At 36.4% G+C, this 144179-nt stretch overlaps 6 protein-coding genes across 10 annotated transcripts; 4 read left to right on the forward strand and 2 right to left on the reverse strand.

The window, feature by feature from the left end:
* Positions 1-716: 716 nt before the first annotated feature.
* On the reverse strand, positions 717-33417 carry pld1b (phospholipase D1b). Of its 3 annotated transcripts, none has more exons than XM_073813110.1 (26): positions 33284-33417; positions 23326-23502; positions 22971-23137; positions 22402-22544; positions 21862-21973; positions 21699-21764; positions 21232-21290; positions 21040-21132; positions 20635-20787; positions 20402-20551; positions 19438-19521; positions 16365-16446; positions 16128-16238; positions 15866-16054; positions 15387-15603; positions 11612-11737; positions 11187-11305; positions 10178-10291; positions 9979-10089; positions 9636-9724; positions 8902-9015; positions 8056-8105; positions 3222-3356; positions 2603-2756; positions 2388-2505; positions 717-2190 (listed from the first exon to the last, which is right to left on the reverse strand). In XM_073813110.1, the coding sequence occupies exons 2-26, from the start codon at positions 23468-23470 to the stop codon at positions 1966-1968; spliced, it is 3126 nt and encodes a 1041-aa protein (XP_073669211.1). In that variant the 5' UTR covers positions 23471-23502; positions 33284-33417; the 3' UTR covers positions 717-1965. The 3 variants fall into 3 exon arrangements, with proteins under 3 accessions (XP_073669211.1, XP_065114501.1, XP_065114500.1); XM_065258429.2 differs by having other exon boundaries at positions 724-2190; positions 11612-11740; XM_065258428.2 differs by lacking the exon at positions 33284-33417 and adding an exon at positions 29491-29662 and having other exon boundaries at positions 724-2190; positions 11612-11740.
* A 2953-nt stretch (positions 33418-36370) lies between these two features.
* Positions 36371-39642, forward strand: ghsrb (growth hormone secretagogue receptor b). The gene is made up of 2 exons (XM_065258434.1): positions 36371-37157; positions 37728-39642. The coding sequence occupies exons 1-2, from the start codon at positions 36371-36373 to the stop codon at positions 38033-38035; spliced, it is 1095 nt and encodes a 364-aa protein (XP_065114506.1). The 3' UTR covers positions 38036-39642.
* fndc3bb (fibronectin type III domain containing 3Bb) lies at positions 39371-115691 on the reverse strand. Of its 2 annotated transcripts, none has more exons than XM_065258433.2 (26): positions 115549-115691; positions 101207-101349; positions 101047-101122; positions 76663-76739; positions 72466-72679; positions 71802-72086; positions 68264-68322; positions 65335-65498; positions 65068-65127; positions 64782-64920; positions 63659-63712; positions 62568-62692; positions 61836-62010; positions 61141-61227; positions 59742-59877; positions 59589-59660; positions 59079-59197; positions 58894-58999; positions 57959-58140; positions 56741-56854; positions 55503-55652; positions 53499-53788; positions 50622-50831; positions 47856-48022; positions 47628-47755; positions 39371-41159 (listed from the first exon to the last, which is right to left on the reverse strand). In XM_065258433.2, exons 2-26 carry the CDS (start codon positions 101312-101314, stop codon positions 40860-40862), a joined length of 3597 nt encoding a protein of 1198 aa, XP_065114505.1. In that variant the 5' UTR covers positions 101315-101349; positions 115549-115691; the 3' UTR covers positions 39371-40859. The 2 variants fall into 2 exon arrangements, with proteins under 2 accessions (XP_065114505.1, XP_073669192.1); XM_073813091.1 differs by having other exon boundaries at positions 101207-101323; positions 115549-115687.
* A 2662-nt stretch (positions 115692-118353) lies between these two features.
* Positions 118354-123743, forward strand: nceh1b.2 (neutral cholesterol ester hydrolase 1b, tandem duplicate 2). Its single transcript, XM_065258435.1, has 5 exons — positions 118354-118583; positions 119138-119369; positions 120909-120978; positions 121096-121267; positions 121427-123743. The coding sequence occupies exons 1-5, from the start codon at positions 118446-118448 to the stop codon at positions 122045-122047; spliced, it is 1233 nt and encodes a 410-aa protein (XP_065114507.1). The 5' UTR covers positions 118354-118445; the 3' UTR covers positions 122048-123743.
* Positions 123744-124579: 836 nt separating this feature from the next.
* Positions 124580-128349, forward strand: LOC135740253 (neutral cholesterol ester hydrolase 1-like). The gene is made up of 5 exons (XM_065258436.2): positions 124580-124828; positions 125024-125258; positions 125472-125541; positions 125656-125827; positions 127397-128349. The coding sequence occupies exons 1-5, from the start codon at positions 124691-124693 to the stop codon at positions 128015-128017; spliced, it is 1236 nt and encodes a 411-aa protein (XP_065114508.1). The 5' UTR covers positions 124580-124690; the 3' UTR covers positions 128018-128349.
* Positions 128350-132095: 3746 nt separating this feature from the next.
* On the forward strand, positions 132096-142683 carry LOC135740254 (neutral cholesterol ester hydrolase 1-like). 2 transcript variants are annotated; one of them, XM_065258439.2, is made up of 6 exons: positions 132096-132803; positions 132945-133008; positions 136799-137030; positions 137157-137226; positions 137322-137493; positions 140280-142683. In XM_065258439.2, exons 2-6 carry the CDS (start codon positions 132970-132972, stop codon positions 140898-140900), a joined length of 1134 nt encoding a protein of 377 aa, XP_065114511.1. In that variant the 5' UTR covers positions 132096-132803; positions 132945-132969; the 3' UTR covers positions 140901-142683. The 2 variants fall into 2 exon arrangements, with proteins under 2 accessions (XP_065114511.1, XP_065114509.1); XM_065258437.2 differs by lacking the exon at positions 132096-132803 and having other exon boundaries at positions 132814-133008.
* Positions 142684-144179: the final 1496 nt, after the last annotated feature.

Consider the following 144179-nt stretch of genomic DNA (forward strand, 5'->3'; position numbering starts at 1 on the left):
AGTATTATAATTATATAAATTTATAATTATATATATATATATATATAAATCATTACAGGATACTATAAAGATTATGTTCCATAAAGATACTTTGTACATTTCCTACCATAAATATAGCAAGACTTTTCAGTTGCTAAGAACTTTTGGTGACTTTCTTCATATTTTGATATTTTTGCACCTTCAGATTTCAGATATCGCCCAAATTTTTTCAAATCATAAACCATTTATCAAAAGAAAACTTATTTAGTCAACTTTCAGCGTATAAAATTTACCCTTGTGACTGGTTTTGTGATCCAGGGCATTTGTGAAAACCCAGTCTGTGAAATCCCAGCTATAGGTCATTTTTGTGATTTATTGTTTTCTACATAAAAACAGCATTCATAATGTAAAGAACATTGTGTAAAAATATAACCTTGATATCTTCAACACCAACTGAGAAAGGTAATGTGAAACATAGATATTAAACTGAAATCAATGATTGAAATCAAACTCGATCCTCCTTATCTCAAAATTAGATTATGAGACTTTAGGCTGGATTTCACAGACAGGGTCACATTTTATCATATAGCTTCTTGAAGTCTCACCCTGAGATGCTTTTTAAACAGTATTAAAAGAGTTCCCATCTTTTCTAGACCAACTTTTCTTCGTTATTTGGTCCAAGTTATTTATTTGGTTTTAAGAAAATACTATGTACTCCACATCAGTAATGTCAAATAATCAGACATAGACCTATAAATTAAAAGGTTTTAAAGTCCACAAGAAATATTTCAATCAAATAACCCTAAACTTTTGAACGGTGGTCAGATATATGGTTCCATAATACTGTAATTCATAATAAAATGACTCCATCTACAGACCACAGTATAGTGTGAAAATCATTATTTAATCATCTGCATTACATCAATGCACATATTTCATACATTTCAATGCAAGTCAAAGACTATTGTGTGCAAAAAATGCAATTTGTGGAAAAGGGTATAGAGACAAAGGACAAAAAAGGAAAATGAAACATCAGGTATATCTGATCAACTGAAATACCATAATAGTGCAGAAACTTAGTAAACAATGCAGAATTCAGAGTGCCTGGCTAACAAAAACTTCCTGCATATTTATAATGCAAATTGTGATCTCTTTAGTTTATTTTATACTTAAAAAGCATGTTTCTATCTGATTCAAAACTGTTATGTCTGATTGATGATTTCATTACTTCAAGAATGTATTCTTCATAAACGTTCAAGCATAGCATGTTAATACAGTATACTGTACAGTATAGACAAGTAACATTAGCCATATCTGAATACTGAATAGATTAATGATTTGGTGGACTTTAGCTCATACCCGGCACCAGCAGTATGACAGATAACACAGTAAATAAATAAGGCCACGAAAACATGGTAAATTTGTAAAATAGGAAAAACAAAGACCCGTAAATTACTCTGCGATATAGTACAGGGCTCCGAAACACAAGGAAAGTTTTAGGCTTTGTACTGCATATACAAAAAGTTACCCAAAAAGTGACATGTTGCTAGTTGGCACATAGACGCAGAGAATAATCATATTCAATGCATTTTACACGGCACAGAATTGTTCAATAATAAATAATGAACAAATGATCATTTTAAAGCATCTGTCTCATGCACCACCCAGGACCCCTGAGACTTCATCATCTTGTAGGACTTCCAGTAGTTCATAACAACATTATTAGTTGCATAGTGTTAGAATGAAGAGGACACATACAACATGTATAAAACATTCAGACAATCAAGCTTTGAAGAAGGAATAAAACAAACCTATTTGGTGTTGTTCTCAGTCCCAGGTGGGTAAACAAACAACTAATGGCTAAAAATCCTTCGAACGTACATTTCGTTCCGGGAAATGTAATAAACGGTGATTCTGGTGAATTGCTCAGATTTCTCTGATACTCCTTCTAGAAGTTTATTTTAATTTAGCCTGATGATGTGTCTCTCATGTCCACACCTCCATGGGTACCATGCCTTCTTTTGATCCGATAGGTGGCAGAAGGTTCTGATCGCAGAGGAACTGGAGAGGAAACTGGACAAGAAAACCCCGAATCTTTTTCAGTTCCTCTTGTGCACGGGCAAAGTCCTCTTTCTCCAAGCCAGGCTTTGAGAGGAACCCATCCAACTCCATAATTGTCCTGACATCACTGGACGGCAAGCAGCGAAACACCTGGAAGTTAAAAAAATATGTTTAACTGAAGTAATTTAATTTGCTTGGCTAGCAATACGAAACTCATGGGTTTTGATTCACGGTGAATGCACATGTTTATTGAATTTATTGATGACATTAAACACTAATTGATTTTATTATTATAAGATTGATGAAACAGCTCAGGCATATCAAACTAAAATAAACCTTGACCTGACCTTCTGGTAGATGGTTGCATTGCGCGCAGCAGTGGCCATCCACACCTCTTTGTAAAACTGGTCGCTTATTGGGTCGGTTACATCAATGCTGGGGTCTGTGTTTGCGCCTAGGATCATCCTGTTAAATTGAAAGGAGAAAGAGTAATGTATATTTATTAACGTTGGGACAAAACTAACTATTTAAAATGCAATAAGTAGGTTTGATCCGGTCTGACCTGAAACACTCCAGGCGCAAGCTCCGTCCGAAAAGCCCGGCCTGATATTCCTCGCCGTCCATGAGAGATTTCACAGTCTCGGTGTCCTCAAAAATTACAGCCACCTCACTGTCTCTCTTACCCAGCATGCTCCGGTCATTGATATTGGCCGAACCTGATAAAATAAAACACATTTAAATATTTCTACATGTAAGGATGATGGCAGTAGTGTTGTAGTCAAGGCAACTTAAGCTGAGACCAGATCAAGACCTTCAAAAAATGGCTTCAGAGACCAAGACCAGTTTTAAGTACTACAACAATGGATGGCAGTAACAAGTATTCAAATATAATGGTGCTACAGTATTTGTAATATACTCTTTATTAATGTTATACCATTACTGTTTTACTTTTGAAAATCCAATGTGTTTATTTAACTATTTTATATCCTACTTTATTTTAAAATATAGAGGCCTTCACATTGCCATGAACTAAAGTACCAGCAGGGGGAGCCATTTTAAATGTTTCTGACAGCAGTATGTTGACGTTCACATCATCGACACATTAGCATAGGAAGAAGACTCATTGATGACACGGAGAGATTATTTAGGTTTCCTGTCTGGGAATGTCTATTTTTACTCACCAATGATGACCGTGTTGTCGTCAGCGATGAGCATCTTGCTGTGCACATAGATCAGCTCAGTCACCAGCCTTCCCTCCAGCTCAGCGTGTGTCCTCAGACCTCCAAATGAGATGTAATTTATCCACTGATCTCCCACTGCACAGAAACAGAGAGAAAGAGACATGAAAATTACAGTCAATGTAGTTTCAATTCAGTTTAATGCATCCCTCATGTTTTTGATCATTTTGGTAATTGTTTATCAAGGTACTAGGGTAGTTTGATTCTAATGAGGAAAATACGCGTTGCCTAAAAGTCACGTGTTTAAACTTTTCCTTTTTGTTTCTTGAATGTCAATTTAAACCTTTTATATACATTTGGGTAGAAGTGATCCAGTGGCATCAATTCCAAAGAAAAATTTTAATCCTACTGAAATGTTTTACACATGAAAACCCACTCAAGTGCATTAAAATGTGCAGCTTTGTTGGCATAATTTGGTTGTGGCTAAAAGGAATACAGCAATGGACAAAATTCTCGCCCGATGACCACGGTTTTAACCCTAATCCTACCCCCAAACCCAACATTTCATGGGATTTAGGCATACAGAAAAGTTACAAGAATTTCACATGTTCAAATTAACACGTGAAATGTGTGTTTTTGGAACATTTTTGTGTGAATTCCCATGGGAAATCAGTGGATCACATGTTGCAAATGTAAAGAAAATGTCACCACATTATGCACATTTGATCACATGGATTTCACATGTGTTTTAAAAGGGATTCACACAAAAAATGCTCCAAAAACACACATTTCACATGTGATCACATGATGTGAAATGAATGTTGTTCACGTGATCACATGTGAAAAAGTGATGTATCCCATCTAGCCAGAACCGCTGTTTTCTTCCTCATCCTAACCCTAAACCCAACATCTTGAGATTTAGGTGCTAGCTGTATCCCATCTAGCCAAAGCCACGTAATTTCTACTAAAACAGGAAGTCGGGAAGGACATATTGGGTGGCTCCTCCCCCTTTTAAAATAGTCAAAAGCATTTCTTCACACTTATATGAAGCTAAGGGGCAGCTATGATGTCATAAAATTGTTGATCCGTATTAAAGGATTAGTCAATTTTCTTAAAAAAAATTCCAGATAATTTACTCACCACCATGTCATCCAAAATGTTGATGTCTTTCTTTGTACATTATGAAGAAATTATGTTTTTTGAGGAAAACATTCCAGGATTTTTCTCATTTTAATGGACTTTAATGGACCCCAACACTTATTAGTTTAAACGCAGTTTAAAATTGCAGTTTAAAATGGCTTTAAACGATCTCAAACGAGGCAAAAGGGTCTTATAGCGAAACAATTGTCATTTTTGACAAGAAAAATAAAAAATATGCACTTTAAAACCACAACTTCCCGTCTATCTCCGGTCCTGTGATGCGCCAGCGTGACCCCATGCTATACGTCATCACGTCAAGAGGTCACAGATGACGAATGCGAAACTACGCCCCAGTGTTTACAAGTGTGGAGAAAGAGGAGTTGGATTGTTTATAGTCCTTTGAAACTCCGTTGAAAAAAACTGTTAAGTGTTGAGTTAAGTGTTGGGTTCCATTAAAGTCCATTAAAATGAGAAAAACCCTGGAATGTTTTCCTCAAAAAACATAATTTCTTCTCGACTGAACAAAGAAAGACATCAACATTTTGGATAACATGGTGGTGAGTAAATTATCTGGATTTTTTTTAAGAAAATGGACTAATCCTTTAACAGATGAGAGAGACATGTCTAAATGTGAATTTTGTCAATCCTTTGGAGTGCACTTATTTATTGATTTCTTTAAGGCTAACACATGCATACTAAAACCAGAAGTAGGCTACGTACTGTATAAATTCCCAATTCAAACACAGGAAGCGCAAAATCACCAACTATAAACTAGAGTTCTCAACGGGCCTGAAAATTACAACCCGACCCGACCCGGCCCGTGGCTTTTAAAGCCCGGACCCGATGTAACCCGACACATCAACGTGAATTATCTGTCCGAACCCCGACCCCCCTGTCTTTTTTTCTCTCATACACGTAGGCTATTATCATGACCAGCCGACGGGAATTCAAATCAAGCTTTAATGTTCACGCCTTTTAACAATACAAACAACTGAAACAATAAACTTTAAATATAGGCTATATAAATATGCCTTAAATAAAAATCACACAATAATAAATAAAAAGAACTCAAACATGTACCCAACCAGCGGCTTTTCCTCCTGTAGTAGCAAGCAACGGTGAATTCAACTGCGGAAAGTTTACTTTTCTCCATCTCTTCTTCTCCAGACAACAGGCGTGCGCGCAGTGATAGCAATAAGCTCCGGGGCGGATCCGCAACGGATCCGCTCTGAAGCCGGCAGCTCCGGTCTGGATCTGTTGCTGATCCGTGCCGGAGCTTATTGCTATCCCCCGCCCCTCTCTGTGATGCACGCAGCAGCCAGACCAGACTTTCTTTACGGTGAACAGCAATAATGATTAATAATTTTTTTCACAAAGCATAAAAGATTAAGCCCGAGGTCCGACCCGACTCATTGACCCGAGCCCAGGTTTATGTCGGGCCGGCCCGACCCGTTGAGAACTCTACTATAAACCCACAAACAAGAACAACTATTGCATTTCTAGAACAGAGATATGTATCTGCATCTGTATCTGCTGGAGACTCAACGAGAATACTGAGATAAAGCAGAGATGCAACACAACACCAAAGACATGCTGGATAATTCAAACACACCAGGAAACTTCACTCCTGTTCTCACACAACGGGGGTTAATGGGTGCAGGATGACCATTCTCCACTGCACAGTTAGTCTACAACTTCCGTTCCAAATAAAAAGTAAAAAAAAGATGGTGTGAGATAAAACACCCGTACTGTGTGCTGATCTGTAGTGAAATATTTAAAACACAATAACTTCAAACCAAGTTTGTCTATGGCAATGAATCATGCAACCACTAGAGAACACTGTTGCATTTTAATGTCATCGATCTGGGAAATAAACATCTTGTGGGCTGCTGTTGGAGCAAACCTGTTTTATAATACAGGACTTAACTGTGCTGTTTTGTCCAGTTTTACATATTTTTTGGGGGATGGGAAGCTTAGAGACATTATGGGTAATAGGGTAGAGCAACAAGAAATTCTTGTTTGCCTGCTCATCTTCTTGGAAATCTCCTTTATGATTGAAACCCAAGAAACATATAAATATACAATATCTATAAGCAGTGTTGGGAACGTTACTTAAAAAAAGTAATTAGTTATAGTTACTCACTACTTGTTCCAAAAAGTAACTGAGTTAGTAACTGAATTACTCTATATTAAAAGTAACTCGTTACCAGGGAAAGTAACTATTTGCGTTACGGTTAAAAAAAAGTTGCTATATGTCAAAGAATTTGTATTTTTTTAGCAGTTTTCACATGTCAGTTGAAATGAGTAGAACAGACAGGTGTTCATACATAACTTTCCATATTTATTGCACGTCAACAGACAGCAAGAGTTTTATCCTACACTTCAAGTATTATCTTTGTAAGAAAAGTAAACAGTTACACCATATAAAGTGCATTTAACTTCAGCAAACTAAATGAAATAAAACTCTCTCAACCTGAGACAACTGGTCAAGTAAACAACCTGTACTTCCAAGTGTTTTGTTCACAAAAAGTTAACTTTTAAACAACAAAAAGTGTGTTTGCTCTGTAGTCGTATTCTTAATTAAATAAATCAAACTCCCAATGTCAGACAACTGGTCTGGTAGACATTCTGTACTTCAGGTATTTTCTTCAAAAGTAAACAGTTAAATAATATAAAGTGTGTTTGCAATAACTGTAGCAAATTAAATAAATCAAACTGAGATAAATAGTCTGGAAGACATAGGCTGCTGTATTTTGTTTTCTTCATTAAAAAAGTAAACAGTTTAACAATATGATTCATTAAATTAGTGTTGCTTACAACGGATGTCGACAAAGTCTTCGCTCCCGGACATAATGTACACATTACATGCACGTTCTTGCTTTGACCACAAAAAATTTGAAGTAGTGCTTATATCTCCACCTTGAAAATGCCAACTTTTCATCGGATTGCTCCTCCTGACTCGCCATCTCTTCTGCTGCAGCTGTTGCGTGTGTGTGGGTAAATTCCAAATGCCGTTTGTGCGCCCTTGAAGGGCACTTCGCGAAGTGAGTTGTAAAATCCAAATAAACAGAAAAAGACGCTGTATTTTATCACCAAGTGTATTTTAATTAGCCACACTATCAGACAACATTGCGCAACTTTATCTAGAGTTTATACATCAAGAGATTTGATCTTCGAAGGGAATAGGGCATAGTGATCATCACTTTCGATTGGAATTCGCCCTGTGTGTGTGTGTGTCGCCGCAGGCGCGTGCGCTGGCATGTGTATAACAACACTGGCTCTGATTGGCTACCATGAAACACATTACTCTGCCTTAGCCAATCATAATCGCTTATCTCGTTATTAACCTACCTCCTCACTAGCTGTGTGAGCCAGGGTTGCGTTTGGATCACACAGGTTAAGTCAGTGCATAGTAACGCACCGCATTTAACGTCCGGTAACGTTAACGGCGTTGTAACGGCGGGAAAAGTAATTAATTAGATTAGCCCGTTACTGAAAAATGAACGTCGTTACGTAACGCCGTTCTTTTAAACGGCGTTATTCCAAACACTGTCTATAAGCAATAGGGCACCAGTCCTACACTTTCAAAGCCAAGAAATTGGCTTTTTTGAGTTTAGAAAGACTCTAAGACAGGAGTGTCACAGAAACCAGAATCGCTTTTTTTGACAGAATATGATGATATAATCAGTGTACTTACTTTCTCTCTTCAGTTGTGATATAATGGAGCAATCTCCTCTGTTCATGGTCCTGTGAAAACAGAAGATAAAATAATCTGGTTAGAAGTCAAACAGAACAAATCCAAAGTCCAAATAAACACTCCCAATTGATTGTTGATATATTTTGTCACACAGAGATTACTGTAATTGCACTGGTAACTAACTACTCGGGTTTGTGGCCGTGAAAATATTGTGGTTTAAAGGGAGTCATATTACAATCCGAGCAAATATATGTTCCTTGATCTTTGTACTATGAAACTATGAAAACATATTGAAACTTTCATAATTCAAAACTTCCTCTTATGTCAAAACCAGAAAGCATTTATTGAACCTAACATGTATAACAACCTGGCTTGCCAATATTATGAAATATAGACCTAACTACAGTATGTTTTCAAACCAGAATACTTTTTTTTTTTTTGATGAGTCACATCGTTCCAAAGTTTGTTATCTACTAACAACCACCACTAAAACTGATAACACACCACTCATCCGGGTACTAAGAGACATGTTGACCGGTACTACTCATGTATCACTCCACTGTCTCTTTTCTCATGCCAACATAAACAAATACCTGCCAAAATCAAGATTTAGTTTCCAATCATTTATTCATCATCACCCTGTCTGGGTTTATTTTATGGTAACAACCTATTATAAATACATAATGCCTTACTAAAGAATTTCAGATGCAAAAATGTATCAAATTATCGCCAGAAATGGCACTATATAAATTATTTATTGTAATAGTCAAGGTGGAAAATTACTTTGTAACTAAATGTTGATATAAAAACGACCTCAGGGAGTAAAATAAAATACATTAATGTTACCTGTAATTGAAGTGCAGTATGGCTTGTATGGCACTGCCTCCCCCCGTGTTGATATTCCCCTCAAAACCAGGAAGCAGAGGAGTCACCACATAAACGCGGTACTTTTTATCCTCCCTGTGAACCCCATACAAAAACAAGAGGGGAAAAATAAAACAGGAAGTTGAATGGAAACATTAAATGAGGAAGTACATGAGAAATTTTAATGCTTTGTATGATGTCTTTCTATTAGGAGTGTAAAAAAAACTACATTTTCAATTGAAAGTGCATTGCATTAGTGACACAAAGGTGATGGGTTCGATAACCAGGGATCACAATTACAGATAGATAATGTATACCTTCAATGCACTGTAAGTTGCTTTGGATAAAAGTTTCCAAATGTAAATGTTATGTCAGCTAATGCATCTTTATAGACACATTTCTTATGTGGTATTTACTTCTTAGGAGGAGGTCTTGTGATAAACAGCTTGATATTGACACAGCCCTTCTTTTTGTATCTGGTTATTCTTTAATCATTAAAGAATACCTTTTTTGTCTTTTAACAAATCTAAACCAAACATGTCGTACAAATTTACAAGTTTGTCATTAATGAAATAATGTGTCTGTGTGTATCAAAGGTGTGTTAAAAGCGTACATGATAAATTTGAAACAGGAAGGTTTCTGTAAGGAATGCTGTCAAGGTGTGTTATTTGTCTTGAAGACCAAGTGAAGGAATCGAGTTTTTGAACCTAACTTACCGATAAGCTTTAATGATTCTCTGGGCGATGGCGTCTCCGATTTTATTGTGAACAACTTTGTTGTCTGCGCAGCTAATGAAAAACTGGTTCTGTAAGACAGAAAATTCAATCTTAACTCGTATAAAGGACTGCTTCCTGTATAGAAATAAAAACATCCTTTTTATTTTCTCCATTGAGAAATTGTTATGCAATCCTTCTAGTATGTAACAGTTTTCTGCAGAAGCCGTGTGATGTCAATTATTTCTGGTGGTGAAATATGTTTACCGTATGTGACGGCATACAGCCAATTACAAGCAACCAATACTTCAACTATATAACATAAACAAATATCCATGCCACAAACCTCGATGTAGATATAATGTTTGCTGCGTGCAATTGCATTGATATAAGCCGTATGAATCGACTCTTCGTGATATTTTATCCCTGCTGACCAGTCTGCGGAAGATCGCAACACCTGAGCAAAAAGACGGATTATAAAAACTGTACATTATCTGTCTGTTACAGCACGTATTGAAAGACTGACATTTAGATAAAACCCCTACCTGAACATTAGTCTGCGTGCATCCAGGAACCTGATACTTGATCTCATTTCCAGTCGTGTGAGATTTAGGAAGAAGATACGGGTATGAGAGGGACCTGTATTTGGGCTTCATGATCTGAGAGTCAAATGTAAATAAATCAAAACCAGCTTTTATGATTTGATATTCATCAAGAGAGTACACAGAATGTTTCTTTACACATAAGAATTGAGCAATTCCAGTTTTATGGATGTGACATTTCCAGTCAAAAATTTTATTATAATTTCTCAGAGAATATATATCGAACCATGTGTTTATATTTTCCTAAAGCACTTAGAGTCCAGAAATCAGAAAACATATCAGTCTATACTTGTGTTTTCTATTTTAGGTAAGGAAAATGTATATGTGTTATGGATGTGACTAAATATGCCAAGTTTTAGGAGACAACATACTTTTGTTAGGTAAAATGCACAAACCAAAAGCAATAATGCCCAACAAATGGAAAGGGGACGGCACTTCAAAGAACAAATAATAATATTAACTCTTGTGCACATTTATGAAGAATAAACAACATTGCGGATGTGACATTTTCTGTTATGAATGTGACACTTCTAAAAGCTGCACTTACAGCAAAATAATTCCTTTTTTTTTAAAGACCTCGCCTTGGTGTTAAAGCCACCAGATATTGTCAGCTGAGATATAAGTAAAGTTAAAAACTTTGTTGGAATTGCTCAATTATTTTGTCATACCATCAAACCATTCAACTAGTGATTATTAAGATAAGTAAAGGGGATTAAAAATAGTGAAACATTTGAAGATGAAATGTTTCCAAAGACAAAATCTACCCTTTACAGCTCAACACACTTCAAAATGAAACCTGAAATCTTGATGTAGATAAAAATACCCATGCACATTACGAGCATTATGTGGTATGCATCAACAACCCACATAGAAACATCAAAATGTTATAGTAGGGAATGAGGATACATGGTGCTCTGGGACATTAATGAAATGATTGTGTTGGCTTTCTCACCTTGGTGAAATTCCAGCGCTGTATGAAGTGCCGTGCAACATCTCTGGCTGCTTTCCCATGAACCACAGAGGAGATGTCATGCCAAGGCATTCTGGGAGTTATGTGCCTGTCAATGAAATCTGTAAAAACAGCATGAAAAAAATCATAATTAAACACTTACAACATAGATAGATAGATATAAACAATGATGTACAGTATATAAATGATGTATATAACCAAATGTTATATATTAGTTACCATCCACATGTACATTTATGTTGTAAAATGTTACCAATAGATGTAAACATTGGGATTTAAATGAGACTTAACTGTCAAATTAAATGCCAATGTTTTCATCTATTGGTAACATTGCATTAATGGCACTAAGTGTCATAAATACAAACCAGTCTTGATGATATTCTTTATCTTATTAAACAGTGATTTACCATCGAAAGGTTTGTCCAGCTGGATCCAGTCTTTATGTACAAAGTTACAGTAATCCTTGCCATGCCAAAAACGTGTGTTTCCCATCAGCCCTATGACGTCTTCCTCCAGAACCTGGGCAGCTTCTGCTGCTGATTAGAACAATCATGAGATAAAAGACAATTAGTAAGGAGGATGTACAAAAAACACAACCACATGAGTGGTATTCACAAAACCGCAAATTAAAAACACAGCAAAAAAAAAACAGGGGGACCCTCCACTTTTTTTGAAAATATGCTCATTTTTCAGCTCCACTTTAGTTTAAAATTAGATTTTTACCTTTCTGGAATCCATTCAGCTGATCTCCAGGTGTGGCGCTACCACTTTTAACATAGCTTAGCATAATTGTCTGTCATCTTAGTACATGATGTGACTACAGAAGATTCAAGTTTTAAATAGGAAAAATATCCAAACTCTTTGATTATTTTTTAGCGCGATGCAAATGTCTAATCAGATTCAATGGATTATGCTAAGATATGCTAAAAGTGGTACCACCAGACCTGGAGACAGGGCCGCGTCAAGGGGGGCATTCGCGGGCAGTGCCCCCCCAAACAGGTTGTTGTGCCCCCCTACAAAGTTTTTTATTAATTTAATATATATCAAGAATAATTAAAATAAATTAAACATTGAATGTTTCATGACATGTAATGTAATCAAATGAGGAAAATATAGTTGATATATGTTTTCTTTAATTAAAATAGACCAGTTTCTCTGATTGGATGTATTGCCGCGTCTCACCCGTCTTACGTCTTTAGCATATTTGTGACTTGATACTAGCAACGTGTTTTTTCGCGGCATTTTATGGATCGTGTAAAATATGAATATTAGAACATTTAGAACGAATCAGCACCGCCTGCTTCATCTTCATGCAAACACAGACTGGCTCAAACTCAGAGATTAGAGGTCGAGGTGGAATTTACAAATCTACAGGACATTGTTTTAAGGAAGTTTATGTTCGTACACGCCGTCTTCAGCTATTTTAAAGGTAAGTTAGCGTTGTTTTATATTACGTAAGCTTAAATGTGAAGTGTGGCTATAGACCGTTAACAGCATTACGACATGATTATGGTAAAGCGGCTTTTTTCAAGCCAGGACGCGGTGTGCGCTGCGCTATGAAACCCATTCATTTCAATGGCTTGCGCCGCACGAGGGCGGTTTTTTGTTGCTTAGAGCAAAGCGCGAGCGCAGCAGAGCTCAGCTTGCGCTCACGTCGCGGTCGAAGTTCAATAGTTTTGCGCATAGTTTGTGGTCTTTGCACTTTATACAGGAAATGAGCTGACAGTCTTTACCAGTTGTATGAGTGTGTGCTTGCACTGTATTTGTTGTTTAATGTCTTGTTTTTGCAAGTTATTGTTGCTATTGCGTGCCCCCCCTGTTGGAAGCCAAATGCCCCCCTGTTAGTTATGGTCTGGCGCCGGCTCTACCTGGAGATCAGCTGAATGGATTCCAAAATGGTAAAAATCAAATGTTTATCTCTAGGGGAGCTGGGAAATGAGTGTCCCTAATGGCAGAACTTAAAAAGATCATTTTTATTTAAACTTGCAAATATTACATTTGAATTTGCAAGCATTAACCTTTTTGGTTGTTACTTATCTGGGAAGAATATGAAAAAGAAAGTTTTTGGAGTGCAAACCACAGCAAACCACATAGTGAAAGTGTGCCCCTTGATAAAAACAGTAATCAAATTTGACTTTTCTTCATACAGCACAGATCTACTGTAAAAATGTTCAAGTCAATCCAGATCATGAATCTAAATTGGGGGCAACGTTTCACAGAGATGCAACTTTAAACATCTCACGCGAGCTGGACTCTTACCGCTGGGATACAAGCAGGAGGGCATGGACACCCTCAGCTCAATCCATTTAAGAGGGATCAAATTTTGCTGGCTGCAAATACTGTTAGAAAAGCCTATGAAAAAGGGGCATTCTTACAATCGTAAACACCGTTAAGAGCTAATATGACACAAATTAGTTTTGTTCGTCATTTGAGAATAATCAACTCTAAAAAAAAGTCAATATAGAAGTGTACCAGAACAATTTCATGAGCACAACTACATTTAGTTGAAAACGGATCCTTATTATAATGCATTTTAATATCACATCTTATATAAAGTAACAATTAATTAACTTAATCGTGACCCTGTCTGTTATGGAGGACCACAAGAGTCATGCAAAATGTAATAAAGAACTTCAATTTTTAACTACCTGGACAATAAAAATAGCAATTAATAGATTTGTTTAAAAATTCATCAATTAATCTATAAATAAATAGACAAAGTTACAAAAAAAATCATTATGTAACATTTTATTAGGCAATAAAAAATGAGATTATAAAAATAACATAGAAATGAAATATAAATCCATTAATAAATAATTCAAATTAATATAACAATTTATAAAAACAACATAAAATACTCAATAAGTTCATCATTTTAAATTGCATTTATAAATTCTTAATTAAATAATGGAATTTCAAATTGTATTTCAAAAAGCGATTTAAAAAGAGAAATAAATAACTGGATTTATAAATTGAATTACAAATACAGGTTTAAATGAGGCATTTAAAAGGGCATTTCCGTTTGACTTTTCTGTTTTCATTTCCCCGTTGGTTCTCCTTATTCTTTTCGCTATTGGATTTGCTTTTCGTTTTAGCCTCTCTATTTAGCTTTTCCGTGACTCTTTGGGTCCTCATCTGAGATCTATAAATCTGCGCATGACGTACAATCAGAGCCAATCAGCGAGCTTGTTACGTCCTCCTGGCCATAGCTAATTTGCATTTCTCATTTGACCATTTGCAAGGACCCAAAGAGTCACGGAAAAGCTAAATAGAGAGGCTAAAATGAAAAGCAAATCCAATAGCGAAAAGAATAAGGAGAATCATTGGGAAAATGAAAACAGAAAAGTTAAACGGAAATGCCCTTTTAAATGCCTAATTTAAACCTGTATTTGTAATTCAATTTATAAATCCAGTTATTTATTTCTCTTTTTAAATCGCTTTTTGAAATACATTTTGAAATTCCATTATTTAATTAAGAATTTATAAATGCAATTTAAAATGATGAACTTATTGAGTATTTTATGTTGTTTTTATAAATTGTTATATTAATTTGAACTATTTATTAATGGATTAATATTTCATTTCTACGTTATTTTTATAATCTCACTTTTTATTGCCTAATAAAATCTTACATAATGATTTTTTTATAACTTTGTCTATTTATTTATAGATTAATTAATGAATTTTTAAACAAATCTATTAATTGCTATTTTTATTGTCCAGGTAGTTATTAAATATTGAAGTTCTTTATTACATTTTGCATGACTCCTGTGGTCCTCCATAGTCTGTAAAAGTTTCATAATGCAAAAAAAAAGATTAGGAGCATCAAAATTAGATTTCTATTATTGACATGACCTTCCTCAATCAATATTAAAGATATCAAAGTTATTTTCACAGAATGTTCTTTACAATATGTAGGATGATGTTTTGTAAAAACATTAAAACACAAACTTGCAAATAATTTTAGCTTAGTTTTCACAGACTGGGTTTCATTTATTAAATGATTTATATTTTCTACACTTACTGTATGGTAAATAAAGAAATCGTTACATAAGATGGTCAGTCATATCAAAGCGCTGCCAACGACCATAAAAACACAGTGATGATGTGCGTTAACAGCTGAGAGTGGGTGTTTGGGTCAGTTTGCAAGCATTTCGGTTCAAGGAATGGAGCGGTACTCACTGTCTTCTAAGCTCTCATCGCTGCTGACGCTGTCTGCATGTGCCAGCCCGTGTTTCTGCAGGTGCCTGCGGATGCTAAAACGAGTCTTTTTGATCTTTCCTTGTCCTTTCAGTTTGGGCTGGTCTGCGGTGTCCACAGGTCGACTTTTGCCGTTACTGTGTGCTGCGCTGGAACCATTTGATGAAGCGGCCATAGTGGGAGAAACTTCAGACATGTTCTGTGTGACAAAGTACATTTATAAATGGATCTATGAGGACCAAGCACATAAAAAGCAAATTGCCAACCCTTCACAAACAGAGTCACATTTTATTTCCCTGGTTGTCACTTTATGCACTAGCGACCTGGGACCCAGGTAGTTCAATTTCAATTTTGGCAATCTTAGTAACTGCTGCAAGAAGGTTTGGTGGCTCTGGTTGTCTATGGGGGTCCACAATCCAAGCCTTGTATGTCATGAAACAATAAAACGAGAGGATTCTAACCTCTGCAGAAGCTTGAAGAGTCCTGGTGACACTTCCTATGTCAGTCAGCCGATGTTCCCTATCATCCCAGCGGCCGTACGCCAAGTCAATGCCTCCCACGAAAGCCACCGATTGGTCAATGACTATAATCTTCTCATGATGTGCCCACAAGTACACAGAAGATGACACGTGGTCAGGATGCCTCATTACCTAAAAAACAAAGGAGAATTTATCATCCACAATCATTTCATTTTTTATGACCCTTGCATGTTGTTTCTCTCACCTTGATATTGGGGTGAAGTTGAAGTAGTGTCCGTTTGCTATATTCGCTATTTATTCCAAGAGCCAGTTCCACTTCCTTATACAGCATTACAAAGATCTTCACTCCCTTTTGCTGTAAATCCCCGCCAGAGATAAAAAATCCCAAGTCATTTGCAATCAGAACAGTAATTACGCAAGTTAATATTAATAGATTTCCAGAAAAACAACCAATGCTGACGTGATGGTTCAATTAACTCACCGCTTGTCGTTTCAGAACGGAGTCAAGTCGCCAGCGGTTGCCCTCGACAACCGGTCTCTTGAGGAAGATCTCAGGACTCAGCCTGCCATGATACACAGCGGTGAACTCATCAGCATTTGTAACATCAAATATGCATAAATGTCTATTCTCACATGATCACACTGTAGTGTAGCCTACATAAATTCAGATATGGCTGAAGCGCGCAAACACATAGTAAACGTCACAACAGTTTGCTTCTTTTTTTTGAGCAGTTACGGAAAATTCTGAATATTATACTGAGGGTAACTTTTTTTTTTTAAATAACAATAATGACTTGTATATGTGATTCCCAGCCTTGTCCAGTTGGTGGCAACTTAAGCTCGCATTTGAGTTTAACCAGTGGTGTAGTCTAGATTTTTGTAGTGAGTATACTGTGATTTTTCCCTCTCACCCTTATGCTCACTCGTCCTAGAGCGACACCTCATAAGCACCACCACACTCACAGATGCATACAGTAAAGTCATGTAACTTAGAGCATTCTGAAAGTGTACTCATAACACATAAACTGAATGTGTTATCAACATGTCAATTTATTATAAGAAAAAAAAAGACTTTAGAGCCAATGGGTTTACAGCTGGGGAAACTGGACTGATTTTTAGACTGGTTTAGTGTTAATCAACATCTAAGTCAGGAACAAAAGTTACTTAACTGTTAATTAAAATTAAATAAACTGTTTACAATCTTCAATCCGTGGCAAACACATGCATTGAAGGAGAAAAAAATATTCACTCTTTCAATAGATATTATCTGACAACTATATGTTTTTAATTAATACACATTTAAGATGACCATGAATTAAGTATAATTTGCATAGTCATTGATATTAAAGCTTATTTTTTTGCATATAATATAAGCATTGTCTAAAAATGAAAATAGGCTTATACTTAATTATTATTACAAGACCATCCTGTAGCCTAAAATTTGCAAGTCTAAACTGAACATCAACGCAGACATGAATTTCCTCACAGAAGTTTAAGATCATATACATCTTGTCAAGATGATCTTGAACGCAGATATATAAATGAACACAGAGAAGGAAAGTTTAACACTGTGAAGCACAAGCAAACATGCAGAGGAACTGAAGGCAGCTAAAAACCATCAGGATAATATCACGGGCTTATTTTATTGCATTTGGAGCCTTACCTCCAGATAAAGTAATAAACTGGACTGATGATTTAAATGTTGTACTCACATGTGCGTTGTAAGCTCTATGGATTTTATGTTGCAGCACTGCTTCACTCGTTCACTTCTCAGTGTCGCGTGAGCACCTACACTGCAGGTTCGACTTCATTTGGCGCTAAGCAGACCTCTTGGTGATGTCAAAGTACCGCGAGAGCGATTCAAAGCAGATTTCTCCATGTGATAACTGGAGTCGCTCTCGCGGTGCTTTACTGTCACTCGCCTGTGGCGCCACACCAGTCTGCTCCCCAGTCACTTTCGCGTCACTATAGTAATTTGATTTCATAGAAATTAATACGCCGATCGGATCGCGCAGTTCGGCAGGAAGTATATGGCCTAATATGTATTTCAACCCGCTAAAGTGGCAAGTGTAGCATGCTAATGATCAGTGCTTCACATCTATATTATGACTAAAAGTTTAAAAATATGTCACAAAACCATGCTGTTACGCATCCTCGCGCTATTTTTAGTGGGTATACGGAAATCCTTGACCATTTCTAGTGGGTATACGGCGTATACCTGCGTATCACATAGACTACACCACTGAGTTTAACAACCCAGCGCTGTGCGGACTAATCTACGTAAAGTACTGCGAGCGAGACCGATTAGTAAGCGTTGGTCTCGAAAATCTCTCGCGATACTTTAATGTCATACGCTGGTAGATCTGCGCAGCGCTACTGAAGTTTAACAACACACTCCGGGTGATAGAGGAGCGCGAAATCAGCCTTCAGAACAAAATTAAAACTGCAACAAAGCTTCGTCTGTCTGAGGTAAGACACAAAATCTAATCAAAATCATCTGCCTTGATGCATTTATTAGGCGGATCGATCGTAAGGAATGTTTGAGTCCTGTACAGTGTCTCACACGGAAAGTAATTTAATGTTAGTTGATTTCAATTAAGATTTTTACATGTTTGTTCAAAATTTAATCGCGGTTATATTTTGACATTTGTTTTCTTAATATTTGACTACGAATTTAGCTTCACATTTGCACAAATGTCGCGTGGTTTACCTGTTTTTTCCCTCAGTCTATGGTTTTACCGCCTCGCTGTCACTGCGGAAAAACGTTCATTTATCAGCTTCATGTGGTGTTGAACATAACGTGACGTATTCGCTCGTCTTAAAGTTCATGATTAATGAAAATGTGAACGAAAACAAAAGCTTTTCAATTTCTTATTATCGTTACAATATAAAATTATGGATAATAATTGATTATAACGGAATTTTTACGACCCTCTCCATCAAAATGACGGACAATGAGAAACTCATGCTGGATATCTGGCACAGCGACTAAATGATGTTGTAACAGAGCACCAGGCATCTGTCTGATGAAGGTAACAGATCTCTTTGGTCGTTGCTTCCAGCTAGAGGTGCCTTTAGAGAGAGTGTATATGAAAGTGTACCAAAGTATTTATTTTTTGCTCTTTTAATCGCTTTTTGGGCTTTGGTCAATGTTAATCTGTTTTTGAAGTGCGTTCATTTAGCTCAATTGGTGAAATGCATACAGCAAAGGTCATTGATTTGATTCCCAGATAACACACATACGGATAAGAAATACCTTTAACGGATAAAAGTGTCTGCCAAATTCATAAATGTAAATGTTAACCCCCAGTTGACTGTTCATCATCCCCAACATATTCTGCTTCCAGTGGATCTAACATCAAACAAACCATTTCTTGTTATCTTAGTGGACAGGGCGAGGAAATAGATTTTCTAAGGATTTATAGTAAACTTCATTCTGTCTTACTGAAATGATTCACAGATGAAGCCATTGTTCGATACAAAATAAATCAATAGTACCCAAAGGAAAGTTAATGAATATGTGGGATTTGTGGGTGTGGTTTATCTGAACATACCACCAGTCAGTGATAAAGATCTCCTCCTCCGCCGCCTCCATTGCGTTTGCCACATCCTCCATAAACTGCTTTCCGTTTACATACCTGAAACACATCCGAATGACAGATCAGTGGGCGGGGCTTATAAGATATCTAAATTCTGTCCGCCCTATCACTGCTCTTGTACAACCCACCCGTTTACCGGCTTTACACTCATATGCAAATGTCTTTACATTAACATCATACGCACTTAATAATGCAAGAGAAAATAATACTCATAAAACCGCAACACCAAGTCTCAAGAGCAAGCTAAAGTAATTCAGATATGAAAGATAAGAGTAATAAATTAGAAATGTAGAAAAAGTAATTTCCTGTAGCTTAGCACTTTTTTTCGACGCAAAGGTCTTGGGTTAATTTCTTTGGAAACACACATGTCGCTTTGGATAAAAGTGTCTGTCAAATGCATACATCTAGAACTATGAAGAAAAAGGTCTTCAGCTGTTTGGTGAAACTAGTGATGCTCTTGTTTTTGCTCATTCTAGAAAATCAACTTTATACCTTGTTATAGTGAAACCACCAGGTGTTTACCACTAATCGATCATATTACTCAAACTTAATTACATAATTTCATTATTCAGGAAACAAAAGTGTTAATGGGGCGTAATGCAGCAACAATGAACAACAAATCATCAACCCAGTCCAGCAATGAAGGCACTGCTTCGGATCTTATCATGCTCCTCTGTGGGGTCAAAAGAGGATGAGGTCTACGGTTACACTCTCCCTCTCATTCTCTCAGGTTACGCCTATGAAACAGACTTCACCTGAAGACACGGGAGCTTTCCAATATCTATCTGTAACAAGAGTGCTGTGTCTCCTAGTTATCGGGCGATTTTGAAATATATTTAATCTAAAAAGATAGACGCCTATCGTTCAAGTCAGGAACAACTTCAAGCCCAAAATGAAGTTTATCTGATGTGATATTTACCATTTGGCAGGGATGTTCTTCTGTTGTTGAGCAAAGGAACCAAAGCGATGTTCCTTAAGGAAATTGCTGCCATAATTCTTCACAAATTCATCGAGCGCCTGACCCCACCAGCGGGCGTGCCGGTAACTGGTGAACTTCAGCACCAGAGTCCTGAAAGAAACGTACAGCTTTGTCATGTTATTGTTACAAACTGAATATTGACTTGATGACCACTTGAGTTGGAGTTCACGCACCTGGACAGACTGTCTATGCGGACGCCGTGTTTTGTCTCAGTGTCTTTACTGCCCATTTTGATGCCAAACGCCCTGTCCACCAGCAGGACGAATGAGATGGCACCTGTGTCTGGTTTCATAAGCACTAGAAATGAGTCCTTCATCACCAGCCACCTGTTAAGACCAATAGTATATATATATTGGAGACTTTTAGTTTCAGGAATCCTTTTTTTTTATTAAGGGAAGGCTCCTTGCAATTGAGTTTTGGGGCATGCTTTTGGGTGGATTTTCTTTTTTGGGTGAACTATCCCTTTAATATAATATTTGTTCATAAAAGGAGGAGAGGATCAATATTTTACCCAGTCTATGTCATGTTGTTTTAATCTTTATTTGCACACATATTAAGAAGAATGACCCAGCACTTACCGTTTAGACCAGCGGTAACACATTTTACTCTGGCCACAGCAGTTCAGTCCAGGAATACGGTGACCTCCTGATCTTTTGTGCACCATGCCCTCTCTAAAACAGAATTGTGCAATTGGTCAAGGATCATTTAAATTTCTCATCTTCAATTTCTAATTTTCAAGGCCGAGTTTTGAGTCAATAAGGAGCACTTACAAGCCTTTTGGTCCCAAATCATGGATGAATGACAACTGACTCGCATCAATAAACTCCATCTGTAACAAAAGCAGTTTGTTAGTAGATACAGCATTATGCAGCATACAGATTAAAATTACATTATTGGTCTTTATTTTTCTTCTAACTTTTTAATAAAAATAATCAAAACTAATAAGGAATAACACAAATGTGGGAATTTTGTTGACTAAAGAATCCAAAATAAATATAAAAACTCTTATATTTTAACGTCTTTCATGTAATCACCCTTTGTTGAATTTGTAAAAATGCACTATTTGCTTTTTATCTATTTCAAAAACATTTTTAACATAAAACATTTTTATAATATAAGAAATTAATATGTATGAAAATTATATTTTTTTCCACATGAATAATTTCACATTTTCAGATGAACGATCAAAAAGGTAAATTTCAGTCAAGTCACCATACACTTGTTCATGCATACATACTGTTGCGTGGTAGTTTCTGTACAATGGCATCCTTAGCAGCTTATTCAAGTACTCTTCAAGTTGTTTCTGTTAAAGCAAACACATCACATCAGTCGGACACCAGCTAACATGTCAAACAGCTGAAAGATATCAGTCAAGACAGAGGTGACAATAGCAAACAGACTTTTCTACTTGAGACTTGTTCTTCCCTGGCCAGTTCTTCTCCTCCTCCCCGCGGTAGACTTGGCATGTGCCGTTCGTGATCTCTTTTTACAGTCTGCCTCCGCTCTGCGTGACTATGGACCAGAAGAATTAAAAATAGCCAAACAGAACAGAAAAAAAAAAACAGTATGCGTGGCAGTGGTGAGGCTTCATAAAAGGGTACAGTGGCAGCTCGTGACTGCTCATCCGAGGGGCACAAATTCAAAATAAGTGTTCGGAGTGTCATGTGTGTTGCTGGGGTTTTCAAAAAAATGTGTTTGTTGAATCATGTGAACCATGTGCATCACGTGTTTTGTCAAAATAGGGGCATGTGCACTTAAACCTTTATACAGGTTTGTAACAACATGAAAGTGAGCAAATGATGACAGAATGTTCCTTTTTGGGTCCCTTTAACCACTTTATTCTAAAATTATTACCTTATTTTACCAAGGTCCACTTAGTTAAAAATGTCTGGCCTCGCCACTGATGCATGGTATATCTGCTCAAGTATGCCAGCTGTTACCTGCGGGTGGGCAGTGGTATTCGCATGAAGGTCTTGTAAGTGCGAAGTTCTCTATGAAGCTCCATAAAATGTTTTTCCTTCCTTTTTATCAACCAGGTGAAGTTTCCATGTTTCATTTCTATCTTAAATACTGCAGGAACCACCTGGACACATCAAAATATTGCCATTTTTCAATATTTACAACATGGATGCATTTGGCAGATGCTTTAATCCAAAGCGACTTACAATGCATTCAATCTATACATGTGTTCCCTTGGGAGTCAAACCAATGACCTTAGTGTTGCTAATGCTTAGTGTTCACCATTGAGCTACAGTAGAGATCTCATAAAATTGAAATAAGCTGCATCCTTAAACATGAATAATGACTGATGACAAGACTTTTTATATTGTTGTTATTCTGCAGAAACGCAATTTTTGCATGTGTTAAGTATTTTTGTATATGGTGTCCAAATCTCCCGGACAACATGTAAATTGCCTTGGCAACCTCCAAGTCTCCTGGGCAACAAATTTTCCCTTTTCATCCCACATACTAACACTTTATGAAAGAGAATGGGAGGGGTAGACCTTACCTTAGAAACGCTTCTCTGTTTGGTGACGTTGAAGCGATCCTGGGCAGAAGTGAAGCGTTCCACCTCCAAGATTTTGGCGGTTATGGGAACAGCGGGAATAAACACGCGCGCTCCAGATTCCTTAAAGCCTCTTGTTTTATACACGGCTGAGAAGGGGATGTAGTTTTCTGTAGACACATTTATAAATGATCAGTGTTTAACCTGACTTAAAGAGGTATTAGGGCTTTTGGTGGGGTGCTTGAAGGGTTTAATGTATTGTAATGTACTGTGTGAGAAAGTTTAATATAATATGAAAAAATCTTTCTTAATTCAGAGAATTTTGTGCAGGACAGATTTTATCTCTTGGTTCCTTTACCTGCACTGCCAGGGTCCTGGGCGTCAAACTCATCTTCCCCTTCTCCAATGTCGAGTTCTCGTGTGTCTAAGTTCTCCATGATATCGGTCATATCATTGGCCACCAGATGCAGGGTGCTGACTGTGGGTTCTTGCTGTCGCAGCATGGCTAACAATCGGCCAGCCAGCCAGGGCACTCCTTTCAATCAAAACAGAGTAACAGATTTTTACCAGGAGAATATGACAGATCGATCGATCGACAGACAGACAGATAGACTGATGCGGATGTGCAAACTGAAGTAACATACTGCATTCAGGGTTCCCACACCTTAGTTAACTTCAAATTCAAGAACCTTTCAAGACCTTTCCAGGTCCAGTACACTCAATTCAAGGACTAAAAGTGGGGACACATTTCAAGTGAGAGCAAGGTTACATCGTGTTACATTTTAAGATACATTGTTACGGTTCCTTTTTGAGGGAACTCGCGCTGCATCACTGCGATGACACTTTGGGGACGCCTCCAGGGTTAAGTGCGTCTAAACGTGTACCGTATATCAAATTCAACCAGACGTTTTCATGTGTCAAACACAACTATGCAAAAAAGCATTTTCTGTATGCGAATGTTGATTCATACCAAGATGAAAGCATTTAAAGCAAACAGTTTAGCATGTGTGCTTAAAATGCTAGAAATTGTATGATATTATCCTACACTACACAGGGAATAATATGGATTGTTTTCCAGAAAACTTCTTGCATAAAATAGATTCAAGCACTTTTAATGACCTGTATCTATGTACCGGTATGTATATTTTCAAAAACCTCCCAGTGCCTTGAATATTTTCCCCAGATTCACAAACTTTCAAGGACCCGTGGGAACACTGTGCATTATAGTGGGGGGAATTGTGCACGTTCATTTCCCTATGGTAAGGGATTTATTGCACCTTAGTCTTAGAGATAGGTGGAGGATTTATGCATTCAACTGACTATGGAAAAAGCTTTAACTTTACACATTACACAAACAACTCTATTTACTATATTACCACTAATTGAAGGGTGAAAGACTAATAGGTAATATTTAATTTTTCTAAGCATGTGCATAAGCTAGAAAAGTAAAGAAGAGAGACAAAATTTGACTCGCTGTTGGCAATTTCCTTCGAGAGCAGTAGTACCCAGTATGCGTGTCTGTCTGTGGTTTGATTTTGTGGGGGAATGGAAATGAGGATTAGAAACCTAGCCTACAAATAAAAGTTAAAGTAGGCATCTCAGAAAAGACGGCAGTATCCTGTTCCTCATTCCTATTAAACACTAGCAACAGGCAGGAATAAATACACCAAATACAAAACCAAGCACAGTCCATACAATACACTTCATTTACCACAGTGGCAATTATTCACATCACAACAAACCTCAACTTTGACCTTTGTCCAATTAAAATACATTTGAGTTATATTATAAATAAACTTCCTGAAACATTTCTTCTAGTCCAATCTAGACTTTATGGGGTGGTTTCCCGGACAGGGATTAGCTTAAACCAAGACTAGGCCTTAGTTTAATTAGAAGATATAACAAACATGCCTTACTAAAACCATTACTTGTGTGAATTTGAGGGAAAACAAAGGACACTGATGTATTTTAAGATATGTCAGTGCAAGTTGTTTTCAGTTTGGACAGTTCTTAAATTTATATTAGTCTCGAACTAGTCTAATCCCTGTCCGTGTAACCGCCCCTATATTTCACTACAGTAATTTTTTTTATCAATGAAAGAAACAGAATGACACTTCACTGTAGACTTTGCATACTTTGTTACAACAGTATGTTCCCTAACAACAACATCAATCCTAAAAGCTTTCAAAACAGGTGTGTGAGCTGGCCAGCAGTGTCCAGGTTTATGATTAAATCATTTCTGATTAAATCTGGCTATAGACACTCGGAGGTGGTTTCCCGGACAGGGTTTATCCTAGTCCCAGACTAAAATGCATGTTTGACATGCATTGACATATCTTAACATATATCAGTGCCATTGTTTTGTCTCAAAATGCACACCAGTGTTGCTTTCTTGTAAGATATGTTTAAATGTTTGTAGTGGAGGGCTGTTGAAGCACAGTTCTTGTTTCCATGGAGGTGATCCGAGACCATCAAAGGCATTACAATCATCATTAGCATCTCTGTTGAATCATCTGTTAGCGGATTTGTAAAGTGATTACAAAAAGGATTTTCCAGAAAGAAAGACTAAAATAGACCTGCTTTCACTTCCTTTAAGACAATCTAATTTTTAAGGAACATAATATTGCGTACGTTGGGCTATCAAAACAGTCTAGACCCGGTAAATTAGGTGGATAAGCTTATGCACACAAAAATAAACTGTTCCTTAACTATAGCATGCAACAACCTCAGTCAAATATAGTTTGTTCTGGATAGGTGTGCTATTACTTTGTGATCAAAGTTACAGTTTTACAGACTTTAAAGGAAGAAAATCAACCATCTCCGAGAAACAAAACTATTGTTAGTTTCTGTATGACAAATTGTGCATTTCCTCATGTTGATTAAAAGTGGAGTAAAGTTCTTGCTAAACGCTATAAACAGTGGTGGGCTGAGCTCATCTTACTCAAACCAGCAACACATTTGCATTCGGCAGAAAGCGAAGCAACTTACAGTTCTTTACAAGCTATACATTTGATCAGTATGTGTGCTGCATGGGATCAAACCATTGACGTTATGAGCTGCTAATGTCCAATTTTCATGCCCTGTGTTTCAACTTCTTTCTGTACAGTATATCCAAAAGTGCAAATGAAAAACTTGATACATGTTCGATCATATTACAGCCATGAATACCTAGTGCAACAACATAAACAGGTTTCTCTGAATGACAGCTTAAACAAAAATGTAGCTAAATATATCTCGTTTATGATATTATTGGATTGTTTTATTGGAACAAAACCTTGGCAATATTCTGCTTTCCCTATTCAAATATATAAGGACTGTACTTGTGCTAATGGTAAAAGATACCCAAGGATTTTGCCAATTTGACTAAATGCACTTGTTTGCTTTAAAGGGACTTCATACGATGTTTTGTGTTTTGAAGTATTTAGAGGACACAGAGCAAGTATTGACACAAAATGCTTTCTCCCTAAAAATCCATGCAACAGTTACACTAATACCTGTAAAGGTTCATTCAAATATTCCTCTTTGTTTTATGTAAATTATACAATACTTATGTGAACATTCAAATAACCTTTTGCCTTCATACACCTGTCAAACACACAGTGACAGTGAGTGACCTTTCATACTAGATACAAATGCTAACCTTATCCCTTGCAGAAACCCATTTACATTATTTGATTTAAATCTAATCGCAATTTACCATATTGGTTGACCCTTTAAAACAAGAAGGACCACTTTAAAGCTGAAAGCTTTTTAACAAATATATGATGGAAATGTTAAAAGTATACCATTAAAAACTTATAAAAACTTATATAATAATTATGTATGTATAAATATGCACACATGCATGCATGTATTTAATTTAAGAAAAAAATATATTTATATATTAAGTATTTATATATAATATAAATTATACATAAATATACACATGTATATAAATTTCTTACATATACATGCATGTGTGTGCATTTATCCATACAAAGTTACACTTTTATTCTGCTATAGATTAACCACGATTAATCGTTAGGCAAAAGGTTATTTGAATGTTCACATATTGTATCATTTACATAAAACAAAGAGGAATATTTATAACGATTAATCGTGGTTAATCTATAGCAGAATAAAAGTGTATAATAACTTAGTATGGATAAATGCACACACATGCATGTATATGTAAGAAATGAATATACATGTGTATATTTATGTATAATTTATATTATATATAAATACTTAATATATAAATATATTTTTTTCTTGAGAGGGATAAGGTTAGCATTTGTATCTAGTATGAAAGGTCACTCACTTTCACTGTGTGTTTGACAGGTGTATGAAGGCAAAAGGTTATTTGAATGTTCACATATTGTATAATTTACATAAAACAAAGAGGAATATTTATAACGATTAATCGTGGTTAATCTATAGCAAAATAAAAGTGTATATTAACTTTGTATGGATAAATGCACACACATGCATGTATATATGTAAGAAATGTATATACATGTGTATATTTATGTATAATTTATATTATATATAAATACTTAATATATAAATATATATTTTTTCTTAAATTAAATACATGCATGTGTGCATATTTATACATACATAATTATTATATACCGTTTAAACACATATATGTAAACAAAAAACTTTTATTCTTGCTATAGATTAATTGCGATTAATCGTTATGCATCCCTACTTAAAAGCCTTACGTAATTAAACTGCTACAAATAAATGCATATGCCAAATAAATATATTTATACATTTGTATTTTTAACTCTTTTGTCCTCGGGTGCTTAGATGGCAAGCTACGTTCCGGTTGTCCTGCATCGTCTGCAAAAACAACAAAAATTCACACTTGCATCGAATCTCGCAAATACCACATTGACAGCTTCGGCAACATACACAGAGAAAACTTTCACCACTATTGTGAACAGTTAAGATAAAGATGCATCTGTCATGAAGTCCTATAGGGAGGTTTAATGATATGATGCAGTTGAATAAACCACTAAAATAAATAACTTGACCATTGAGAGGTCACATACCTATACTCATAATACAAACAGCATCAATCTCGCACGTCACAATTTCATATTGTTTTAGGGATGACCTTGCACACAAGGCTGTGTTTTCACTGTAGTTGCTTTGGTCCAGATGCTGCAGCACATACTGTAACACTGTCCAGGGTGTTTGAATTGCATTGGGAGAGTATGAATATAAAATAACATGCATCACTATCCTGTTTCAGTCGGGCGTTCCAACAGTACAGGCATATAAACACCCCAATCTGAACACTTCAGCAACTGCAGAATCAAATTGCCATGGCAACCACCTACAAGTTTTTAATGGTATATGTTAAAATGTCGTTTTTGTGTTTTAAGGCATTAAATTATTTGCTCGATGAAAACTTTTAGTACGGTTGAATTCAGCGACTGAACAGATACTGTGATGCATTCATTGCTCCACAGCTTTGCCCCTTCTGTACTTTTCCTGTAATTAATGCCCTGTCTGTGGCATTGGATGAAAGGTATCTGTGGCACTGGCAAATTACCAAGTCTTTTCATGCACAAAGAAGGAAAAGGGGATATTGTGTCCTAGTGTGATCAACGGGAAGGACAACCCGGTGAAGCGTATCCATATTTCTTGCTCTCTGGACCCTGTAGTAGTAAATGCTCTGTATATAACATCCAGTCAAACTGGTATTGGTGCAAATGTACTTCCTGGTTATAGTTTCTAAACCTCATTTCATACATTAGCATTTTACTCAGATACGAACGTCAGCTGTCATTCATAAAGGTTCGGAGGGAAATTAGGGCTTTGGTTGTCTAAAATATAAACCATCTTCCGCACAGAGACAGATTTCCTAACAAGCCACGTTTTTATTATTAGTTACGGTATGCAAATACAAGGCAGTGTGTCCGGGTTGGCAAGAATTATAAGGTTATAGATGCTGGCAATGCCGCAAAGGGGTCCAAAATGGGGCGAATCGAGCCCATGCTATTCTAAGCGCTGATGCATTTAGTATCTCACACATGCACTTTAACTTGCTCTTTCTAATAAAACAACTTGATTCAGGTGACTTCCCAAGAAAAAAATCAATCATTAACCATAACTAACCCTAACAAGCATTCCAATACTATTATTGCGGTTGTTTTGAAATAAATTCTGTGGCTATATTAACAAACACAGTGAGTCACACTCACCCACATATGTACTGTATACAGTCACAGAAAGCACACATGCATGCAAATGCAAATGCAGATCTTATTAAAGACTGATAGTTTTGTAATTTTTTTTAGTATAGCTCTTTGCACAATGTTTTAAAACGGCTTTAAAATTGTAAAAAGCCATTACAACAGCAAGTGAGCCATGATAAAATGAGTTTAAATATTTTTGACATGCATTTACTTTATGCAAACATTATTTATATATAAATCCCTTGATCTAAATATTAATATAGACATGTTAAGATCTACACTTGAAAATTGAAAGATGAAATTTGATTGATTTAAAAAACGTGTTCACTAACCTGCCCGCACGGAGGCAGAGAGACCCCCATCATTTAAGTCGTCCTTACGATTTGCTTCTCTTCAGATGAAAGGCGAATAAAGCTAACCAGAGTCGTGTAACACAGCCAAGCAAGCATTCACTGACCATAAATACACAGCTCACAAGCAGACAGGCAGTGTGTGCTGAAGTATTTGAGCAAGTGTGATGGGGGGGTGCAAATGGGGCTGAAACCAAGTGGTCACATGTCAAAAAGAGGAAGAGCCTCCATATTCTTAACAGTTAGGTACCAGCATACTTCTCCTCCAAGTTTATTTACAGTCCAATGCCAGGGAGAGCTTTTTATGTTTTCCAGACTTTACCTTGTAGATGGGCGTCTCCGTGCGGGCGCTGTCCAGGTTAATATTTGTTAGAATGATTCAATATAACATTTGTATAGTGCTTTACAGTACGCATTGTTCCTACGAAGATTATTTATAAAAAAGCCAAATACAAAACCTCATGTGATGACAAAAAGCAAGCAGATCCCTTAAGATGTTGAATGATTCATTGCAATGATTCAGTCTAATGTCCGTATCCCTCTTTATTATGACGAGTGCATTGTATGCTATATATATACAAACATATTGAATCATTGCATAGTCCTTTTGCATCTCATCATGTCATTTTATACCTTTAATCTATTGCATAAGCAGCATGATATCCTGGACTCTCGGAAAAGCGTGGCGTTCAAAACAATGCTGTGCTTTAGACCACACAGTGCTTTTCCTCACGTCTCCAAGTGAAAGCTGTTATTAAACGCTCATCTCCTTGCAGGGCTGTATGGCACATGACAAGACAGTCCATACACACCCACCAAAACACACAGTATATGTACGCGTGTACCCATATTTCAAATGCAAGACTTGTGGCTCTTGTACTGATGGGGGAAACTTAAAAAATGCAAAAAGTGTCTAAAAGTTAATGATAAGATGGTTCAATGTGATAAGAAACACCATGCTGTTGCAAATGACTCGTATTACGTTGGCGGAGATGATGCATAAAATCTAAAACAAGCCTTATTTTAACCATTAAGCTTAAGCAACATTATATGGATTCATGATGACGACAGTGTTGATTTATTCACGGCAGGCATTTATATAATATGCACTGCTATTTGAATGTGCTAATGAAAATGCATCCTGCCTACAGTTTGTAATGGACTTATAACTAAGAATTCAATGGCAGTGCCACAACATACTTTATATTATTTTTATTGACCTTTATAGTCCCTAATGTGACATACTAATAATCAGACGATACGGCAGTCACTGAGCCCATCGTGCACAAACCTACTTTCTTTATGTATACAATAAATTATTCAAATAAGCATGCCTATTGTTTGGTTCATCTGCATTACATTCCATTGGTTCCTTGTTGAGAAAAAAACAAGGCCGGCTGTTGAGTAGGATGTAACCATTATATGTGCTTCTTATTCAACGGTACATGAATTTATACCAATTTGCTACAAGAATCATGCAAAAAAATTGATAAAGACTCCAAATCTGTTAAGCAGGCGCCCTCTGGTGGTAACAAACACATTCAGCATTTTTTATTTCCTCCCTTAAACCCTGCAAGCAAATGGCTTTAATATAATTACTACTTACTGATTTGATTAAAGATGGCTTGTAGTTTAATTAAGGTCTGTTGTATACAATGCATTACTGTCTTTTTATCTAACCAGAATCAAGTTTAGCAATTACTTGAACTTTTCTTTATTATATCACAAAAATTACAGATATTTGCTTGTTCCTGAGGTGACAACAGGCAGAGTGACTCTGAATTTGTGGTCACAGGACATTTATCAAGCTTAGAGTCTTGCCACACTTAGGGAAAGTGAGTCGCAAATGCATCTCAGTATGCTTGACTCAAATCTCAAACCACAACCACTGCAATCTCCCAACTGTTTTTATTTTAGCTTAGAGTCTATACAGGACATTGTGCAACACCACATCGCCAACCGTGCCTATTTTTGCATGCCATTTTGAAACAATGACAGATATCACATCATGTATGAAAAATCCAGTTCCACAAAGCAGTCCCAAATATACAAACTAGCTCACACCCCTAAATACATGTCAACATACTTAACTGTGTCTAATCGTCCGTTTTTGAATTCAACTTCCTGTCCGCCATGACAAAAATAGCACATACAGTACACCACAGTTTCCATGCTTTGGCCATTTCGGTTGCTTAAACATATTAAAGACAGGACAATAAACTATTTTCTTGTCATGGTCTCATGTATTGCTTTTGCATAGAGGATGCAAAGAGTGACACTGTCGACCACAACGAGAGCAAACAACACCACTTAAACCACACTGAGAAGAGCTTTCATTTAAAACTTTTCTCACGTGTCCACTGAGCGAACGTGTTATTGTATTCAGTTTCTTCATTTGTCACATAAATAGTTACAGGAAACAACTTGAAGTGAAATGTACGTCTGGTCAGATTTGTAAAAAAATGTGCAAGTACAAAAATAATGGGAAGCGAGGATAAATAAATAACATTCAAATTGAAATCTGAATAAAACAAAGGGATATGATGGAAACAAAATACTTATCGGCTTATCTCAGTGCATTAGAAGAGGAAAAAGGGTGATGTCGCCACAGGCTACAAACGCCAGTTCAGCAACCGTGTAACCTGGCAACCCATTTATCAATGTATATTACATTAGCAGATACCACATGTACAAAGGTGTACTACTATAGGGACATAAAGCTAAACGTGACAGTTGCGCAGTAATCGGTCATATCTCAAGATCCTGAGCCTCAGTAACCACACCCATCGAAAGTGAATGATAACTACACAGTTAACGTCTCTGTTAAACACATTCACGCTATCTAAATGAGTGGTAACATGTCAGATATGAAGGATAACGTTATTTACTTTCATTTGTATACAAAGCACCCTATACACTTAAAGCTTCCTATCTTCGGTCCTGAAATCTGATTGGTTTAGTGACCTAAATGATCAAATTGAAATCACAATGGTTACTAAAGAGATAAGATTGGACCCTGAATTAGGAAATACAGTGTCTGTAATACAGCCGCAGCCCACTAAGTCAACCAAACACTCCCTGTTTGCCGTAGACTAGATCCTTAAGATCCTTAATTACACATGAACTGGTGTCAATCTGACTATTATTTGATTGTACTGTATACAGTCATGTTGTAATGTGGCCAGACTGTAATACATTCTTATAAACGTCAAAACACCCAAAACAAGAATAATTTAGTAGATCCATGACTAAGAAAAGCAGAATTGTAATCTATCATACACATATAAATTCATATGTGTTACCGTGCTACAGTGTATATATATATATATATATATATATATATATATATATATGAAATGTAAAGTTGCAAAAGGAGGCATGACAACCAAAACATACTGTAGGCAGTATGTAATCACTTCAGGTTTTCAAAGTTGCCATGCAGGTACAGCAGGTTGCCTGCTTTCCAATAATCTCTAGGTGTTGGCTTTAAACATAACTGCATTATTTGTCATTATGTTATTAAACTGAAAAACATTTGTAAACATTTAGACATGGACACGCTGTATGTACGAATCCCAAAAAGGTCTCTTTAATACCTCAACATCAATGATGCAGACCACTGTATTCGCCTGCCTCCATATGTTGCTACGCATTTCAAACTCTAACCGCATTAACGGACTATAACAGTTCTCAATGGCGTAAACGCTTAACTACTTTAACCACTTGCTCTGTGTTAGTTTATCTGTCGAGTTGGGGTAAAGTCATATAAACGTACCTGATGAAGAACTGGTGTCAGACGTTTGCCTCTTTGAATCAGCTGTTGAGAAATGAAGTCAACGAGAAACGTGGATCAAACAGCTCGCGCTTCCTCTTCTACGGTGAGGACCCGCCCAGTTAAACAATGCATGGGCGTGTACACGGAGTGTGTAATATTAAGTGTTTTCATATTTCTATGCATTTATTTGTAAATATTTCATGTCTGAAACATATTCAGGGAGTAAACCCAGAACTTATGATTATTAAGGAGTTTGTAGGAAATATTTAACAGGCTCACGTGTTCATAGCCTACTGTATGTCTGTTGCCAAATCCTCGGATTTTTGCGGGTTGAAGTGGGGATGAGTTTGTTGGTCAGCTGTTTGAATGTATGAGTACGACTATCTTGTGATTCATTGTGAAATAACAGTGACTGTTACATTACTGTTTTTTATTTTTTGTATATGGGATGACAGATGGGATGAATTATTGTGAAATGCTGACTAGTCTCAAAATCAAATGATGAGATTAGGAGAATCAAAGTTTGATTTAATCATTGATTTACCGTTGATTTTCTTATCTTATTAAAGATATCAAGGTTGTATTTTTAAGCAGAAATAGTAAATCACAAAAAATGACTTAAGCTGGGCTGTCTCAGGCAGGGTCACATTTTTTACATTTTGGTATTTGGGGTAGAGTCATTGCTCTGGTTTTGTTAAGCAGATCTGGCAACCATGTAGTATAGTCTGGTTGTGCGTGTTTTCTTGTGTGTCCGGGAGTGTTGTGGTCCTTATAAGACTATTTCTATAAATGCAGACGTCTTCTTTTGTTGTTAGGGTTATTTGTTATTTATTAATAGCTATTAGATGTAGCTTTTAATAAAAAACAAAGGTAGTAACTTATGGCTTCATTTAGAAAGCTAAAAAACGTGCGCGCGCTTGTGTGTGCTCTTGGGGGCGTGAATTTTTATGTTATTTGATATGTAAATAATTCACTGTCACATTTAAAAGCCTTGAGTAGGACTACGTTACCTCAAACGAGGCTCCGGCTTGCGACATAAACTTGACCGCAGCTTTTATTTATCAGCGCAGCTGCACCGGAAACACGCAATACGGCATCTCAAAATCTGCCCACCTAGACAGTTTTTTAGGCATGATGTCCAGTAACGCAGCATTGGTTGCCTTTTAACTAATTTCTGAGCAAACATATATTGTCATGGATAAACTACTCCACTGTTGAATAATTTATCTCTTCAAGTGTTTTTTAAGATAAGATCATGTTTTTAAGTTTATGGGTAGCGATTACTTCACATACTTTCGGCATTATGCCATTATCAGGTGCTCATCTAATCTTAAAGTATCTCTAAAGGGCAGAAACTTATCTTACCTTGCTAATCGTCCCATGTCAATGCCTCTGCATGCATGAGAAGTCAAACATTCCTCGAGTCACTGCATAAATGACAAACCACACAGGAAGCATTGTGTTATTTTTAACGTACAATGTTTTTAAAGATGTGCAGTGTAAAAGCGGGAAAATTTGAATATTGTCTGAAATTCTTTAAAGGGGACATTTCACAAGACTTTTTTAAAATGTAAAATAAATCTTTGGTGTCCCCAGAGTACATATGCGAAGTTTAAGCTCAAAATACCATATAGATAATTTATTATAACATGTTAAAATTGCCACTTTGTAGGTGTGAGCAAATATTTGCTGTTTTTGGGTGTGTCCTTTTAAATGCAAATGAGCTGATGAAATACAAACACTGATGTAAAAAAAATTCTCTCTCTCTCTCTCTCTCTCTCTCTCTCTCTCTCTCTCTCTGTGCACTAAATGGTTGCAGATTAAGGGGTGGTATTATTAGAATAAGATCCCCTTTTGACATCACAAAGGGAGCCAAATTTCAATAACCTATTTGTTTACATGCTTGCAGAGAATGATTTACCAAAACTAAATTAATGGGTTCTTCTTTTTCACATTTTCTAGGTCGAAAAAAGCACTAGGGACCCAGTTATAGCACTTAAACATGGAAAAAGTCAGATATAGATGATATGTCCTCTTTAAAAGAAGCCTTACATATTTTTAAAGATCACAATCTGAATAATTTCTTGTGTGTCTTTAGCAAATCCTATAAAGACGTGATGTGTTTTATCTTTACATTATGATAATAATAACTGTAGCTTGAAAAGGAATTTTCACTTAATATATTTGACTTTATGTATAACAGGCCTTTATGTTCACTCTGGGGTTGCCAATTGGATCAATTTGACATTTTAATGAGGCAGACGCCTACAGTTGCAGTGACAAAAGAGTGACAATACTACCACCGTGTGGTAAAAAATCAGATTAACCTACAATGTTATTCTCAAGAAGTCAATAACAAGGAGACAGGACACATATTACCTTCAGATACAGATATCGACGCATACCAGGAATTTAAGGGGTTACTCAGATTAAGTTTCCACAAATGCAAAACATTTATAAAGAACATTAACATGGAGTCATCATCATTAATTAAACATGGAGGAAATCTCAATTAAGAATTGTTTTATTAAATATATTTGTTTATATATGTTTTAGCCTATATTGTTTTTTAACATTAACCCAGCCTAACCGCCTAGCCCCGCCCACCAGATGATATTCAGCACCCTGGACAGCACAACGATCATTTCATCATTTATTCCGTACACGCATTATAAGCGCAATGCAATGAAATTGCGAAACATTAGGATATCGCCAGGTGGCGTTAAAGGAACAAAAAATTCCCAGCGCATTAAAATATAGTTTCCATACAATAATGCGCAATTTTTGTTTTTAAATACTTAAAGTTTAAACGCAAATGCGACAAACGCTATAAGCTATAAGATAGTCTGCAAAAAGTAGAAAGCAATAAGATTGCAATTAGTCGGGGCATGCTGTGCGCATGCGCGGTGCATATTGTGTCTCTCCGATCCCCCACTGTCAGCTCAGACCGCATCATTGACAGGTAACTCGCGTGCACTTCTCAAACTGTGCATTTTACACGTTGTACGATGTGCATACAAAGAAACATCGTGGAGGAAGTCATGAAGTACCAATAAAACTCACCAAAATCCTCAGAATTTTTTCATAATGAGTAATTGGACGAACGTGTCCAGCTGCCCATTCAGCATCACTTTATGCGATGAAGACATCACGGAAAGTAACGCAACTGGCGTGGAGTACCCGGTCCATCTATTCCCAGTCCCAATACTGACTGGCATCACAGTGACGTGTGCTTTCCTTTTCCTGGTTGGAATTGCTGGCAACCTGTTGACCATCCTGGTGGTCAGCAAATACAAAGACATGCGAACAACCACCAATCTTTACCTCTGCAGCATGGCACTTTCAGATCTGCTGATTTTCTTGTGCATGCCCCTGGACCTTTACCGGGTCTGGCGGTACCGACCCTGGAACTTTGGAGATGAGCTGTGCAAGCTCTTTCAGTTTGTTAGTGAAAGTTGCACGTACTCCACCATCCTCAACATTACCGCCCTGAGCGTGGAAAGATACTTCGCGATTTGTTTCCCGTTCAGGGCAAAAGTCATCGTCACCCGGGGTCGAGTTAAAGGGGTGATTGTGTTTCTCTGGACCGTGGCTCTCTGCAGCGCCGGACCCATATTCATTCTGGTCGGGGTCGAGCACGAGAACGGTACCAATCCCTGGGAGACCAATGAATGTAAGGCGACCGAATACGCCATCCGGTCGGGATTGCTTACTATGATGGTTTGGGTCTCCAGTGTGTTTTTCTTTCTCCCGGTGCTGTGTTTGACAGTGCTGTACAGCCTCATCGGCAGAAGATTGTGGAGAAGGAAGGAGAACCCGGTTGGACCCGTTTCTAGCCGGGACAAGAACAATAAACAAACAGTCAAAATGCTGGGTGAGCTTAACGTTTCTTTAAAGTCTTACAAATACTTTAGGTGCATTACAAAACATTCTATTGCTAGAATCAATTTGAATCAATAAATTGGCCTTCTAATATTATTACAAATATTATTGATCAATTTGATATCATTGGGTTAATAATCGTAATCAGAAAAAGTTTATAAATCATACGCATAACTATCTTGTTGCCATGCAACGCAGCAGCTTGCATTAATACAAATATAATTGACATGTTGTCGCAATTATCCACTGTTTTACAATGGAAACATATAGGAAGCATAATTGGCATAATACAAAAAAATCTCATTATTTAACAACAAAACTTTCTTGGTGAACTTTACGCGTAACGGTACTTTGGTACAATCAAGTTTTATTTTGTTAATTCCTCTGCATAAGAAACAATAAACCACAAAGACAACAGGACCTTAGCACATTTATTTTTAATAGTGTATATATGGATGTATTGCAGCAAACAATAAAGTGGCAGTGTGCGCGTAAACTATAATTTCACAAAGCTGCTTATAATATTGTCTAATGGGTTGTTTCAAATCTCTCCGTCTCTCAGCTGTGGTGGTTCTTGCGTTTGTCCTCTGCTGGTTGCCCTTCCACGTGGGTCGGTATCTGTTCTCCAAGTCGTCCGAAGCCAATTCCCCTTTAATCTCCCAAATCAGTGAATATTGCAACCTGGTGTCCTTTGTGCTGTTTTACCTGAGCGCCGCGATCAACCCCATCCTCTACAACATCATGTCCAAAAAGTACAGGAGCGCGGCGTGCAAACTGTTCGGAATGAGGCGCGCTCCCGGACGCTCGGTGCAGAACATCGTGAACGCGGAGAGTTTCTCAGTGTGGAATGAACCCAGCTGGAGCACGTGACACAGGGAATTTTTGCTCACATTGAGAATATGCATTTGATACACTCTTAAAAATACAGGTACTCGATCTATCTAGAGAAATGTTTTAGTCAAAGATACATTTCTTTCTTACCTTTATATAAACTGAAAAACATTTAGCCACTAACACTCTAAAAAAAAAGTATACATGTTGTCACTGGGACGGTGCCTTTTAATAAGGGCCTAATATGTACAATTTTGGTACAGACATGTATTTCTGATGTATCAGTATGTACTTTTTAGGAACAAATGTGTACCCTTTAGTTACAAAAGTGTACTTTTTAAAAAGGTATCGCCCAAGTGACAACTTTTGTACCTACCTTTATTTCTGAGTGTATAAAGAAGCTTTTGTCTAATAGAAAGGTTTTATGGATGTTCTCTTTCGGGAATCTTTATTTTGAAGAGTGTTTGATACTTTAGTCATCCGAGTCTGTATTTAACCGTAAACATACCAACAAATCCACCTTGTCCTATTCACTTTTGCATGGAGTTTTGTCTGTCACCATTTCATTGCCTTTTCACTTTTTTATTTCAATCGTTTTTGTACCCAGAGGCTATTTACAATACACCAAATATATAAATGGTTATGCACATATACATTATTACCATCATCTGCACACAAACCAGCATTGTCATAATTCCCTTTACACCCTTGTATCCATGCAAACTGTACATACTGTATGCACACTACCCCAAAATGCCTTAAACTGCCTATATACTGGATGACAGCACACTGTAGAGGTAAGCACTTCAACATTGTACCCTATATGTGGGAGAAAGTACAATGGTGCTGAATGATAAATGTCCTGCAACATGCTTGTGTTATCAGATTATGTTAGTTGTGTTTTGAATCATGATGAAGTGCACTTACTACAAGTTTGTGAAAGTCTTGTATTTAATTTAAGCACTCAGCATGTATTGCTTTTTCTTAATAATAGTGTCATTTAAATGTACAAGTTGCTTGTAAAGATTGCACATCGTTGGGTGGAGATATTTAATGATCTTTACAGAAATGAATGTATGTTTTTTTGTAATGAAAATATGAGATATTTAATATTTTGTTTCTATAATGGCTTTTTTGGGATGTTTTATGTAAAATACATTTAGGTCTTAATGTCACACTGTATTATTTAGGTTTAAATTTATAGACAAACACACACTTAATAATAACAACCACATGATGTCTGTCTGTTCAAATCTACTGAACAAAAAATAAAAATAAAATTGTAAAAGTTTTTATTGATATTGTGAGTAAAATTAGCATGACAGGAAATTATAAAACAAGCTTATTAAAAAGTAAACTTCACAAAGGAATCAATTTCGAAATTTAAAAAAATTTATTGTGTATAAATATATTACATATATGCTACAGATACATAATCATCTTAAATACAAAAGCGTAGTATTTTCAATATCTATACATTTAAACTGATATGGTAGGGTTTTTTTTTTTTAAATATAATGTCTACGATTATAATTTTACATCAATAAATGTGACATTGTTATATTTTAAAAATGGTAACATGGAATGATTTTATATGCAAGCACTGAAAACTATGTTTAGGTCACTTATTACCTGATGTCCTAAAACTGCAAATAAAAAAGCAACAAAGTTTTAAAAACATTTCTTTTTGCACTTAAAAAAAATGGATTCTGGGTCTTGAGTTGAATTAAAAGTAACAAAGTCTATTCTTCAAGTGATTCCACTTCAAGTTTTTCTAGTGTCAAGTTACTTCAACTTCTTGATTAAAAATAAATGGAATGTTTGCCTAAAACATCCAACAATGCATAAACACTACGTGAGGACTAAAGTTAAAATAAACCTTGGTTGTTGTCGTTTGTGCAGGTAGAAAATCACAAGATATACCATAGAGCGAATTTCGCTACAAAAACAGAATACAAAATATATATCTAAAATAAGACAGGTTAATGATATTAATGCTGTATTTGGAAAAATAATAAAACATAAAAAGACATGCTACATGAGGAAAATATGAATATGACAGTTCATTTGATCTTGTAATAAATAAATGAAGATTGCACTGTGATTTGCATGATAAAGTACAAGAATATAGCATAAATAAATCTAACAAAACTGTTATTTGCTCACTAACTTTGGTTAAGGACAGAGCTAGTAAACATGACCGTGTCCTCTTCAATGTGATCGAAGGTTAATGGAATACTGTGAGCAGCAGATTTGAAATGATTTGGATTTGTGTATATAAAAAGAAATCTGGCCCTCCCAAGTCCCTGAGGTACAAACATCCCAGACTTCACTAAATTGTATATTGCTAATTGCAAAGACTGTCATGTGACTCTCTTTGGACTGACAGTTTCTGGTGTTTTCGTGTCTTTCCCTCTTTTAATTTATACGGAGGGCAGAATAAAACCTTGGAAAAACCAATGGGAAAATCATTGATGCTGTATACTTGAATATTGTAGAGGACAAAAAGAGACAGACAGTACAACGTATATTCCTTGCAATCCGTACTATGCTTACATAATATGATCCCATAGTTCGAGTGTTAAAAATCTCCATTAAAAAATACCATTGATACTATGAAAATATACGACAGCATCTCAAGTTTAAAAATAAAGACAAAGAGCAGAATGTTTTATCATAAATGATTCGCACAAGCTGTGACTTACCTTGTAAAAAAAGCCAAATCTGTTCATGTGATTGTTCAGGTATAAAAAGCAGGTCAATGACCAATAATTCGAGTACTTGCAATAACCGTTTTGCAATCTGCAGTTTATAAACCGTAGCCATCAGACGGGAACATTTCATACACTCAATGTTCCAGCGTCTAAATTAGAAGCTGAAGCAGGAAGGCGATTAATACAGAGAGAGAGGCCACACCAAAAACTATGAGGCCGGCAAATTGTTCATCTGTAAGGGTTCTGCCCATGGGCGCCCTGGTGACATCGGCCTCCAAGATCAGTGTGGCGTCAGATCGCTGTGGTGTAAAGTGAGCGGAAGGGCTGAAGGCCCCACACAGCTCCTGATGGGTGTCTGTACAACGCCTGCATGCGAACACTCGCAGCCGGTAGTCTGTGTTCCACTGTAGGCCGAACAATTGAAAGGACGTCTCTTCTCCCTTATACACCTAAGGAAAACAATAAATACAGTGAGATTTTATTGGTGTATACAAAATTTCAGTCAGGACACTTCCAAAAATACAACAGTAACACATCCAATGAAACATCCAATATTATGGACAATAAACCACAAGCCACAAGGAATAAGATGAGAATCAATACGAATGTTAAGAAAAAAACCTCAAAGGATGGATATTAAAGGGACACTCCACTTTTTTTGAAAATATGCTCATTTTTCAGATCCTCTAGAGTTAAACATTTGATTTTTACCGTTTTGGAATCCATTCAGCTGATTTCCGGGTCTGGCGCTATCACTTTTAGCATAGCTTAGCATAATCCATTGAATCTGATTAGACCATTAGCATCGCGCTAAAAAATAACCAAAGAATTTCAATATTTTTCCTATTTAAAACTTGACTCTTCTGTAGTTACATCGTGTACTAAGACCGAAGTTTGATGATATGACGCCCGAAAATAGTCCCCTTGGTAACTTTCAATAGCTGGGGACTATTTTCAGACTATTTTAATATGATTGTGCCTCCTGCAGCCATGTTAAGGCAGCAAAGTCCTTGATTATTACGCCAAAATGAGAGTATACACTGCAAAAAATGATTTTCAAGAAAAAGAATGCTTAGTATTTTTGTCTTGTTTTCAGTAAAAATAGCAAAAAATTCTTAAATTAAGATGCTTTTTCTTGATGAGCAAAATGACCCAAGAAAATAAGTCTAGTTTTTAGACCAAAAATATCAAATTAAAGTGATTTTGTGCATAAAACAAGCAAAAAAAATCTACCTAGGGGGTAAGCACATTTTTGAGGAATTTTTCTTGAATTTAGTGTTTAAGAAATTTTTTTTTTGCTTACCCCATTGGCAGATTTTTTTGCTGGTTTAATGCACAAAATCACTTAAATTAGAAATTTTTGCTCTGAAAACTAAAAATTATTTTACGATTAATCTATTTTTTTTACGTGGTCAATTCAATATTGATTCTCAAAGAGCAGAATCGATTTTTATTTATTTATTTCTGCAAACATTGAACATAAGATTAATGTTAATCTAATTACTAGTCTTCTGCATTACTGACGTTGATGCCACCTTCACATAAAAAGTCAGAGGTACAGTATGGAAGCATTTTAGATTTCGCAAGCAAGACGACGACGATAGTGTTGTGGCTTTTAATTTCTTTTTATTAATTACCCACTTGTAAACTGCTGTTCACTGTTCTTTTTTATTAATATAGTATTTGCATTAAATCAATATTCATTGAGTTGAATCGAGAATAAAAATCGATCCTAGAACCGGAATCGAAAATTGAATCGAGAATCGAATGGATAGCTTGTAAATCGAATCAATCTGGAACATCTGAATTGATACCCAGCCCTACACTGCAAAATGTTGTGCATAAAACAAGCAAAAAAAAAACGTGAAAAATTTTCTTAAACGCTAAATTCAAGAAAAATTCTAAAAAAAATTCTTAGCTTGTTTTATGCACAAAATCACTTATATTTGATATTTTTGGTCTAAAACTAGGCTTATTTTCTTGGGACGTTTTGCTCATTAGGAAAAAGCATCTTATTTTAAGAATTTTTAGATCTTTTTCCTAAAAACAAGACAAAAATAATAAGAAAATATTTTCTTGAAAATAATTTTTTGCACCGTACTTATTTTCTAGGGCATTTTGCTCATCAAGAAAAAGCATCTTATTTTAAGAATTTTTAGATATTTTTACTGAAAACAAGACAAAAATACTAATCAAGAAAGTCATTTTTTGCAGTGTAGTTCCTAGCCATATCTGCCTAGAAAATCACAACTTTTAATTTCTGTCGGTCTTAGTACACAAAGCAACTACAGAAGAGTCAAGTTTTAAATAGGAAAAATATTGAAACTCTTTGGTTATTTTTTAACGCAATGCTAATGGTCTAATCAGATTCAATGGATTATGCTAAGCTATGCTAAAAGTGGTAGTGCCAGACCCGAGATCGGCTGAATGGATTCCAAAACTGTAAAAATCAATTGTGGAGTGTCCCTTTAAAGGACATTAATCATATTCCTCTTGAAAACATGATAAATACAGCATACTAGTGACATTAGATTTAGATCAACAAAAAGTTTAATTTATAATGTCTTGCTTGATGTGCAAAAAGTCTTTCTCTTGTATGTTTGTGTGACCCTGGACTTTAGGGTAATTTTTTTTAAATTGTGCCTTCCATTGACGTATGATTTTTTGGGACAGGGCAATATATGCCTGACAAAATCTGGAATCTGAGGGTGCAAAACAAAAATGGAAAAAAATTGAGAAAATCGCCTTTAAAGTCCATATAACTATGATAACCACATTTTTGATATATTTACAGTAGGAAATTTACAAAATATCTTCATTGAACATGATCTTGGCTTAATATCCTAATTTTTTTTGGCATAAAACAATGATTTTGTATTGTTGGCTATTGCTGCAAATACACCCGTGCCACTTATGACTGGTTTTGTGGTCCAGGGTCACATAAAAAATACCCATCACTGCTTGTGGACTCATGCAGGCACACAAGAAATGGGGAACAAAAAACAAACCTCTGGTTGGAAGAGGGAACATAACATGCCCTACAAACATCATGAACTGGGGAACGTGTGCAGATTTCATGCAGGTATATTGACATGCATCAGGACAATCTGTATGTTATTCTTAGCGTGCATGCAAAACAAGCGCAAAGAGTACAGGATGTACAAAATAGAAAAATTTCCCAGTACAGTTAGTTTATGAAGCCAAGCAGTAATGATAAAATGCAAGCGGTTTACAATAGGAAGTGCTATAAAAATCATCCAAAACAAATTACCCTGAATTTCATTGACAAATGTAAATAAAACAATAGGCTGCATTTAAAAGGAACTCACTTAATGGCACATAAATTGACCTAAAGCAAATGGCCGTTTTGTCCAAGCAACAGCACTGAGCAAATGGAAATTAAAAAGAGAGGAAATAATAAGGTTTATGTGGGCTTTTAAACCTAGATAATATTGTTGAAGACAAGCGTATTCAGGCAATACACTCAGGACTTTCCGCCCGTCATATTCGGCTTTTAGAAGGACCGGTTTATGTCTCCATGGAAACAAGCATCTTTTAAGCCTCTCCACCACTGGCAGCTTATAAATTTGGTGAGGTCTTGATATTATTGCAATGATGAAAACAATTATGCATGTAAAACCTCTGTGAAGTGTTTTTTTCATTCATATTAATTAAAAGCTTAACGTCAAATATTGATATAATTTATATTGAACACAGCAACATGGAGTGCAAAAAAAGAAACGAAAGCAATAATAAGCAATTCATTAAAATGGCACTTCTGTGTGTATTTGCATAATCTGACACAGGTCAAAACAAACAGAATTAAAACAAAATCACAATGTGGTACACGGCTATTTGACATGGGAATGTCATTCCTTTACACTGCAAGCAACATTTGTGACCCTGGACCAAAAAAAAACACTATTTGTAGCAATAGCCAAAAATACATTGTATGGATCATTGCAAAAAATGACTTTCTTACTTTGTATTTTTGTCTTGTTTTCAGTAAAAATATAAAAAAATTCTTAAATTAAGACGTATTTTCTTGACGAGCAAAATTACATAGGGAAATAAGTCTAGTTTTTAGATTAATTATTTTTTAAGTGAATTAGTGCTTAAAACAAGTAAAATAATAATAATAAAAATTAATAATAATAATAATAATAATCTGCAAATGGGTTAAGAAAAATATCTTAAAATAAGTTTACTTTATTAATAGTTAATTCAAGAACATTTTTATTACTCCATTGGCAGATTTTTTGCTTGTTTTAAGCACAAATTCGCTTACATTTTATATTTTCTGTCTAAAAACTACACTTATTTTCCTAGCTCATTTTGCTCATCAAAAAACACATCTTAAAGCAACACTATGTAGTTTTTTAACCTTTAAATAATGTCTCTAAAATTATTTCAGTGATAGAACAACTTTAAACTGGACAAATTGTACTGTTGCTGCAACCTGAGCAGCCTCCTAGCTGCTACAAGCACACTGTGAAAGTGGCGGTGGAGGGAAGGAAACACAGCCCCGCCCCTCCCCCTGCCTGCAGAAGAGTGTCTGATATCAGGCACTGTTGCGCTTTTCAACCACACGGGGGAGCTGTAAGTCATTTTTACATGAAAACTACATAGTGTTGCTTTAATTTAAGATTTTCTTTTATATTTTTACTGAAAACAAGACAAGAAAGTAATTTTTTGTAGTGATGGCTTTTTTATGCCAAAAATCATTAGGATCATGATAAGACCATGTTTCATGAAGATATTAAATACATTTCCTACTGTAAATATATCAGAAATGTATTTATCATTAGTAATGCGTGGTGCTAAGGACTTTATTTGGACAACTTTAAAAGGCAATGTTTTTCAATATTTGGATTTTTTGCACCCTTACACTGAAAAAAATGATTTTCAAGAAAAAAATGTCTTGTATTTTTGTCTTGTTTTCAGTAAAAATATCAAAAAATTCTTAAATTAAGAAGACATTTCGCTTATCAAGAAAAAGCATTTTAATTTATGAATTAAAAATTCTTAGTATTTTTTCTAGATTTCAGTAAAAATATCTAAAAATCATTTTTTGCAGAGTAGATTCCAGATTTTCAAATAGTTACATCAACAAACCGTACATCATTGGAAAGCTTATTTATTCTCACACTGCAAAAAATGATTTTCAAGATTTTTTTTTTGGTATTTTTGTCTTGTTTTCAGAAGAAATATCTAAAAATTCTTAAATTAAGATGCTTTTCTTGATGAGCAAAACGACCCAAGAAAATAAGACTAGTTTTTAGACCAAAATGATCAAATTTAAGTGATTTTGTGCATAAAACAAGCAAAAAAATCTGCCAATGGGTTAAGCTCATTTTTCTTGAATGTAGTGTTTAAGAAAAATTTTCAAGATTTTTTTGATTACCCTATTGGCAGATTTTTTGTTTGTTTTATGCACAAAATCACTTAAATGTAATATTTTTGGTCTAAAAACAAGACTTTCTTGGGTCGTTTTGCTCATCAAGAAAAAGCATCTTAATTTAATTTTTTTTTTTAGATATTTTTACTGAAAACAAGACAAAAATACTAAAAATAGTTTTTCTTTATTTTTTTTGCAGTGTATTGTGTATATTCTTTTTTCTACTCAAGTTAATCTTACTAATACATAAATGTGAGCCTGGACCACAAAACCAATCATAAGGGTAATTTTTTTGAGATGTATACATAATCTGTAAATAAATGTCAATCTGTACACTGCAAAACATGATTGAAATATTTTCTTAGGGTTTTATCTTGTTTTTAGTATAAATATAAAAAAATTCTTAAATTAAAATGCTTTATCTTGAAAATAATTTTTTGCAGTGTAAAGATGCTTTACAAAAAGTTCTTCACTACATGCCAAAAAAGAAAAATTTTGGTTCACATAGAACGTATTTAGTCCACGATTTTTAGAAGAACCATTTCTTACTTTTAAAATTGTATTAAAAAAAAAACTTTTCACTACAACCTCGTTTCAAAGATTCTTATTAAACAATACAGCACAAAATGGTTGTTCTATGGCATTGTGTAGCACCTTTATTTTTCACAGTGTACAGTTAGGGTAAATCAGACTTTTTGAGATCTGTCTGGTTCACGACAAAAACAAAATGATGAGAAACCCCCTTCATGTTTAAAATTTTCTTCAATTGAGGTGCTCATAGAGGTTTTTCCCCCTTGATGTGAAATGCAACCTGAACTTCTATTTCTGTAAGATTTATCAGCAAATGGATGGCCATTAAATGACGCATCCTACAAGAGACGAGATGAGGAGAGGGAGACGTTTTCTTGTTTAAACAAATACATTCAAACATTATTTCAAATCCAGTAACTTCCATTTGGTTTATTGCACCATGAAAGTGGCTTACCAGAAACAATTTCCAAACAATAATCGACTTCACGTCTGAATAGGCCCTAATTGTGATAATCGCATGTTCTCGTCCCTGTGTTCCTTTCTAAAACACGATTTAATGAATCCTGCAGGACCATGTGAGCTCTGAGAGCACTCGACTTCATTCGAATGTTGACTGTGATGAGTTAAGGCAGATATGAGAGAATCAAGAGCAAATGATGCAAACAGCTTGTTTCCTGTTTAATATTAATTCCAATTATCAACGGCATCTCTGCTGTCACTGTGCCCATATGTTTATCTAGTGGAAAATGAAAGTCCTTCTTCCATGAAATAGGAAAACCGAGGTAAAAAATTCCATCAAAACTCATGAAAAATGAAAAAAAAAATTCAATCCATTGTTATTGTTTATTAAAGCAACGTTTGTTTCTGTAATTTATATGGGTTAACTGCATTGTACGACTGCATGATTGTATAACCGTAAATCAAGAAAACAAGTCTGTATATGACATGGGTTCAAAAAGAAATTTGCATAAACCTCCTAACATCTCACCTGTTTGTACTCTGATTCTCTTCCGCCCAGCACCTGTAGCACATAGCTAATTCGGTCTCCTCTCATTGGTTGAACGCTCTCCCATGTGACCTCACAGGAATTTCCTTCTAGCTGAGACACTCTTGGGGCTGAGGAGAAAACAAAACACCATAACAACACATGCATGACGTCTGGTCCTTTTTGAACTTTATTTGACTTTATTTTGGGCAGGTTTTTTTAACCCAGTACCTTTCAGTGTTGGTGGCAGAGATTTGATGGTGCCAAAGTTGTACGTTTGAGAAAACGGTCCTTCGCCTGCCTCGCTCACCGCCTGGATCCGAAAGCTGTACCGACTCGATTCGCTCAGTCTCTGCAGCTTGAACGTGTGACTCGGACCTCGGTACACCACGACAAACCTAACAAAGGCAAGGGAGGTATGCATGTTAAAAACAGAACGTCGGTGAACAAATATGACGTAAAATGAGATGCTCGTTGTATAATCACACAAACTAACAATTAAGACTGAAAATCCGACACGATTAAATTGCAGATTGTGTTTACGAGGTAAACAATCGGTACCAAATTATTAAAATAATTAACAATATAACAATTTTAACCTTTCCCCGCCATTGATGAATTATCTTATCAATTAAAAGAAAACATTTACCTGCATGTGTCCCCTGAGTTTTTATGGTAATCTATAAATCTGCTATTATCCACTAGATGGCACTCTTAGCCAATTTATAAAAAAAACTGAAGCAAAAACTAATTTTAAATTTTTTTAACTCTGTGTATGTTTTGATCATCATTCTGAATATGATCTCTAACAAAATTCCTTCATAAAAATGTAATTTGTTCAGCTTTTTGCTCAATTTTTTTTATTTTTGAAGAAACCTACCCATATTTAAGAGGTTATAAAAAGAACAAATGAAGATGCAGAGGGTCTGTCCAATCATTTGATATATTTGTATGCTTATATATTTATAGAAGAAAATTTTCATTTGGGAAGGAATTTTGTGAAATTTTTGTGAAAATCACAAAAAAAATGTGTGTGGCCAACTTTAAAAGAAAAAAGGCTGGCGGGGAGTTAAAAAAGCAGAAAAAAATTAATCGTAAGCTTTTACCAAATGATAAATAAAAGATGGTAATAAGGTTTTTTAAGCACAGGGAAAATGTTGGTGATGACAGTGTACACTAACCATCTTGCAATCATATTGCTTTTTAAACCGCACAAATAGAGAAATGACAGCAAGTTTAATCCTCAGGCCCTGATTAGTCTTTATTCATGAGCCCAGACTGCTTAAATTTTTCAGAAGTGGATCCGGAGCTGAAAGCTCAAAACCGACGAGGACGTGGGCCTTCATTTGCTCCTAAATCAGCCGTCAGTGGGTTCGGTGATGAGCGCCTCTCAGAAAACATTAAGCTAGGTGGTCTTGATAACCCTGACTCTCCTAATCTAATTCCCAACAGCGCTTTGAGATCGAGTCTTCTCATTAGTCCGCTTCACCTTAATGGACCCACGAACACAAAATGTGCTCTGCAGATCATCCACTTACATCAGAGAGACGAACCTGCCTTATGGGCCCATGGGGGACAAATTAAAGTGAATACTCGTGCATACACACAAATAGAATGATGCTTTACAATCGAATAAAAAGAATATTATAGCGAATAACATTTTACATCATTTAAAGGGCACCTATTATGCAAAATCCAATTGTTTGGACATATTTGTGTGGGGGCAGTGTGTGAACAGTGTGTGTCCTTGTTTTTTAATCTCCATTAAACCAAAGCAGTTTCATTAGACATGCTGTTTTGATTTTCTTATCAATGCGAGGTCACATTGATAAAGCCCCGCCCACTTACAATCCTGCATTACCATAGTTTCCACCCTCAATGAGTTGTACTCTGTCCACTAGGTACTATAGTCTCAGACTGTATTCATCAGATCTATTTTAACTCAAAGCGCTCACCGTCTGTTTGTAAGGAAGTGAGGAGCTGTAGCTCATTTGCATTTAAAGGTACAGCGATTAAAACTCCCACCCAAATAGGGGCATTTTGAACATGTTTTAATAAATTATCTGTGGGGTATTTTGAGCTGAAACTTCACAGACACATTCTGGGCACACCTGAGACTTAGATTACATTTTGTTAAAAGGCCATAATAGGTGCCCTTTAAGAAAAGTCAAAAGGCTTTTGATGTCACATACTAAAGTATAAAGAATTTGAAATTGCTGTTACTGTAAATAAATAACCAATTTTGTTGTTTTTTCCACATTTAAGAGGAAGATTTTCATTACCGCAACGTGTCCATGACTGGATTTGGGTTCTTTGACATGGAAATATTCATAATTAAAAAATCTAAAAAATGAAAAGCTTCAGTGCATGTTATACTATAAACATTTCCTATAAAGAAACATGTGGTATTTGGTGATCATTGGTAAATGTAGTGACAATAATAAGGAATATAAATGTGTCCAACACCAATTTTCTCATCCTCCGCAACAATTTTCAATCATTGTTTAAGCCCTCAAGGTATTAACATTTTCAAAAAAAAAAATAGTTGGAAGGGACATAATTGACTGTGACACTCAAGATGGCTACCAGGTAAGCAGTTTTTATTTTTTCTCTCCAGATAAAAGTTGAAATTTTGTTTGTCATAGTACCTAGACAACTTTTTAGTTCTCATTACCGAAACATGAGTTTGTAAATGCATATATTCAATGTAATATCATGTTCCGGTAATGATCATTTTTGATAATGATAATCTAATAAAAAAATGTAAAAAATTCTATAGGAAATATTTTTTAAATTTAAATAATGGTTCTAGTAAATTAAGACCTTAATCTTATATGTGAAAAAAAACTTGGCTTCAACAGCTTTTTTAAAATTCTGATGCTGGACACCTTCTAAATCTGGATTTCATGAGAATCACCCTTATACGTCGTTCATGTTACAAGCAGGCATACACCAGTAATGTGTTTTGACCCAAAAAACAAGCTCTTCAGCGCTAACCTCTGATTCTTGTCCTCCATCTGTAAGACGTAGGTCGTATCATCCGTAAGAGCACTTCTGTTGCCGAAACCCCAGCGTAACTTCAGAGTCTGAGGTCCCACTGCTGCACACTCCAGTCTGGGAGGAGAGGGGGGCAGGGGTCTGGTCCTCACTGTCAGGGTCTGACCGAAGGGCCCGGGGCCCATTTCATTTTCTGCTCGAATCTGCAGGCTGAGAAAAGACAAAACGGTTTCAGTCAATACCTGGTCATCTTTAAAACAAAACCTGTTTTGTCATGTAGTTTTAGAAAAAAAAATCATTAAAATAATTGAATGCAGTAAATCCTGCAGCTGTGCCCACTGCAGCTTTCATTTGTTCAGTTCTCTCTACTCTATTTCCTTCATCTGACAATCCTAGTTAAACCCTGCAGACTACTAGTTGTACTGTGACCTCTCAACAGCCCTCCAAAGCACAGGGAAAAAATGATCTTCCCCCGGATAAGGGGTCTGTCTGACAGATGAGGAGTCTAATTATTTCAAGTGTAGATGACAAAAAAATCATTTCAGAACGACTTGAAGTGCTTTTAAAGATGGGAACATCTATGGTTTTCAGTGTATGGAGAAAGAATAACAGTAAGATTCTTTGAAAACTCTCTGTTTCTGTGAAAAAGTAATACAGGGGAAAGTAAACAATGAGAAGTTTCTCTATTTTTAGGCAAATTACTTATGTTTTTGAAAAGGTACTCTATACAATATGTTTTCAGGCTAAAAACATAACTAATGGAAACGTTAAGTGTTTACTACATTATTAAGACAGCTGCACACAGATTTTTTCTGTTTTCGTGAAAGCATTTTTACAAAATCCAGAGCTTTTTATTCGAATTTTATCAAAAAAGTGCCACTTGATGCTCAGAACTAATGTTCTGTTGTACTTATAAAGACTCAAAAAACAAAAGTAGGTGCACAAATATATTTAGGAAAGCGTATATAATATATTGGATGAACATCACAATCAGACCACCATGGGTGAACATGAAAGTAACATGAAACACACAGTGGCTAAAGTGAATGCCATTGCATTAGATAACAAAATATTTTTAAGATTGCAAAGTGTGTGCTAGGCATGGGGAGTATATCGAGGTTTTAAAAGATCAAGGCTTCAAAACCACCAAGTTGTGTTTATACAAAATGTATTAAATCATTAAGTCATGTAATTGATTTAATGTTTATATTAAATATAGATGTAAATATATTATTTTTTGAAAGAATATTATAATTTAACTCCTTTATTTTTAGCCGGCATACATGTTGTATGTTGCTTAAAAAGAAAATGTATTGTGTCCAGTTGAAAAGTTGTTGTTTGTATATGCATTTAAACATAACACATTTTACGGTGTCAATGGCAATACCACAACACAGTGAAACCGTGGTATTTTTGCGTTGTTATCATACGACCAAAATCTCAAACCGGCCCACGCCTAGTGTTTGTTTAAACTCTTTGTAAAGTCTGAAATTAAAACTCCTTAACTTGCACAAATCCCTTGGTCTAGAAGCCTAATCTTGGTCTTGTTTTAAAGTAGACAATTTCAAGTTTTTCATAGAAGTTTAAAATTTATTTTGATAAATAAAAATAATAATTATAAAATGTAAATGTTTCACAAAAGTAATAATGTGAAGCCACCAGTCTCAAGTAATTATGATCCTAACTTAAAGTGAAAATCACAAAAAGTTAGGTGTGAGTTACACACCTACAACGACCACTAGGTGTCAACGGTTTGCTGCATACTCTTGTCACAAATTAATAAATTACTGTCACTGCATTAATGGTTTTAAAATATGAAAACTACATTCTTAGAGCATTCCAAATATACATAGTTTGTCAACATTTTTGAAGATTTATAATAGTTTTATGAATAAATAATAATTAAAGGGATAGTTCACTTTAAAATGAAAATTCTGTCATCATTTTGTTCTAAATCTGGATGAATTTCTTTTTTCTGATGAACACAAAAGAAGATATTTTGAGAAATGATGGCAAACACACAGCAGTAAGTGACCATAGACTTCCATAGTAGGAATATGATGGAATTTAATGGGTACCGTCAACTGTGTGCTTAGCATCAGTTATCAAAATATTTTCTTAGTCATTTATCACAATACTTCCAAAATATTTTTTTCCTACTATGGAAGTCAATGCACTGTAGGTGCTGAAACCACACCCTTGTTTTCCTATTGCCAATGTTAATTTGCACATCCCATTTATATACGTGACCCAGTCTGAAATACTAAATTATTTTTTTGTAGCTTACAGGTTTTTTCATAAAATTATCCTACATGTAAAAATAGCAGTGAAAATATAACATTGATATCTTAATACTGACTGAGTAAGATCAAGTCAAAGATTCATGCAACCAACAAAGAAGTTGTTCCCAAACACCATGGTATTATCACCTGATACATCACAGCACTTTTTGTAGGGGTGGTGTGGAAGGAGAAAATGACCATAATAATTTGAACAAATTTTTACCTGCATCCTAATATTACTATACCAAAGTGAAGCATACAGAGGATTTACCCAGAATGCACTAATTTACTGAACAGGGTTGGATGTATGTGGAGTCCATTTGTTGAACTAATGATACAGACACTCGGCAATCTGCCCATCGCAGTCCTAACATTTTACAGGGACTGAAATAATGAGAAAATAAGTTCCCAGTCATCGCTAATGCACAAACACTGACCTCCATCAGAAAAAACAGAGACGGGGATGAAACCGAAGACGAAAAACTCAGTGACCTCACAACAAAAATAATATGATTCTGCGTTTACGTTGACATCATATCCTGTATGATTTTTAAGCTGCGTTTTAAGTAATTCTGCATATTAAATGTGTGCTCACCTGTACTCGCTGTCCGGCAGCAGGTCTCTGATAACGTGACTGGTTGTGTTTTTGATGGTGGTGATGATGGTGTCTTCCACGCAGATGCTGTAGGAAATGATCTCGGCTCCGTTACAGCGAGGCTCGTCCCAGGTGAGCGCCAGACAGGTGGAGGGGAAGAAGGACTCGCTGTCGTCTGTGGCCGAAGGGTGGTCCAGAAGACGGAATCCGGAAACTACATCAGGGACGGCTGCTGGGGTTCGACAGGTCGCCAGATCACTGTAGGGGCCCGCCCCTGCGTGATTCACTGCCTAAAAAACCCCACAATATTTTACATTTATGCATTTATCCAAAGCACCTTTCAAGGTACAATCTTAGAATGGATGTGTTAAAAACAACACATTAGTGTTTGTTTAGGGACAACACACTAAATGCGCTGTCCCAGAATCCACACATCCCTGTGTTATTATTGGAACAACACATTTTGTGTTACTTTAAACACAACTTGTGTTTTATTTTAACTCAAAATCAACTCAAAATGACACATCATGGAATTTGTACAAATTTAACACATCCTTTCTTGGGTTTTGAGTTCGATCCCAGGAAACTTTGCGCTCCTACTAACACAATGCTTGACCAGTTGAGATACAGGAATAGACACAGATAGATTTAGTATAAAAGTTTATAGAGTACAAGGGTAAAATAAAAAAATATTTTGGGCCATTAAATGCAACTGAAAAGTAATAAAATTCCCTCGGATATGTCCTTGAATTCCTCAGTTCTTCACAGTCTATATATTTAATGTTATTATATTATAGGTTTGGATCAGGGTTGAGAGATAGAGCGAGCAATTCCATCACTCTGATTTTATGCCCATTTTTAAGTATCGCATAGGAAACAAGTAATGTAAACGTCAAATTTCAAATAAAAACCCTTAATTTGCACAAAAAAAAAAAAACGTTTTTACGCTCACTTGAGGTGTTTTTTGACTTTTGCGAATAATGGGATATGGAAACGCATTTGCCGTAGCACATTTACCGTAGCGAACATTAAATCCACGTGACTGATCATCTAGCTCAGGGGTGTCAAACATACCGCCCACAAAGGTGTCCAATCCGGCCCGCGTGATGATTTATACAGTTTTATTAAATATGAAATACATATTTTAAAAACCCTTTCAGGCGGGCGTCTAGTTCGTTTTTAATATGAGAGACTTGCGGAAAGCAGCAAAACGCGAAACATAAACTAGACTAAACACGGTGCCCAAAAATCTTGCTGTTTTATTGTTACTGCTCCGCTAAAGATCCACTGATTCCAGTGATCCACTTCGTGTTATGTTTATCCACTTTCTAATGTCTGAAGGTCAGAAATGACAGACATACAATAAATTTTAGCCTAGAATTGGTGTGGTCTATTTGCACTTTTTCTTGATATATTATTACCACATTCTCTCTCAGCAAAAATGGTTTTAATAAACAATTTTTCCTAAATACAATTACAACAAATATTCTCATCAATACACAACCGCAGACAGCAAACACTCCTCTGGGTTTTCTAATTACAATGTAAGCTCTTGGTAATCCATGTATTTTAATGCGATTTTGCTCGCAGCAATTATAGGAGCGTAATTGCTTTCAGGAACAACAGGAGTAATGCGTTAACTTGATCTATAAATTAGGAGTCGACTTATTTGCATTTCATTGTGCTGTATTGTTCTGAGAAGTCATTGATTTCATTGCAAGCTACAAATATGAAAGCAAATGAGCAGAGTTAGACTCAGATTGAAGTAATGAATAGCAGTTAATGTGAACCTGCCTACGTAATGTGAAAAATCCTACGTAATGTTTATTAACATTTTATAAATATAAACTTCATATCTTTAATCTTGACTGAGTAAGGCAAGGTCAAATGTATGCGAAACCAATAAGTGAAATCAAATTTTGATGTTCATAATTAGATTTATAAGACTCAAGCCTGGATTTTACAAACAGTATATATTTTTCAGTCTCATGTGACAAAATGTACCTGTAGTCTGCAGCAGTACTCTGTTGACGCCTCCAGGTTGGAGATCTGAAATTGGGTTTCCGTTCCACTGTAGAGCAGCTCAAGAGAGTCCAAATCACGTCCCCAGTCCAGCCGGTACTCAGAAATGTCTATCCCAGAACACTCTTTGCTCTGGGAATTGAAATCACAGCAGGTGTTATGCTCCGGACACTAAACAAATGCATGTTCTCAAGCCATACATGACTAATTACATGTTCGACACGGTTTCATTAGAGAAAGCATGAGAGAGTCAGCGAGTGCGCATTGAATAATGACTCACAACCTGGGCCTAAAACTAACTTTTTGCACACATGCCAATGGCCGATGATATAGGAAAGTGTACCAGTAACAATTATTTTTGCACTAGCTATACATATTTCAGTAACACTATGCAATAAGGTATTAATGTATGTGTTAACATTAGTGCAGTACTTGTTAAAAGAAAACAACACCAATTTTCAATAGTTTACTACGTTCTTACCTCAACTTAGACAAATTAATACATACATATCTTTTTTCAATGTGTGCACTTAATCTTTGTACAGCGTGTCGTGAATGTGTTAGCATTTAGCCTAGCCCCATTCCTTAGGATCCAAATAGGGATGAATTTAGAAGCCACCAAACACTTCCATGTTTTTCCTATTTAAAGACTGTTACATGAGTAGTTACACTAAATTTATCCTTGTTTGGATCCTAAGGATTGAATTTTTACTTGAATTTGGCACTTTGTGAGTGTTCAATTTAGGTCCTGCTCACAACCTTCGAAGATTGCAAACAGGAAGTGAAGGCAATTTTTATTTTTTACATTTATAAGACACAAATAAAAATCCCATTTATAACCAAATTCAACAGAAACCTGGAGTTTGTTTGTTCTGAAAGTTGTTCTTTTACAAGGACAAAAAGTTAAGAGAAAATAAAGTCGTATAATTCCTGAAGATAAAGATTGTGTGGACAAACTCTGCTTTCAGCAGGAGCAATTTTCCTCATTGTCTGAGTGAATGATGATATTTTCGCCACAGGTTGCTTTCAGCTTCCGCAACTGCTTTTAGTCCAATCTCGCAATTCAAAACATGTTTGTTTTTATGTGTACACAAGCCACTGGCGGTTGCTCAAAATGGATTACTCTGCCAGTGTAGAACATCATTTGGACAATTTTAAAGATGACAGCATGATTTACTATTTATTTACACACCTGAATAAGGAAAGGCAACCCAACTCACCTCCCAGGTCACAAAAGCACAGGAATGTGATGTCACATTGATGTTCGGTGGGCTACATTGGCCTGGAGGGCCAGCAGCCGTGCTTATTTCCACAGATTCAGAGTAGGGTCCAAACTGGAGAAAGAGAGATACTGGATTTGAGTTACAAGATTAATGGAAGCACTGCATTGTGCAATAAGGAGGGAATCTGTTATTTGTGTGACAGGTAAAACATAAACTGTGTTTGGCAGCCATCCATCTCTTGTGACAGCTGAATTAGCTTCTTAAAGGGATAGTTCGGCCAAAAATGATATTAAACTCATGATTTACTCACCCCAAAGCTGTCCGAGTGCATATGTCCATCGTTTTTCAGACAAACACATTTTCGGAAATTTTTGAAAATGTTTTAGATCTTTCAGTTGATTAAATGTAATGTTACGGGGTCCACGACTTTCAAGTCCAAAAAAAGTGCGTCCATCCTTCACAAATTAAATCCAAACGGCTCCAGGATGATAAACAAAGGTCTTCTGAGGGTAATCCGCGCGGTGTTATTGTAGAAATATCCATATTTAAAACTTTATTAACGTAAATAAATACGTTCCGGTAACGCCGCCATCTTAGTCACGTCCGCATTCAGGATGAGAGCTTACGCAGCCTATGGAGGCTACTCTACTGCTGCTCTGTGCCCCGCCCTCCGAATGTCGTCATACGTCACTAAGAAAAGTGCGTACACTACGCTAATACTCTCTCCTGAATACAGAGGAGTCTAAGATGGCGGCGCTACCGGAAGGTATTTATTTTCGTAAATAAAGTTTTAAATATGGATATTTCTACAACACCGCGTGGATTACCCTCAGAAGACCTTTGTTTATCATCCTGGAGCCGTTTGGATTTATTTTGTGAAGGATAGATGCACTTTTTTTGGACTTGAAGGTCGTGGACCCCGTAACATTACTTTTAATCAACTGAAAGATCTAAAACATTTTCTAAAATATCCGAAAATGTGTTTGTCTGAAAAATGATGGACATATGCAACTCGGACAGCTTGGGGGTGAGTAAATCATGGGTTTAATATCATTTTTGGCCGAACTATCCCTTTAATATCTGCAGCTGGCCAGAAATTCAGATTGAATTTGGTACTTTCTAACAGTGTACCCTGGATCAAGTTTCATATTTAAGAGGCAGATTAAGCAGAAATCCAAGCTTTTTTAACTGTACCATGCATGAAGTGTGACCTACCCCTGCCTTGTTGGCTGCTCGAACTTGGAACCTGTAGGTGGTGCCAGGAAGCAAATTACCCACAGTGCACTCTGTTTCTGATCCATGGTACACCTCCATCGGCTCTGAGCCGTCCTCCTCCATTGCACACATCTCCAAGCTAAACTCAACACCTTCTTGCTCTTCCCCACACAAAGATCCATCTGGAGGTGAAAGCCAAAGGGGCAGCGGGACACATAAAGAGAGAAACAAATAAGCATTAATTTAGAAATTTAGGAATACGCAAACCATCATCTCAGACACTTTGAGGCAATTAATGTGATGTGATACCGCACACAAAAGAACCACCTGGCGCCAACCTCTCAAAACTAAAAGACTCTCGACTCTTTCTCCAACCCTGTGCCTCACTAGCTACAGGAAGGAACCTGATCAATTGGCGTGATGGAGAACATGCAGTGAAGATCACGTCTGCTGAGAGTCAGCATGGACAGCTGAATTCAGCACTGCTATTTCTCAGTTATTTATAGACTGTAGTCTGCCTCTTGAATGCGCCCACCTTCAAAAACAGTGAGGCAGGACTATAAGAAATAACAAACAACCGCCTACCTTACACATAACCAACACACAAATAATGGTGGAGTGCACAAAATGGTGATGATGATGATGGTCAGGGTGTAAATTATACTTTCATGTAGTCCATTCTGGAAATGTCTATAATTTTTACTCTTTGGGGTGTTCGTAGTCTGGCTTATTTATCTGGTCTGATATGTGTAGATGTACCTGGCAGCAAGCATGCTCTATCTAAAATCTGACAGGTGTTTTTGCGGTCTCATTCTTCTTCTAACAAATAAAAAAATTAGCTAAACTAAATCTTTTTCAGCTATTCGTCCATAACAAAATATGGCCCAATAATAACAGCTTATGCATTAAATAAAATTAAATCAATTAAATCTCACCCCACTGCACGCTGAGCTCTTTGTGTTTAGCGTTACCCACAATTCTCGGCGGCTGACATCGGCCAGGGGGCGGGTTCACAGTGCATGCAGTCAAGACATCCGAGCACTGTAAAATATACTCAATGAGTACACAATGCTAATGTGAAGTGTGGTATAAATGATTTCACACATTTCTCAGCTCATACCTGGCTCTGCCCACCAGTAGTGACACAGCTGAGTCTTAGTGAGTAGCGTGTTGCCGGTTTGAGATCTTTACACAAATGTTTCCTCTCTGGTCCTCTATAGAGACTCGACCACTGCCTTTCTGCTTAACACAAACACTTTGATTAATCACAAACACATCTGTCTGGGGTGAATGAATCACAAAACCTGTCAGGAACACATCAAATATTTAATATATTGATATTGAATTAAATATTTGATTTTTGACAGGAAGGATGATTTAATAATATGGTGATTTAATAAAAAAATATTTTTTAATAAAAAAATTAAAAATATAGTGAAAATTATTATTATTTTTATAAAAAATATGGTGATTTAATAAAAAAAACAATGTATTACAATGTACTGCATTAAAGTAACTAAATGTTTAGATTGACCATTAAAAATAATGATAATTACAAAAAATACATCTGCACTTCAACGCCAATTTTTAAATAAATTTAATTATATAATTATATAAAACAGTCTAATACCTTCAGAATCACCTTCTGATATTTCCAGGATGTATGTCAAATCCCCTGATCCACCATCATCTTGCGGAGGTTCTGATGTAATAAAGATTTATAATAAAAATGGGCAATAAAAACCTGATAAAACCTGTTGAATTTATAAAATGGTGACAATACCCCATGTTACGCAGAAGCTGTGATATGTGATTGCGTTTACTGCAGGATTCATCGGAGGTCTGGGTCTGTCCGGGGTCGTCTTACACACCAGCAAAGAGCTTGGTGCGCTCCGCCAGTCGCCATTACACGTGATGAGCTGTAGGGGGCGACAGTTATATTATGCACAACATGAATCTGCAGTGAATGGCAAAAATAATCCTATGAAAATATGCACAGGGCTGCATCATATTGCCAACGAAGACTTAAAATATAAAAATAATTCATAAAAATGCACAATGTGTGTATTTTTAAGATGATACTTCATACATACTTAATATGTCATGCCATATGATATTTAAATATTTTCTTAAGAAATAGCACATATTTTGAGGTATATACACCACATCGCTTCCAGAAAACACCCCACTATTATGACAATTATAGTCTCTAAGGTCATAATGCCATCAGATGACAATAAACATCCTCTTTCTCTGATTTTCATTAAAGAACAGTTTCGTTTAGTGAACCTTTGAACGCAAGACAGTATCCGAATGATCAACAGTATTTTAGGAAATTACGTTTGAATCCCCTGAAATGAAACGGTGGTTCTCCTGAAACGCACACACACTGTTCTTTCCGTCTTAACACAGATTAAACTAAAAGGCTTAACATGCATCACCACGGGAAATCGATTGACATCTTACTCCAGCAACATCAACAGCTGCTGGATTTGAGAAAGAGCTCCAGGTTAAAGAGGAGCTGATAAAGAAATGAAAGCTCATTAGATTAGCACTAATTGCCTGATTGACAAAAAGGAAATGATGTATTGAGTTGGCTGGGGAATGTGCTGTTTTCAAGTTGCTTACAGTTGTGTGTTTACACAAGGATGTGGAACTTGAACATAACAACGAGCCCGTTTACACCTGGTGTTAAGATGCGTTTTGGTCGATTGGACAAGTGGACGGCGCTAAATACAGGTGTGAATGGGGTGTAAAATGTTTTATGCTCATCCGACCACATTCAGAAATGTGAACATAGAGGCTTTCATTGAAATAACTAAAGCGACTACTCTCTGCCTCTTTGGTTTTTGTTTCATTTTGCAAGCGTTTGAAAGTTTTGCAATCTTATTTCATCAATTGCTCTGAAATATGATAAAAAGCTCTTATATTTATAAAGTTTGCATCAATTTAAAACTGTATTTTCTCCCACACATGTTTAAACAAAAGCAGACAGACTCGCCCACAAAGCGGGCAAACGAGGAAAAAAAAGAGACTGGTTAAAAATACCAGGTGTAAATGTGAATGTGTCTCTCTCGTCCACTTGTGATCCTATTGACCAAAACACATCTTTATACAAGGTATTAACAGCCACATAGGCTTTTGAGGCATGTTGTTTGATGGTAAAATGACTCATGACTTACCCTGAATCTGTACTGTGTGTTTCTTCTTAGTGATTCCACCTTACGGCTCAGATCCAAACCGCTGTATACTGCCTGAAACTCCAGTCCCTAACAAATCACATCATCATTTAGTATACAACAATTATATATAGAAAATTGTTGTCAAAAAAATGACCGGTAGTGTAAACTGTTTGTTTGTATGTATAGATACACACACGTGCACAAACACGCGCGCACAAACACACACACATGCACAAACACGCACGCGCGCACACACGCTTTACATTACCGGTCAAAAGTTAGTGTATATTGATACAGAAATTTTATGTATACAGTGCGAGACAAAATTCATTAATATAAAAAATGTCAGGTCACAGCTTTTAACAAGCTACCAGTGAAGTAAAAACTGGAAACTAATAAAAAAAAATTGTGAACGTCTCTTTTATCATAAACGATTTTGACACGTGTGCAGCAGGCACTTATTTTGACAAAACACGTAATGCACATGGTTCACATGACGCAACAAACACATATTTTGAAAACACAAGCAACACACACGAAACTCCGAACACATATTTTGAATTTGCGCCCCTCACGAGCCGCCACTGATACACTGGACACCCGGGATATTCCCACAACAATGAGAAAATCTATGGTGTATATGACAACAGAATGATGAATGCACAGGTGAATTATGGGATGTGGGAGTTCAAAACCTTGTTCTCATCCTGCATCTCCAAGGTGTATGTGACCACCTCCTCAGGACTGCAGCTGTTCGGTCGGGTCCACTCCAGCATAACCCACGTTGGACCTGTCAGTACCAGCATTGGCGGTAAGGACGTCTGTGGTAGACTTCCGGAAGTGTAAAACACGACTTCTGTGCTGAATCCACTGCGGAGAACGAGAGTTAAACACATTGGAGTCATAAAAGCGATCAATTTCTTTTTAAGATTTTATGTGCCCTGAAAGCCTGAGAAATGCATTTTAAGGTTATAAATTGTTTGGATTTCTCCCTTTGTGAATTGGCAGTGTCGGCAAGTAGTGTTGGGGCGAATTTTCTCATTTACCACGTCATTAAACACAAGGATGATTTAGGGCCAAACTTTAATTTTGTAATGAATTTCAGCATGAAATATAAAAAATATTGTTTTAAAATTTACATCAAATAATCAATTCAAAATACAATATTTTACTTACATAAAAGTTTTGTAATGGTGTCATTTGACCATACCATAGTATTTTACCCCACCCAGCATTTTTAAAGTGTACTTATTAGTATATATTAAATATATCAAAATATAGGAAAATGTCCAAAAAATGTATTATCATATGTGTGTTTGTGTTTATATCTTATTGTATTTTTATAACTGTGAATCTTGTGTAAAATGAGAATCATATACCATGGTAGTACCTGAGCATTGTGTAAAAATTCAAACAAATATACAAACCTGGTGCCTATGTCATTTAGTGCGGCCAATCGAAACGTGTAACCAACAGCAGGGCACAACTTCGGGACTTTGTAGTGTCGCTGGTGTCCAAAGTAACATTCACGGAAAATGCTGTTCTTTTTTCCCTGCAAGTACATAATGATGCTGTCAGTAATGACAAATGAAAAAAACATCAAGACTATAAAACACAGAGGTAAGGGACAGACACATGCTGAGTCCACCCAAGCCTGAACAAAAACGCTCTTAACATGAAAAGAACAAACAGCTAAACGGTTGCTGGTAGCTGTGTTAATTGTCACAATGACAACAGGAGCCAGAATTAAATGAAATCTGGTGAAACTTGGGTTTTAATAAACTCTAAAAAGCTCTGAATAATGTCAACATGAAAGCTGAAAGCACACAAACTAGTTGACTTGAAAGAACAAATTGTTTACTGATCAGATGTTGCTACATCTCTTATGAATCTGCTGAAGAAAGCTAGAGCGGCTGTCAACACTATGACAGAATTATTAAGGATGACTATGAATGATAACAGAATTTTTATTTTTACGAGAACTAGTCCTTTAAAATCAAACTGCTTTCTCTGGAGTACCAATGTTTTACATACCGAAGAAGATACAGTACAAACAACAACAAAGCCATAGCACATATTGTCCCAATCCAGCAGATAAAAGAACAGAGGAAAGATTAATTCAGTATCCGGCTGCAGGTGCAGGCGAGATCACAAAGAGGACAAATCATTTCAAACCTTCAGTAAACGCATGAAAACCTACACACATAGCTTCATTCAGACAATGAAGTCTTATAGGGTGAATTAATCTGCCATTTAAATGCATATGAACATGTATACACCTACAGTACAGTATGACCTTAGTCTTTTATAAAACACAATAAAGCAGAAAAGGCAACAATGATGCAAGATCTGCCGACAGCATGACAGTGATATACAAAGATAGCGAAAGAAAAGCAACAAAACCCCATTCGTGACTTTCACCCACCCTTCTCTTAGCTTTCACCATTGTTTTATTCAACCAGAGTAAATGTCACATCCAGGATATAATACAGTAAGAATACGATCATGTAATACATACCTCAATCCATTCTAGTCTATAACTTGTGATTTTTGAGCCGTTGTCTGCAGGAGGCTGGAATAACATAGAAAAGATTTTAGTATGGTAAAGGTGTGTTTATATGAATGATAAATAAATAATTTTATCTTATAAAATAATTATTATATAATAATATAATATTAAAAATGTATGTTTTTCCAGAGAGTTATTGATGAACGAGTGTTTTGGTGGCATGCAAGTAAATTTTTTCATCATATGTTTTTTTCGGTTTCTAAGTTGGGTGTGTAAGATACCAAATTCAATGCTATGTCATATAAATCAGTGTCTTGTTGACTAAAACATAGCATCATTTTGAAATATGTCTGCAGCTCTTAGCAACTTTTTTGTTGGGCTTGAAAATATTTTGACCCAGCGGGGTTAATTGTAACGCTGTGTTACAACTAACCCCTCAGCACTTCCGATACAAAAATTGCTAATGTTAGCGTAATTCTTGCCGTTGTTTAAAATGGGCTACACACTAATAATTGCTGGCTGCCAACAAAATAAATGTGCCTGGCTGTCTTATCAAAAAAGTGTGTTAAATTTATTGTTGTTCATATCTTTAATATTGATTGAATGAGGTCACGTCAAAGATTGAAATCATAATGAAATGAATGGCTAAAATCAGACTTTGATGCTCATTATCTCAGAATTAGATTTTTGAAACTGTAGTGTGGTTATTACAGACTGGGTCACATATAAAAAATGTGTCATAATTGTGCTGACATATTTAGACATTTGTATCCATTTATAATTGAACTATTGTTAGAAAAGTGCTGGATAAATGAATACAGTGTGGATACCTGTCTATTGTAGTTAGATATATAAACAATAACCATTTTAAGTATATAGACAAAATAGTATTGAAATATTTGCATGCAAACTTAATTTTTAGCAAGTGTTACAACTAATCCCCTGCCTGTTACAATGAACCCCACCTATGGGGTGAGTTGTAACGTTTGCACTTCTGTCACGTTTGGTGTAATTGTCCAAGAATGGAAAGTACTAGAAACAAACTTAAAATGTTCATTTGTAGCAGAGATGTGTGTGTTGCTTGTGTAAAAATATATTTAAATCAAACCCAAATATTTTTTGAATGATGTACCTTCCACTGCAATGTGAGGGAGCTTTTTGTGCGATTGGACAGTCTGGGGGGTAGAGGTGTATCAGGGGGTCCGCAATGCGTAGTGAAGGCCCTCGCATCCGAACAGGGGATCTTTACAGAGTTACTCACTGCGCTTACTCTGTAACACATGCACATTACAGTCATACCGGATAAACAACCAATCATCACAATTAAAATCATAAACACTAATTTAATCACAAATTAAACCCTAATCAGAAATCAAGTCACATATCTTGGTCATTGAATTCAAAGCCCATAGCTTTACCTGACATGATAGTCTGTGGCTGGTCTGAGGTCAGTGAGGGCGTACTGGAGCTCTTCACCACTGAAATGTAAGACATACAGCGCTCTGATTGCAGGGCTAAAAGATTTAAGCATGCTATCAGACCTGCTTTAGCTTTTAGCATACTTTATATTAATAGCCCATCTCAGATAATTTCCAATCTCGTTTTCTTAAAATTTAAGATTTGTCTAGACATCTAAAAGGTTTTATTTGTCGCTTCCATGTCTGTCTGTACACAGGGGTCCTTACCTGTACACAACCTTGTATTTCCCATCCCGTCCCTTATCCGTAAGCTGTAGTTCATAGTTACAGGTGGGCGGAGCCGCTTCTCCCTGCAAGCCCCGCCCAGAAGACCCTGGCAAGTAAGCAGATGCCCAAGACACAAGAGCAGAGCGAGACTGGACCTTAGACACCTGAGAGATCAAAAAGAAAAACAATTTATTTTTAATACCGTAACAAGATTTTATGTATGTGACAAGCGTTTCATTATTTCCCCAAAATGTGTATCACTGTAATGCATCTAAATGTCTTGTGATGCATCCAAATGGGTCTCAGATCAATGCAAAAGCTTTTTGTTAATCAGCATAAATTAAGGCGTTACAACAAACAGCACCTTGAGAAATAAATCCTTTAAAATTTAAACAAATTACAATTATTGCAATATCATTGTAATAAAAATAAATTAAACACAAAAATGTGCTCTATAGCCAGCAACAAAATGTCACCATGCACATCAAACTAATGTCCCTAAAAGCAGGACTAATTTTCATTGAGCAAATTATACTTTTATATTCCTTTCTTTCAGTTTTTAGGCATAATAATAAAACCTAGACATGATCTTTGCACATATTTTCAAAAAGGGACGAGCCCCGGCTGCTGGGTTGTTTTAACCCATTGTTGTGTCAAATATAAACATTTTCTGAGTTAATTTCAACCCAGCTGCTGGGCTCGTCCCTTTTTGACCTTGGTTAAAAATACCCCAGCATTTTTAAGAGTGCAGGTTATTCACCCCACATTCGACAGAAACACCACAAAATAAATAATAAATCATGTTTAGTGGCTAATGCTGGGTACACACACACCAAAATCTTATAAGATTGTCGGAAGGGGGGAAATCAGCCCGATTATCTTTTGGTGTGTACCCAGCATAAGAAGTTACTTTTCAGGCAATTTTTTGCATAATAAACAGTCAAAAATGGTAAAATAGCCAGAAAGCAAATCTAGAAGCAGACATAAGTCCAAAATAAAGGGTTAAAAAGCAGACTCTGAATCATTTATGATGTCTGGTAAACACAAGCTGCTGTAAATAAGTGCTTAATTTGGGTGTCGAGACTCTTCTTCAGTGAATGAATTGATGAACACCACAACCGAGAGTGAGTCCTTATTCACAAAACATAAAAATATTTTCTCTGAAGCGGCTACTGCTTTACAAGACCAGATGAATCATGTTATATGATGCAAAACAGCTCTTTCGCTCTGACTGTCTGTGCTAATACAATGATCATCCAGACATGTTAAATAACAAAAACACAGTACTTGTACTTGGGAACTTACATTTACAGTTTGCATTGAGCAGATGCTACACTAACAGCACGTTTACAAAAGTATAAATGTCAATGCATTACATAAATAAAATTAAAACCTCACTACAGGTAGATGCATTAGTTCAATGTGGATAAAAGCATCCCCTAAATGTAAATATGCCTAATAAATATTTGTGAACTGTTTTGCTTGAAAACCACACTTTTACTGCGTTTCTTTCAAATAAATGCTATTTTGTTTATTTTGTGTGGCAAAGCCCTGACATCCATCCATTAAGTGTCCCAATACATTTTCGGGTCACTTTATATCAACACAGCATCCTGAACCTTGCTCATCTAAAAACACAACACATATTTGATGGCCTTGGCTTTTCTCCTATTTCCCACAAACCGATTACAAAATCAAACCACAAAGATGATAAACATTACTTTGGCCCCATCAATGAATCACTGAACCATTAGGACAAGCATTAACTCCTGCTGCCCTCTAGTGAAAGTAAATGGGATTGTTTTATCACACCATCTGTAGACACATCAACTGCAAAGTACAGTAGATAAAAAATGTGAAAAATGTATTTGTCTTTGTAAAACCCATTGCCATGTATCAAGGGCATTGATATGGATAGTTGCTCACAACCCCAAGACTCACTATTGGTCCCTAGATTTTGCCTTATATACTTGTGACAGAAGAGACTACAGTGTCTCTTATATCATCAGGCATCTTTTTGTCTCTTTATATTTTACGTTGTTGTTGTCCTCAAAACAAAAGTTGATTCCTTAGAAAGCTAAGTTTTGAGTAAAGGGCCGTTCACATTATAACGATGAATATAACGCTAACTATATTAGCGTCCATATTATAACGATTTTTGGTAATTCGCTCCCGCGCGGGGCACTCGCACAAATACTTCCCTTTAACGTTAACTTTTATTGGATATTTCTTGTAATAAAAACATTTGCAATTGTTTACTGAATATGTAAATATGCTGTTCTTGTTGCATTTACCCAGCGGGTAACGTTAACCAGCAGATGTCCTCAACACGCTGCGTTTTGCGTCAGTCTAAGCAGTGACTCTAGTTGTGTAATCTAAGTTAATATCTTACTATTAGGCGTAAAAAAACTTACTTTTTGGCGTAGTCTGTGTGTTAGGAAAAAAGCATTACTTAGTGAATTTCACAGCAACTGCATCAGCGCTGGACACCTGAGGTAATTTTATGTTATAGACCTCCGCACTGAGCTTTTCCACTGTCATGAAGTTTAAATAGATTTGATTGGCTGTCAATGGTTTATCGTTTATCCGGTGGGGAAAAATCACTCAGAAAGTGATCCCAACGATATCGTTCTTTGTATCGTTATAGTTATGGTGTGAACTATTTAATATAAACGATTTTAAAAACTATATTTTTTTATAGTTATCGTTATAATGTGAACGGTATAGCATGAATATGTGGTATGATGCTCAAGACTCCAAACACTAAGTAAGAGCAATAACCATGTTAAAAAAAACATTGAGTGGTGCAATAATAACGCTCCAGGATAAAAAAACATCCACCTGGACAAAACCATTAAATCTCATTTTTTGACTCTCTGTCTCTGCAGGACAGTAGATGTGTGAGGGCAAGATGTTTTGAGTCACCCACCTGGGGCTTTTCCATTCCTGATGGCACGGCCTGAACTCGTCTCACGTCCACATCGTGATCTACAAAGAGGAGACGGTAACATAGATGAATTTTAACCACGTCTGTCCAAGTCAGTCATAAATTAGCAGTGTGTGTTTGTGTGTGTCTGCAACGTCTCCATGCTGGTTTAAAAGGGAAAAGAACCATAAATTCACCAAACAGTGGCGGGACAAAGATAAAGATCTGTGGACATCCTGATGGATGGGAAGGTCGCACTGAGCCAGTAGCGAGTAGGAACGCAGCTTTTGGGGAGAGAGGTTCACAGGTCTGGGTCTTACAGGGCCCGAGGGGCCTCTGCAATGAGTCATCTTTGTGATGAAGTCATGGTAACATGACCTCATACTGACCTGTACGGTTTCCCCTAACGAAATGTTGCTGGATGTGGGGGGATAAAGGATGTTTTGAGTGGATTCTTTCTTATTTAATTCAGGATGGAAAAAATGAGTGGAAAATCCTAGCTTCCAGTCCATGTATGGATTGAAAATCAAACATGGTGGGTCAGTGTGGTCTTGACTGAATTACTCACAGGAACCAAAAGACTAACGTGTCACGACAGTGCTTGAGAATGACTACTGTAGCTGTTAAAGTTTTAGTAGTTTATCAATAGCTTATCTAAGTGATATAGTACTACGTTTTTGTTATACGGTATTACGCACTTGGATTGAGGGGCGAGCACTGTTTTAATAAAAAAATGTGGACATATTTTCCTATGCAGTATGCATAAAAACTAAAGTGCTAATTTAAAAAAATAGTGCAGTTTTGAGTGTGTCCTTTAAAATGCAAATGAGCACAATGATAGTGGTTTGTTGCAATTGAAACTCAATTGTGCTGTGAATTATTTTCTCTCTCTTTCTTTCTCTCTGCACTAAATGGCAGTGCTTTGGTTGGATTGTGCAGATTAAGGGGTGGTATTATTATAATAAGAGCTCCTTATGACATCACAAATAAAAAATTACTATACTTCGGCCTTTATTATAACGCTAAATATTTAGGTTATGAAGGAGAGTGGAACGATAGGAGATAATTGGATTGGAAATTAGATTTTTTTGGAACTTTTGAGATAATGCAAGTACACAACTACATAAAACAAATCATACTGCGCAAGTGCTTTTTGGATGTTTTCATTACAAAAATGATCCATATTATGGCTTTAAGTGTGTATTAGTAAATGCAGAAATTAACAAAAAACAAGATTACATTTTTTGTAAATTAGTAACTCATTGTTAGTTCATGTTGCGCATTAATGTTTACAAATACAACCCTATTTTATTTAAATTTCTCCAATGTTTAATCTTGTCCTATTCACTATGATTGGAAATAAATAAATAAAATAAATTAATCTGATATTGTATAGGTTGTATATTTAAAGGAACAGTATGTAGGATTGTGGCAAAAACTGGTACTGCAATCACACAACTGGTGGCCAATACACAACATGACAACATAAACATCAGTTGAGGGCTGCAACTCCACTTTTTAATGACAATATCCTGGCCAGACCACTGTTGTCAGTGATATAAGTATTTGATTTATGATTAATTGATATAAATTTCTTACATACTGTTCCTTTAAAAATATATTATTGCTTGTAGTGTAGTGTAGTACACTATCTATCGAGAGTAGTTTGATTGTATTTTAACTACTTTACCAAAAATTCAAACTTGTATTTCTCCAACACTGACTTTGAGAATCTCAGACACTTTCACTAAAACTGCCTCCTCTCGTCTCTTGATTTAATTCATTGGGTTTTGTCCTGCACGCTTTAACACGGACCAGGCTTGCGCCAATGCTTCAGACAGGAAGTGATCTGCGGCTCATTATGCGCTGTGGTTTTGCCACAGACAGACTACAAACACACACAAATACACTCTCCCTCGTTTCCACACGCACAGCCACACAGACAAGGCATGGGAACCAATGATCCAGTGAACAAAGACCAGCGTAAGATAAGACATTAAAGAACAAAGAGGAAAACTGCTAGACAGAATGAGCGCTTTTCAAAGGAGCAATGAAAGGAAAGGAAATGGTGATATGGAGATGTGGAATCAACCTCCATCTGACGCAACATGTGCTTCACATTCATATGCAGAACAGGGTTGATGTATGCAATGGAGGACAACTGAACTGTTTACTTCATATTGAGCAATATATACTGTATTCAACTCAATACTTAACCTAATAATAAAGGGTTAAATACTGCATTGTTGGATATCATATTCTGTGAAGGTTGTAAACGGCACATTTTAGTGCATTTAGTACTGTAGTTAGTAGATCCTGCAGGTATGCATGAATAATACTGGTGTAGTGTGCACAGTACACGTAAGAGTAGTATTGTAGTACACTACACTAAACACAAAGCAAGCAGGGCGAATGTGTGTAAAACATAAATTCACACAAGCAAAAAACTGGACAAAATTGGATTAAAGTTTGTTCAGCTCATTCAGTTTCTTTCACTAGTGGGCGCTCTTCTCCATCCCTGCTTGCATTTATGGTTACGTCTGTTATTCAATGATTGCATCACACACGAGAGTAAATGCTGACACCGACATAAAACTTTAAAAACAAAGGCTTTGAGTAAGGCCTGTAAATCTGTGTGCATATCTTTAGAGTCAACAGATGTGGACAGGATTGTCTTCTCATCTTAAAGACCAAAATCAGCAACTTGGCTTAATTCGAGTACAGCTGACACCGTAAATAGTATTAGTTTCAGTTTTTGGCCTGTGGTATTACCGAGCTTATAAAAACACTGCAGAAACAAGCACCCAAACGCATTTTAAAGCAACACAAGCAGGCACACACAGATTACACAGGCGCTTGGTGAAGACAGATTCAAGACTCTGGGGTTTATGAAGGCGTTCGACAATAATTAAAGGGAAACTTTCCCTGCTGCGGCCCAACGCACAGGAAAAAATAAAGGGCGATTGGACACAAGACTGTGGACACGGAGGGTTGATGTGGCTTAAGAGATTTAGGACTGAATCCCACAAAGGATGATCCTTTGTACAATGGAGAAAAGCACTGAGGGTAATGTTTGGTTTAAATGTAGGTTCATGTCTGTGGTGTGCTGTATTTTTTTAGTAAAATATGGCCTATGTGCGTAACTTTTGTCCTAAAAGCTCATTGCACAGGACCTGCTTGGTGTTTCTGTAATTTGTAGAGGATTGCGTAGCAAGCATCATCGGTTCGATTCCCAGCGGTCACAGATACACTGATAAAACGATAGCTTAAATGCAAATCGCTTTGGATAAAAAGCATCTGCCAAATGCATAAATGTATTGGTTTTACATTCAATCTACTATTAACTAGATCATGAGTTATACATTTATTTTTATGCATCTGGCAGATGCTTTCCAAAGTGACTTACAGTGCATTACAAAGCATAAAATTTTGTATGTTTGCTACCTGAGGGTCAAACCCATAATCTTTTGCACTGATCGCAATGCTCTACCAAATGAACTGCAGAAACAACGCTACAAGAAAGCTAAAGTCGACGTCTCACCTTGTGACTCCACGTCTGTGTGTTTGGGGCTTCCCCTGGCTCTTCGGTCTGCCCGTTTGCTGCCAGGGCTTGTGCCACCCCCTCCTCCTCCAGGGCTGGTGTGGTTTTTGCCGTAGCCGTTCGCAGTGGTGGTGCAAGGGACGGTGGTCTTGTAATTGCTGGACACTGGACTGGTCACCTGATTCAATGCCGGACGCTCCATTGGCTGTTTTAGCTTCTTGGGCGGAGGTTTACAGTACTCCTCATGACCCATGAAAGTGGAGACGTTATACAAAGGAATGATTTCTAGGATAACAAGATAATGTAGATAATTACGATACGTAGATTGTGAAGTAAACACCACAAAGGCGATGCTTTGTGTTCGATTTCACAGTGTCGTTAGGGCAACAAGCGGCAAATCTTAGCACTTTCTGTTGAAATAACTCTGGATATGTGATATAGGGTTGACAGGTCTGCACAAAAAATGCATTTTCTGTATGGAAATATAAAAATTGAACCGTCATCAATGCATTTCAGATAATAATTTTATTTAGTTATTGTATAAAGGTATAAGTTATTGAGTTATTGTATAATTTACTAATTTATAAAAATTTTAGATAAAGGAAATGGCTGTCCCCTTTATTTAAAAACGTGTGCACTCTCTGATTATGACTTATGATCTCACCTTCAGGGTAGATGGGTGGCAGTCGATAAAACTGTGGGGGTACGTCTCCGGGAGGGTAATATGACGTGTGCGAGGCTGGTATAAAATGAGGGTGGGTCAGGTAGGGTGGGTGTATGTGGTGACTCGGGGACAGAGCCGGTGAGTAACTCGGTGGGTAACATTCGGAGTGGGGCGTAACCACGACCCTCCGCACACCCGTGTTGTCCTCCAGAACCTGTAGACATGAAAAGGCAAACAAAACGCTCAGGCAAACAAGGCAGTACGATAGTCCGATCGCCTTCCTTGACGTCAGTCACTAAAGCCCTGCCCGATGAATAATCAGAGGTGTAAAGAGTAGCTGAAAGCCATACTTGAGTAAAAGTACAAATTCCTTACTGTAAAAATTACTCCACTACAAGTTAAAAGTCACCAATTTAAATACGACTTGAGTAAAAGTATTAAAGTAACCCAATTTAAAAGTACTCAAGTATTTTTACTCGTACTGAATGTTGGCTCAAAGATGCACTAGTCCTCAACACAAAGAGACATTGTAGGTCTGGGCAGTGAAAACTAAGAAAGTTTATTTATGAGGTTTTATTTCCTAATATAGAAAAGAAATCAAACACCTCAACATTTTGACCTGGCAGAACAAACAGATTAAACATAGTCATAGTCTTCTTTTGACTAAAATTATATTTAGTTTTAGTCATATTTTTGTCATCTGAATTGATTTAGTTTTTTGTCTAATTTTATTCATCTAAATTCCATAAGATTTTAGTCTAGAAATCTAAATTACATTTAATTTAAACCCATTTAATTTTAGTCTAGTGTCATTGTGTACTTGAATGTGCCATGCTGAAAAATATATAGCCTAACTTTGTGATATAAATATATGGTAACAATTTACAGTGGGGTTCATTGGTTAATATTAGTTAGCTACATTGGTTAACATGAACTGATAATGAGCTGCACTTATACAGCATTTATTCATCTTTGTTAATATTAATTTCAACAATTACTAATACTTTATTAAAATCTTGTTAACATTAGTTAATGCACTCTGAACTAACATGAACAAACAATTAAAGCTTACATTTTTATTAACTAACATTAACAAAGATGAATAAATGATGTAACAAATGTATTGCTCATGGTTTGTTCAAGTTGGTTAATACATTAACTACTGTTAACTAATGAACCTTGTTGTAAAGTGTTACCAAATATTCTTATATAGGCCTATCCTAAAAAAGATATAATTTGTATATTTAGAAAATTCCAGTAAACTAAAATTACACTAACAGAAATATGATAATGCATATTAAAAACGTGAAATTGTTCATTTGAAAGATTAATTGTAAACACATGTAGTACGTAACACCAATATCTCACATTAAGTGCACTACATTTCTTCCGTCATGCATCCCTCTTACAGTAAATACATTACAGCAGACTTGATTAAATGTGAGGACAGTAAAATTGTACACTTATTATCAATCTTATAATGTACTAAAGTTACTCGGGCAATCAGAACAGGACCTCGCTGGTTTATTTTGGCTTATATAGTAAGTTATATCAAGTTATGTACCAGCTCAGGTTAGCTGATAAGGTAGCATCAGAGTATATAAACATTTGTGCTTGCCTTTGAGTTGCGGGATGACCCTCCTGCAATCGCGCATCACTTTTGTTTTGATTGTAGCATCACATGTTTAAAAAATGGTCCCTTGACTGAAGCAAATGTGATATGCATCCATATGTTTGCTCTTTATCTCTTCTCTCAGACCAGACGCGAACTTTTCTACAGTTTATGACATACGCAGCACGCAGATGTCCCGCTACGGTGGCTCAACGCAAGCCATTCAGCGTTTGACATCAAAGTACCGCGAGACCGGACTTCTCCATATGCATTTGATTCGCTCTCGCAGTACTTTGATTTCATACGATTGCTCTGCGCAGAGCCAAATGAAGTCCCTCAGTTGTGTGTGTGCGTGTAACCTCGCGACCACAGATTCTATCCATCATCACTCTCTGACACTTTCGTCTCGTTTTTATTTGACGAATAAACAATGTAGCAAGTAACGTTAAGTGTCATTTCAAATGTAGTGGAGTAAAGAGTACAAATACCCGATCAAAAATGTAATTGAGTAGAGAGTAAAAGTTGCCTATATTTTTGATACTCAGTACAAGTACAAAGTAGCCCAAAAAATACTTAAGTACAGTAACGAAGTACATTTACTCGAGTACTTTACACCTCTGTGAATAATGCAACTTATCTCTGAATCTAACATGCCAAGAGCTACTATGGCAACCTTAGACATTGAGGAGCATTTTAAACAATGGACTGGAATGCAAAGTAAACAAAAGGACTGGCATCAAATACATTCCACTGAATGAAGAAAACATATAGCTATTGGCAATCCTGTTGGATACAGTACTGTGGTTCACATGGGAGAAATCACTAAAACATGGACTGTACTCATCATGGGATTATGCAGGGGCAGAGGGTGAGGTCAGTGACACCTGATTTTTTACTAAAAAAAGGCAACTAATGCATGAGACCCTTTCTGGGATTAAAGGCCCTTGGGAATCAACTATGTTCCAGGTTTCTCTTCCTCTTGGGAAGTTTGTATTTACATTGGGAGGTCATAATTATAGCATGACATGCATAATTTATGTATTTATTTATTATTTCTTAAAGGGACAAGCTTATTTTCCAGATTCCCTAGAGTTAAACTTGATTTTTACCGTTTTGGAATCCATTCAGCTGATCTCCGGGTCTGGCGCTATCACTTTTAGCATAGCTTAGCATAATCCATTGAATCTGATTAGACCATTAGCATATCGCAAAAATAAAAAAAACAAAAGAGTTTGGATATTTTTCCCATTTAAAACTTGACTCTTCTGTAGTTACATTGTGTACCAAGACAGACGGAAAATTAAGTGTTTCTTTTTTCAGGCTTTGCGTAATATCATTGCACCTGCTGCAACCACGTTACGGCAGCAAAGTCTTTGATTATTACACCAGAATGAGAGTATAGTTCCTAGCCATATCTGCCTAGAAAATCACAACTTTTAATTTTCTGGAGGTCTTAGTACATGATGTAACTACAGAAGAGTCAAGTTTTAAATAGGAAAAATATAGATACTATTTGGTTATTTTTTTGCGCGATGCTAATGGTCTAATCAGATTCAATGGATTATGCTAAGCTATGCTAAAAATTGGTACAGTCAGACCCGGAGATCAGCTGAATGGATTCCAAAACGGTAAAAATCAAATGTTTAACTCTAGGGTAGCTGGAAATTGAAATTCTAGAGCGTCTCTGATTGGTGGATCTCACAAATTGTAATATCTACAATGCTTTGATGAATAAGCCAAAAACAGGGGTAGTGTTCACATCTAAAACTGTGCAGAAAATGCAGCCTTTTTCCCCACTTTTTTCCTTTTATCCCAAAGCAGTTGCAATACAAGCAACCTAAGTGTTGCCTGATGCTGTGGGGAGCACCCACCAACGGGAAAAAGAGATCGGCACCTATCTATATTCATGGCGAGATTAGAAATTTATCTATACCCAATTCACCTAACCAGCATGCCTTTGGACTGGGAGGAAACCCAAGAGTGATGTGCATTTAAAACATTGCCCTTATTACATTTTGGAGACATAAATCTATACGCCTCAGTACAGTTTTAAATTATAGTATTAAAAGTAAATATTTTGCAATTACAAAATATTTATGTAAGAGTTTGTTAGCTCTCAGTAATTATTTAATTGAACTGTCAGGGTTCAAAGAAACCTATTTTCAAATACCATTAAATATCTTGTTTGTCAAGTCCAGCCCTTCACATTTGTATGGTATGTGCCAATTAAACATATTTACAGGAGCGACCTTTGTGACATTATAAGCCCTATTCATTTATCACACCCACAACCCCTTTCTTCCGCCCTCTCCACAAGAGTTTTTTGACCTTTTTGCTAAAATGTCACAGTCGGTGACCTTTAACAAACTCTCCTGACACCGTTCCAAATGAATCACAGTAAAGACGAACACAACTTCAGTCTTGCTTGTTGTTTGTTTTTTAGTCCCATACTGGACACACACTTTGAGAGCATGTTTCTCAGAAAGGGATATATTATTTGCCCATGGGGGTGAAATCACATCCTCATTGTGTAGAAGAGGCTTCGCCACCCAAACTTGCAACCCTGATCCATTCCAGCTGGTTACCTGGGAGACGTAGCCAGGAGGAACGTGGATTGGTGGAATGGAACCGTTTGGTGACATCATGGGAACTTCAGCCGGCCCTGAGGTAAAACGAAAAAAAAAAAGTTGTCAATCAAACAGAGAGTAAAAGAGTGAAATGCCACACAGTAACACAACGCTGACTCCACCCACTCGTTCTATCACTTAATGCGCAGTTAAGTGCAGAGAATTCCAGGGGCCACGAGAAAAAAAAACAGGCTTTTCTTTCGCTATGAGGAACAAATTGGTAAGGCATGTTTATAAAAATGGAATTACACAAGTCGACTGCGATTTCTGATCGAGTCTAAAAGCAAAGTAACGAAAAGCAAAGGCTGAACACATGTTATATTTAGTATACAAGTGACATTGGGTTAAACCAACAGTTTAAGCCATTGTTTATGGCCTCACCATAGTACACGCTTCTATGTTTCTACTGAAGTGGAAACTGAGCCATCAGGTCCAACTGGTGCACCATAGAAAGAGACGGCCAGTTACAATGCACACAAACTCTCTCTGTTATGGCTCTCATGGGATGCCAATGAATAAATCCCTTCCTACCCCCACATACTGTTTGTTGTCAGAATATAAAGCACAGAGATGCCAACCGAACAACTCAATGCTGTTTCAGTGTGTTTTTTCTACATAGGTACCTTATCCGGAGGCCCACCAGCTGTTTTAGACATTGCTGTCTCCTCCAGGCCCTAACCGTGGCGTGACAGCCTCCGGCACGGTAAATCACAACATCACTCTAATGATTTTTACAGTTCCTCTTTAGTTACCCGGCAGGTCCTGTGGCCCATTCGTCAATATTGGGTAGAGAGAACCATATAGAAAGCCAAATGATTTTCTTTAATTCATGATTTTCGATTGCCTGCATTCTTATTGTATCCTGAAGTGAATCAACCCTGCAGACTCCTAAATGGATGACTCTTATGATGAGCTAGTTATTTTTAGTGAATCAAACTGTAATGAATCACTTTTCTGACTCACTCATTCATTTTGTCATGTTAGAAAAGTGTTAATGTACTCATGAGCCTTGAATCATTGTACATATAAACTGTCCATTACGACATGTAATGAAACTGTGCTCCTGTACAACTCAGAGCATTGTGCTAGCAGTGCAAAATTTCCTGGGTTTGAATCCAAGGAACACAAATACTGATAAAAAAATGTATACTTTCTAATGCACTGTAAGTTGCTTTGGATAAAAACGTATGGCACATGCAAAATTTTTGGTGTCATTTTACAATTCAAAAACAAAGAACGATTAAAAAAATTTAATGCAAAACTAAATTTGGTTTATTTCATCTTGCATATTTTCCAATGTAATCTTTGTCAATCTTTTATTTTTTATTTATTTTTTATTTGTTGAAATAAATGAAGGCTGCAGAAGGCAGTAAATTGTAATAAGAAACATTTTTTCAAATATGTGACCTTGGACCACAAAACCAGTCATAATGGTTATTTTTTGTCATTTTTTTATTGGTAATAAATACGCTTTCCATTGATGTATGGTTTGTTAGGATAGGACAGGATTACAAATTTCCTTTAAGTTATAAAACAGTAATTCTTAAAGTGGTCCGCCAAACCCCCCAGTGGTCTGCCATAAGATAACCTAAACTAGGTGTTTATACAATCGTCACTTATTTAAGTAGATTTTTCATATTAAGCTGCAACTCATTTCACATTTACTTTTTCAAATGAAATAAAATTCATATAACAATTTCTGAATTTAGCATTGCATTTGTGTTAAAAAAATTAGTTATTAGTGCATATTAAACTTAAATTTAGCCTATCCTTCCTATTTTGTTGTTTTTTGGGGGTGTGTTAGAGTGGAATTCTGTTAGGTGGTCCTTAGAAAAAAATTGGTATAGATAAAGTGGTCCTTGGGCTGAAAAAGTTTGAGAAACCCTGTTATAAAAGAATCCTTAAAGAACGCAGTAACATGAAATCTTAAACATAAGGAATCACTAAATTCCCTATGATTTCCATCTCCAACACTAGACGCAGTATCTATCCGGCTAGTGAAGCCGCGTGGTCAATGGGTTTGAATAAGACCCCGTTTGTGCTTATGTAAAAGGGGCTTCACAGGAGTTTCTTCACTGGGGTGAAGGAGGAGGGGGGTGTGTACACAGTGATGTGTGTGGGTCGTTTCACCGGGACGCGAGTGTATACGCACGGTGGCTTAAAATAACCTTTCACAGGGCGACGTGTACAGAGCACAACAAATCCATTCAGATTGTTCTGTGTGTGTTTGGAAAGGGTCCCGTGCAGGTATGTGGCCCGAGCCTCCTGCTCTACTTCAACCCCCTCTCTCTTGAACCGTCCATCCTGAGAAAGCGGGGGGGGGCAGCAGCCTGAGTGACAGGATTGTATCACAGGCTCCTAACATGAAGAGAGCTCTTTCATCCTGGACCCAATGTGTGTGTGTGCGTGCGTGCGTGCGAGCGAGAGAGAGAGAGAGAGAGAGAGAGAGAGAGAGAGAGAGAGAGAGAGAGAGAGAGAGAGAGAGAGAGAGAGAGAGAGAGAGAGAGAGAGAGAGAGAGAGAGAGAGAGAGAGAGAGAGAGAATTAAGAGTTGATGGGCTAGGCAATATATTAATATTCTCTATATATTCATAATGATTTTATTGTCAACTATACTATATAAATACTATTACTATTACACAATTAACTAATTGAAATGTCGTTACAAATGATTTATGGAAAAAAAACATTTATGCCCTTTAACCAGTTTTTTTGTGATTGTTGCATGCAAAAATCCTTGATCTTGTGGCACGTTTTTTTTTTAAATGCCATGAAATATGCAGGATATTTATGCGATTTTATGTGATGAAATTGCGAGAACTTGCAAAAACGGTTTGCAGCTTTTGATGATGTTCACGTCACATAATCACATCACTTCATAACGTTCCCATGGCAACAATGGACATGGCTGCGCTTGTGTGAAGTAAATGCAACAATTTTTTACTTTCTGCTAAGATATGTGATTTTTGCTACGAAAATGGAGGGATTATGAAATCATGCAAGCCTGCATATTTTGCGCGCAGAAATCTGTAATTTATATGGCGAAAGTCCAGCGTATTTGAAAAAATGCGGCCCCCGCATAAATATCATAAATAGACTTTGGCTAAATATGCATTGAATCATGCGATCGCATAATCGCGTTTTTCCAGAGAGACTGTTTAACATTTACACTATTTTCTAGTGTTTGCATTTTCATGAGTCCAAAACGCGCTGATGTATAAACAGCCAAACCGCATAAAACTCCCCTGATGGGCCCTAAAATGTCATCTGCTTATCAGATTTTTTTCATAAGATAAAAGATTCCCGGATCACATATCTCCTCTTGATTTTAAGCCCGTTCAAACGGAGACACGTTTAGCCGTATACTGTACCATATCGCTTATTCATCCAGATGGATCTGCCATTTTTAAAACCCCTATTTTTGAAACCGGGTCTCAGGGAGGATAAATCTGAACAACACGTTCTGAAACACGACAATCCGTATATTTTGTGATACGATGATGTCATCAACCATCTCGAGTGGGTCTGAAAACCTTCTCCGGCAGCATTCCAAGGCAGGAATCCATCAAGGCATGTCCGAATCCAATGTTATGTTTACTTCCTGACTCCTGAGATCTTGTTCCACAATTCTATGCATGTGCGCGCATGGGAAATGTGATTGGTCGAGCCTGGTCGAAAAAATTAAATGGCGGCCAAGAAAGCGACTTGAGTGCAAATTTAGTGTAAATAAATGTATATTTTCACTTTTTACACCTTTTAATTGCATTTCTAGCGAGAAATTGGTATTGTAGGGATAGGGCTGGGTATCGATTCAGATGTTCCAGATCGATTCAATTTCCGATTCACAAGCTATCAAATTTATTCGATTTCGATTCTCGATCCGATTTTCGATTCCGATTCTCGACTATAGACTGAATGAATGAATGAATGAATGACAGGCTCGCCTCTCGCTCCTTGGTAACATCGTGCAAGGCAAAAAAAAAGGGTGACATCTAGTGGAGAAGATTAGTAATTAGACTAACGTTAATCTTACGTTCAATGTTTGCGTAAAATAAAATGGGGAAAAAAAAATCGATTTATGGGCTGTTAGAATCGATTTTGAATCAACCATGTAAAAAACGATTAATCGTAAAATGGATTTTCAAATATGTGATTAGTTAATCACAAAGGCGCTCTCTGTTTATATTTCAAACACGCTGCCCTTAAAGTGTGTCTGAAAGCATTTCTCTTAGATGCCTTCATGCCTCCGAAGTCAGCTGCCTAAGTTTTCGGACGCAGCCCTAGTCAGACACCGCTACATCACGTAACAGCAACAACGTTGAACTACATGTTTGCGTTTCGCGCTGCAGAAGGTAGTAAGCCTATTAGATTAACTAAAACAAAATCTTCGTATGATTATGGACAACAAGGATTATGTGCATGCTCCATTTTTAGTGCATCTCTGTGGCACAATGACAGCGCCACATACTGGTCTGGCATGTATACTACATCAATTTAAGGCAGTTTCAGTGGTTTTGTGTGTATGCAGATATTTCTTGAGACAACGGTGTGTTTACGGACTTATAAATCAGACAGGGAAAATTCTGGCTTTGTGTGGATGTGGCCTAAGAGGAGGTCTTGATGATGCTAAACATGCTCAGATACCAATAAAAAGACTTAAGATTTTCCAAAATCAAATGATGAGAGCTATAACATCATTAACTATCCTTAAAAGTCGTATTCATGAAAGATGATGAAAGATGGCTCCCGGATTGTCAGGCGTCTGTTAAAGCAGACGGCCTCTTCAGCAAAACAAACCACTCTTTGTGCTCTAAGAGGAGCTCTCACCCCCACTGCAAGGCCTTCTGGGTACTTCATATGTCTTGGTCCTGCTGGGGGCCACTGACACGCCACCAAACTATGTGTGCTTGTGTGAGTATTTTCTTTTCTGGAGATAAACTGACGAGGAACAGCTGCCAAGCAATGCATTCTGGTTACAATTTTTAAGGAGATTGAAAGGAGCTGTGATTGACAGGGTATACATATGCGTGTGTATATATATAATATAAGATCACTGAGGAACAAAACGGAAGTGTGTTTTTCCACAAACTATCAGTTTCCGAGAATGATCCCATGCTTTGGAGGTCTAGTTTGGCCAGACAGGGAGACGACAGGCAAAAAAAAGAGCATAAGGAAAGGATGTTTCTAGAAAAAATGTGTTGCATCAATCTGAGCGCCGCTGGGCAGATGAAGTCTTTTTCTGCAAGCATTTGCAAATCTGATCTCTGTGTTTAGGTTAGCAATTCAGTTAGGGTGCAAAGCCCTGCGGAAGAAAGAAAAACCAAGCCAGATTTCTTTAATACCTTTTCTGTTTAGACAACATTGAGTTCGAACAAAGCTCTAACATCAAGTATGAGCCGCAGTTATAACTCCATTAGGTCTCCCCAGCTATGAAAAAGCAACAATTGAGCAATACTTTCCTCTGGGAAAAGACACTCGGGCATAATAAAAACCCGTATGAAGATGAAACGCAGTGTTGTGCCATATCAATTCATCTTTATAAACAAGAGAAAAACATCTACGTCAGCCAGCAAATGTTAGATGATACACTACAAAGCAATCCATCAATCACCATTTATCCTTGTAGCTCAGTGCTGAGCATTGCTTTAGCAGCACAAAACGTCATGGTTTCGACCCTCAGGGAACACGCATACTGATGAAATGTATACCTTGTAATTAGGGATGCATAACAATTAACTAAGGAATAATTGAGGACGGGCCATTAAATTATTAGAAAAAAATGCACACCCGAGGTGGTGATGCAGCCACGATGCGAAGCGGAGTAGAACTATTTCTTCCACTTTGCATCCAACTGGTCTTTTCCTTGTTCCAAAACGTCATTTTAAAGCTGGCAATGGAGGCTTAAGCCGTTGATAGCATTCTAATGCAATTATTAATGAAGTTATTAGAAAGACAGCGAGAGCGTCAGACACACAGAGAGAGAAAGAAAGAGAGAGAGCGAGAGAGAGCGGGCGAGCGAGCAAGAGGCCACCTTTTTGCATCTCTAAACAGCGCTATTATTGCCTCGAAAAATCGTCTGTCATGTTGTTTTTGTTAGTCCGTTATTACAGTTAACTATGCAAAGTGATATGGAACAACTGTAATGCTGTCAAGAGAGCTGCTTGAAACTACGTTCGCCATGCATTTCCCAGAAAATAATTGCACATCTCAAAACATTCATCAGCCAATCAGATTCAAGCATTTAACAGACCCGTAGTATAATCACGATTGATTTTGTTTACATCATATATGTGTATAAACTGTGTATAATATTATGTATATATAAATATGCACACATGCATGTATAATTTTAAGAAAAAAAAATATATTTATATATTAAGTATTTATATATAAATTATACATAAATATACAAATGTATATACACACACACACACACACACACACACACACACACACACACACACACACACACACACACACACACACACGTTAACATTTCTTAAAGCAACACTATGTAGTTTCCATGTAAAAATGACTTACAGCTCCCCATGTGGTTGAAAAGCGCAACAGTGCCTGGTATCAGACACTCTTCTGCAGGCAGGGGGAGGGGCGGGGCTGTGTTTCCTTCCCTCCACCCCCACTTTCAGAGTGTGCTTGTAGCAGCTAGGAGGCTGCTTAGGTTGCAGAAACAGTACAATTTGTCCTGTTAAAAGTTGTTCTATGAAATATAAGAATTTTAGAGACATTATTTAAAGGTAAAAAAACTAGATAGTGTTGCTTTAAATATACACATGCATGTGTGTGCATTTATCTATACAAAGTTATTATATACAGTTCACACACATACATGATGTAAACAAAAACTTTTATTCTGCTATAGATTAATCGCAATTAATCGTTATGCATCCCTACTTGTAATGCACTTTAAGTTGCTTTGGATAAAAGCATTTGCCAAATGCATGAATGCAACTTCACATTTTTGCTTCAGTTAAAACCCAATCTGGTGAATTAATAAGTATATCAAATCACAATTTCTCTAGAGAGGCTAAAGCCCAATTCATACTTTTGCGGCGAGTGTACGGTATAGCCTACGCATGGGTGATTCTCACGAAACCATTGAAACACCACGGCACTAATGATTTTAGCTATAAAATGTGACCAGTCACGGAAAGTAGGGACACAAGTCGGATCTGAGCATTTTGAGTTATTCACAGATTCTGAAAGTGCAGTTTCTAAGCTTTCCAACGATGTGTAACACATGGAAATCTGATAAGATTTGGAGAAGTTGTGGCCATTTGAATATAGGAACTCAGAAATACTCAAACCGAGAAAATCGAGACGAAAGGGACTCTTCTTTTCAGCTGGGGGAGACAATAGGGCTCATTTACATCTCATTTAGCTAAGCCATGCCCCCTGTAAAACCCTTTTTGAGATGTTCTAGCATCATATGTAGTATTTTATGACCAAATGACAACCCGCAAAAATAAACATGACTCTTTTACCTTTGTGGGGATCACAAGTCGAATCCAGTCTGTTTCAGATTATCCAATGCCCATATTTGTCCACAAATGCGTAATCCGTGAAATATAGATTGTTTACATCAGATTTCGCATGAATGTCTGGTAATACAATATAATATATAATCTGAAGACTATTTAAATCGTAACATGTAAGGGTATATGAGCTTACACTCCGTTAAACACATGAACCCGCCTTCAAAGTTTGTATTTAAAATAGGGAAGTAGTATAATAGATCATCCAAACAGCGCCGTCGAAAACGTGACATCCTTTAGAGAGGTTACCAATGGCTCGCTCGTTCCTCCATCAGCCAATGACTTCATGGAAAATATTGATAGACAAAACATGTAGCCAATTATATGAAGAATACAACGATATCTGTGTAACTTCTGTGTGTTTGGACTCATGCTGCGCTGCAAGAACTGACATACAGATGACGTCAAAGTACCGCGAGAGCGAGTCGAAATTAAACTACTCCGTAAGATTTCTTGAAGAGCTCTCGCGGTACTTTGACGTCTTCCGACTGCGGCGCCGCATAAAGTCAGTGACGCGGCTGACGTACGATGCGGCTGACTGTTATTTGTTCCGCCCCAGCTTCTTTTATTTTTCTTTTGTTTTGTGCGCCCGAGCTTAACAATCTGTGGAGACGCAGGCTATAAGTTTGAAAAAAAAAAAAAAAAAACTTAGCAAACATATCTGAGGAACAGGGCAGCGCGTCACAACAGTCACGTGACTTCACGCTCGAGCCGGAAGAGAAGACAATGCTGAATAAAGTCGTAATTCTGCTATTTTTGGACCAAACTATATTTTCGATGCATCAACACAATCTTACTGACCCACTGATGTCACATGGACTACTTTGATGATGTTTTTATTAACTTTCTGGACATGGAAACCATACATAGCTTTTCAATGAAGGGGATAGAAAGCTCTCGGACTAAATCTAACGATAAAACATCTTAAACTGTGTTCCGAAGATGAACGGAGGTCTTCCGAGTTTAGAACGACATAAGGGTGAGTCATTACTTACATTATTTTCATTTTTGGGCGAACTATCCTTATTTAGTAGTCACGCTGTTCCCTTTGGGGGCGGAGGCGAAAACACAAGCTTATACAGTATGTAAATATACACACAGACAATGACGCCCCCCGCTGCACGCTAGAATCTCCGGAAAAACAAGCCTATTTTAACCGCAAAATGTACGCGTTTAAATATACAAAAACTGCTATCTCAAACATGGAGAGGCTTCTTCGTGATCTCAACTAACAGATTCTGCAATAAAACGAAAATCACAAATTTCGAAAAAAAAACTTTGTTTCTCATTTTCTCGAAACTTGTGCTGCCGACTTGAGTCCCTGGTTTCCGTGACGGGTCACAAATGTGTAATATAGTAATATTAAAAAGCATCAGAATTAACACAATACTGTGTTCTACCTTGCACAATTTGTGATTTCAACATAAGAATTTATAATTTGTCAATTTTATCTCATTTTCTGCTGAAATTCTCATTACCGCAATGTGTCCGGCTGTGTTTGAACATGCGTTATGTTGTAATTTAATCAAATTAACACAAAAATATTTAGAAAAAAATAAATGGATTTTTTGCTAGACTACTTTAGATGACAGAAAAAATATTTACTGAATATTCATGTATAATAATAATGAAGAAAAATTAGGAAAATGATGTGTCCATGCCTGATGTTCTCATCCTCCGCAACGCTTTTTGAGAACAGTTTAAGCACACATACAGAATTTTAATAAAGTTTGATTTTGAGTGACCAAGAACATGGACCAGTTACTTCAAGATGGCTACCAGGTAAGATCATTTTTTTACAGTTAATTTGAAATATTGTCTTGTCAGAATGCTTACACGACATTTTGATTATCATTACCGCAACAGATGCTTATTAAATGTTAATTTAATTGATTTTAAATGCATGTGCAGAATCTCCAAATTATGTTTTTTCAGGTTTGTCATGTCATTTTGAAAATATGTCAGTGTTGATGTTTTCTGACTGTTGCGGTAATGATATTTTTTAGGACTCATTTTTTTAATTATGTTACAAAAAGTGTTAAATGTTAAGTAAAAGTGTTTAAATTAATGTTCCCATTTACTCCAGACTTTGTTTTTCAATGTCTGGTGGGAAAAAAAGTAAATTTAAGCAATTTTTACATTTTCATGCTTGACAGTTTTAAAACCAAGTTTTCGTGAGAATCACCCGCATAGTCACTTACCCTACGCAAAAATGTTAAAACACGTCAATTCTATGTGGACAGCAAGAGCTGTGATTGGTCTGTTAGAACCCCTAAAAAAGATAGAATCACATTTTCTAATATTCGCTCTTAACAGTAAAAACAAAAATAGACCAAGTTGAGAAGTAAAATTTAACCAATTTGCCACCAGCCTTTTTTTTTAAGTTTCCCACCAACATTTTTTGTAATTTTCACAAAAGTTTCAAAAAATGCATTCCGGAAAAATTTTCTTCTAAACATATATAAACATAGAAATATATCAAATGAACGAACAGACCCTCTGCTTACAAACAAACAAACAGGAAACCGGAAAAAAAAACGTTTCATCCTGTCTATATTTTTTCTCTGCATATAAACTCTTAAATAGGCATATTTTTCGTTAAAAAATCCTTGCCCACAACATGCCTGTCAATATGGACAACAATGCAGAAGTATAAATGAAATCTAATGCATAGCCCATGGTGTAGAGGGTATTGCATAGGTCAGACGCAGATTTATAAATCAGGCTTAACACAAGTCTGTGATCGCACGTCCTATTGTTCTTGTTAGAGGGAATGAGGGAAAGTGTCTATCAAACAGACCTTCTGATGAAAACGACGTGTGTTTTTAACGAACCTCGGGTACGTTAAAGCACATCCCGGCACACCATTCGTCCTAATTCAGGCATCATTATAGTCTTCATCTAAACGCTTACCAAGAAAAACAGTTAAATCATGTGTCTTAAGCCATAACCATAACAAAATATGATTCAAAGTTCATTCTGATGTAACTCACCCCTGATGAACTCTGTGTGGCGTTATATAACGGACAGTAGAGCCATGCTTTCCCCGGGCAGACTTGATTCATAGAGGTGTGAACCACTCCCAAATATTTACTATGATGTGTTTATATTTGCATTAATGCAACTTATTGCAGTCTTTCTTGGCACTCATTTTGTAAGGTCGCACAAATACGTACACTGTTGAAGGTCCAAATACAACAAGGTCACCAGGTAGAAAGCCAGGTAAAGAATGTAGGCTCGGGTTGGTTTAATCACTCATCCTGTCACAATAAATATTTAATATGTATCAAATTTTCAAAGATTAAATGCAATGTGCTTGTGACTGGACTGGAATGTGCACAATAGCCAAAATCAGCCAAAAAAAGAGACACTAAAATTACAAAAATGTGTCACAATCACTTGGCTGCAAATGAAGCTAAATTCTCTCTCCTACCCAAAGCCTCTTTTTAAAACACGCACACGGTGTAATGTGTCTTAGTATGGTTTTAATATTTTGCAATCTATATTAATGTAGGATTATATTGGCCATCAGCCATTCTGCTCTATCAGCATCTGTATCAACATTATCATTGGCCATTGAAAGCCCATATCAGTCAATCCCCATGTTCGGACACTTAAACAATGAAAGAAAATGGCATCCTTTAAGACAGTTACTGGTAAAATGTACATTTCCAAAGAGCAGAAAGCAAACTGGACAATAAAACATTACTCAACATCCTTGACATTCACTGCATAAAGTTGCTAGTACGCACCCTAAATTACTTCATACTAAATAAATAAAAAAATGAGTAAGAATTTACAGAATGCACAGATGGCATGCATATACAAAAATAGGCCAATAAACCCCTGTGAAATTGGTCACACTGGAAAAATATTAAAAACATGTTTATGAGCTCTTTGCTATGAGAAGTGTTCCAACTAAATCAAAGACAAAGCCCACTTTCAAAGCAAAACCAAAATGCCCCGAGAACTCAAATATTCCAAAAAGTCTGAAGATCCACCCTGCTTTGGGAACGGTGAGCCATGTGGATATGTAGCGCTTGACTGTGAATTCCCAGCATGCTTGGGGTGGGAGGGTGTTGGCTTTCAGGATGTGCCATAAAAATTGTCCGTGGACTCATTCAGCTCCTGTGTGGAGAGCGTTGTGCAAACAGCCCTGGAGGAAAACGAGACGACTTCACAGTTACCCTCGAGTCGTACCCCCTGCTTATGTCATCCGTTGATTGGCCCGGCAGAACGGCGGATGAGCCAGAGAAACGACCTGAATTACTCTGTGTCAGTGATAAAAGCCCATTCAGAGAAATGGATCAGGGAATTGCTATCGTGCCAGCCCATCTCTGGTGATTCAAGGCATTGTTTTCATTTCCATGCTCCCCCCATCCTGAATTAACAGGGTGAGAACTTTACCCTCTCCCCACCCAACGTCTGTGAAAAAAGAAACGGAAGCTTGTGTGAATCATGCGACGATAAAGACGGGCCTGTGATTTACAGTTGTCGGTGGTTGGCAAGAGTGTTTGATCTCAGTCGACCAGGAAGGGCTACAATAACTGGCCCAACCTTGACCCTCGTAATTTTATCCATCAGAAACATAATGGAAGCAAGGAAAGTATTAAGAGCACATTTACACCTGGTATTAAGATGCGTTTTGCCTGACGCATGTGATGATTCAACACCTGGTAAATCAATCAATCTCTTTTGTCCACTTTCGACCGCTTCTGACCTGATTAATTATCTATGGGCGAGTCGTTAACAATCGAAAGCTAGAGTATTGATGGGTTTAAGTTGACCTGCACTACTATGAGGACACTGCTTGAGTAGTAAACATGCTGCACAGAGTTTTGAACATGTATGGGAAATCATTCAAAAAATATTTGAGTTTGATTAATTATTTTTTACACAAGCAACACACACATCTCTGCTACAAATGAACATTTGAAGTTGGTTTCAATTACACCAAACGTGACAGAAGTGTAAACGTTACAACTTACCCCATAGGTGGGGTTAATTGTAACAGGCAGGGGGTTAGTTGTAACACTTACTACAAATATTTCAATACTATTTTGTCTATATACTTGAAGCGGATATTGTTTATATATCTGTCTATAATAGACAGGTATCCACACTGTATTCATTCAACCAGCCCTTTTCTAACAACAGTTCAATTATAAATGGATACAAATGTCTAAATATGTGAGGAAAAGCAGCACAATTATGACAAAACATTTTTTTTATATTGTGACTTAGTTTGTAATAACCATACTACAGTTTCAAAATTAAATTCTGAGATACTGAGCATCAAAGTCTGATTTTAGCCATTCATTTTATTATGATTTTAATCTTTGTTGTGAACCTATTTAATCAATATTAAAGATATGAACAAAAAATAAATTTTTGATAAGACAGGCACATTTATTTTGTTGGTAGCCAGCAATCATTCATGTGTAGCTTATTTAAAACAACGGCAAGAATTACGCTAACGTTAGCGGTTTTAATATTGTAAGTGCTGAGGGGTTAGTTGTAACAAAGCGTTACAATTAACCCCACTGAGTCAAAATATTTTCAAGCCAACCAAAAAAAGTTGCTAAGAGCTGCAGACATATTTCAAAATATGCTATGTTTTAGTCAACAAGACACTGATTAATATGACATAGCATTGGATTTGGTATCTTACACAACCAACTTAAAAACCGAAAAAACATATGATGGAAAAATTTACTTGCATGCCACCAAAACAGTCGTTCATCAATAACTCTGGAAAAACATTATACATTTCAAATAATTTGCGGGAGATCGTCTTTTGGCAGCGTGAAAAAAATACAGGAAATAAAACCCTGCGTCTGTTTTTGCCCCACGCACCCCTATGTGTAAGGGGGGCTTTTGCAAATATTTCAGAACTGATAAATAAACTTGCGCAAATTTTACATACAAAATGAAACAAATAAAAGAGGCGGAGAGCAGCCGCATTAGTTTTATCATTGATTGTCTAAATATGGGGGGTTCACGCTAGAAGTCAGGACCGATGTAAAAACATTGTGCTCATACATCAATCCGGTCGATTGGGTTTTCGACTACCTATAAATGTGGTTGAAAGTGGATGAGCTTTAAACATTTCACATCCTGTATACACATGTATTTAGCGTTGTCCACTTATATAATACTAGGTATACACAGAACGAAGAAACGAAGATGAAACAAAATCCAAATTGCCTCTACTTAAAGTCTATCGTATCTCTGAGGTATAGCAATTTGTGATTTTTATTCACTGGAAATTGACTGGAAGGTATAAACTGGTCTATAAAGGTGGTTAAAAGGCTGATAGAGTACAAAGGATTAGTGATGTGATGCGGAAACGGAGTCTTTTCTAAGACAGAACCACAACGGGTTACATTTTGATAGATTATCCAAGTCAGTTTTTCCTCAAAACATACATTGATGAATCGTGCAGAATAAAATTTGACTTAGAACTTGGGTAGACAAATAGTAAAGAATGCTAAAGAGATTATAGGAGAGTGGATAATAGAAAAGGAGGAGAGAGAGAGGCAGACTACCATTGAAGGCTTGCTCTGACACGCTCTGTGCTACGGTAGGAGTTTTTATTACACTGACACGATCGGGAAAGAGAGGGCGAGAGGGGAAGACAAAGATCAACAGAAAGAGAGAGACATCACGTTCACAAGTGGCACCATTGTGTGGCGAAAAATTCCTTTAAAGCCCAAAAATGTGTTCGCATTGCTGTGGATGGAGCCCAAATTCATTGTGGCTTCTTTATTTGAAGACATCCTGGGGATTCAAACTGTGAACAGTGCTTTACATTTAAAGGGCACCTATTAAGAAAAATAAATTTTTACAAGTTGCTTGGACATAAATGTGTGTTGGCAGTGTGAGAACGCAACCACCCTACAAAAAAAATAAAAATATCCAACCACTACTTTTTTTAAAAGGGATAGTTCGGCCAAAAATGATATTAAACCCATGATTTACTCACCCCCCAAACTGTCCGAGTTGCATGTGTCCATCGTTTTTCAAGCAAACACATTTTCAGATATTTTAGAAAATGTTTTAGATCTTTCAGTTGATTAAATGTAATGTTACGGGGTCCACGACCTTCAAGTCCAAAAAAAGTGCGTCCATCCTTCACAAATTAAATCCAAACGGATCCAGGATGATAAACAAAGGTCTTCTGAGGGTAATCCGCGCGGTGTTGTTGTAGAAATATCCATATTTAAACGCTGCACTGCTCTGTGCCCCCGCCCTCCGAATTTGTCATACGTCACTAAGAAAAGTGCGTACACTACGCTAATACTCTCTCCTGAATACAGAGGAGTCTAAGATGGCAGCGCTACCGGAAGAGTTATTTACGTTAATAAAGTTTTAAATATGGATATTTCTACAACAACACCGCGTGGATTACCCTCAGAAGACCTTTGTTTATCATCCTGGAGCCGTTTGGATTTATTTTGTGAAGGATGGACGCACTTTTTTTGGACTTGAAGGTCGTAGACCCCGTAACATTACATTTAATCAACTGAAAGATCTAAAACATTTTCTAAAATATCCGAAAATGTGTTTGTCTGAAAAACGATGGACATATGCAACTCGGACAGCTTGGGGGTGAGTAAATCATGGGTTTAATATCATTTTTGGCTGAACTATCCCTTTAATCCCCATAAAACCAAACGGTCTCATTAGATATGCAACTTTGCTTTTCTTGTTCTCTGTCTCTTTCGATAAAGGAATGAAAAACATAAGCTCATTTGCATTTAAAGTTACAAACATGAAAATGGGGCATTTTGGACATGCAATAATAAATGATCTGTGGGGTATTTTGAGTTGAAACTTCAGACACATTTTGGGCACACCCAGGATTTATATTACATATTGTAAAAATGGGCAATATATGTGCCCTTGAATGAATTCCTCAGCCAAAAATACAAAATGTTCACACACCCTCATGCTGTAATTTTGTCTCCAATGAAACCTTTTTAAAATTTCATATGCAAACTCTTACACATAAGGAAACTGAATAAGATAGATAAATAATCGATAACAAAAATAGCGTTCAACGAATGTCATTATTGTTTAGTTTGGTCTGTGACGTCACTATCGCAAACCAAGTTATAAAGTCAGGCGCATCTGCTGCAAAGTACAAACAAAGACAAATATTAAATTAAGAAATTAAACTTTAACAAACATTGCGCTTTCATCGTGTCGTTTATTGCGCTGTCTCATTTTTCCATGTAACTCTGTGGTCTTCAGCAACCTGCACCGTATGGGGCAGGACGCACCTGATATTAACTGTGTCATGTTGTTGCAATGGAGGGGTGGGCAAGTGACATCACAGACCAATTAACATATTATTAGTATTTCGAAGCATTCTTTGGCACCTTTAAAGGGTACTGCCCCATTGACCATTTTTGTACCATTTTGGCAGTGTACATAATGAAAGACTTTCATTTATGGGTAAACTAGTCTTTTAAAAAGTTAAGCAACTTTGCCTTGTACAGTTTAGTGCAACAGAGGGAGGTTAAGGAGTTCACTTTTGTGAAGTGCACACTCATCCTGTTCTCTGTGCAAACTGTGCCAGTGTGTTGGCAGGGCCGGAGGTGTCAATCTGCCTGGTTTGTTTTTATACGTGCCCTTGTTATCCTGAAACTTGAGGCTGTGATTAGCGAACCGCTGCCCCGTGAAAGCACGCAGAGAGCCTGTTGCGGGACACGGCGCTTGCTGAAAATAGCAGCTCAGCAAAAGAGGAGAACGCACAGGAGAAATAAGAGCGAAAGGAGGGGGGGAAAATGGTGAAATGTTCCAGTGTGTAATGTTCTGGAGTATGCAGTGGTTGAAAACGGGATACAAAAACAAGCAATAACAGAACGGAGGAGAGAAAATCTCATTTATTTCTCCTAGGCACCATCAAGACTCTCCTGCATCTCAGATTAGCCAAGACTACAATGAACTCAAATGCTTCATCAAATTCTTTTGGAGATTTGGTGAATAGTCATTACAGACAAACTTTCTTCAGAAAAACATGCCTCGATAAAACCACACCACACACACGAAGACCGGGAACATGCATTAGGAAAGTAAATATGCTCATATTTGATTCTGTGTTGACTTTAAGTCACCCGAGCTTAGAAAGGGCAACATCGGAGCATTACAATTTTCCTTTGAGAATGTTTAATTCAAAAAGGCCTTTCAGAAAGTACACAGGGTGCCAACAAATTTAGAAAAAAGCGACACATTTAGGAACGCACATGGGGCACGCCACAAACAGACATGAGACACAACACTGAGATCTCTCTTTCTTTTTGCCTTTCAATGATGCACACAAAAATCCACTGTTCCTAAGCGCGGTGAGTCAGACGAATGGAATTACTGCTCTGCTGTGATCATCTGTGTGGCAGAGGGGGTTTCCTTCATCAGGAAAGAGCGCAGACCAGATGAGAACACACACACACACACACTAAACGACTGAGAAAAAATACAGCAAACAACATAAATAAAACAAAACTGTGCTAAGGAACACAAACAACTGGGAGAAAAACATAGATAGGTCAATAATCTAAAAACATGACATGAAAACATGAAGTTTGAGATAAACTTCACTTTTGCATAAAACTAACCACCATCTGTTCCTGTAACTCCTGCTCTCGGCTGTTTGGAGTTGAATATCTGTTCAGGCTACTGGAGAAGGCATCAACGTCCCTTTGCATGTGTATATACATTTATGCACATAAAGCAAGGTTTAACCAAAAAATTTTATTTATTTACTCGCCACTATGCTATTTCAAATGTATATGACTTCCTTTCTTTAGTTGCACAGTGTTTTATTTTTAAATAAAAATATATGTCACCTTGTGCACATATATAGGTCCCAAAAATGTTTGAGCTCCAAATACATAAACGTTTATCATTAAGGGACAAGTTTGGTATTTTACACTTAAAACCCTGTTTTCAGCGGAAGAATATACGGGTGTGAGTTGTTTGGAAAAATAGGTCCACAAGTTTACAACGAATGCTAAAACACCTGTTGGAAAGCATCGTTTGCAGCGATTTTTGTGTGAGCATATCAATGAACACCCGACCACTCGGTAAGTTTCACGTCTTTGTAAACGAAAGTTTAATGCATTTTAGGAAGTATTGTTCCTGTGCACCTATATAGCCATTATAGAGGTGGGAGGTGATACAACAAATAGCCGAAAATTCTCGGGCCAGCCGCATGTGTCGAAATTTCAGTCAGAACCATTCTATTTCATCATAAACAATCTGAAAAACAGGGCTTTAAGTGTAAAATACCGAACTTGTCCTTTAAAGAAATGCCTATGGGTTAAGAGGAGTTCATATATGCCAAAGCTGCTAAATGCCACCTTTATCAAAAATGATATTAACCGAAAGTATTTGCTCATCAAATACTTTCGCTTCAAATCGGTTTAAATTCCAGCTACAGACATTTAGAAATACCGGTTTGTTGAAAGAATCCATTAACTCTTTCCCTGCCAGTGTTTAAAAAAAAGTTGCCAGCCAGCACCAGCAATTTTTATGATTTGCACGAAAGTTAAATTCTGCCTTCATTAAATATTCAAACATACAATATATCAAATAAAAGAACAGACAAAAGAAAACAAAAAGTTTCATCCTATTCAATCACCTCTCTAATATGTGTAGGTTTCTTCAAAAATAGCAAATTTTGAGCAAAAAACTGAGAAAATTGCCTTTTGTAAAGGACTTTTGTTAGAGATCAGATTCAGGGCGATGATCAAAACATACATGGAGTTTAAGTTTTTGTGATCAATGGATGCTTCATTGTTTTATAAGTTGGGTAAGAGCGCACACTAGGGCTGCACGATAATTTGCATGCAATAATCATGCGCATCTCATCAGTTAAGACGAAACGTCCGCGTTAATAAATGCGAAATTGCTCCGACTGTCAGTGAACTACGGCTTTGTGTAGTAAATGCCGCTCCATCTGAAAGCAGGTGATTTACTACCAAACAAGGAACCGGCTTTATGGACTAGATGCGCATGACTATCGCATGCAATTTATCATGCAGCCCTAGCGCACACCTAGTGCATAATAGCGAAAATATGGATTGCCGTAAAATTTTCATTGGCAGGGAACCTTTTTCTCCTGATTGACGAGATAACTTGTCAATGGCGGGTAAAGAGTTAAGTAAACATGCTCAGGGCCCTTATAGGGTTTTGCATTTGAGCTTCCTAATATGTTTTTTAAAGTGAATCGATAGGCGTACACAAGATAATGTTTAATAATCTGATATGTTGATAACTTCAAATCCAACTTGTGTGTCTTATAACAAAGATGACAACCAATCATGAGACTTGAAGCAGTAAAGAATATTTTAACACAAAGTTGTTTGGATTACTTTAATATGGATGGATGTGCTTTTAAAGTCCCCCTGTGGTAAAAATCAAGCTTTTAATTGTTGTTTATACTGTATGTCTATGTAGTGTTTTCAATATGCGTTAAGACAAACCATGTGCAAATTCATTGTTCAACACCATTGCTAGTATTGTAGCAAATGTATGTAGTATTTTCCCCATAAAATTGGAGGTTTCCAAAAACAGACTGAAAACGGTGGTTTGAAATCGCCTGTTTCAATCACATCATCACAGCTGAACAAGTAGATCAGTAGTTATAGATATACATATAGCAATATAGATATACATGGACGGCACATAGGCTTGGGGCTGAAACTATCGCAGCACTACTGCTTCAGCTCCGATTTTGTACTCATACACGTGCAGTACAGACGCTTTAACCTGTTAAAATCAGCGGTAACAAAATTATTGCAGCTCATGTCACGAATGCATTATTGAAATAGACTTAGCAGCTATGCATCTAAAACTGTTGAATGTAGCTTCTATTTAAATTTAAATACAGTATATCTATGCACTTAGCTGGTGCAATTGAGTGGAGGCAGGGACTAATTTGCATATTCATATATTTGGTCTGAGCTGGTGCTGTTGAGTAAAGGGCTAGAGGCGGGGACTAATTTACATATTCATGCATTTGCGTATACTAAATAAGGCAAGGGTGTACAGTTATATTCAAACTATTTTAAAGCATAAAGAAATTACTGTTAGAGAAAAAAGTTACATATGATATTATGACGCTCAAAGATAAGTTTTAAGTGATAAAATTATCGACTATAAAAATATAAGTAATAAGTATAATTAATATATTTGTATATACTTAATATATAGTATACTATATTTGTTTATACTCAAAAATATTTTACAGTATTTGCCTAGTGTGACAGCAAGTTCCCCTAAACTTGGCTGCAAATTACAGTCATGACATGAAAGTCTAGATAATTTAGTACAAAGCAATGCCAGCCGTGGAACATTTTATACAAGTGTTTCCTTTTAACATAGGTAAGCAATGTGACATTCATCAAGACCAGCATGTCCTACAGTGAGATCAAAAGCTTAGCGCGCCTCGCACCCCTTCCAGGACTCGACTTGCGTGATGCTTAAAGCGTGTGGGGCCGTGGCATATTTTGTCTCCCTTGAGGCCTTAGGCGACTGCCGTCTGCTCAGGGTTAACCTGACGAGAGCGCAGATCCAGGTGCGATCTGTTAGCAGTGCCTGATCTCCACATGTACACATTCCTTCGGTCTCCCATTCGCTTCTTACTATCTGTCCAAGGTCTATCTCTTTCGTCGTGTCAGAAGGGAGACGTTTTTTTAGGACCACGGCTGTTAATATTCGACATCTGCCTTTTGGAGATGCGTTTCTCGGAGTTGGAGAAAAGGGGTGAGGGATTCAGGGGCCACAAAGAGGGTGCAGGCCTCCGAGCCACATCAACAGGAAACATATTTACTCAATCCGGAGAACGTCAAAGAAAAGGGGAGAACTAATGCAATGGATTCAAAATGCAATGTTTAGATGCAGAAGGCATTAACACGGCTACTTGCAATGAAAACCAGGTGAACTCACCGAATTATAAGAAAGAGCAAATAAATAACGTGGAAAGGAGTGGAAAGGGGTCATTACTTTGGAATGCATGTGCGCGTATGAGCACGGTTGGGCCAGCGTGCCACGTTTAACAGACGTCCTGATGGGAGCCAATCAAAACGGTGTCTGTGAGAAAACACAGTGATGAACCCGAGAAGCAGAATGTTTTTATAAGAATGACACAGATGCGAGGACTCCAGGTTAAGGACACACAAAGCTCTGTGACACCAATCAGCTTTACAGGCACACATGACAATGATCCACCAGACTTATTTAAATATATGCATTTGGCAGACACTTGCAAACAAACTATCTGTGTTCCAAGGAATCAAACCGATGACCCTTGCTCTGCCAGCGTAAAGGGACACGCCACTTTTTTTGAAAATATGCTCATTTTCCAGCTCCCCTAGAGTTAAACTTTTGTTTTTTACTTTTTTGAAATCCATTCAGCTGATCTCAGGGTCTGACGGTCCCAATTTTAGCATAGCTTAGCATAATCCATTGAATCTGATTAGACCATTAGCATCGCGCTAAAAATAGCAAGAGAGTTTCGATATTTTTCCGATTTAAAACTTGACTCTTCTGTAGTTACATCGTGTACTAAGACCAACAGAAAATTAAAAGTTGTGATTTTCTAGGCAGATATGGCTAGGAACTATACTCTCATTCTGGCGTAATAATCAAGGACTTTGCTGTTGTAACATGGCTGCAGGAGGCGTAGTGATATTACACAGCAGCCAAAATAGTCCCCTTTGTACCTTTCAATGGCAGGGGATATACAAATAAAAATATCGAAACTCTGGTTATTTTTTAGCAAGATGCTAATGGTCTAATCAGATTCAATGGACTGTGCTAAGCTATGCTAAAAGTGGTAGCGCCAGACCCGGAGATCAGCTAAATGGATTCCAAAACTGTAAAAATCAAATGTTTAACTCTAGGGGAGCTGGAAAATTAGCATATTTTCCAAAAAAGTGGAGTGTCTCTTTAATGCTTTAAAAAGTAAGCTACAGAACATGCTGGTTTAGAAGGAAGAGCCACTGACAACAGCCAGAGGATTTTACACTTTTATATTTTTTCACATTCGGCATATGCTTTCACTCAAAATCGACTTAAATTACTAATAATAAATGTATAGCTTGAATTCACCATGTGTCCCTGGGAGTCAAATCCATGACACACTGCTAACGCAAACCTAATGGTTTAAAAACTGAGCTACAGGAATGAGCATTTCAAAAACAACTCAAACTGGGGGGTAGGCCCCCTTGGGGGGCGTGAGATGGTGCCGGGGGCCCTAGTTTCATACATTTTTTTAAACATACATGAATTCATCATAAATTCTTTACAATTAAACTTCAGAAAAATTAACAACAGCACATCATCATATAATTTAATCAGTTTTGTTTAATTGAAATTTTCTATTTGAGATTGTTTTATGTTTAATGAATTTTCTTTGGGGGGGCAAGGTATGCACCCATAAAGTGTAAAAATATGTATTGCTTTCTTCCATTGTACTGAATTCCTTCCATTTTAATGAATTGAGAACAAAAATTTTCCAACCATGGGCGCTTCCATGTTACATAAAAACGTCAGTTTGGAGCGTGGGCATGCACAGAAGGAATTCGTCCGTGGAGACAAACTCCTTTTGTCGGTATGTGAAATAACACAGTAATCAAAAATTTCATTAAATAGTTAGTTTCATCTTTAATCTTCCCTCGAAGCTCAGAGAGTCCCAGGGGGCGATCAAAAAGCAATTAGATTTACTCTTTAAAATGTATGAGGCATATCCGGATGCACCCTACATGAAGGTGGGCACACGCCAAAAAGTTTGAGAACCAAACCAAGTTTGAGAACCACTGGCACCTTGTAATGCACTTTTAGTCGCTCTGAATTAGAGTCCGACCGATAAAGGATTTTGAAGGCCGATACCAATACAAATGTTTAATATATATATATATATATATATATATATATATATATATATATATATATATATATATATATATATATATATATATATATATATATATATATATATATATATATATATATATATATATATATATATTTTAGAAACGTGCAACAAAACATTAACAAATTTCCCTAACATTAGTTATTTGTAGTTATTTATGAGTTTTAACTAAAATAATATGATAATGCATTTAAAAAATAAACTAGTTTCTTTTATTGTCAGAACAGAAGAACATCCAAAATCATTTACAGTAATAATTACAAAAAATAATGACGACATTATTACTATCATCATCATTTATATTATCATTAAACAAGATAAAGGTCACTTAGTCCCTATATTGCCTTATAAGCTACCTTATAATTACCGTATATACCCGACTATAAGACGACCCCCCACCATTTTCCAACTTATTTTTGGGTTTTCACCAGAAAATAATTTTATTTTAATTTTTTATTATTTCTCTCTCTCTCTCTGCATCTCATGCATTCACTTTTCTCTCTCTCTGCGTCTCTGTGTTTTGTCCGTTTTTTTTTAAATATTAATTTACTGGCCATTACCCATAGTTTGGAAAATGCCTAATATCGGCCTGCCAATATATCGGTCGGGCTCTACTTTGAATATAACCGTCTGCCATAAATTGCGCTTTCCTATTCAAACCAAGCTTTGGCAACATGAGATCATGAGATCAGCATGAAGGGTCCATGAGCACCATTCAGCAGTTTTAGATACAACCGCTCTGTTTCACATGAGTAATATGTGGCACCTCTATACAGAATTGTTTTATTAAAAGATAAGCACATTCGACTGAACACGCCGACTGTATGGTGCCCAGGACAGGGAAAACCTTTATCAGCAAATTCTTTGAAAAAAAAATGCAAAGTCAACATCAAAAAATAACAAGAGACTTGGCTTATCCAGAGCGGCACGGCCACCTGGCAAAGTAAACCTTGGTTGTAAACCAAGTTCTTATCCCTAACATACCAGAAAGTTACTGTGGCATCACACCTGTGAGGATCTGATGGTCCCACAGATCTTTTAAGCTAGCCGTCTACATTCTCTCTCTCACCCATGAAGCATTGGCCAGCTCTGTCTCTGCCAAAAACCAAACATTTTTCCACTGCTGATTCTGTTATTCTCATTGGCCAAATTGAATTAAACTGTCATTTAGCTTCTCTTAGATGTGTGAACTGATGCGAGCCCCGGAGATATGACGCAGTACACTGTGGTCTAAGCTACTGTGACTTTCTGCTTTTAATCTTTGCATAAGACAAGAGTCTGACTGAGCGAATTCGCCTGCATTTATAAAGTTAAAAAGACATTATGAGGTCAGATCTTATTTAGTGTAGGGATTTGGTGACCGAATGCCTCTCTGCTCAAACACACAACCACAAACCTCTTCCTAAAAACAGGGTTGGAAATTATTTTGACACACTTTGAGCAGTCACATGGCCTAGATTGTTCTAAACAGTTCAAAATAACTATTAATATTTCAAATGATTGCAAAATTGTGATTGTATTCTGTTGATAGTATTGCAAGAGATGCAAGAATGCAAGTTGAGACAAAGACAGAGATTGTCATTGCTATCAGGTATGCAATGCACACAAACCCGGAGCAGTGGGAAGCAATCCCAGTGCCAGGGGAGCAATTAGGGTAAGGTGCCTTGCTCAAGGGCACCACAGGTGCAACCCGCCGGCCATGAGACTCGAACCGTCAACTCTCGGGTTACAAGCACGACTCTGCCCCAAATAATTTACTTATCCTTTACACCCATCCATTTACTGTATTAACCAAAACAGTCGGCGTACTTTAAGCAGTCAGAGTGGAAGAAAAAAACATCAGACCAACCTTGGATGCACTGCAAAGCCCCATCTTCCGTGCGGATGGTGAACGTCTCACCTGGATTCACCTGGACTAGGATCACCTGTCGCAAAATCAAAGTTCATGACATAACAGACAATGTCATAGAAATAAGTTTTGATTCGTTCAATCTGCACAATGATCTCACCTGCTGTGATGCATCTCCACCGATCATGTGGTGCATCATGGGAACCTCGCCGCTCAGTGGTGGCGGGAGGTCCAGCATTTGGTCCGTCATCATCATAGTGACGAACATTCATGGAGCCTGAGAGAGAGCAAAGGACGCCGGCTCTGTTAAAACAATGTGTGACAGTATTAATGAAACAGCTCAGACTGATATTCCCAACCAGCAATTTGCCACGGTTTCTAATACACACACTTAAACACATTGCTCATTGAAGGGCTACTGGTGGCTTATGGAAAGCAGTGAAATAATCATGATGATGTCACCGATGTTTATATGATGATGTAATCTGTATAAGGATGATGTCATGTGTATATAAATGCAGTTATGAGGCAAAATTCTCTATAACGCAACTGGAAAGTTGCGTTGAGAGGAAAACAAATAGAAGACAGAATCTTTGTTAGCCTCATTTTATAAGCAACAACTATTAACACAAAACATCTGATGGTGATGTTGGTGTGTAATTAAAACAAAATTATCAAACCTGTGCCAAACCTGCTACCACATATTTTAAAGACAGAATAAACGGTTCGCTTAGTTCACTAAAATATAAAAACAAAGCCAAGAAACATACTTAATATTCAATAAAGAGACTTTTTTACATTCATTTATAGGGTAAATAAAAGTTTAGGTAGAAAGTCACAACCATCTTTACTGACTGCGTTTACATATACACCAACTGCTGACTGTGAGTTGTGTTTATAAAGTTACAGAGAAAAAAAAAGTCCTTTTATTGACTTTACGAATTTGTGCTTAAGGTGCGTGACAAAAATATGCGCACACTTCAGTTAGTTTGGTAAAGATGCGATTAAACTGTTTACATGGCTGCATACTAGGGCTGTAACGATTTATCGTGCAAATGGGCGTTTTCTCAATGAATGAATTTTAATGAATTACAGTGAAATGACGCCACATCCAAAAGCCAGAGGGCGCTCTCGTGCAGAAACTCAATATGGGCCGCAGAAGAAGTAGCATTACAAACCCTATTCCAGGAAATGTCTAGAAGAATATTTATATCGGCGTTCCTCAGATTGTTTCAGGTATTTTCATGATAATAAAGAATATTTTGAATGATTTTGTTTAATGAGTGTTGCTTTTTTAATGCACGTTATAAACGACTCATTATAACGACTTATAATGATTTTATATTGATAATGGCTTCTTACTGACCAAAAAGCTAAAGTACACGCACAAGCTGCACATGAAACACAGAACCGCAGCCTTGCGATGCAGAATCGATTTTAGACAGGTCTTTTTAATGGAACACGCAATATATCGTTACAGCCCTACCGCATACTGCTATTAAAAAAGGCGTACGCCACCTGTTTTACAAGATTATACTTGCTGCAATTATGAGCTTAATCACATTATTTTTATCAAAGTACTGTTTTTACATGAGGTAAAGTTCGCAATGTTGCCAAAATTCTATAATCAAATTTTTGAGAATGCGTTTCAGATAAAAATTTTCAGAAAAAATTTGTTAAAAAAATGTCAGTGTCACACATTTAAAAATAATTTAAATATAATTGTATACATATACAACAGACATGTTACAACGAAAAAAGGCTCCCAACTTTTCTACTTTAACTGTAAATTGACAGCAAACTGTGCAAAATATTGCATTGTTTCTTTTGTTTTTTTACTTAATAAATGTCTGCTTCCAATATGTTAAATTATATACATTGACAAAAATTTTTTTTGGTGACTGAGGGTGAAGCACTGGCCCGATCGGGCAAGTGACAATACTTTTAACTGGCCCAAACATCTCTCACGCTTTCCCCGGGCCACCGGGCAGTCCTTTATGTTGAGCCCTGTAATGTTTGTAATCAAGCAAACTCTTTCGTTACAAACACTGCTCAAAATATCTTCATTATCAGTTTAAAGAGTCGTACATTTAAAAACTGTTGTAAAAGGTTCTGCTTCGCATACAAACTCTTCTTCCTTTGCACAAGGCATTATGGGTAATATTAGCTAAATAACACACACTTGGTGCATAACAGATAAAAGCTTTTACCATTTGGGTACTGGCTTTTACCATACGTTCAAATATATAGCACGCATAGTATCCACCTGCACAACAGACGTAAACCAACAGTAAATTTGATGCCGTTCTGCAGTGACATATGTAAACGTATATACCATTTAGCTTGATGTGTAAACGTTTAACCTTTCTCTTCATAGAACAAACAAGCTTGCGCGTCACACTGAACACCTCCCAGAGTAAACAACTGTGATTCACATGATGCCTACCCAATCAAAGTTCAGATGCAGTGGAAAAAAATCAGGATGTCATCAGCTGACCTGTGCCATTTCACTTTACGAAAGCAAAAATCTGTCCCATTTACCTCCAAAGGTATACATGATTGAGGTCAAACCTAGTGCAACTGAAAACTGTATGTTTTGAAGTAGCACAAGAAAAACTGTACCGAAAACAAAAATTAGCAACATTACCATGATCAACACAGACCAGAAGCTTCAATCCCTACTAAATGTAATAGTATCAGGTAGTATTACCATGGCATTTTGATACACACTGATTATCACCATATTCGTGCGTCATGCTTTAAAGCATTTATACAATAGCATGCTATTTGGCTATTGTTATTGTATGTGATCCTGCCGGGAAATCCAGGCTAAAGTCTCAATCTAAGAGTTAAGTAGCACTCAAAGTTTCATTTAAATCATTATTTCAATCTAGGATTAATAAAAACTTAATAAAACTTCAATAATAAAGATATGAAAGTTATATTTCACAGAATGTTCTTTACATTATGTTACGTAGAATGATTTTATGTTTATGTAAATCACCAAAATACTGAATTTGAGGAAGGATACGACTGTCAGCTATTCATGAGAGAGCAGGAAGATAAAGGGGTTTTATTGGGTCATAAATACCTTCACTTCCACCCCTAAACACACACATACATACACAACACACGCACATACACAACCTTTGAAATAAGGTTGACAGATAATTGAAACCGAATATAAAATCACTCAACCATTAAGAATCGAAACAGAAACACAGGTTTAGAAAGTCAACATTCTTTTTAAGGTGATCGAACATTCCTAAAAGTCAATGCCAATTTGACGTTTCATCATTTTACACAAGGTGCACATCCCTGACTCCTAAATTAATCAAGAGCAACTCAAGCATCCTACAGTCTTATTCATTCCAAGCATCCTTGTCTTAGTTTCCTCCTAGCTTTACACCATGACCTGTAATTACTGCCCAACTAAAATCATTAACATTACGGCTTAACACGCCAAAGCCCCCTGGGGTCCCAAAACCTTCCGTCTTTTCGCCCCTCAAGCGCTCTTCACCTCAGTCTTTTCTTTACATGCACATCATTCCACTCATTCCAGAGCCTGAACTTTTGTGGGGTCGAGGGGGACAATTGGGGGCTAAAGCCCCTGAGAGAAAGAGATTCATACAAAGGGGGGATGCACGGGGCGACCAGGCCCTCTACCTTTAGGGGTCATGTTGTTATAAACACGTCACAGCGAGTCGAGAGATGATGGGGATTTTTGGCTCAAGATGTACCTAAATGTAGGTTTTGGAAAAAAAATTTTGCGGAGATCTTTAATATCTCAATTACTTCTAAACATTAATGTAGTGCAAATTAAGAGTTTGGCTCGAGTCAGGATTTGAGAAAAATACATTTGTGTATCATCACAATCCTACATTTGTTTATCAATTTATTTTTTCCAAAAATGTCACAAAATGAGCTTGGGCTTACTAACATTTTGTATATTTGTACGTTTTTAAGTACAAATATCTAGTACATCTAATCTCTTTAAATCAAGAGATGTAAGATCATGTCAAATGTGCACACTGTTATAAAAAATTGGGAAGTACCCTTTAAAAATATATATTTTTATATATATACCATTAACTCTTTCCCCGCCATTGACGAGATATCTCGTCAATCAAGAGAAAACCCTTCCCCGCCAATGACGAGTTTTTCCGTCTTTCCGCAATACCGCTATTATCCACTAGGTGGTTCCGCAACTTTTTAAACCCGGAAGTATTGCCCTATGGCAAGCAGCTGCATGTCCGTGTCTGTTTTAAAGATCGCTCTGAATGGGATCTCTATGAAAAGTCCGTCACAAAAATGGAATCATCTCTGCTTTTTGCTCAAAATGTGGTGTTTTTGCAGAAACCTACCCATATTCAAAAGCTGATTACAAAAGAACTACTGAAGGTAGGATGAAACGTTTTTTTTTTTTGAAAGCAGAGGGTCTGTTCTTTCATTTGGTATATTGTATTTTTATATATTTGAAGAAGAACATTTTCTGGAAGGCATTAAACTTTTGTGAAAATCATGAAAAACGCTGGCGCTGGCTGGCAACTTTTTTTTTAAAACGCTGGTGGTGAAAGAGTTAAGTACAGATAATGTATAAATTTGGTACCTCTGAGGTACTTATATGAACCGTTTAGGTCCCAAGCTGTACTTTTTGACTATATTTTAACCGATTTTTTTGAGTGCATGTGCAAATCTACAAAAAAAAACAGATGACACACAAATCACAAGATACTGACTTCTCTAAATCTCCCTTTAAACACATTAAACACACTTCCTTGCATGCACACACATACACCAAAAGACAGATTAAATTTTTTTGAGAAATCTGTTCTTGCATCTGGCGGTTTACAGGCCCAGATGTGGACCTATTCTGGCATGTTCTTATAATCCACCTAATGGTACATAACAACACAAAAGAAACTAAGAGGGACATCACTTTTTCCCCTCGATCTACCCCTCATTCCTTTATGCTCTCATTTCATCCATTCACTCACCGATCAGCTGAAACACACACATGCAACACATGCTCAGGCTTGCATACACACATTCCCAAAGAATGAGAAACAGATCCTACACATCGCATTTTTTCCCTGCATGTCTCACCTCGGAGCGTTTCCATCTTACCGGCATTGACTCACGTCTGTGACTCTGATCAACGTTGCTGCCAGATGACATCATTCATTTAAAAATATACCAATTCGACACCTTGCGCGTAATAGGAGCGAAGCCAGGCCTGATAAGGACCCAGACAGGAGGCTCAGGTCACACTGACCGAGTGTGGAAGAAACATTGTCTGGATGCTTGAACTGGGAAAGTGAACTAATTGATTACTTGTGTCTGCTCTAGAAGTTCATGAGGTTTGCTGGCCCTGTACACTGTCAAAGAAAATGATCCAAAGTTGTCACTGGGGCAGAACCCTTTTAAAAGGTCCTTAAATGTACCATTTAGGTACATGTATGTAAGCATATGTGCACTCTTTGCTGGTACCAATATTTGCCTCTGAGCTACTCTTAAGCCTGAAGTACTAGTTTGTTTTTTGACATGTACATGCACGGCCGAACGCCAATCTTGCAAAGCATAGTTTGTTTTGTACGTGTACACAGACGTTCGACGCAAATGCATTACGACAAAATGCAATGCATCTCCTGGGCTTCATACTACATTCTCTTGTACGTCCATACACGACCTGCACGTTCAAAGTATGCATGGTTACAAAAATCGGCAGGTTTGTGTACAGTGCGCGCATACTATTTTAATGACGAATTTTGCATCTCACGCACTCTACGTGCACCCTCGCCTGTGCATGAAAACAGAACTATACTTGTCACTACTCAGTAGATCTAACTTATTAACTATATTTTTATATAGCGCCTTTAAAGTAGCTTCTTGGTGGTCTAGTAAGCTAGCATTTTTATATTTAAACTTTAAATAGAAAGACTTACTATCAACCATACGCGGAGGACAAAATGTTCAGAATTGTTTAAATGTTGCCCAGGAGGAATAGCCAAAGGTGTTCAAGAAATAGCTTAGCTTAAAAAGTCAATTCTGTCGGCATTTACTTGCCATCACATCATTTCACTTGGTATGACTTTTAAAGAATATAATAACTGCTTTTCCATAATCAAATATTTGGTAGAAATTCACCTTGTGTGACAAAGGAGGATATTATTGAAATGACACGAAGGCGTAAATAATGATGACGACATGTATCAACTCAGGAGAAATACAAATAGAAACAAATAAGGCAATTGTTAACCACATGCAATATAAATACAGCGCTATTAATCATCATTTAGTACAGTGTTTCCCGCAGCACTTTCCAGTTCGGGTGGCCCGCCTAAGCGGGCCTAATCTAGAATGTGTTCATTTTCTGTCATACTTTTCTCAAAATTAAGTTTTATTTGAGTGTTTTAAATAAAATATTTTAATTTTCATCATAACGCTTACGCCCGCCCCTTTGATTGTCATGCACCCGGCCCCGCCCAACCCTACCACCTTAACTAATAAATTCTCTGCGGGAAACCCTGAAATATTGGAGTTCAAATTGAAATAAGACCCACATATAAAAAAATGTCAAGCTCAACAGTAGATCGAACACAGTCTCACAGAGTTGCGTATAAATAGCACAGAGTGTGAAAATCGTGCAATACTTACGGCAAATTCCACTTTGGCGTGCATATGATACGCCAGTCCTTCCTATTCACTTAAATGCCGCAGCATCTTTTTTTGTCGTTTTATTAATTGGTTTCTGAATTTTTTTTGTTTTTTCACCATTTTCGCTTGGTTTAGGGTTAGAACTATTTTTTGTTTTATAAAAATGACATCCTAACCCAAACCCCAACTCTAACCTCAACTCCAAGCGACCATGGCTTAAATATAGACAAAAACATGGAGAAACCTGTATATGAAATAACCTCCTTAAGCAAATCTCAAATCTAACTCTAAACCCAAGCGAAAATGGTTTAAAAAAAGATAAAATTGAGAAACCAATAAATAAAACGCAAAAAAAAAAAATGCGCCGTTTAAGTAAATGGGAAGGACTGGCGTATCATATGCACGCCAAAGTGGAATTTGACGTATGTATTGCACGATTTTCACACTTCGTGTTATTTATACGCATACATGAGACTGGGTACTAGGAACATCAGTTTATCATGTGCTTTTTCTCAGGACTTTCCCTTGTTTTTTATTTTCTTTTAATATTACCCCTGACATATTTGGTTATATGTTCTCTTGTTTGTAAACTATATTGTGTTCTTGTTAATATTCAATAAAAAATATATTTTTTACTTGACTTTTATATTTAATCTCAATTATTTCACAAAGAAAGAAGTGAGATATTAAAGATATCGCATTTACATTTTTCCATTTCTCCAAGTGTACACAGAGCTTACATCAGGACCTGTCTCAGCAAAACATAAAGGTGTTACCCTACACTGGCACCACAAACTCTGGAGCACAACCTAAATTCATCCCTAAAGGCACAATGCTGCGGTTACAGTACACACCCAGCTGAACTTAAAAAGCTGACCTTGTTTCTCCATACAACGAACGGTGAAAAACACAAGACAAACCGGGACAAAAAAAATGAGAGACAGCACAGAAGACAACACAGAGGAGATTCCCAGGATCTGAATTTACTGTTGCGTAACACTCAAATGAAACGTGATCCAGCCTCCGAGCACCGAAGAGAGGCTGAGGAGGAGCAAAGACACATCTAAACTGGGTCAAGCTGTGTGAATCATATTCTCCAGTCACACAAGGAGTCGCGAAGGGTCACGATGGAGAAAATCGTGTAGTGTCACACCCTTAACGTTTTAATTCGAAGTGGCTAGGAACACAATGAAATAATTATGAAGGAAGCGTCACTATTGTGCCCATACCATTGTGATTTTAACCAAACCCTTTACGTTGTGTATTAAAGTTAGAGATGTAACTCATCTATTGATATGACTGTTCAGGAGAGATGCGTTATTACTTTTCTAAGCACCTGAGAAAGTCGTGCCACTAGGCCTCCAGGGAGTCCCAAAAGTCCTATCTACCTGAATTGGTAAAGACAGATTTCTCTAAATGCACGTGCTACAACCACAATTAAACCTGACATCAACTGTCCCATTATTTTGGTTTCTTAGGTTCAAACTGCACTAAAACACATTTTTCAAGGACACTTCAGCTACTGCGCATGACCATAGAAGAGCGCCTCACGTGACTCCCCCTCCCGTGAAAATCGCCAGTCTTTATCGATTGATGATTGTTGTTTTTTTTTAATGGAAGTAGGGCTGGGATGATTAATCATGATTTAGACTAATAAGTAATAATGCCTGTCTGATATCGATTCTGGATCGTAAAGGCGATATTATGCACAGCTCTTTTGTATTATGGCTCTTTGATCAGTAGGAAGTCCTTATCGATCTGAAAATCACTCGTTAAACATAATCATTATAAATATTCTTTATTATCGTGAAAATACATAAAACGGTTTGATGAACAGCGGTAACAATATGCTTATAGGCATTTCGTAAAGCTGCGTACTTCTTCTATGCCGCATATTGGGTTTCTGCAGGAGAGCGCCCTCTGGCTTTTGGATGTGGGGGAATTTCACCATAATTCATTCAAATTCATTCATTTAGAAAACGCGCATTTGCACGATAAATCGTTACAACCCTATTATATTGTCTCCTATTCATGGTAATAGCAGTGCACAATCTTGTTATATCCAATATCTTTGGCCATACCTAGGTACCAGAACATTCCGCACAATTTCATAGTAATTCTTGCGAATTTTCAAAGGTGGTTAATTTGTATGACCACTAGAGATCGACCGATATATCTGTTTTCCGATATTTCCCCCGATATTTGAGCATTTTCCGATGATCGGATATCTGTTTTGTAATATCGGATTGACCGATAAACAAGAAAATTGCGCGCTGGACGCATCTGAGGAGAGGAGCTCACAGCAGCAGCAGCAGCCTGCACAGCAAATATGACGGCGGAGTGACGCGACTTTATTAAAAGGACTTTGAGTATACTTACTTTGCATATGAGGCATTTATAGCACAGCTTATTTGTGCATTAATGTATGTTATGTTAAATAAGTTGATATATTAAAAGCAATGTATGCAGCTTGTCCAAGAATAGAGACGAACTCACAGAGTCACGCTGGCTGATCCATAAAATCCGGTCCCAATAACGACGTAGCTTTGCATGAATAAAACAGCCATGAATTAATGCTTTGTGGAATTAAAAACGCTAAATTAAATTCGTTTTTCTGTTATTTATGCTTATAATTAGCATCGTAAAATCACGTTCATATTGCTGATCACTTACCGGAGGCTAAAGCACATCTACCACTTTTAACAAGATTTACCCTATTAACATTTACCAGATAAACATTATTTTGCTAAAATATCTAAATAAATGTCTGTGGATATTAATTAATTATTTATTACCTCCGCAAGCGGTCACAGTTTAATACAGTTAATGCGCGAGTAAATGCATAGATAAACAGCGCTGTCTACAGCCATTTCATAAGCTAAAACAACTAAATATTAATTATTCTGAAATCAAATAATGTTACCAGTTAAGAAATTTGATGATATATAAGCCGTTTTGAGTGTTACTTTCCTGAATGTAGTATTCCAGTCAGTGATATTATTTGTAAACTCTCTTTGCTAACTACTGGTTGGATTGCTGAAGGCTCAGGTTGCTGGTCAAAACAACGATATTATATCCCAAAAAAGGCACTTAATCCACCTGTTTTACTCTATAAACTATGTATAACAAGCAGCCAACTCCGCTATACTTTTCTCTCTCTCCCGCTCTGTTACCTGAAAACCGCAGCGCGAACTTTGGATCAGTCCATTTCTGACGAAATGATAGGGGTGTTTGGAATAGTCCATGTATTGGGAATATAGTTTCTACATTATTCATTAAATTAATATTATTCTTTACTCTTTCAGACCCCTCTATTTATGACTTTGTATGCAAAGAGGGAGTGATTGTGATGATGATGATGATTATTATTATAAGGGTTTGTTCAGTTCAGTAGTGTAGTAATTATTATGTCAAAAACAGAAGTATAACAGTAAATAAAAATCGGTTCAGCATATCGGTTATCGGGTACATAAGCCTCCAAATATTTGTTATCGGCATCGGTTTGAAAAAATGAGTATCGGTCGATCTCTAATGACCACACACATGTAAATTTTTTCCCACGTTATTTTTGCCTTTATAGGTAGTATGTAATACAAGGACAGGAAAATACAGGGTGGAGAGAAGGGTACGGAATCAGCAATTGACCTCGAGCCGTGATTCTCCGAAACTGCATAGGGTTGCATAACAATTAATCGCAATTAATCTATTGCAGAATAAATATTTTTGTTTACAAAACTGTGAATAATAATTATGTATATATAAACATGCACACATGCATGTATAATTTTAATTACTATATATATATACAAATTAGGGATGCTAAACAATTAATCGTGATTAATCGTTAGCAGAATAAAAGTTTTTGTTTACATCACATATGTGTGTAAACTGTGTATAATAAATATGTATATATATAAATATGAACACATTCATGTATAATTTTAAGAAAAAAATATGTATATATTAAGTATTTATATTTATATATAATATAAATAATACATAAATATATAAATGTATATACACATGTAAACATTTCTAAAACATATACATGCATGTGTGTACATTTATTTATACAAAGTTATTATACACAGTTCACACACATATATGATGTAAACAAAAACTTTTATTCTGCTAACAATTAATCGCGATTAATCGTTAAGCATCCCTAATACAAATATACACATGTGTGTGTATTTATTTATAAAAAGTTATGAAACACAGTACACACACAAATATAATGTAAAAAAAAACTTTATTCTGCAATAGATTAATCACGATTAATCGTTATGCAACCCTAATTTGCACCATATATCGGATCGCTGCACACAACACCATCGACCCTTTCGCCCATGTGATGCTGGGTTTAGGGGCAAGGTATCATTAGTATATTTTTTATCAATCATGTTTTTTATACGATTCGCTTCATACGAATTCATTCCAGTTAGCAAACTCAAAGTACGTACAAGTTCCTGTGAGATCAGGATAGAATATCATATTTATTTGGGTGTAGACTCATTTGTGGGAGTAAAGAAACAATAAGCACATTCAAGCGACTGCATACCAATGCATTAAAAACCCTTTTAGATCAAGTTAGTAACTTGATAGCAACTCCCTAGCAGTGACCAACACCATCCTTGACTAATAGCTGATAGTTAAAAACACATCAAAATCTGGATATAATCTTAAATGACTCATGTAAAATTGCTACTCGTGTAAATCTGCTTTGGAAAGCAGAACGACTGATCCAAGTATACACTTTACAGAGTTTTATTGTGTAGCATCGACAATTCAATTAAGTTTTCATCTAAAAAAGCAAAATACAACCACCCATGCCAATGTGGGCAGAAGCATGTACATATACAGAGAAAACCACACACAACACTCTCCGCTCTCCCTTCCTCTACTTCTTCCAAAGGTCAAGATGTCAAATTCCTTATCCTCATTCCGGCCTCAGATACACACTGGTATGCAAAAGTCAGTGTGTGTTTATGTTGGACATCGCTGCCAAGGAAGTTCCGCTTAATAGGTCACCCAAATCATTAAACGCTCATCCTAGCATCGCTTTCTCTAACCATATCAGACACTAATATGATTGCAGAAACCTGTTTTGATGCTCAGCGAATGAGACATGGACCAATATCCACTTTTTAATTCTGCCTCCAGCAACTGATGACTGGTGAGATAGAAGAAATGTTTGGTCTCAGTTTTGTGCATCAATGCACATCGATATAACAAAAATCTAATCAAAAAATATGTGTATGCCTCATTAAATCTTCAAATAATACTAGGCCCAGATGCAATCTGCAATGATATTAAATCAAACCATGCCGAATTCTGCACAACGTACGTCATTTCAATTCGGTAAGTTTGATTCGAACTTTAAAGTGCTTTGGCTTTATAAGAAGCTAACAGAATAATTCACTTAGCAAAAATATTTATTAAAGGAACATGCAAGGGGTGGAGGATTTGAAGGCTATGAACGATGAATCAAGCTCAAGTATGATGGGGATTGAAATTCCCAGCAATTCTTTGGTTCATGAATCACCCTTTCCTACACCAAACCACCTACCATTCCCAAATGTGCTAAGAGTTTATCTCAAAAGCCAAAGAATGAGCTGAGCCCTGAGGGTTGCTGGCATTAGCAATAATTCACCACAACCGATTCGATAATAACAACAAAGGTGTCCTGACAGATCCTTACAATCCTTCCCAGGAAATGATGGAGACAGATGGAGCACAACACGACTTTCATATGGCATTAGCCGAAATGCCTTAGCTTTCTACGACTCGAGATTGAAGATAACATCAGCTTTCTTCAAAGGAGACCCTCTCGAGGGAAGCAGTGGCTTCGGGGTAGTGGACGGGGGGGGGGGGGGGTAGTTTGGAGAAGAGAGCAAACCAGGTGTACTACAAATGAGAATACAGGATGTAACACTAAACATATGGGGGGGTTCTTGAAATACCTGGGTTTGATTATGAGACCTAGAACGTTTGGGAACCCCTTTCTTAAAACATTAAAGACAACGCTAAGAAATTCTTACATATGCAAAAAAATTACCCAGCTGTCACCCTTTAAAAAGTACAGCTTTGCACCATATTAGTAACTCGAAGATACACATAGTATATCAAATGTACATACTGGTACCTAATGTATACATATCTGTACCTAAAGGTACATATTAGGACCTTTTCGAAGGGTAATGCCCCAGTGACAGTGTATGGAGAAAACACAAAGAGCTAAGTATAGCATGTTGTCATGAATATTTTGGATATCATCTGGACTAGAGATGGAGCCAAGGAATGTAATGGTCCTGGAGAAAAGCCCCACAAGCAACGCATTCTTCTAACATTTGAGTTTGGGGCCAAAGGGCTGTGGGGCTGGGAGGGGCCTGTGTGTGTTTTAATGGGGGTGCAAGATGCTCACCCTGTGGTCATGTTACCACCACAGAAATTTACATTTTAGCACACAAGAGAAAATTTAGGGTGTCACTTATTATAAACCTTAGTGCCCATTAAGTATCCCATCTGTGTTTGACTTCTGAAAATTAAAATGTCCCTGTTGCGTAGTTCTTAAACTATCACAAAAAGTTACAAAACATACTTTAAAAATTGAAAAAATTGTTGCAACAACACAGATGGGATAAAAGAGTTTGAAGCAAGGTTTGAGGTTTCTTGAGACTGATTTCTCCACATCAAGATTCGCTCTGGAATGTCATATGACGTCACATATTTGAGATCGGGTTTCCTAGATCCGGTTTATGAAATGATTCACAAATCGAAATAACTTATCAGCGTTCTTAAACGTTTCGGAAATGCGCATTTGAGTAGCATTTTTGGTTTTTATACAACATCTGAAGTAACATTTTATGCAAAACAGTTGAGATAGTTGCCTTGAGAAAGAAAGAGACAGTTGTTCGTATAGATGCATGATCTCCCAAGGGAATATCTCTGTGATACATATAATCACCTTAATTAACAAAAGCAATGAAGCCGTCTACAAAGCTATTCACTTTCACGCGCGCTCCCATTTAGAACGCACATACATTTTCGCAGTAAATAACGGGAACGCGCTGCGTACTGTGTCGCGTCTCTAGAAATGCAAATACTGTGTAAACAAGACCATTTCAATTTTTATGTAACATAATTCTTACTGACTAATAATACCATGACTCAGACGTTACGAAATTATAACATCTTTGACGCAAAGCCACACTGTGTATGTCCGCTTTGAATCGACGTGTCACTTGCATAAATCAAACAACCTTTGTGGCGTTTTATGCCTCACTGTGTTGCACAAAAAAGTTTAATGCCTACTGGGACATTATTGCAAAAAGACCAGATTATACAAACAGGCCTGTGTGTTGACAAAATGTTTCGTAATGAATTTGGAATTCCAGAATTTTCCAAGGAAGATGCGGTTAGCAGAAATGCGAAAAATAATTCCCACTTGAACAATGAGTGTCCTATCATTATTAGCCATTTTTGTTTAGAAAGTGAAAAAAACAACACAAAAGATGGTTTTGCAAGTATTTACTTAATAAAAGAAACCGTTCATTCCTTAAAGCACAGCCATAACTTACATTAAAGTACAACTAACGTTACCACAGCACACCATTAAAAATGTAACTTAAGTAAATCAGCTCACGGTTTTTGTTTAAGTCGTTAAAGTTCGTTTGTATTTAGTTTCGTTTCGTTTTCCACTTAACTCGAGACTTCCCTTTCCCATCAAAGAGTCAGCCGGTGTCGGCGCTTTTCTGCAACTTAAAAGTTTTAACAAACATTTCTCGCGGTTTTTTGGAAACTACAATACCCCTCTAACACCTTTAAGGAAACAAAACTACTTACCTCGGTTTCTTAGAATCGTGATTATCAATGCTTTAGTCCCTAAATGCCCAAAATAGAAAGTATGTCATTCCCTTGCTGCGAAGTCCACGGCGGACCAGACGAGTGTGGAATTCCGCCATGTCAATTATGTGGAAGAGCACATGAGGGGGGTGTAAACGTTACCGTAATACACCAAGTAGTACTGCCTCAATCCATTCACTACAGTCTGAATCAGTGATTGGTGACGCAAATGAAAAGGGTTTTATATACATAAGCTTTTCAAAAGTTTAGGGTCACTTATTCTTTATTTATTTTTTCCTCTACATTTTAAACTACTATACTCATTCAAACTATGAAATAACACAAAGTTTTCTCTGGGAATTATGTTGTGAATAAGATCTGCATAGAGTTTTTAAAAATGTATTTTTGGCATTTTTACAAGCAGCAAGTGTCACCCTGAGATAGTTCAAATTTATTCTGGATTCTTTCTGTCTGTTTTTTATTATTCTGTCAGTGATGCATTTCAAAACATTACAAACCTTGTAAGAAATTAACATGTTTGGATAAATGTAGTCTAAAAATGTATTAATTGTAAACATTTAGTTAAATGTTTTTAGATAAAAAAGATTGAATAGTGTATAGTGATACTAAATACTTTGGTAACACTTTACATTAAGGTTCATCAGTTAACATTAATTAATGTATTAACCAACACGAACAAACCATGAGCAATACATTTGTTACAGTATTTATTAACCTTTGCTAATGTTAGTTCATAGAAATAAAGCTTTTAATGGTTTGTTCATATTAGTTCACAGTGCATTAACTAACGTTAACAAGATTTTAAAAAAGTATTAGTATTTGTTGAAATTAACATTAACAAATATTAATAAATGCTGTTTAAGTGCAGTTCATTATTAGTTCATGTTAACTAATCTAGTTAACTAATGTTGCTAATGAACCTTATTGTAAAGTGTTACCAATACTTTTAAAACCTTTGGAGCACTAGGTAAAAATAGGAGTAAATAGTAAAAAAAAAAAGGTAAATAGTTGCAAATATTACATTTTGTATTAAATAATATAGAGATAACTATTCTAAAATGGTAATAGTGCAAAAACAATTTTTTTTGTTGAACAGAACTATACTTTCAGTATTTGAAACCTTTATTTTTACGGCATGTCTTTTTGTTATTTAGGATAGTGTAACTTGAAACACACTCATAAAAATAATGCACATTTAATGCGTATCAATTGTAATATTAATAAACATGTACTTAAAACAAGTCATATTTTGGTTTACCATGGAAATCATGTGCTTTTCCACAAAGTATTAACTTCCCCTTTATAGGTTCCACATCCTCATAAAAAGCATACAAGGGATTTGGTTTTGAACTATGAAAATTCATTAAGAAACTCATCTATGACTTTCACTGATAGCATTTTTTTAAAGTATGTAGCCACGTGTTGAAGTGATCTAATCAAATTTTCAATTCCACCCAATAATTTCAGATTCAATCACTGTCATAGCTATTGCATAAAATACTGATTCAAGTTACATTTTTGTTGTATTAAACATATTTCACCCCCATGCATCAAAGTAAGGGTTATTAAGAGACATTGCTTTAATGTCAAATAAGGAATCATGTATACTTAAAACAGTGTAACTTACAATCAAAGTTTGAGAGATAAGCTGCAATTCTTTTGGAATATTGTTAACATGCTGTATTGAAGCTACATATTGTTTTCAGAACAGAGTGCAGGTGATATAATAAAACAGCAGCGCCACATGGTGGTCATTAGCAGATAGTAAATGTGTAGCAAAAACAGCATTATCAAGATGTCTAGACTCTAGATCAGTGGTTATGAAACTTTTTCGGCGTGCGACCCCCCTTGTAAATGGTGCATCCCCCCAAAAGAAAATTTATGACATAAAACATTCCAAAACGTAGTATTTGAATTATACAAAACATATTAATTGATATAACGTAGTGATGTTGGTTAGTAGCCTTATTTGTCTGAGATTATACATAATTTCTCAAAATTAATTTATTTTATAAATTGTCAAAACCGGTGTTCTCCTGGCAGGGCATCTCAGGGGGCCACGGCCCCAGTTTGAGAACCACTGGTCTAGATATTAAATGTCTATATTATGAGAACTGAAAAAGTTTGTTTGGTTATTTTTTTAAGTGTCAGTTTTAATAACTGGTGTAGGAAGTGTTGTAAAAAATGGTAAAACCTGTGCAGTGTTATCATAGTTTAGCTAACAAACTAACTTCTTTTGTACATTCCCATTCCAACGAGACGATATGTAACGGTTACATGACAGAGCGTGAGGAGCAATTCAAAATAAAAGTCATTAACACTTAATTCGGTTCATAACTTTTGAATTGTGTTCAAAAACAATAAAAATCTCTCAGCTCTTAATGCTGATCTTTTCTCCAAGCTTTATTAATATACCAACTTTAACACGTAGATTTGTGCTTATTGTTACCTCTTTGCAAGTCGTTATTTGATAATGAAAGTCCACATTCAAAATTAAGTTAAACATAAAATAATTACTTTAAAATATACAAAGACAAATCTTACATTTAAGCATTAGTTAATTTTTACCTTATTCGACCGAAATTATAAAAAAAAAATCGACGTTCCCATTCATTATGTTTGACTGAATTTAAACCTTTAGCTTTTATAAACACATTTAATACATTTTGTTTTAAATATTGAAAAAATCACTTTCCTCAGAACAAGAACGACCCCTGCAGACGACGTACACGCGAGGACTTTTATTATAAAATGTTATGTGTTTTCATAATCACGGCTTTCTAGGGTCAGATAAGGTACAACTTCATACATTCCGTCACTATGCCAACACTAGGACCGCTACAGCGTTATGTTCTTTAAGTTAAACTAATTTAAACATGCGGATAGTTGTGATCGGGTCTTTAATACTGTCAATAGCAGCTGCTTATTACATCTACATCCCTCTGCCCAGCACTATATCAGAGCCATGGAAGCTTATGTTTATGGATGCAATATTACGTGGTATAATGCAATTGGTAAGATTTTGTATTTAAGTTATTTACATTTTATACACGAACAATTGTCAAGTTGTGTTATAATTTTTTTATTTGGATGCATTCATTTAAAACAAGAGTAGAATGATTGAGTACTATTATTCAATACCAATTTTTAGAATTGCTTTTTATTTTAAATTAAAAAACATTCTGAATTCTGTAATGTTTTTATATTTTTATAATAAATCTTAAAAGTGTGATTAGAATTAAACAGCAAATCCGTTTAAGGATTTAAACTTAAGCATTTTGATGCCTTTGTGCTTTTAGACATTAGATAAATACATGTATATGTACAGGAAAAGATAAGGAGAGTACAGACACACAGAGTACAAACTGTACAATTTGTATTTGTGTGAACTTTAAACACATTTTATAGCACAGAGATTGCTGACCATACAGTATGGATCATTTCATAATCCTCATTATGCCTTCTCAGAACTGATGGAATTTCTCTCCAAAGATTTGCTGACCCTTTAAGAGGTTTAATACTCCTTCTGTTTTACTTTTTTTTTCACTTTTAAATTTTACTCTTGTAGAGTTTTCTAGCTCATGATCTCGGACTGAGTCGACCCTTCGACTTAATGAGATACGCTGCATCATGGGATGTGATAAGAGGTCCAAAATCAAACCCTAAAATTCGGGTCACAGAAACGTCCTTCTCTGGAGTCCTGGCACAAGTATTTGAGCCCACTTCAACAAACCTACAGCAGCGTTTGAAAAGAGGTGTTGTTTATTTCCATGGAGGTGGATGGACGCTTGGCAGTGGAAGTAGGTGATACTGTATAATGGGCTAATTTATTTCTTTAGCTCAGTGGTAGAGCATTGCGTTAGCAGTGCAAAAGTCATGGGTTTACACACATACTGATAAAAATGCAATGGGTTGTAAGTGGGATTGCATCATTCTGGGAATTTTTAAGGCTAGAAACTTTCCATGGGAATTAATGGGAACATAATGTGAATTTGAAAAAAATGCTGTTGCCTATAACAGGGACTTAAAATCAAATTTCTACCCTGCACATTCCTCAGTCACATGCACACAGCACACTGCTTACTTAAGGGCCATTGAGGCCACACCCCCTTCTTTCATAACATGTACAGATCATTTCTTGCACACAAAATAATGTCAAAATTTCCATCGTTCCATGTATTCACAAAATTACATACATTTGTTTAAAGAGATAATTTTATAAAAAATGATAATGAGATAATTAAAAAAAAAAGTTATCAATATATCACTACATAGGGGATTCCCCTCCATTTTCCAGGCCTTAACTACAACAGAAGCCAAACTTGCGGCATTTTAAGAGCTTAACTAGCAAATACCAAAATGTGTTTATACAGTAACTTGTTAACAAGCCAGGAAATCAGATATCTAAATGTAAGCTTTGACTATTATAATAACTATAATAATGTTTATTATGCTTTTGTATTACTCAATAAAATAATCAATTAAAGTTCTACTTATAATTAAATCAGTCAAGACGTCATTTTTAAAAATTTTATTACCTTGCATGCATGTCTGCTTATGACCAAATAAAGTGTTAATTTATGTTTGTATATGACATATTTTGCTAAAAGGGGCCATATCACAAGACGTTTTTAAGATGTCAAATAAATCTTTGGTGTCCCCAGATCACATATGTGAAGTTTTAGCTCAATATACCATATAAATAATTTTTATAAAATGTTTAAATTGACCGTGAGCAAAAATGTGCCGTTTTGGGTGTGTCCTTTAAAATGCAAATGAGCGACGAAGTGCAAACACTGATCACAATGATGGTGGTTTGATGAAATTGAAACTCAATTGTGCTGTGAATTATTTTTTCTCTCTCTCTTTCTCTCTGCATTAAATGGCTGTGCTGGTGTTGGATAGTGCAGATTAAGGGGTGGTATTATTATAATAAGAGCTCCTTCTGACATCATAAGGAGAACCAAATTTTAACGACCTATTTTTTTACGTGCTTGTAGAGAATGGTTTACCAAAACTAAGTTACAGGGTTGATCTTTTTCACATTTTCTAGGTTGATAGAAGCACTGGGAACCCAATGATAGCACTTAAACATGGAAAAGTCAGTTTAATTTCCAAATAATTCCCATAAATTCCTGTTAAGTTTCCAATTTGGAATATTTGCAAGATTAAGTTCCCATGGAAAGTTTTCGGAATTTTACAGGAAACCTTCCGCCCCTTTGCAACCCTAGCTGTTAGTCACTTTGGATTAAAGCATCTGCCAAATGCGTAAATGTATATATAAGAAAAGAGAAAGTAACTTATTGGTATCTCATTTTGCAAATTTTTTTTTTTTAAAGACATGCAAACATATTTTCTTCAGTGCAGAACTATGGCTGAAGAGTTGGATGCAGTTGTAATATCTATTGAGTAAGTAAGGCTTCTAGTGTGGTCTACTTCATCATCATATTGTTAAATTCTTAAGCGGCTTAATTAAATGATAATTTCCTGCATTTATTACTACAATTAGTTTTAATACATTTTCAGGTACCGTCTGGCCCCGGAGGCACGATTCCCCGACCAGTACAATGATGCTCTTCAGGCCTCGAAACATATCCTGACAACGGAGGTGTTGGGTCAGTACTCTATAGACCCAGAAAGAGTGGCCGTGTCAGGTGACAGCGCTGGGGCCAACCTAGCCGCTGCTGTTGTGCAACAGGTATGAAGCAATCCCTGTCCCTCTTTGTGCATGTGTTTTCATCTTTGAGGTCAGGCAAAGCCAAAAGATTGAAAAAGAAAATGAAAAAATTTCCCTTCCAGTTTCCAAGGCACTAAGCGTCTGACCATGTTTGTTCTAACCTTGTCTGTTTGTTCATAGATGGCCTTGGACGACAGCATTTCTATTAGGTTCAAAGTTCAGGCTCTTCTCTACCCCGTTCTTCAGGCTCTGGACTTCAACACACCCTCATACCAGCAAAATGGCAACATTCCTATCCTACACCGTCCACTAATGGTTCGATTTTGGCTGGAGTACCTCAATGGAGATCCTAAACTTGTTCCTTCTTTGCTGGCTAACAACCACACAGCTCTGAATCAAGGCCAGGAGATAGCAGCAGCTAAAGCTAAGATCAATTGGACCCAGCTTCTTCCGGTGGCCGTTCAGAAGAACTTTAAGCCCGTCGTGCCGGTTCAGGGTGACCCAAAGCTGGTGGAGATGCTGCCAGCGTTGCTGGATGTGAGAGCATCTCCTTTATTAGCTGAACAGGAAGTGTTGAAGGGCGTGCCGCCCGCCTACATCCTGACCTGTGAGCATGACGTTCTGAGAGACGAGGGATGGATGTACGGCAGACGACTTGAGGAAGCTGGAGTGCCCGTCACTATTGATCACTATGAAGATGGTTTTCATGGATGCACAAGTTTTGCTTTCGGGCCCTTCAGATTCTCTGTGGGATTGAGGAGTTTTGGGAACTACATCCAGTGGCTACTTACAAATCTCTAGCAGTTTTTTAAGGCACAGATTTCATAGTTTTCTATTTTAATGTTAAATATATTTTAAGTATGAACATTTTAAAATGAATCATTTTAGATAAAAAAGCAATGCAACAATTCAATGCAACAGAGTATTTGTGAAGAACTGAATAGGAACAATACCACTGACACATGGCTTCTGTACCTCTGAAAATAGTTTTGGTAACAATAAACTATTGTTTCAGTATAAGTGGAAAACTACTACTTTGTATTATTGGTAATGCCATAAAATGCAGAATGATCCAGATTATGCAAAGAGGCTTGTGTGTTGACAGAGTGTTTCAATAATGAATTCCAGTAATTTCCAGGTCAAAAAAGGTGGAAGGGATTTTCTCAATCCATAGAGCTGATGAAAATGATATCAATTTTATATGTGTGTGTCTGCTAAAACATACCTTTTGTCAACGTTTCAAGTACACTAGCATATGGATGACCTCTGATCTAACAAATATGACTGAAAAACACAAAACCCATTAATGTATGGGTTCTGTAAAACATAAAGTAAAACAGGTTTAAACTTAGAAGGCTTTGGAAAGATTAAGCTCAGCCATTTCTTTAGGATTTATTTTCATATTCCTGTGAAAGTGTGTGTTTCATACACTCATGATCTGCATCAATAACCCACATGTTCACATATTTATGTGTTTAAACAAACACACACACACACACACACACGCGCGCGCGCGCGCACACACACACGTTCTGGTTTCCATGTTTTTTGGGGACATTCCATAGACGTAATGCATTTTATTCTGTACAAACTGTATATTCTATTCCCCTTACCTGCCCCATTCCCTAACCCCAACCATCACATGAAACTGTCTGATACCTTAGATTTTCAAGAAACATCATTCTGTTTGATTTATTAGCTTGATTCCTCATGGGGACATCAAAATGTCCCCACAAGGTCACAAAAATACTGGTATTCCTATCTTTGTGGGGACAATTGGTCCCCCCAACGTGATAATTACCCGGCCGCGCGCACACACACACACACACACACACACACACACACACACACACACTGTGCTGTCTGCCCATTTTTTTTTTTTTTTTGCAGCTGAATCTAGGCGTGACATTGCACAGATGTGCATTACCATGCTTCAAGAAGCAACAGTGGTATCAAAATGAGAAATACATGTGGTTTTATAATTATTTATTTTTGTTTCAAATAATTTTAAGTATTCCTGATTTTTACTGTTTTTTAGTAGCAACTGATGAATGATGATTTACTGATTTTACACTGATTTTAACACATAATTATGACCTTACCAGTGTTGCTGTATTCTGATAATTGTATTGTCTCCTTTATGATTAAGTGTTTGTGTTTAACCAGTTGAAAATTGTTTTAAAATAATGCATCTGCTAACTGATTAAATGCAAATATACAATAAAGAATAAAACATTGTTATATTTCAAGACACAAAAATGTGTTTGAAACAATTTATGGTATTTGTTTGAGCATCATTACATGGTCTACGAGCAAGCTTAATAACTTAATAACTTTTCTCAAATGTGATCTGCACTGTTTTTAAATCTACTTTATTAGTATATAATGTTATGTAATGTTTATTGTTTAATTATACATTAAGATTTATTGTATTGTTATTATGCACTTTTCTTATTAGAAGAGAGTCCGAAATTAAATAAATATAGTTTTAAGTCTACACTATTTATATTAAATTTTATATTAAATATTTTTACATTTCCACAGCTGTGCAGATGTTGCAGACTCGGACGTGCAGCTTAAACATCTACTGCAAAACGGCGCGTGAATATAGTTTCAAAATAAAAGTCTAAATATATAGACACTAGTGGGAAAAAAACGCTTGATATGAGGAATTAATATTTTTATCTATCCAAACACGAAATAATAATTAAGAGGACCTTTTTTATTGAATAACGACATCAAATACAAAAAAATAACACATTTTGCTCAATGCCACATGAACAAGAGGTATTAGTCACATATGTTACCAGAGAAGAAAGAAGAAGAAGAAAGAAATACAAAAAATTAGCACTTTAAAAATATTGCATTTTCTTTGACCTTTTTTTGTTTTTTACTTTTTCCATATGGGTACTGTATAATTTGAAATCATTTATGAAATGTGACAGATTTGGTTTACAAAAGGGCCCATTTTATTTTGTGTATATGGTACTTTCGTAATACAATAAATAACTATAATATATTATTCATTACTTTTCAAATGGGCTCTCTCAAAATAAAATAACACATCAAATACACCCATTTCTACCACACGACCCAATTTTCTACTAATATAACTTTCCACATCTTCCAAAAAAAAATCTTGAGTAGATACAATGATAAAACACATGCAAAATTGTTTCTTTATCCTGTCCACAAGCTTAAATGTATACAAGAGGACCTTTAATATAGAATTTTCTGTGTGTTCGACGCAAGACATCAAAGTACCGCGAGATCGTTTCGAAAGCCTTGCTCTCGCGATCGTTTGAGCTCAAATGCCGATCGGTCTGCGCAGCACTGCATGCTGTTTGTGTTTCCAAAGGTCAACTCAAGTGTTGTCATACACACCCATTTTGTCAAGACTTAATTTCTTACACGAGAACAACTTTGAGGACATTTAACAGAATAATGCGACTAGTTTTGTTCGGGACGATTTTACTGTCAATAGCAGTCGCTTATTACAGTTATCTGCCTTTACCCAGCACTATATCAGAACCATGGAAGTTAATGTTTACAGATGCAGTAATACGCGCCATATTGGACGTGGTAAGATTATTTTTTTTGTTTACATTAATATCGAATAGTTGTATGTAATTCATTTTTGTAGATACATAGTAGTCTACCATACACTTGGCTCATAATGTTAACTTATTTGCACTTGAAACAATGTGTATTTTATTTTGTTTTTAATTAATGTGTAGGAGATATTTGAACAATTCTGCTCTTTGATCTTTCTTGCAGAGTTTTTTAGCTCATGATATTGGACTGTGTCGTCACCCCTTTGGTTTTGTAAAATACTTTATGTCAGGGAATGAGATACACAGTCCACAATCCAGCCCAGGCGTCCGAGTCACAGATACGTCATTTGCTGGAGTCGAGGCGCGAGTGTTTGAATCCACTACAGAAGGCCCGCAGAAAGGTTTAAAAAGAGCAGTGGTTTATTTTCATGGAGGTGGATGGGCACTTTCTAGTGCAAGTAGGTGATCATTTGCATTGCAGTACTTAACTGGTTGTTAAAATCCACATGATTTGTGAATACAACATTTAAAATGTATTAATTGTCATATTTTTAACAACTTTGTGATAAATATTATTTATTTGTCACACCTGTGTTGAGTAATTAGCATTTCTAATGGGTTTAAGAACCAATTTGAAGTTTAAGATATTTAATCTCTTTTTTATTTTCAAGAGATGCCAGCATATGACCTTCAGTGTAGGAAGATGGCTGAAGAATTGGATGCAGTTGTTATATCTGTTGAGTAAGAAATTATGGATATTTTCCAAGATCTTGTGATTTATTACATTATCCTATTTCTGCATCCTTATGGAGCACAGTTAACTACCAATTGTGTCTTTTCTATCTGTTTGCTCAGGTACCGTCTGGCCCCGGAGGGACGATTCCCTGATCAGTACAACGATGCTCTTCAGGCATCAAAACATATCTTGACTGCGGAGGTGTTGGCTCAGTACTCTATAGACCCAGAAAGAGTGGCTGTGTCAGGTGACAGCGCTGGGGGGAATCTAGCTGCTGCTGTCAGCCAACAGGTATTCTATCAGAATACACTCACCTAAAGGATTATTAGGAACACCTGTTCAATCACCCATTAATGCAATTATCTAATAAACCAATCACATGGCATTTGCTTTAATGCATTTAGGGGTTCTGGTCAAGACAATCTCCTGAACTCCAAACTGAATGTCAGAATTGTAACGAAAGGTGATTTAAGCAATTTTAAGGGTGGCATGGTTGTTGGTGCCAGACGGGCCGGTCTGAGTATTTCACAGTCTGCTCAGTTACTGGGATTTTCAGGCACAACCATTTCTAGGGTTTATAAAGAATAGTGTGAAATGGGAAAAACATCCAGTATGCTGCAGTCTTGTGGGCAAAAATGCCTTGTTGATGCTAGAGGTCAGAGGAGAATGGGCCGACTGATTCAAGCTGATAGAAGAGCAACTTAGACTGGAATAACCACTCATTACAACTGAGGTATGCAGCAAAGCATTTGTGAAGCTACAACACGCACAACCTTGAGGCGGATGGGCTACTACAGCAGAAGACCCCAAAGAGTACCACTCCTCTCAACTACAAATAGGAAAAAAAGGCTACAATTTGCACCAGCTCACCAAAATTGGACAGTTGAAGACTGGAAAAATGTTGCCTGGTCTGATGAGTCTCGATTTCTGTTGAGACATTCAGATGGTAGAGTAAGAATTTGGCGTAAACAGAATGAGAACATGGATCCATCATGCCTTGTTACCACTGTGCAGGCTGCTGGTGGTGGTGTAATGGTGTGGGGGATGTTTTCTTGGCACACTTTAGACCCCTTAGTGCCGATTGGGCATCGTTTAAATGCCACGGCCTACCTGAGCATTGTTTCTGACCATGTCCATCCCTTTATGACCACCATGTATCCATCCTCTGATGGCTACTTCCAGCAGGATAATACACCAGGTCACAAAGCTCGAATCATTTCAAATTGGTTTCTTGAACATGACAATGAGTTCACTGTACTAAAATGGCCCCCACATTCACCAGATCTCAACCCAATAGAGCATCTGTGGGATGTGGTGGAACGGGAGCTTCATGCCCTGGATGTGCATCACACAAATCTCCATCAACTGCAAGATGCTATCCTATCAATATGGGCCAACGTTTCTAAAGAATGTTTTCAGCACCTTGTTGAATCATTGCCACGTAGAATTAAGGCAGTTCTGAAGGCGAAAGGGGGTCAAACACAGTATTAGTATGGTGTTCCTAATAATCCTTTAGGTGAGTGTACATGCACGGTGTCTACATCGCCAAATCTATGCTGCTAATACACAAATGAGTTCACTATTGAAGGAAACAAAGCTGTAGAATAAACAGGAAGTCATTTGTCACCTAAATGCATCCTTAAAATTATTGAAATGATGTTAACTCATCTGCCTTACCCATGAACCTTAAATATGTTTAAGCCATCAGCACTTTCTTCATTGGCTAGCTATCCAAACCCTCTTGCATTGCTGCTTTCTAAGCCAAGCACAAAATGTTCCCTCAATTCCTGTTCCTCAATTACATATTTTTTCAAAGACAACTTTATTAACAACCAGAATCACATTTGTCTGTTTCGACAGTTGGCCGTAGAAGTAAGTGCTTCAATTAAATTTAAAGTTCAAGCCCTCATCTACCCCGTGCTCCAGATTCTGGACCTCAACACTCCCTCCCGCCAGCAAAATCGCAATATGCCTATCCTGAAGGGTACCCTCACGGCCCGCTTTGTACTAGAGTACCTTAACGGATCTCAAGACCTTGTTCCCTCTTTGCTGGCTAACAAGCACTCAGCTCTGAATCTGGGTCAGGAGGTAGAAGCCGCCAAAGCGAAGATCAACTGGACCAAGCTTCTTCCGGTGGCCGTTCAAAAGAACTATAAGCCAGTGGAGCCACTTCAGGGTGACCCAAAGCTGGATGAGATGCTGCCAGGGTTGCTGGATGTAAGAGTATCTCCTTTATTAGCTGAACAGGAAGTGTTGAAGATCGTGCCGCCCGCCTACATCATGACCTGTGAGCATGACGTTCTGAGAGATGATGGACTGATGTACGCCAAACGATTGGAGGAAGCTGGAGTGCCTGTTACTGTTGATCACTATGAAGATGGTTTTCATGGATGCATGAGTTTTGCTTTCGGGTCCTCTCCATTTGAGGTTGCAGTGCGAAGTTTTGGGAACTACATGAAGTGGTTGAAGGAGAACCTGTAGCAGAGGTTTTTTATTTATATAGAGACAAGATGTTTCCCTTATTAAATATATGCTGGTGTTTTTTTTCCATTTTTCTGCATTTGAAGACATGTACAAGAAGATGTGAAATTACAGGATATTATTGTTACAGTCTAGAATGACACACATTGCCAAATAAGGTATGTTGTCCACTTGTTTTTTTTAAACTTTAATTGCACATTGTGGTGAAAATGAAATAGAAAACAAAAATGAATGTAAAAATAAAATAAATGTGAAAATTTAATGAAATGGCAAAACTACTGAAACAAAGGTAATGTAATTCCACACATTAAAATCATGTTTTCTACAGTGGACATGTCATAAAAAAAATTTTTATTCTTTGCAATGTGTTTGTTACAACCCAACACTTAATTTAAAAAATAAAATAAAATTCTGAAACTTTTTTCCCCTGGTTCTCAGGAGGATATTAGTGGTGGCAACTTCTCCATTAATCTCATAGTAACAGGATGTAAAAATGCCTCTGTCGTGTGCACTTTGGGGGTGTGTAAACGGTCACACACCTTAAAACAAGTTTTTACCTTTCACACAAGTAAGACTTAACAGTTGCTTCTGGTTGTGTTAGATCACTATAAAATTATTTTGATAGAGAGTTGGCAACTGGAGGCAGACTATTAATACCTATAGATCTCTATTAAGATATATTAAGCTATGAATGTTAAAACTTAATAAGAATTCATTCACAAAGTTTAAATTTTTTTAATAAAATTGTAATGTAATATAGTAACACATAGTAAAAAATAGAGTAGACCTTCTAATTTAGAGAATATAGAATTGGGAAAAATTCCAAAGTGAGTGTAGGCTTGTCAAATCTTAGCCAATTTATCTCAAATAAATTATTTAAGGAAAGCAAAATCTAAAAAATGTAAAACCACCACTTTCATATTTGTTCATAATTATTTTATCATTTTTTTAGTGGCTCTTATGCTTCCATTGAAAATGAAATAACAATCTGTCAATATCTGTACACAGATTTTTCAACATAACAAAAGAGCAGGGTGAGTTAATCTTGATTTACCTTCAGCTTTAGAAAGAAGGGTTGGGTCTCTTTAAGAAAAGTCTCTCTAACCATGAATTGCATTTTTTTCTTAAACTGGGCCAAAGTTCACTCTGCACCTGCCTGTTTCATCTCTACATATATGGAAAAAAAAGATAAGACACGTGACTATTTGGGAGTTTAAAGAGAGAGAAAATGACATGTTTTAATAGCTAACAGCTCACATTTGTCGAGGTTTTAATTTAAGTCAAAAGCAAACAAGAAAAACTTAATTCAATAGCAATCGGTATCAGTGATTTATCTTTTAGAAATAGAGAACAATCGTCAGCAAGCTGGCTTGTAAATAGATTTTAATCTGCAAGATGAAAACCAGTAGACAACCATTAGATAAAAACGATGAAAGAAGTTGTGCAGTCAACAGAAAAAGATAAGGCGATACAAGGCGAACCCCCCTTAACAACTGAAATCTAGGGAGAGGTACCGCATTTGACATAATAAGGTGTTGACAGGCCCGGGTTGGCCAGGACCGGGAGAATTTCCGTTGGGCTGGTCTGTTATTTTTGGCTATGCGAGCCAGTGTTGTCATTCCACTGGGTTGAAGGTCATGACAACTTGACATTACCAAGACAACATAACTGACCACTTTTAATGATACAAATAGAATTTGTCATTAAAATGTCATTTAAGTTTTAATACTCTGAAAAATAGTTGAATATTCTTCAGTTCATAATGTTTTTTAAGTTTCCTCCATGTGTTTAACAAATAAAAACAATCATTCAATAATAATAAAAATAATACTACTAATACTGTACTGCATTTGAGACAGATTCACCTAAAATTTAATGGAAAGAGTACAATAATGGGTTAAGCCATGCAGCATTGGGTCCATATTGCTGCAAAGTTAATTTCAGAGGAAGACCAAGTTTTGTTAGTTGGCAGTTTTTTATGTATTGTGCACATAAAGTTAAGTATAATATTGTGACGTGTCTGTTGCATTTTGTAGGTATTTAAAATTATTTGACATAGTATTAACACTTAATGACATTTAAATGACACTTTATTGTAATGTTAACCCATAAAGGTAGGTAGTTTTTTAAGTTTGAAAATGATTCTGCTATGTCATGTTTATGACAGTTTGATGTTCATGTCAAGTTGTCGTACCAAAGACATTTCAAACAATGTCATATTTGCATTAAAAATGACATAATTAAACTTAATGACAGTTGTCATAAACGTGCACAAAATCTCCTTTATGTTCATGACACGTGTCATGTCATGATTATAAAGGTGTTATGTCAGTCTTATGAACACCCCTTCAAGTAAAGTGTTACCATTTTCTCAAATAAATACGTCTTGATGACGTATGCAGCCCAGTTCAGATGCGACCTCTGGAGGCTCCAGCCTTCAGATTGAGAAACGGCCAGTGAGTGAGCGAAAAAATGCCATCCCAATACCTTTAGTTATAATGACTCAGCAAATTACATTAAATTGACTAAGCAAACTACATTGTTGTGATTTTTTAGGAGCGATAAATGCCATCTTAATACCCTTAGTTACAATGACTCAGCAAATTACATTGAACTCACATACTTGATCAAAAATGAGATCACTTTGTATTGGAAGTATAAACCATAAGTTGGTAATATGGAAGTGGGCACGTCCACCTACACAACAAAGTACAGAAAAGTTCAACTTTATACATTTTTTAGGAGAGATAAATGCCATCCCAATACCTTTAGTTACAATGACTCAGCAAATTACATTACATTGACTAAGCAAATTACATTGCACTCACATTCCTTATCAAAAATGTGATCTTTTTATATTGGAAGTATAAACCTAAGTTGGTAATAGGAAATGGCCATGTCTATACGACAAAATACAGAAAAGATTAACTTTATAATTTTTTTTAGGAGAGATAAATGCCATCCCAATACTCTTAGTTACAAATTACATTGCACTCACTTACCTTATCAAAAATGAGATCACTTTGTATTGGAAGTATAAACCTAATTTGTTAATAGTAAATGGGCACGTCCAGCTACACAACAAAGTACAGAAAGTTTAATTTTATACAAATGATGAGTGATTTTCAGAAATGATAAATTCCATCCCAATAGTAGCCCTATAGACGGTTTCATCGGACGCACGTGCGGTGACGCGATACGCGTCTAGTCCGAACTTTACTTCCGGTTTCAGTTTTTTAATGGTCTGACTAGTTGAACTCTCGAACAAATACCTCGTCTAAAAAAACAAATGTTTTTGTTTCCGAGGTAATCTATGTGTCGATTATTTTGCTTGTTATATAAATAAACTACGTTTAAAGTACTTTGTTGTTATTTATTCTTAGCGGACTTTACCGGAAGTTACGTGAAAACCACGAAAGCCGCTTGTTTATGTTGTTATTGCTGAAACCGTCTATAAACCCAAGTTGGTGATAGGAAGTGGTCAACATCTAAAACGCAGCACTTTCTCCTGCTTTTTAAAGTGCTCGCCTCTGAACACAAGTTTTTTTTTTGGTATGTGCTTGGTTTATATCATTAGCAATGTTAGCAGAAATACAGTTGAATATCAGTAGTTAAAAAAGCCAATAAATAAAAACTTGCACATATAGATTTACAACTAAAAATAAATCAACAAAATTCTATACAATAATAAAAGTTATTCAACATAACAACAGCATATAATTAGCTGAAAACAGAAAACACTTTTTTTAATTCTTCATTGGACTGTCATCTAGTAACTGTACCCTATATCCACAGAAAAAAACCAACAGTTTTTACAGAAACATGTGAGAATACTCGGAATGACATGCACATACTGCATAAACATTTCTGCATATATGAACATTTTGTTTAAAGAGGAAAACTAGCTTTCATTAAACAGTATTGATACATTAAATTAAGTTATTTTTCAAAAAAAAAATGATAATAAAAATGATTCACTGTATAATCTTCCAGTAGTTTTGACACCACTGTGTGATGAAAATGGCCAAATAAATTCTAAGTCATTTCTACTAAACACCTTTAAAAAAAAGAAAATATTAAATATGTGATAATATGTAATATGTATGATAAAATGAAAGCAGATGTGGATCTGAAACTTCAGTTCAGAAAACTTATCTATATTGTTTTAACGGAAGAAAGAAGTTCTTTCCTTTTCCCTTTCATTTTTCATATCTCATCACTGTAGGCGATGTAAAGAAAGAAGTCTTCTTCTTGGTGCTCAGTTGACCCATTGTGGCAGAGGTCGGGGGAATGACGTTGTTTACGAAGAAGACGTAAATAAGTGTTGTTATAAATTTACAAAAGAGTTCCTCAAACCAAAGCTTTTAAAGAGATAAGTAAATTGAGAGTAGCCTATAATATTTTATAGAAAAAAATATATAAATAAATATACACATATCTCTTATTTCTCTCTTCACATCGTCATGTTTTAAACACGCATATATCTTGGTATTAATCTTTAAATTATTGTAAATTTAGACTCGGTTCAGACAGTATATTTAATATTCATAGCTATAATAATATTACAGCACTTTTAAGAATGGCTTTGTTTTAATGTAGTAAGACAATGAACTCTAACTAAAGTGTGTATTTAACTTTATTCTTGTGAAATATTTGGGGTTTATTTTACTTCATGCTTCGACTCCTGTCCTCGCGTCTTTCCTCGATTGCATCCTAGAGGGTGGAGCTATGCACGAGGAAAGGAAACGCCCATATTTGTAGCGCTTCCCACAAGTTATTTATTGAGGTAAGAAACTGTTGCGATACACTTGACTGACGTTTCTTACACAGGTCCACCTCTTTGGACATTTAACAAAATAATGATGTGGCGAATATTGCTTTTACTGCCGATAGCACTGGCTTATTACTTTTATCTGCCTTTGCCCAGCACATTTCCAGAGAAATGGAAGTTAATGATGAACGATGCAGCAATAAGGACCATGATGCACGTGGTAAGTATTATTTTTATAGTTTGCATTTCTCTATGTGGTTACATAAAAGTCGTTCATGCATGCCTATCACTGCTGAAAATACAGTACCGAAATTCTAATGGATTTGTATGGAAACTTCAAAATGGAACTTGTAATGTTATTGCGCTCACGTTTGGGAGTCCTACATAAAACGTCTAATTTAGCATATGTTAAAAATGAAGAATGTATGAATAATAAAAGACAAAGTTAAAAAAGATAAAGGAGCTGGTTAGGATGATGAGCTTGATTCCTGCGGATCCCTTTTCCACTTCCTGTGAATGATGCAGCAGAAGCTTACTACTACTACTACTACTACTACTACTACTACATGCTTACTATGTGCTCTGGTAAGTTTTACTTTCTTTGATATTAAAATTTAGATAGCTGTAGTCAGAGCTTTAACGTGTCAACACAGTATCTCCAAGATAATAATCTCAGTTAAGAACTGTGGCTGGAATTTTATTAAAGGTATAGTTCACCCAAAAATATTAATTCTGTCATCATTTACTCACCTTCATGTTGTTACAAACCGGTATAAATTATTTTTGTTCTGATGAAAACAAAGCAAGATATTTTTTAGAAATGTTTGTAACCAAACCATTCGTGGACCCCATTTACTTCCACAGTATTATTTTTTCTACTATGGAAGTAGGGTGACCATACGTGCCATTCTTCCCGGACGCGTCCTGGCCAGGATTTCGGTGCATCTTCCAGAAGTCGTATTTGTTGACCGCATACGCCATTCAGTTAAAAACATAATACATACAATAGTAGTTTCATTCTTACCTTAAAATGTAACGGTTGCTTTTCTGTAATAATAATAATAATCCTCTATGACGTATGCGGTCGACAAATACGACTTCCGGAAGACGCACCCGAAATCCTGGCCAGGACGCGTCCGGGAAGAATGGCACGTATGGTCACCCTACTTCCATAGTAGAAAAAATAATACTGTGGAAGTAAATGGGGTCCACGAATGGTTTGGTTACAAACATTTCTAAAAAATATCTTGCTTTGTTTTCATCAGAACAAAGAAATGTATGCGGGTTTGTAACAACAAAACAAGAGTGAGTAAATAATGACAGAATTTTCATTTTTGGGTGAACTATATTTTTAAGGTTATGTCTGCAGTGTACAGTGCATATTTAGCATGATGGGAAGATAATCCCTTTTGTCAACAACTTCAAGTTTTATCTCTGAGGGTGTGGATGTGAGCTATGTGAGAAGACAAAGTGGACAAATCCACAAATATGCTGCAGAGCGACACAATCTCGTTAATTTCAATAAAGGCCTGGCGAAATCCAACGACAATGGCCATTTCTCAGCTTCCGGAGCCGGAGGTAGCATATGCAGGCAGGCAGTATTCGTTATCAAGTGTGGTTTATTTTATCAAGCGTGGTTTATTTAAGTTAACTGAGCATTATGTTTGCTAGTCAAAAGCATATTACAACAATGTATGATTAATTAAGAATAATAGTCAACTTTATAATTGTTAATATTCTGAAATAAGACAGTCTTAATGATTGCAGCCTAGTACAGATGTGACCTCTGGAGGCTGCAGCGTTCGGATTGAGAAACGGCCAGTGAGTGACCGTTACTGATAGGAAATGGGCACGTCCAGCTACGTGACAAAGTACAGAAAAGTTCAACTTTATACAAATAGTGTGTAGAGTGATTTTAAGAAGCGATTAATGCCACCCCAATACCTTTAGTTCCAATGACTCTGCAAATTACACTGCATCACATATCTTATCAAAAATGATACCACTTTGTATTGGAAGTATAAACCTAAGTTGGTGATAGGAAGTGGGCACGTCCAGCTACGCGACAAAGTACAGAAAAGTTCAAATTTAAATAAATGATGAGGGATTTTCAGAAGTGATAAATGCAAGCAAATTACATTGCAGAGGATATTGTAGAGTTGAAACTGTAGAACATGTTCTTGTCAAAACTTTACAATAAAGTTGTATTGTTAACATACATGCATGAACAAACATTTGGCAGGTTTTTCAGCATTTATTAATCTTTGATAATAAATTAATGCAAATACAATACATCATTTTTAGCAGGTTCTGTTTTTATTCAGCAGGGCGTGCCATGAACATTTCGTTCTAACATGTTTTTAAATCTTAGATTTGATATATTGGTTACTAGAATTTCAAAATGGTATCAATGTTAAATAAGCCATTTTTAAAGATTAGTGTCAGTTGTTAAAAAAACACTACATTCCATCGAGAATAATACCAACACAGTACTGAAATACATTTGAATCTTTTTAACTATTTAAAAAAATTTTTTCCAGTGATCCACTGCTGTTCCAAAAGAGGACACACACATGAAGGACTGTTTACTTTGAATTTTTTAAAACTTCTGCTAAACAAAGGTCTTCTGAGGGTAATCCACGCGGTGTTGTTGTAGAAATATCCATATTTAAAACTTTATTAACGTAAATAACTACCTTCCGGTAGCACCGCCATCTTAGACTCCTCTGTATTCAGGAGAGAGTATTAGCGTAGTGTACGCACTTTTCTTAGTGACGTATGACAAATTCGGAGGGCGGGGGCACAGAGCAGCAGCAGAGTAGCCTCCATAGGCTGCGCAAGATCTCATCCTGAATGCGGACGCGACTAAGATGGCGGCGCTACCGGAAGGTATTTATTTTCGTTAATAAAGTTTTAAATATGGATATTTCTACAACAACACCGCGCGGATTACCCTCAGAAGACCTTTGTTTATCATCCTGGAGCCGTTTGGTTTCAATTTGTGAAGGAGGGACGCACTTTTGGAAAAAGTGGATCGCCGACTACGTTTCCCCCAGTGGACGCAGTTCTACAAATAGGAGTACTATGAAAAGTTGCCTGCTTCCACTTTTGTGTCTTTAAACGCTCGTTTTTTTGAAGTCGACAGCTTATAAAAACTTATTTCTGTTTTTTTTGCTTGTTAGCTGTACACCTTGTCACACAGCAGCTTTTAGGTATTATTCTGTTTTTTTAATCTGTAAATAAGTTTTTATAAGCTGTCGACCCCAAAAAATGAGCGTTTAAAGACACAAAAGTGGAAACAGGGAACTTTTCATAGTACTCCTATTATTAGAACTGTGTCCACTAGAGGGAAACTTAGTCGGCGATCCACTTTTTCCTCCTTAAAGGCTGAGTTTTACGGCTTGACAGCTTAAAACACTTATTTCTGTTTTTTTTGGCTTGTTAGCTGTACATATTGTCACACAGCAGCTTTTAGGCATTATTCTGTTTTTTGTTATAAGCCAGAAATGACAAGAAGGCAGCCTCTCGCAATACAAAGTCAATGGAGACGGTTGGATTGTTTTCCCCCCGGTGGGCGTGGTTTTCAGGTTATGTCTCTATAGCAGGGGACTATTTTCGGGCAGTGCGTAATATCGTAATATCTAGCTGCAGCCATTATTAAAAAATATTAATAATTATTAAATTATGGCTAAGACCTGTATCTACAAATGTATACATTTCAGATTAATGTAAAATGTATTTGAGTTTTAAAACATGTTTTGTCCATATATCTTTATAATGGTCTCTGTGGGTCTCTACTGGTAATCTATCGGTGACATGTTATCTAGTAGATGGGAACCAGTAGAACTCCTACTGGAATAAGACCCAATGGCTTATAATGGTAATTGCAATAGAAACTAATTTGTGTTCTTTTTCATCAGGAAAATGTTTGTGTGTTTGGCCTATGTACTGGTGGTATATTTATGTGTAAGAGATATTTAAAAAAATCTGCTCTTTGATCTGTCTTGCAGAGTTTTTTTGCTCACAAACTTGGACTGAGTCACCCCTTCAGTTTTGTGCAATTGGCTATGTCAGGGGATATTATAAAGAATCCCGAGTCTAGCCCAGGCGTCCGGGTCACAGATACGTCCTTTGCTGGAGTCGAGGCGCGAGTGTTTGAATCCACTTCAGAAGGCCTTCAGAAAGATTTAAAAAGAGGAGTGGTTTATTTTCATGGAGGTGGATGGACTATTGCTAGTGCAAGTAGGTGATAATATGCAGTACTTTAAAATCCATGTGATTTATGTGAATACAACATTTAAAAAATGTATTTATTGTCACAAGTTTACCTAATCTATGATAAAAATATTCAATCTCTATGTCTTCAAGGGATAAGAGATTATGACACTCTGTGTAGGACAATGGCCAAAGAATTGGATGCAGTTGTTATATCTGTCGAGTAAGAAATGCTGGATATTTTCCTGGATCTTATAATATGTTACATTATTTTATTGCTTCTGAAGCAAAGTTAAGTTTTTTTATTTGTATTCTCAGGTACCGTCTGGCCCCTAAGGCACGATTCCCTGATCAGTTCAATGATGCTTTTCAGGCCGCAAAAAATATCCTGACAGCGGAGGTGTTAGCTAAGTACTCTATAGACCCGAAACGAGTGGCTGTGTCAGGTGACAGCGCTGGGGGGAATCTTGCTGCTGCTGTCAGCCAACAGGTATTTAATCAGAAATAAATGTATGGTGTCTACATTGCCAAATCTATGCTTATTGAGATTACTATTGAAGTAGACAGAGCTTAAAAAAAAAATAAAAAGGAAGTAGTTTCCTAAAGAAATATGTTAAAACATCAGTACTTTTTTCATTGGCTACTATCTCAAGCTGTGTGCATTGCTACTTTGTAGCTAAGCCAATCACAAAATGTTCCCTCTACCAGTCAGTAGGATGTGCTAAATGTCATGTTTTTAAAATAGACTAGTCAGTGATACCTGTCAACTATGTTTCTTTAAAAATGCAGACTTAGTTCCCTACCTAGGCTGGTTTTACCTGACCAGAACATGTTTCTAGAACATGTATTATTATTTATAACATAAATTATATATTTGATCGATTCATGATAAATTAACCAAATTTTGGAAACTTTTGTAAAGAGAAAAACACTTAAATTAAATTAGTTTAAGGAATAGTTCAAAATTCTGTCATTTTTCTCATCCTCATGTTGTTCCAGACCTGTATGAGTTTCTTTTTTGTGATGAACACAAAAGAAGATATTTTGATAAATTATGGTAATGACTATTAATCAGTGAGTACCATCAACTGTGTGCCTACCTTCACTAATAAAAATGTCTTCATCATTTATCACAGTACTTCTGTAGTTTTAGTTTTTCCTACTAAGGTCTCAATGGTCTCAAAATATTTTCTTTTGTCTTTATTAGAAAAAAATAAGGATGAGTAAATAATGATAGAATCTACATTTTTAGCTAAACTACCCCTTTAATAATAGGTCCATTTATAGCTATTTATTTTACAGTACGCGTACTTACCTTGTACGGTAACACTTTATTTTACGGTGTCTTTGTTACACATGTTACATGTAATTATTATAGTAATAACAGTTAATTATGCATAATTACATGCAACTAACCCTAAACCAAACCCTAATCCTAACCCCAACCCTATATTTAGTACATTTTATTAATGATTATTACTTAGTACTTAAAAGTATAATTACACTGTAACAGTGATACCGTAAAATAAAGTGTGACCCCTTGTACATATATGGTACATATGTTGTGCTTACAGACAAATGTGTGGTACTTACTTTTGAGTATCTACATAGTAATTGGTAAATGGTATTATTATTACTGTACTTACCAGTGGTACACACTTAGTTATTATGTAAGTCTAGATATGCACTGGGTAGTATCAGATACATACTAATAATGTATGTATACTGTAACTTTACAAGAAACACTACTGTTCTTACAAATTAATTTACAGTATTTAGTACTTACAGGCGCGTGTGGGTGAATGACAGGTACTTATAGTGTACATATATGATAACTATAACAAACACTACTTTACTCAAAAACTGTATATACACAATACGTCTGTAGTACTTACAGGCCAGTGCAAGTTAATGACAGGTTCTTATAGTGTACATATATGATAACTATAACAAACTGTAAAAAAATTCTGTTGAAATTTCAATGTTATTGCATTTAAATAAATTTCAAATATTAACAAGTCTTTATCTTTACAGAATAAAACTATACAATAACAGCCTCATGCAAAGCATTCTGGGAACCAGAAATCATCATCAACCTTTTTCTGTTTTTTGGTCCAGATTTTGTTTCCCAGAATGTTTTGCTTGATGCTGTTTTTTAGTTTTACTCTGTAAAGATAAAGACTTGTAAATGTTTAATTTTCATTTAACTTTGAACAAAATGTTGCCAGTAAAAAACATAAATGTAAATCTACGGTAAAGTACCGGCAACCCAGCTGCAATTTCTACGGAATTTTTTTACAGTACTGTACTCAAAAACTGTATATACACAATAAGTCTGTAGTACTTACAGATCAGTGCAAGTTATTTATGGTTCTTATAGTGTACATATAGGATAACTAATAATAAACACTTCTGATGTGCCATTTTTGTACTCAGTGTCCTTTATTGTACCCTTTAAACCCAGCCCCCTTGAATACCGTATGCATTAACTAATGGGTACATGTATACTATGCTATAACTTAGGTGGTAGGTCCAGTGTAAAATGCAACACTGTATTTTACAGTCCTGTTTCCATGCAGTTACAATGTATATTTACCCAGTAGTTAATGGTGCAATGTGTAGAATCCGCCGCTAGAGGGCGCACAATCAAAACAATAACAATGATGTAGATTAAAGGTCACATTCTTCCTGATCCCATTTTTTAAACCCTAGTAAGTGTGTATGTTGCTATAATACCATAAATAATACCTGTAAAGCTCAAAGTTCACTGCCAGGCGATATATTTTCTTTAATAGAATTCCTCTTTCAAAGCCTACAACAAACGGCCGGTTTGGACTACAACCCTCTATTTCTTGGTTTAATGACGTCAGCAAAAAGTTTTTTTGACTAAACTCCTCCCACATGAATACGTCAGTCCCCAGCTTTAGCTCAAACGGCTCTGCTAAGCTAAGCTGCTATCGAATCACAACACACTTAACAAACTACACAATCAAAACTCGTTACGTATTTCTGAAGGAGGGACTTCATAGAACAAGAAAGACATCAGCCTGCTTTGAGGACAGTGAAAACAGCGCCATACAGATAAGTAAATTGTGTGATAACAATCAGCCGCTCCGCAGTTGGTGGAAATCCAGCGTTAAAGGTTGTCGCGAAACTCTCTCCATCCAGATTATGCAATGTAATTATACCATGTAGATGTATAAGGCCTATATGGTACAAAAGAAAAAAATAGTTTTTTAACAACTAGAATCACATTAATTATCTGCTTTTTCACAGTTGGCCGTGGATGCAAGTGCTCCAATTAAATTTAAAGTTCAGGCCCTCATCTACCCTACGCTCCAGGCCCTGGACTTCAACACACCCTCCTTCCAGCAGAATCGCCATATCCCCATCCTGAGAGATCACCTCATGGCCCGCTTTTTATTAGAGTACCTCAATGGATCTCAAGACCTTGTTCCCTCCTTGCTGGCTAACAAGCACTCAGCTCTGGATCTGGGTCATGAGGTAGCAGCAGCTAAAGCGAAGATCAACTGGACCCAGCTTCTACCGGTGGCCTTTCAGAAGAACTATAAGCCAGTGGTGCCACTTCAGGGTGACCCAAAGCTGCATGAGATGCTGCCAGGGTTGCTGGATGTAAGAGCAGCTCCATTATTAGCTGAACAGGAAGTGTTGAAGGTCGTCCCACCCACCTACATCATGGTTTGTGAGCATGACGTTTTGAGAGATGATGGCCTGATGTACGCCAAACGACTGGAGCAAGCTGGAGTGCCCGTTACCATTGATCATTATAAAGATGGATTTCACGGATCCATAAACTTTGTTTTTGTGTCCTCTCCATTCGAAGTTTCAGTGAAAAGTTTTCGTAACTACATGAAGTGGCTAAACGAGAACCTGTAGGTTTTTTATATACATATAAGGGACAATTTCCTTATTGAATACATTTTTTGATTATAAGCATTTTTTAAATTTAAAATGTATTTTGTGGAAAAAATAAATAGGCGTATATAATGTTTCAGGACCTCACAACAAATTAATTATGGGTGTAGTTGGTTTAAGGGCTTTGGAATATTTAATGGCTTAATTTGATTTATAAATTATTTATGCAGGGCTAAAAAGGATATACTAGATTTTACAAGAGGTTATGTTGGACACTGAAACTAGTTTATTTTTTTATTTGCAGTCATAAACACTGGAATTAAATATACAAGATTGTATCTGGAACCCACTCTGTGAAAACCCAGCAAAAGTCTTTTTTTGTGTTTTACTGGTTTTTACATAAAACCATCTAATAACGTAAAGAACATTCTGTAAAAATACAACCTTGATTTATTTTATATTTATATTGACCACGGCCAAAATTAAGCCATGTCTATTGCTCCTTATTTTATAATGATATTGAGATTTTAACCTGGATTTTACAGACAGGGTCATATAATATTATTATAAAACAGTATAAAACAAATGTCTCTATTTAAAAGTTGGTATATCTGTGCAAAAGTCTTAGGCCACCATGCTACCATTAGATTTGTTGTTTTTGCAATTGTATAGTGATCATATATAATTATGTATGAGTCTCTTTATTAGAATACAACCAGAAAATACAGGAAATGTGAATGTAGTATTAAAAACTGTATGAAAGTATAAGCTGAAGTGTCAAGTATTTAGGGTAAACTCCCACTTGAGCAATAGCAGGCAGCTGCAGGATCTCTTAAACGTAATTGAAATTAAATCCTAATTCTAATCGAATGAAAAAAAAAACTCAAGATGTGTTTTGTGCCAAGAGAGGTCACACTAAATACTGACTGATGCCTGAAGAAGACATTTAGTTCTATAAATTGTTTTTTTATTTTGTGTACATATTTCCTGTATTTTTGTTTGTATCTAAATAAAAGAGTAAAAAATAATTAAACTTTCCTGGTGATGTTGGCCTAAGACTTTTGCACGTACTGTATATGTCTATATATATCTATATCTTTATCGTCCAGTAGTAGGTAGCACAAGCCAGGCTATAAAATATATACTGTACATGTTTACATATAGCCTATACCTCGTATCTGTTAAAATACAACACTGTTGGGAAATTTTTTTTACCTCTGTCTGGGTGATGAAGAACATCTTTGGCAGTTTCTTCGCTCTTGGCAGTCAGGAGTTTTGACATAAGGGAATTTCCTAAAAACCGAGCAGTGTGGTGCTTTAAAGAAACATGAGCTGGAAGGGAGCCGTGGAGGGAAACTATCCATCACTGTTAGCGCATGGGAAACGCCGGGGGTGCAGATAAGCTCAGTGGAATGCTGCTGCATGATGTTTTTCTACTTACCTGTGAGAACTTACTTGATTATTTTACTTTGGTGTTTTCCTCTAATTGAGAGCGTGGAGATAATCAATGTTTTACTGTATTTCTAGGGGTAATGTACTACGGACAGTGTCTAAAAGGGATCTGAAATTAAACAACTTTTAAGTTTTGTAATGAGATGATCCTAATTGCAATACTTACACATTTAGACATTTTGTCCGTTTGGAAGCTTTTACTGTTTTGCAAAACATATTTTTACCGGTATGTTGAGTGTGAGAATCACTGATATTTTGTATGATTTTTCGTTAGATTGTGATTGTTTTGAGGGTGTGTGAAATGTGTCATTTGTTTTGAATCAGTTTGTCTTTTACACAATAAAATATATGAGAAGGGAAGAAATGGATACTTTTGCTTTTCTCATTTTTTGTCATTCTTGTTTTTCTCTTGAGATAAAGAGTCTTGCAACTTGTGTTTCATATAAGATCTTGATGTACACAGATTTGCAAAGAAATGTTGGTAACAACTCTACAACAATAAAGTTGTATTTGTTAACATTAGTAAATGCTAAGTAAAGAATAATTTCCTGGTCATTGAATTATTTGAACATAATGGACACCTGAGGTGGTAATGCAGCTATGATGCATCACCAATTAGAATAATGCATTTAACAGCCCTGTGGTATAACATGAATTAACAATAGGGATGCACCGATACTGGTATCGGCCTCTAAACCACATTTTCTAAAGTACTCGTACTCATTAAAAGTCCCCCGATACCTGGAATCGATACCACGGTCTGAGAAATGTCTATTTTGAGCAGCGTGTAAGGGGTTAATGCCTCTTGTGTTGTCCAAAGAGGCAGAGTTTACAACAAACTGGAAAACTAGTCCTTTGTTTTTTTGTTAAATTATATGACTAAAGCTGTTACCTGTAAATTTAAATCATGTTTTTTTATTAAGTACTCGGTATCGGTATCGGCAAGTACTGAAATGCAAGTACTCTTACTCGTATTCCAAAAAAGTGGTATCGGTGCATCCCTAATTAACAATGAACAATACAGTTTTAACTAATGAAAACAGTTACGACTTTTGATTTTAAAATTGTAATGGTAAATGCTGAAATTAACATTTTTATAAAAGCTGTACTATTATTTATTCTTAGTTCTTGTTACTCCATGCACAGGGCTATTAAATGCTTTATTCTGCACACCCATGAAGTAGTTCCAGGTCAGTTGACCGCATTACAGTTTTATATCACTACACCAAGTTTAACCAAAATAACGGATTTATTTCGTTTCAACATTGTGTGGTAGCAAAAGAAATAAATAGAAAAGAATGAATGAATAAGAGAAGAAAATGAATACAGTAGGCCTAAATAAACACTGCTGCCTTTAGTTCAGATTTGTTTTTTGCTTTATTCATGCAAATCTAAAACTAGAATAAATTATGCATAAATAATATTGAAATATTGATTGTTCACGTTGTTCCCATAACTGCAAACACAAGTGCAAATACTTTACTTCAAAAGCAGTGAGTAGTGCAACTACAGTCTCTCTTTTAATTCCTCCCTCGCTACTGCCTTTTCACTTTCTGTCTCGCTCGCTTGCTCGCCGTCTCTCTCTCTCTGACATTTTGGAATAAGCAAAGGAAGCTTTAGATGTGATGCATAAGAAAACAGTCCTACTCACAATAGCATTTTAAAAACAAAACCTGTCAAATGGACATAGGACAGCATAACGATCAATCGTGACTAATCGTTTGCAGAATAAAAGTTTTTGTTTGCATCATATATGTGTGTGTACTGTGTATGATAATTATGTATATATAAATACAGATGCATGTATATATTTAAGAAATATTTATATGTATATACACTCACCTAAAG

Source organism: Paramisgurnus dabryanus, chromosome 22 (assembly GCF_030506205.2).
Source record: "Paramisgurnus dabryanus chromosome 22, PD_genome_1.1, whole genome shotgun sequence".
Taxonomy (NCBI): Eukaryota; Metazoa; Chordata; class Actinopteri; order Cypriniformes; family Cobitidae; genus Paramisgurnus; species Paramisgurnus dabryanus.

Coding starts and splice junctions, on each gene's coding strand:
- ghsrb (XM_065258434.1), top strand. CDS start 36,371: ATGAGTAATTGGACGAACGTGTCCAGCTGCCCATTCAGCATCACTTTA. Junction 37,158..37,727: donor ACAAACAGTCAAAATGCTGG/GTGAGCTTAACG, acceptor TCCGTCTCTCAG/CTGTGGTGGTTCTTGCGTTT.
- fndc3bb (XM_065258433.2), bottom strand. CDS start 101,314: ATGTTCGTCACTATGATGATGACGGACCAAATGCTGGACCTCCCGCCA. Junction 76,740..101,046: donor GGCTTTGCAGTGCATCCAAG/GTTGGTCTGATG, acceptor GTTTTACCTCAG/GGCCGGCTGAAGTTCCCATG. Junction 41,160..47,627: donor GAGAATCAGAGTACAAACAG/GTGAGATGTTAG, acceptor TGTTTTCCTTAG/GTGTATAAGGGAGAAGAGAC.
- LOC135740253 (XM_065258436.2), top strand. CDS start 124,691: ATGCGACTAGTTTTGTTCGGGACGATTTTACTGTCAATAGCAGTCGCT. Junction 124,829..125,023: donor TACGCGCCATATTGGACGTG/GTAAGATTATTT, acceptor TCTTTCTTGCAG/AGTTTTTTAGCTCATGATAT. Junction 125,828..127,396: donor CTGCTGCTGTCAGCCAACAG/GTATTCTATCAG, acceptor CTGTTTCGACAG/TTGGCCGTAGAAGTAAGTGC.
- pld1b (XM_065258429.2), bottom strand. CDS start 23,470: ATGCTGCGACAGCAAGAACCCACAGTCAGCACCCTGCATCTGGTGGCC. Junction 20,788..21,039: donor TGTTACCGCTGGTCTAAACG/GTAAGTGCTGGG, acceptor TGGTCTTAACAG/GTGGCTGGTGATGAAGGACT. Junction 11,741..15,386: donor CGATGAGAGCTTAGAAGACA/GTGAGTACCGCT, acceptor TGTTCTAATCAG/CAGCAGAAGCTGCCCAGGTT.
- nceh1b.2 (XM_065258435.1), top strand. CDS start 118,446: ATGCGGATAGTTGTGATCGGGTCTTTAATACTGTCAATAGCAGCTGCT. Junction 118,584..119,137: donor TACGTGGTATAATGCAATTG/GTAAGATTTTGT, acceptor TTACTCTTGTAG/AGTTTTCTAGCTCATGATCT. Junction 119,370..120,908: donor ATGGACGCTTGGCAGTGGAA/GTAGGTGATACT, acceptor TTTTTTTTAAAG/ACATGCAAACATATTTTCTT.
- LOC135740254 (XM_065258437.2), top strand. CDS start 132,877: ATGATGTGGCGAATATTGCTTTTACTGCCGATAGCACTGGCTTATTAC. Junction 133,009..136,798: donor TAAGGACCATGATGCACGTG/GTAAGTATTATT, acceptor TCTGTCTTGCAG/AGTTTTTTTGCTCACAAACT. Junction 137,227..137,321: donor GCAGTTGTTATATCTGTCGA/GTAAGAAATGCT, acceptor TTGTATTCTCAG/GTACCGTCTGGCCCCTAAGG.